We start from the raw sequence: 144,179 nt of genomic DNA on the forward strand, positions 1-144,179 counted from the left end.
TGGTAGCCTGTCCTCCTCATCCAAGCTGAAATCTTTTTGTTTCTTCATGTGTTTTCCATATTTAAAATAATTTATCAGCTCCCAAACAGACTTCTTTTTTCTTTTTTTGTTAATTACAGTTTATTCACTTTGTATCCCAGCTGTAGCCCTTCCTCCACCTCTTCCAATTCCACCCTCCCTCCCTCTTCTTCTCCCATGCCCCTCCGCCAGTCCAATGATAGGGGAGGTCCTCCTCCCCTTCCATCTGACCCTAGCCTATCAGGTCTCATCAGGACTGGCTTCTTTGTCTTTCTCTGTGGCCTGGTAAGGCTGCTTCCCCCTCAGGGGGAGGTGGTCAAAAAGCCAGACCATGAGTTCATGTCAGAGATGGTCCCTGGTTCTATTATTGGGGAACCCTCTTGGATACTGAGCTGCCTTGGGCTACTTCTGTGCAGGGGTTCTAAGTTATCTCCATGCATGGTCCTTGTTTGGAGCATCACTCTAAGAAAAGACCCTGTGCCCAGATTTCCAAACAAATGTCTTGATCTAAAGAAACAACAGTTTTCCCCTTTCCCTTTTTTTTTTCACTTTTTGTTTTTGAAAATTTTAAATGACATAATTATATATGTTTGAGATCTTATATAATATTTTGATATATATATATAAATTGTACTAACCAAATTAGAGTAATTGACATTACCTCTGTGAGGACTATTTTTGGTTGTCAACTTGACCTCATTTGGAATTAACTAAAATCCTAAAATGAAGGGCATACCTGTGAGGAATTTTTGCTTAATTTGAAATAGAAAGATCTACTTCTAATCCAGATCTTGAAGAGGGAGGACATACTTTTAATCTGGGCCGCACATTCTGCTGGAAGCCTGTATAAAGATATGGAAGAAGGAAGCTTTTGTTATTTGCTTGCTTGCTCTTGCCTCACTAGCAAGTCCCTTCCTTCACTGGCATTAGAGCCTACCTCTTTGGAATTCCGGTGTCTATTGAAGATCAGCTGAGACATCTAGCCTCATGCACTGATCAACTTCTGGATTCTTGGACTTTCTGTCCATAGCCACTATTGTTAGATTAGCTGAACCCCAGCCTTAAGTTATTCTAATAAATCCCCTTTATATAGAGAGAAAGAGTCATTCTATAAGCTCTATTACTCTAAACTCTAGAGTTTAAAGAATCATGACTAATGCAACCTCAAATTTCATTTCTCTGCATTTGGAAATATTTAAAAGTCAGAAAGCGGGCTGAGGGTATGGTTCAGTGTGAGAGCACTTGCCTAGCACATATGAGACCCTAGGTTCAATTTATAACCACAGTAAAGAAAGGAGGGAAGGACGGAAAGAAGAAAAGAAGAAAAAAAGGAAGGAAGGAAGCCCTACACCAAAACTCTGAAAGCAAGGCTGTTGAGATATCTCAGCAGATGACAGCATCTGCTGCCAAAATGAAGATCTGAGTTTAAGCCGTTGGACCCACAAGATGGAAAAAAAGAACTAATTCCCACAAGCTGAATTCTGACTTCTCATAATTTTTTTAAAAGTAATAAAAATGAAAACTTCAGTCAAGTTTAGCGCTGCACACCTTTAACTTCAGAACTTGGGAGACAGAGGCAGGCAGATCTCTAAGTTAGAGGCCAGCCTGATCTAGTTCTAGAACAGCCAGAGACAGAAACCTGTCTTAAATAAATAAATACATAAATACATAAATAAGTAATTAAACTTTAAAAAGCAAAAAATAAAAATAAAAACTTGAGAAGAAATTGTTTTAGGTGAAATAAACCTGGCAGGGGGACATAAAGATTGCATGATCTCACTTAAATGTTGAGCTTATATAGGGAGTAGTCAGAAGGGCCTGGGAAGGGGCCGAAAATAGAGCCATAAAGGGAAGTTTGATAACAGGCACTAAAATACAGGTAAATAGAACAATAACAAATGGAGCACAGGTGAAGCAAAGAAAACTCGTAATTCCCTTGGTGGGAATGTAAAGCCATTGTGGAGAATGGTATGGAAGGTTCAGAAACCTAGATCTAGCCTATGATCCAGCTGTCCTGTCTCTGGGCAGACCCAAAAGAAAATTAAATAGGCATATGGGAACAGCCCATGTTCCTGTGTAGTAGAGCATTATCTGCTGGAGCTCAGAGCTGCAGAATCAGCACAGGTGCCCAACAGTGAATGAACTGATGTGCTAGTTAGACTTTGTAGAAGGAACCTAAGGCACCATACATAAATGACATAAGGAGGAAGATTTTGGTTTGGTTCACAGCTTCAGAGAATTTGATCCATGGTTACCTGACCCTGTGAATTTGAACAGAATGACATGGCAGTGAGAGGAGCCTCTTCACCTTTTAGTAGACAGGAAGCAGAGAGAAGTGTCTGGGAACCAGGTGTTAACTTCAAAGGCATGCCTCCAGTGACCTACGTCCATCTATGCCTGACTAGAAGTTTCCAAAGTTTTCCAAAATGATGCTCCTAGTTGGAGGCCAAATATTCAACATGTGACTCTGTGTCCAAACTTTGCATAGAGAAAACCTAGCACATAAAAAGAGAGATAGCTCAACATAGAAAGCATTTGCCACTCAAATCTAAGGACCCGAGTTCTGATCCCCAGAACCCATGTGAATACCAGACAGTAGTACAAGCTCCTGAGATCCCATATCACTAGATGATGGTATGCAGGGACAGGAGAGTCACAGAAACTCATGGGTCAGACAGCCTGGCACATGCAGTGGAAAAACAAGAGACCCCATTTCAAACAAGGTGAAAGATGAGGACCAACACTTGAGGTTGTCCTCTGACCTCCATGTGAACACACAGAACCATACACACACACACACACACACAGAGAGAGAGAGAGACAGAGAGACAGAGAATGTAATATATGTGTTATACATACATACATATGGATATTATTTGCCCAGTAAAAAGCACAGTATCCTACCAGGCATAATAGGGCATGACTATAATCCTAGTACTATGGGCTCTAAGAGTAGGAGACTCATAAGTTCAAGGCCAGTGTGGGAAGCCTAATAATGACCTATCTTAAGACAAAACAAGGCTTGGAGAAATGGCTTAGCAGTTAAGAGCACTTGCTGCTCTTCCAGAACACCCAAGCTTGGTTCCCAGAACCCACCAGGCAGTTCACAACCATCTGTATGTCCAGCTCCAAGGGATCTGGCCCCTTTGAGCACCATGTGCATATACCCACATGCAGACAGACACACACACAACCCTGCACATAATTACAAATAGTAAAAGATGTTAACAAAATGATATCCTAGCACCAGCATCAAAACTACAAGAGGACAGCACACTAAATGAAATAAGCCAAACACAGAGCAAATACCTTGTGTTCTTCATGCATTGATTCTTACAAAACAAAACAAAACTGGGACTGGGGAGATGGTTCATTGGTGCAGTGTTTGGACTACAAACATCAAAATCTGAGTTGTACCCCATTACCCAAGTAAGGGTAAAGCTGGGAATAGTGGCACACACATGTAATTCTAATGCTTGTGGGGTGGAGCAGACAGGCAGATCCCAGAGACTCTCTCTACCCCATCAGTATTACTAAACCAGCAATATCCAAATTCAGTGATAGACCTTGTATCCAACAGTGAGATGAAGATTGGTGGACGAAGACATGCTGACCTCTGACTCCTACACATGCATACACAGGCAAGTCTCCCACAAGTGCAGACACACGCAGCACATCCCCCCCTACACACACATCCAATTAGCTGAATGTGGGATGTAATGGGGAAAATGAGAAAGTGGATAAAACACCAGGAGTTAGAAATAGTAGATCTATAGCTCAGTAGTCTCAATAGCTTATTATCATTTTACAAATAACTCTGAGAGGAATGTAACACAATAAACAGGATGTGGAAATGAATTGCCCTGAGTTGCACATGTGCATTGAGTTATCACACTGTATGTATCAAAAGTGTACAATTAAAATGATTAAACAAAATCTTTTTACCAGGTGTGGTGGCACATGTCTGTAATCCCAGCGTTCAGAAGGCTGAGGCAGGGTTGGGAGCTCAAGGGTAGCCTGGCTTCACAGTGAGACCTTATCTCAAAAAGTAAAATAAAGTAAAAGTTTTTAAAAAAATACAGGTAGAAAAAAGTAAATTCTTCAGTTCAGTTGCTGTATAGTAGGGCGAGTGCAGCTTACAGCCACGTGTTGTAGAATCCACAACAGTTCCCATCATGTCCTAGTCTGAAAAAATAAAAAGCAAGTGGCTTCTGGAGCCTGCTTCTGCTCTCTGCCTTCCTATGAGCAGTTGACAAGCTAACAAACCAGAAAACATCCAAGTCAAAGAAGGCCAAACAGGTGTTAAAATTCTCTAAGCCTGAAAATTCAATTTCTCTGCCCCTTTCTCTATTTGATTGTTTGTGTCCGTTGGTTTGAAAGATCTCCTTACCCTTCCTAATTCTTCTCTTTACTTCGATTTCGGTACATGTGTTGCAAATATCTTTTTCTGGGTTGTGGCTTGCCTTTTTGTGCTATTTATAGTACACCGGAGGAGAGAAATTCTTAACCTTAATGGAATGAATGTATTGATTTTCTCTCTTCTGGTTTGCATTTTTGATGTCTTACTTAGGAAGTCAAGGTCAGAAAGCCACATAAACACTATAATAATGCTACTTTCCTCCATGTTCTCCTAAACATTTTAAACTTTAACATTTTCTTTTTTGTCAGCAATCCACCTGGATTTTGTGCTTCATATGTATGCTAATGTTCAGTTCATACTTTGTATCTATAGTCATTAATGAGACTGCCCTACGTTTCTCCCTTTCCGTGTTGTCCTCTTCTGATTTGGAGCTCAAGATCATACTGACCTTATACAATGAGTTGGGATCATTTCAGTCAGGGTCTTCACAGTGTGTAGAGGCATACTAGTACCAAGAGAAACCCAAGAAAACAGGGTGGTGGTGGCGCATGCCTTTAATCTCAATACTAGGAAGGCAGAGGCAGGCAGATCTCTGAGTTCAAGGCCAGCCTGGTGTACAGAGTGGGTTTCGGGGCAGCTATGCTTAGACAAATCCTGTCTTAGGAAAAAACAAACAAGCCAAGCCAATGAAGGAAAAAAGGAAGAAAGAATTCGAGAAGATTGACTTAGACATAATATCTACACAATGGTGAAAACGCAGAGGCATCAGGGGTCAGGGAAGACTTCTGCAGTTAGTAGTACCCAGGTCAGCACTCCTAAGAGAGAACAATGAGGAGAATGGAACAATTCAGAAGGAGTCAGTGAGTGTCAACTGCCCATTCTGTGAAGGAACTGGGAAATGAATGCTGTATCGTCACTAACCCCTTGACCTCTACTTTATGATTGGTGGCTAAATTCAAGTGGAAGCCACAGGCACAGGTACTTCGTTACTGGAATCCATGCAGACAGTAGATGAATTGAAAGACATGGAACGAGTAGGAACCTAAATATATGTGTGTATACATATTTTATATACATGTGGGGAGATTTGTTATGAAGATTGGCTTATGTAGTTATGGAGACTGAATGTCAACAACCTGCCATTTGAAAGTTGGAGATGCATGAAATCTCTTAACACAAAAATGATTAAATGAAGAGTTATGGCACCACAGAGGCTATGAAAGCTTATGACAGAGCTGCTGCCAGAAGCCCCAGACCACTGTATTCAACCCCAGCTGGGGCATACATGTCAGTCCATTCACATTTTTCACCATTCTGGATGTGTTCACAATGGCTGCAAGTGTTAACAAGTAAGTGAATTTATAAACATGGAAACCAGGAATAATGATGGGCTGCATCTTCAGGGTCGATCACGGCAATGCAGAGCAAGTTGGTGAAAACTCAGCCCTTCCCCACTCATCATGAGGAGCTACTAGCAGTCTCTTAAATCAGCCGGCTGCAGGATGTTCCAGATAAGAGCAATTTCTTTCATTTTCAGGGCAAATGTGAATATTTCCATAAGAGCCAAATTTCATATAACTCAAATATGTTCCATGGGAAAGAGCTATGTAAATCTAATGTGCTCAACTATTGGCAGTTAACAATTACAGTCACGTCGCCTGAGTGCTTTGTGCTGGGAATATTCCCTCTTAGCTGATGTCATAAAACCTTAGCATAAAAAATATAAACTATAAATCTACACCTTGATGATATCTGTGTATTTTTAAGTTTAGATGGGAATGCATATGTCAAAAGTGAAAGATGGCTTTGGGATGCCTCTGTGATCAGCAGCTTTTAGTACAAGCTGGGGTTGAGTTTGGATCTGCATTGCAAAGTCAGGCACAATGGTGTGTATCTGCTACCTTGGTGCTGGGGGGGAGAAAGTAGGGGAGGGAGGGACAAGACAAGACGATCTCAGACACTCCCTGGCTGAATAGCCTACAGTCTTGCTTAAACAGTTAGTTCTAGTTCAGTGATAGACTTCGTCTCAAAAAATAAGATAGAAAACAATTAAGAAATCCAGCCAGTGTTAGCTTATGCCTCCACATGCACACTCATATTCACACAGAGAGAGAGAGAGAGAGAGAGAGAGAGAGAGAGAGAGAGAGAGAGAGAGAAGAGGAGAGAAAGAGAGGGGGGAGAGGGAGAGAGAGGGAGAAAGAGAGAGAACAGGTTTTTTCTTCAAATTTATCTTAACATAACATTAAATAGTATACCATTTCAGAAAGTCAGAGGGCTTAGGGAAAGTAAAGCCTTTCCACTCAGCAATTATGACTTCATTTCAGAACCATAGTGTTTAGATGTCTTATTTTAAGCAAGGATGATAAAGATCTTAGCATACAACATTTTTAAATGAATTTATTTTTATTTTATGTTTTTAAGTGATTTGCCTTTATGTATTAAAGGGTATCACATGCATGCATATTGGCAAAGGCCAGAAGAGGGCATCAGATCCTCTGAAACTGGAGTTACAGCTGGCATGTGGGCTATTGGGAACTGGACACAGGTTTTCTGTAGGGAAAGCAAGCACTCTCTTAACTGCAGAACCCACCCTCCAGACCCTCCTGTTGTCATTTTTGCTGTGTTACCCACTTCCCACATTAAAGGCATCAGGTAAGGTTGTGGGCAGAGCTCAGTTGCTAGAGTGCCTCCTGGCATGCATGAAGCCCGGGTTTGACCCTCAGCATGGCATAAGAGTAGTGCCAGCAGTCGGGAGGTAGGGAGAGGCAGGAGGACCAGAAGTTCACGGCCATCCTGGGCTACACAGTAAATCAGTCTGAACTACAAAAGATCCTCTCTTAAAAAAATAATAATAACCCACTAAGTTAATTTCAAAACTTGGGACAATTTTTAGTACCAACTAATGACAAGAATAACACTAAGAGGTACAGTATGCATTTTCTCATAAGCATTGACTTAATTTTTCCCCCTGGCAGACACTCACATTTCATTTTCTCTTTCCTAATTTGGGGCTATTGATTTTATAGAACATTGTCTTTTCTTTCTTTTGAGACAAAGTATCATGATATAGATCAGCTAACTTTGAACGAGTAGAAATCTGCCTACCTCTGCTTCCTGAGTACCGGGAATAAAAATGTGTGCCCTCACACCCAGTTTCATAGAATTAATAAATAATTCTATGAAAACTGTTAAATTACATCTTTAAAGTTCTTTGGGTGGATGTTTATAGAATGTGTAACTTAGTATGAAATGTTACTTCCCTCTCAACACATACACTCCCCCGCCCTACAAATCCACAACAAGCACATGTTGCTTTGAATGTCTTTTGGAAAAGACAGAGCTTCCGAATGGGCTCTGTTTGCCCTTGCTGGCTAAAGTAAAGCACAGTGTCTTAAGAGCGGTGTGGCTAAGGGGTGTTATCTTGGTTGTGCCAATTAAAATGGAAGACTCATCCACTGAAGGCGGCACCATTCCCCTGACAGGATACTGCACTATATGAGAGGCAGTGGGAGACAGGGAGCAGGTGCTGAAGCAGCATAGCATTTATTGTCTCTGTCCTTGACTGTAGATACTGTGACCAGCTGTTGGAGCACCTCCACCTTAGTTTTTCTACTGTGATGGGCTGTGACCTTGAACTTTGAGCCAGGATTCTCTTCTCCCTAAGTGGCTTTTGCCAGAGTGTTTTATCAAAGCAGAAGACAAACTAACACAGATGTCCTGGAAGAGGAAGGCGACACGCCAAGCAGATCTGTTCCTCAGCCTGGGGTCAGCATAACCAGGGTGGATCAGGCAGTAGACTGACTTCTTCCAAAGTACCAGTGGTGGTTTGAAATGGTCTGAAAAAATAAAAAGTTGGTTCCAAACTGGATGTGGTGGCACACATCTTTAATCCTAACGTTTGAAAGGCAGAAGTTGAAGGATCTCTGCAAGTCTGAGGTCAGCCTGGCCTATATAGCAAGTTCTAGGACAGGCAAGACTACACTGAGAAACCCTGTCTCAAAAATAAAAAAATAAAAATAACAGACAAATAAGATTGAATCCCTTTCACCAAGAAATAGCATCCAATCCCCCTCCCTGTGTATAGGCCAGTTTTACACGTTTGCTTAAGTGTAGAAAAGTTTCATACCATTCATTACTTTTGAGGCTTGGTTGTAGAAGGTGGCTTCACTCTACCTAGAACTCTAGCAACATGCTCTACTTACATAGGGCATTCTCTGACCCCTACTCTGTTAGGACTGGGGAATCTCAGATGGGTTCAGTCTTGCCTCTGTAAGCTATTTCATATGGATGGTGGGCCTTTAATCTTCTAGTCTATTCACCTCTGTATTGACTCAGCCTAAATGTTCATGTATCCTGAATGTCCATCGAATAGGATGTACCCAGGATGACTGAAATGCAGGTGCCACAGCTTGAATCAGTATCCATCAAGGCCGATGTGTGAAATGTCTACTTTTTGAGGTGCTTTGGGAGACTCTCTTCTAAATCCTTTTCAGCTAAAACTGCAGAATTTAGAAAGGAGAGCTCTAGAATAGGGTAGAGTGACAATCAGGACACCAAAGATTAGTGGCAGAGGAATCAATATTTCTTGACTACTCTGCAAAGCTGTTCTATTGAGCCAGGTTTGGAATTGCTCTGATCAACACACTGCTGCTGTGCATAATGCTTGGCTCATTCCACCAAATGCCCAACTGCCTCCTTTTCAAATGCCAGTATTTTCCACTTTTTTTGTTGTTGTTGCCTTTTTCTCTCTTCTATCCAATATCTACTGCCACCTCCAATTTCCATCTACCCTCCTGCTCCAAGCATACAGATCAGTTTTTCAAAAATGAGAAGAGTACAGTAAATAAAACTGTGCACAAAGAGCTGATATTTCCCTCTATCTTGAGAGTGTATTGCTGTGGTTAGATCCAGTCACACTGTGACATCAGTTTTAGTAACTTGTTTCCAGGAGTTTGAACCCTCTTGCTTTGTTCTCCGAAGGCAGGCTTCATCTTCTTAGATAAGTTCTGCTTGCCAGTTCCCACAGTGTATTCATGAAGAGTTTTAAATCATCAGAAACGCTTATTTGGCAGTGATTCTGTTTGCCGCACCACCTCTGAGTTAGCACTGCCAAGCGTAAATGGTCTAGACATTGTATTAAAAAACAACTCCCTCTGGAATAGGCCTAGAAGTCATTGGCACAGGATTTCATCTATGGATATTTAGTAGATTAGAAGTCTTCTTGGCAGAGAGGAATTTTGTCAAGATCCACCCACTGTGGCCAGCATTATGTAAAGGATAAGAGTTCGCTGGCTCACAGCCATTTAATAGAATTCGGTCAATAAAAAGAGTAGATTACGCCTATATGAAAGATATGCATTTCATTTTAAGCAAGAGGACCAATAGAAAGTTGCAGTTTGGGGACGCTTAAAAACAACTCTGAATTTATATTGGGGGAGATGATGCATTTTAAATATCTTGCTCTCCGAAAATAAAAATAGCTCTTTTGGCCAGCTGTTGCTCCTTTTCTGGGGGACTTGGGAGGTTGGGCACCACATGGTTGACTAAATTGCGCTGCATCTCTCCCTTTCTCCCTCCCTCTCTCTTTTTTTTTTAAACATGCACTGGTCAACCATCTATCCATCGCCACTTCTCAGTCATGGTCAATGATTCCTGATGCTGCGTATTTTAGCTTATCTCTCCTAAAAGCCACCTGTCACATTCTAATTCTGTATTCCTTAAAACCTTGAAGTGCACCTCAGGGACAGACCCCTCCAGAAGGCCACGCCCCTTCTCCCTCCTCCTGAAGTCGGGGTTGGGAAGGAAGGAGAAGCGCGGGGCGGGGATGGGGGGGGCAGTGGGAGGCGGGAGGATCTCCAGGTCGCCGATGCTCTAGCCGGGCCGGGCCCCGCAGCCTTCTGGGAATTGTAGTTGCGGTCTCTGACACATGAGCCTCTAAGGTGGAGTCTAGGACTACAGATCCCAAGAGGCTACGCGCGCCGCGCCTGCGTGTCGGCACCTGCTGGAGGGAAGGCTAAGTCGTCTCCGGAGGGTAGCAAGTCGGCAGAAGAGGCTTTGGCGGCGGCGGACGACATGGACAACGCAGGGAAAGAGCGAGAAGCGGTCCAGCTTATGGCGGAGGCTGAGAAGCGAGTGAAGGCCTCCCACTCCTTCCTCCGAGGGTTGTTTGGGTGAGCGCCAAAGGTCTTGCCCTTAGGGTTCTTGATTCCCGATCCCCTGCCCAGCCGGCTGCTACCGCAGAGTACCCCCGCAACTGATTAGGGTTCTTGGGTTCCCAGCGGCTTTGGAACACATCCAGGTGGCCCACGATCCATCTTGGGTCCCACAGCCCCCAGGGGCTCACAGCATCCCTTGGGCCGTGCGTGGGGCTCTCCAGTCTGCACACACTGCAAGCCCCAGAGCCTTTTGGGGATCCTCAGGCCTTGGGTACCCCTCACCTACGCCCGGAGAACCCCTGCCTCTCAGTCCTCAGGCACCCTTAAACAACCCAGAACGCCTACACGCTCTAAGAGACCTCTGTGTCCCCCAAGCCCCTCGCGTCGCCGGTGGTCTGGTGCAGGTGCCAGGGTCCGCGCCGAGCTGCCCCTCTGGGAACGCAACCCTTCCTTGCTGACGGGATTCATCATTTCCCCTGGTCAGGGTCATAAGTCACACAGGGGAGCTAGGACCTTGAGGTCCTGGAATTCAGCCCATCGCTCAGCATCTGCTAGCGGCTTATGGGGAAGCGCGAGGTCGGCGCCCCTGTATCCCAGGCACTTGCGGCTGGCCGCGACCCAAGGGCTTTGAAATCATTTCCTCAGTGTGTGTTATTCCTTTGCCGTAGTGATTTGTACTCGTACCCAGGGCCTCCCGTTTGATGAACCGTAACATTGCTCCTGTTTAAAGTCAGTATCTTTTGGGAGTCCCATAATTTTGTATAATTCTTATATACTGTGGTAGGGGAAGATTTTTTACATTCTGAGCTTTCAGAAAGCAGAACCTGCATGAGAGCTTGTGGAAGAATTCTGGGCTGTTGATTATGCGAATGATTCAGCTGTTTATGACAGCGGCAGAAATTACGGGTGTGCCTCATTTTTCCCCCCATTTGAAAGTGAAGAATCTGTACCAAGAACAGATTTTCATTTTCGGGAAGGGCTAGTGGTACAAACTTCACGGCGTTATGAGACACAGTTTTATTTTTGTAAAAATTCCATTTGGACATTTAGTTCTGAAACACACCCAGTCAGCTGAAGCTTTTTTTTTTTTTTTTTAACAACTTCATTCATTTGGCTACCAATTATAATAATTATTATGTAATTATAATTACATAATTATTGGAACCCCATTATGTTACTATCTCTAGGAAATGCTCAGGGTCACTTTGATACAGTGCATGGTAGCATGGTCTGCCAAGATAAAAAGGAGGAGACTATCCTTGGAGACCTCTAAGGGCATTTGTCACTGCTGGGTCCTAAATTTCTCATGTAATATGGCCCTTGAAACCATAGCTGTAAGTAACAGATACTGTCTCTTTTTTCAAAGGGACAAGTGACATTGCAGGTGTCAAAGACTAATTCTTGTCTGTGAGTCATAAAACACACAAGATTTGTTCAATTCCTGTGGAATTCAATGGCACAGTACCTCACCTTGGGAGATGATGTTAATGCATGGTATATTTCAAATCAGGATGTGCTTCCTAGAGCCAGCTGTGGACATTTCTTTTGGTCAAAAGGCACATTGTTTTGAGGAAACTAGGTCAAATCTTGAGGCAGTCATCTAAAAGGATTTCAGCGACTTCCGTTTCTGAAGAAACACCTATTTGCCTGTTGCTGTGCTGTCAGTGGCCTTGTAGGAAGACTTTCATCTTCCATCATTCAAACTCAGTTGCATAGAGTCACTGCATCCTATTCACTCAAGCTATTACGGCTTTGGAACCTGGAACAGAATAGTTTTGCTTCTTTGGGCCTCACTTTGTTCTGCTATGATCCACAGTGTGTCTCATGATTAGTAATCACCGAGTTTGTACTTACAAAATACTTAGACCTATGGATGTTGGAAATGGCTGTGGGATGATTATCCACATATTTATCAAAGCTGTCAACTTCTCTATCAAGGAGGCAGAGGGGCAGATGGATTGAGTTTTGTAGGATTTCAAGCCAAAAGTGGTCGATAGTCTTAAGACTTTTAGCCAGGTCAAGTGTTCTTTGTGCTGTGAGGACCAGTTTCCAGTAGTATTTGGTCCTGGAAAGCTCAGAGGAAGAAGAATATGTGGAGAGCTTCATGAGATTCATTCTAAGTATATCAGTATGTGAAACTTTAAACCAGGCCTATTTCTCTTTGACAGTGGGAACACTAAACTTTTGTTTCAGTTTTAGATGTTTAAGGTACTATGGGTGTGACAGTACCTGCGTCTGTCATCACCTTACATGTTGCCCTGCCCCGCCTCCCTTCGGTATTTATCCCTCATTATGATAGTGTCACCTATCCCCATGGGAGGCTCTCAGGTTAACAAAGAACTGATAATGACAAGCATCATCAGAGTTCCTGTTTAAGAGATGGACAGGTGGTGTTTTGAGGATGTGACAGACATTTAAAGAGCCATTTGGCTTATTGCAGATGTTTCACGTCATTGACTGTTAATCTCCTAACGGCAGATTAAAGCTTGGCTTGACTTCATCTCCTGTATGCTGCACACTACTTTTGTGGCAATACTGTGTTCTTAGTATTATTCCATAACTCTGTCTTTATGTTGTTGCTTTAGATGGAAATATGCGTGGCTATTCACAAGCACGGGTCTGTTGGATGTTTCTTCGGCTTGCTGGCCGGAGCCTGGGGGAAGGGCCCCCTGCAGGTCCATAAAGGAAAACAGTTGAGGAAGGATGCAGACATGTCTGTAAACAGTGTTACTTCTGTTTTCTCTCTTATTTCCAGTTAAAGAGTGATGCTTCTTTTTCTTTGTAGCCGTGGAGTCAGATTAATTCTCACTCTTTCATAAGAGCACAGTGTAAAACCACCCTGGAAAAAGTCAAAATTTCACATAGTGAGTTGCTGGAGAGCAGCTGTGGAAATTTGTAGTTAATTTCAAAGTTTAATTTAGAATCTCAAGGAACTACTAGAATGATCTTAAGCTGGCCAAATTGACAGTAGGATTCTTTCAGATTGCAAAGATCTCCTTGATGTCTTCATTTGTTGCTAGACGAACATGGATTGAGGATGTCTTGCACAGTGCTCATTGAAAGAAGCCATACTTAGGAAATGACAGGAAAATGTTTTGGAGCTTCCTATCTTCCTTTGTTTGTTTGTTTGCAGTGCTGGGGATGCAGCCTCTGGCCTTGTACATGCTGGGCAAACGTTTGTCCTGCCACTGAGCTATGTTCCCAGGCCCTGATGGTTCCTTTGCAATGTTCCTCAATCTCAGGGCAAATAAAAGAGCTAAATATTTGGTGGTCTTGGTCTAAATTTAGTGAAGGATCCTTTTGGGTCACTGTAACTAAGCATGAGTCAACTTAATATCTGTTTGTGAAAATTCAGATATTGTAGGCTAGATCCATTTTGTTCACTTGTTTTTATTTCAGTGAAGATTCTGTTTCCATGTTTATTATGGTTATATGATAGCCTAGAGAGCATTTACATCTTTCTCAGTTGTGATTAATACTTACGTGTAGATTCAATTTAAAAAAAAGTCATCAATCATCTGGATGTGATGGCACATACTTTTAGTCCTAGCAGTAGAGAAGCAGAAGCAAGTGTATCTCTGTGAGTTTGAGGCCAGCCTGGTCTACATAGTAAGTTCAGTCTTATCTATATTGTGAGTCCCAGGACATCCAGAGCTATGTAGAAAAAGAAAGAGAGAGAAAGAGAGAGGGGGAGAGGAAAGGGAAGGAAAAGAAAAAGCAACAACAACAAAAAATTATTAATGTGGTGACCCATGCCTTTAATGCTTGCAGTCAAGAGGCTGAAGCAGGATGATCTTGAGTTTTATGCCAGCCTGTCTCAAAAACAAAACAGTAAATGTAGACCTCGTTACTTACAAAGACATATGTCACAGTGTAAGAAGCATGGGAATATTTGTGTGTTACTTATAATGCAAGAACTAAGATATGGATATTAGTATATTATATAGAAGAGAAATAATAGTACATGCCATTTAAATCCATAATTCTGGGATTTTGTACTTCTGATTTTTAGATGCTTCTTATTTCTGAGAATTACTCATTAGTGGTTATAAATAATATTGCTCTGTCCTGGTTGATTGTTCATGTGAACTCAACACAAGCTACAGTTATCTGGGTAGATAAACTGCAGTTCAGAAAATGTCTCCCTAGATTGCCCTGTAGGCAAGTCTGTAGGCATTTTCTTGATTTCATCATTGATGTGGAGTGGGAGGGTCCAGCACACAGGAGGCAGTCCTAAGTTATATAGGAAAGCAGGCTGAGCAAGCCACAGGGAGCAAGCCAGCAAGCAGCATTCTTCCATGGCTTTTTCTTTAGTTTCTGCCTCCAGGTTCTGCCTTGGCTTCCTTCAGCGGACTGTGACTTGGTGACATGTAAGCCAAACAAACCTTTTCCTTCTTAAGTTGCTTTTGATCATTGTGTTTTATCACAGCAATAGAAACCCTAACTAAAACATCCCCAAAGTGGCATTTTTTGAAATATCAAGAAAATGGGTGTAAACCAAGAGTGTCCATGTCGCCAGATCACAGTATTATCCTAGTTATTACCTGTTAGACCTTCATAACAGGTCTAACATAGCATAACAGTGTTCATTTGATATGATGATAAAATCAGCACTACGTTCAAAAACCTTTCAGCAACTCATACAATTCATAGGAAGTTGAAACTTGGAATTAGAATTTCAGAATCTTAACTTTTCTGTTTTCAAGTAGAACTTACCAAAACAATTAAAATCTTAAGTATTTTAGTCAACACTGTTTGAATTAAGGCGTATTTCTCACAGGGAATTTCAGTTTTACTGGGTATTTTCATCATGGGCCACTGTTTTAGTTGGAAAGCCTAATCAATATCTATAGAAATAAAAATTATTTTTCACCTTCAGATTATTAATATGTTGATTAGTGGGTGGGTTCCTGTTGAACTATTCTTGCATTCTTAGAATAAACCTCTCTGAATTGCTTTGTTTTGAGGTAGGGTCTTACTGTAGCCCAGGCTGCTCTCAAATTTGTGGTCAATCTGCCAGGGCCTCCCACAGTTAGGGTAAGAGACTATGTTCGTGGGTTTTGTTGTTGTTGTTGTTTTAAATTTCTTTCTTTCCTTTTTTAACAAGTTCTATTGGATTGTTTTTTACACACTTTTATTAGGAATTGTTTAACTTGCCGGGAGCCAAAGCTATCTACTGAAGCCTAAGTCAATTAGTGAGTCAAAGCTATCTAGTGGAAACAAAAGGTGTTTACTAGGCCAAAGCCAAATAGTGAGCAAAGGTCATTTAGTGGAGACCTAAAGCTATTTAGTGAAAGTTATCTAGGACCCTAACTCATGGGTGATAGACTGACTGTGAGGACATCCGTTTGTTAGAGCATCCGTGAGAAAACATCCCTATGGTATCTTGCAGGCACCCTATTTAACACGTGAAAGCACTCTTCCTGTCTCCTGCAGCAGCTAATCACCTTCCCCCTTCTCCTGCCTTCTCCCTATATAAGTTGGGTAAAAATTTCTAATAAATGAAGCCTTGATCAGACAAACAGACTTGGCTTCCCTCCTTGCGCTTCTCGTCCTCTCCTATTCCTTCCACTCTCCTCCCTTAGGAGCCCACGTTGAAGCCCTTCGGGTCTGGGCATTAACTCATTCTTTTTGCATAGCCTTTATCAGGTTGAAACGTTGATGTTGCAGGTGCCTCCGAAAAGAATTTTGGTGTTTCTCTCTTTTCCTAATTTTTCACGGAGTGTGTAGCTACACTTTAGTGAAACTGTTGGCTTTATAAGTGTGTGGGTTTTGGTTTGTTTGTTTATTTGGTTTTCTTTGTTTGTTTTTAGTGTGTGTGGTGTATGTGCCCACATCCAGAAGCCAGAGGAGAATGACAAATGTCACTCCTAACACTTTCTGCCTTACTATCATCTTGAGAAGTGGTGTGTATTTCACTGAATCTGAAACAAGGCACACACACGGAATCTTGTCTCTACCCCTGCACAGTGCTGGGATTCTAAGTGTGTATCTTGTTACTCCCAGCACTAAGCATTTCCTTAGCTCAATGTATAACTTTCTTCACTAATATAGCTTTTTTTTTCAATTTGGAACATTTAAATATACTATTTGTAATAAAAAGTATATTAAATTATTCATTTCATCTAAAGTTTAAACATAGATTTGCAGAGTTTGCCAGTGTCTTTTATGTTTTCCAGAAGTCTTCTGTTCCAGTATTTTTTTCCCCTTTCCTTCTTGCTACTTATTTTTGTATTGATTTCCTTCCTCTTTTCCATTGATTTTTTTTTTTTTTTTATCCTGTATTCTCCAGCAACCAGTATTCTCATTTATTCTGCTGCTTTGCTTGCCTTCTCCATTATTTCTGGTTTTACCTTTATTGCTTTTTGGTTTTTCTTATCATTTATTTTTCCCTCTAGCTCTTCTTTTTGTGGGAAATATTAGTTTGCTGTTTCTATTTTAACTTCCATGAATCTGGTTTAGGTGTGAATTTTTAAACCGCTTTACTTGTGTCCTGTAGGACCTGATACATAGTGCTTTTATCTAAAGTTTGTTTGCTTTTTGAGTTGTTGGGGGCATCCTTCTAGACAGAAGAGCTTTTTTTGTGTATTTCATTTAAATTTCTGTTATAGTTTCTTATGGTTAGAAAACTAACAGCTATTTCTCTGCTTTCGTTGCCACCTAATATGTTAACAATGCTCATGAATGGTCTTTGTGAGCACAGATGAAGGTGGATGCTTGCGTCTCAGTTTGCTAGAGATCCACAATGTCTAACTACTGACTAGAAAATTAGGCCTGGGCTTTTTTCTATTTGATCTGCTTTGGGCTGAGAGGAGTGTGTTACTGTCTTCTCTTTCTGTGTTTCTGTGGATCTCCTGTATCTCTGCTTTGAGAAGGTGACTGCTGCTTCCATCAAAGATATTAACAGCTAATATAACTTTACCTTTATCTTTAGTATTATAGAATACATTTTATTTTTTCTTATGTGAGGCTTTTGAGTCCAAATTCTGCCTTGTCTATTCCAGAATACTAGGGCACAGGTCCATGTTTTTATTGTGTGCATATACTGCTTTGGGACTGTGTATTATATAAGAAAGATCATGCATTCATCCTGTGGCCATGTGCCCTGTGTCAGTGAGCTCCCCTTTCCCCACCAGCCTGTGGTGGCTTCATCACTAACTCTGGGGAATTTGAGTGGAAAGGATATATATTTCCCCTTGGAAATGCAGGGCTTCACTTTGCTTCTGCTGTCTCTTCATTCTCTTTAAGAAATGAAGAAGGAGACATCCCAGGGTAGAGAGTGAGAACCCTTAGGAAAGAACCCAACATCACAACCCACCTGCAGGGGGACTGAGCCAGAGAAGCCTTTTTGTAGCATGTCAGGGCTATTTGAGGTTGTGACACATCTAACCAAAGTTAGCTGGTGTGTGCCGGTTTTCTTGTTTTATTTTATTTTATATATAAGTTTATTTATTCATTTACTTTATATCCTGAATGCGGCCCTCTCCTACATCTCCTCCCACTCCCACCCTATTCTCCCTTTCCCTCTCCTGTTCTTCTCAGAAAAGGGGAGCCCTTCCCTCCTATCAGCCCACTCCAGCACATCAAGTCACATCAAGATTGAGGACATCTTCCACTGAGGTCAGGCAAGCCAGCCCCACTAGGGAGACATGATCTAAAAGCAGGAAACAGTCCATGTCAGAGACAGGGCTCCTCTTCTACCCCACTCCACTTGTTAGGGTACCCACATGAAGACCAAGCTGCACATCGGTTACATATGTGTAGGGGCCTAGGTCCGGACAGGGTCTTGCTGTATAGCTCTGGCTGGCCTAGAACTCATTTATGTAGACCAGGCTGGCCTCAAACTTGTGATGTATTTTTTAAGCCATCTTTTAAAAATATTTTTATTTATTTATTTTTTATTTTACACATATAGGTGTTTAGCCTGTATGTCTGCACCACATGTATGCCTGGTGTGCAAGAAGGCCAGAGAGGATGTCAGATCATCTAGAACAGCAGTTACAGACAGTTGTGAGCTGCCATATCTGTGCTCTCTGTAGGAGCAGCCAAGGCAGCTCTCCAGTCCTCTGCAGCCTTTCTGACTCCCTGCCCTACGCCTTTTAGAAGAGCCTCACATTCACTGTGCCTCTTCTGTGGCTGTTTTGTGAGCAAACCTGAAAGTGATATTGATCTGACTAGTTCTAAACTGTTGGAGTACTTTAATATACTTACTGTATTTTATGTTATTTGGTTCTTTCTGTGGTCTCTTTTTTATTTGGAAACATTTGTGGTTTGTTCTGCTGTTACATTCATGACATAAAGCTTTTAAAAATAGTCCAGTGTCTGTTCCTCTCTTAGGCCTCTTTTATTTCATTTGTTCTGGGAAACACCTATTCCCATGTGATTCAAAGTATGTGCACCTTCTCCTTCCTCCATTCTCTGTGGTTGTTGGTTTGGTGTGGGGGATTTTGCTATTTGTAGTTAGAGAAAAAAATAAAATAAAAAGTCCTGTGTGTTTTTTAAACCTTTCTCATTGTGTCCTTTAGTCTTAGATCTGTAATAAATATATCCAGTGCTGCCTGGCTGACATTCTCTGGTCCTTTCTTAGTCTTCCTGAAGTTTTGGTTTGTGTTAGTTGATGGATAGCTTGAGCAACTGTTTGATAGCAGTGTGACTTTCTCTCCCTTTTGAGTTCTGGAAAAATGCCCACTGCTGTCAGCTGCAAGTTAGCACTGAAATCCACTCCTAACAGCATTTCTTAGGTTTGTAAGTACCTTTGCTTTTTGATGTGGGAACCCAGAGATTTTCTTTGTTTATAGAATTGGATAGTTTATCAGGATTTCTCAATGGACCTTAGTGCATGGTTGGCTGGATCAGTGTTTGGATTCAGATGTTCTTTGTGTCATGGAAAGTTTTCTGAGATTCTGTTTGAAATGCTTGTTTTTTCTTCCCTTTTTGGAGGGCTCTCAGTACATGGAGTCAGTCTCCTAGCCTGCCTGCTGGAGTCCAGCAAGGTTTGCCCTTGAGCCTGACAAGGAGCAGCCACGGAATGAAGAAAGGACAGGCACATAGACCCATCTCCAAAAGAGCTGGGGTTAGGTAGGCTGTCCTTGCTCTGATAGAGAAAACCAACTATGTAACAACCCAGAACCTCCGTGTGATTGTTACCTACAGCTCGTGGGGAGGAGGTTTGCTATTCTCTTTGCCAATTTCCCATGTATCAGAGACGTTGTATTCTTGAAGTGGCCACGCCCACGGCAACAGTGCACTTTCACTCAAGGCTTCCTTGGCTCCCCCCAGTCTGCAGTAGCAGTGGTGGCAGCTCGGGCTTCTGTGTTTTGGGAGGAAGGATGTGGAGCTTGGCTGTCTTCTTAGAGTGCTTTTTGCTGCTGTAGAGCTGTGTGCATTATCCGGAAGGAGTGGCACTATGGAGCAGTCCTTAGGGACCCCTTTCCTCGGGAAGACCGAACTCATCTCCACTGCTTGCTGTCTTTTTTGGCTACACCATCTGGTAAAAGGTTCTCTCTCCCAAAGGCAGCCTTCTAGAGACTGGCTCTGTTTCAGTTTCCTGACCTGATCTGACCTGACCAGACCTGACCCAACCCTTCAGGTCTTATGCCTGGCCTTGAAATTCCTCTGTCAAGTGGGGCTTCCTTGCTGGGGAATGGCCCTCTCTGAATCTTGATGCTCTGGCCTACAGACCACCCCCTGACTTCCAGCAGGACCCATCCACACTGAATTTGTTTCTCCCCAGCTTTTCAATGGAGGTTTACTATATACAGTGTGTGTAAGTTTACATTTAGGTAACATTATCCTTTGGGAATTACAGCTGTTATTAATATTTAATAAAGATTGAAATTTAGTTCAAAGATTGCATTTTTGTAAGCATCTAAAAATTATTTTTGAGATAAAAGTCTCACTGTGTAGCTCTGGCTGTACTTTACTATGTAGATGAGGCTGGCATTGAATTCACACTCCTGCTTCTGCCTCCTGAGTGCTGGGATTAAAGGCATGTGCCACCATAGCTGGCAACATGCATTGAAAACACCACTAGTCCAATTAGGTTGTGTGTAGCTGGTTTTCAAGTTTATTGAACTGATGCTGTTCTTAGGTATTTACCTATCTTGAGTCTGTTCTGTTGTTGGTTCTCACTGGCATACACTCTGCCTATCAAGGTGAAGCTTCAGAACATTGCCATAAGCTCAGTTAGCCTTCCCTACTGTGCAGACCAATCCCATTTCCTTTATTCAGGAAACTAAGCCAACTAATTCCTTGTTAGCCAGTTGTTAAATGTGAAGTGTTCTGTTTGAGAATCCATGGTTTCCTTTCCCCCCTTAAATAAGCAGAAATGGTGAAAAGGTCTCAGGATGTTGAATCTAAGTCTATGGGAAAGAGCTTTGAGGAGTCATTTTGTTGGCACGTGCTAGCACCCAACCTAGTTGTGACTCTTTATCTCTTGGCCTAACTGCTCCTGTGACAGGGCTGTGCATGGCATTATCTTCTTGTGGTCTGAGCAAGACCCAACCCTGGACTTTTAGTCCTTACTGCTGAACATTGAGCTCTGTGATCAATTAATAGAAAAAGAAAAAAACTTTTGATTGTTGTGTCCCCTTCACCCTTGGCTTTTGGCTTTAAAACTTCACATTTGAAGAGTATCTCCCTCCTGCTACCTTTTTAAAAAATATACATGGTAATTGTACCATAACATGACATTTCAATATATGTTAACGGTGTAGTATAGGGCAGAGCAGTTGTCATAACTATCATCCTATATCTCTGTGGAGAATATTCAGAATCATCTCCACTATTTTGAAATGATGTCAACAGTATTTATCCTGCTGTATGCTATAAAATATGACATGTTCACCCACTACTTGTACCTGTTAATCATCTTCTCTGCCCCCTGCTGTTCTGTAACCCTTCCCAAGCCTTGGTAACTGCAAATCTATTCTGTACTTCTCTTTTAGTCAAATTCTCTGTAGCACCAGAAATAAGGGGGAAAATTGGAATATATTAAGTGACCTTTAAAATAGTAACAACAGCCAAAATCACACTGAGATGCTGAGAATCTGGTATTCCTTAAGTTTGGTTCCTAAACATTAAGAGTAGCTGCAAAGTAGCTCTTTCTCTGTTTTCATGGGGAATAGGCCTTTTCTGGCATCTTCAGTATCCTGATATCTTCATTATAGCTCAGGTTTCACCTTCATGGCTTTGCACAATGGCTTCTAAGAGCCTTCTTGCAGGAAATCTAGTCACATGCTGCCTTGTTGCAGCATCTTCTAAGACTTAGTGTAAGCCTCTGTGACTCCATTACTTGTGTTTTTCATGCCTCCAAAACCGTTGCCATGTGGACAGTGCCAGATTCTGCCAGCATGAGATGTAGCCTGCCCCCTTGGACCATGGCTTCAGTGGTCTAAGCCTAGAACACTTCTCTAGGTGGGTCTGTTAGAGCAGGCGATCTGTCAAAGTCTCCATTCCCTTCCTCTCCTCTCTTCCTCATCTTTCTTTCCAAGGCAAGGTATCATGTAGCCCACACTGGCCTTGAATTCTCTAAGTAGCTGAGCTGTGGTGACATGCATCTGTAATCCCACCACTCCTGTGATTTGAGGTGTAGGGTGGAGACATAAGAATCAGTTGGAAGCTCTGGGCCAGCAAGCCTGTAATATGTACCCTAACAGCAAAAACAAGAAAGACCTTACTTCAATGCAGTGAAAGGGAAGAACCAATTCCTGAAAGTTGTCCACTCACCTGCACTCTCATACACACAAATGCACATATAAAATTATTTTACTAAAACTTTATTGCAAAGCACTTGTGGGGGGGAAACATGCAGCAAGAATAGCTAGACCTAAAGTCTATACATCTCAATGAGCTTCTATACAGAATAAAACTAGATTAAAACTACAGGTTTTTTCTTTTTTCTTTTTAGGTCTATCTATCTATCTATCTATCTATCTATCTATCTATTTATTATGTATAGTATTTTGTCTGCATGTATGCCTGCACGCCAGAAGAGGGCACCAGATCTCATTGTAGATGGTTGTGAGTCACCATGTGGTTGCTGGGAATTGAACTCAGGCCTCTGGAAGAGCAGACAGTGCTCTTAAGTGCTGAGCCATCTCTCCTGAGCCAAACTTCAGGTTTTTCAAAATCATTCTGGAGTTCTTGGTGTATATGGCCATGCATGTTCTGCTCCCCCCCACCCCCACACATAGGCACTTTGCTTATAATTATACTCTTCAGTGTGATTTCTCTCGGCACTAGTCTCTTTAACACTTGGAGATGTTTTCTCCAAGCCTATGTTACCCACAGCTTTTATTCTTTTTTTCTTTTCTTTTCTTTTTTGAGACAAGGTTTCTCCATGTAGCCCTGGCCATCTTGAAACTAACTCTCTAGACCACACGGGCCCGGAACTAAGAGATCCACCTTCTTCTGCCTCCCAAATGCTGGGATTACAGAGATGTGCCACCATTACCTGGCTACCCACAGCTTTTAAACTGCTCATATCCCTTTCCTCTAGAAACTATTATATATGTATATATATATCTGTTCTACTTGCCCACCTAAACCTGGTTAAGAGCATCAAGCAGTTACTATTCTATAGTGTGGATGCTATTGTGTCTTGGAATTCTACAAAATACATGGTCCATGACTTTTTAATTCACCTCATTCACGTTTTCAGGACAGGGGCAGAGCATAGCCAGATCCTTTGCCAGAATATGCTATAAATGGCCCTGTTCCTGGTGGAGTTCTTGTTTCTGTCTGAAACCTGGTGAGTCACACCTTCACTGTTCACATTATAGCAGCATTCAGGCCTTCTCTACCCCCACTGCAATGACACATTAAGCTCTATTTATAGCTTTCTAGGGCTTTGCTAGCCTATGTCACCAATCTCCATGTTTTCCTGCAAATCAACCACATGATCTGGTTTACTATTGCAATAGCTCCAGTTCTGGTACTGATTTTTTGTATTATTTATTCATTGCTGTGACAGGATACATGACAAAAGCAACATAAGATAGGATTTATTTGTCTCAAGGTTTGAGAGAAGTCTGTCATGGTAGAGGTGTGATAGTAGGTCGTTTCATGTGGTTGGAACACACCTCTGTCTGGAACAGGAAGCAGAGACCATAGAGGAAGCAGGGTCCAACCATGGTTCTCAAGGCCCATTCTAGTGACCTACTTCCTTCATCAATGTTAAACCTGCTAAAGCTTCCACAGTCTTTCATTAGTTGTTGTCTCTCTTTGTGTTTTCTCTCTCTCACACACACACATATATATCTATATCTATATCTATCTATCTATCAATCTATCTAAGAATATATATTCCTTTCTAAATATAACCTGCTTAGTCTGTATACTATTACTTGTATGGATGGATGCATGTTGTACTGACCATTTATATTTATATTTGGGGATAACCAATTGGTAGCTCTTCCATAGGGAATAATATTTTTCCCACTCTGACCATTCCTTAGTTGCATGATGTTCTTTCTGAAGGGTTGAGGCCTTGTGGACTTTACGCTCATTTGCTTTGGTATGTCTGTTGTCTTTGTTCAGTTCATGCTTAGGCTGTCATGTTGGTGAGACTTTATGGGTACAGCTTCTGACATTTCTAGGAAACAATAATCTCACAAACTCCCTGATAGTCTGGCCCTTAAAATCTTTCTGACCTTTCTTCCTCATTGTTCCCTGTACCTTTTGGAGTAGTTTTGTGGATCTACCCACAGCATTGTGTTCTGATTGGTTGTAGTTTTCTGTTATGGTCTCCGTCTGTTGCAAGGAGAGGTTTCCTTAAAGAGGCGTGAGGTCTAGACTTATCTGTTGGTATAAGGAGAAACATTTAGAATGTAGGAGTTGTGCTGATGCTGTTTACTAAAGTAGAAGTTGCAGATGCTCCTTCAAGATCCATGACTTCATTAGCCCTGGGTGACTGGCTAGGTTTCCAATACCAGGCAAGATGTCCTTCTTGTTGAGCAGGTCCAAAGTCTAATTAGAGAGCTGTTGGTTAGTGCCAGAGTATGAGTGCTACTACTCCACCCTTAGGGTTGTACTGCCATGCTGCTCCATCATTGTGGTGCACAGGCATCATAGCTGAGTAGAGGCCCTACCGTCCTCTGGAGGCTGGCTTGGTGCTGTCTGGGAGCACGGAAGCCAGTCCTCAGGGAGGAGGCATTCAGGGCAGTTCCAGCTCTGGTGTGTTTGGGCCCTGAGCTTGAAGTGTGTGGTGGCTTCAGCAATAGAGAATTTCCTTTTGCTCCTTAGGGCAATCAGTGGTAATAGCAGTAGTATGTAATATCTGAGACCCTGACAAACCAATAGCCCAAAAGAGAGCTTTTCATGCCTGGTGTTAGGGTTTTTGTCAGATGGTGTTTGGTTCTTGGAGCAGTTTTAACCCAGATGAGAAATTTTTATGTAAAAAATATATAAATATATTTTAAATATATAAGTACCTATTATATAAATAAGATAAATACATAAATATGTAAGTATATGTTTATCTTATATTTATATATATTTATATATCTTATTTATATATCTTATTTATATTTATATATACTTCATATGTGATTTTATATTTATATAAATATATACTTACATGCATTATAGTTTTTTAAGGTAGATAGTTAATAGTATTATTCCTTATGACTTTTTCAGACTTCTGTTATTGTATCCTTCTCTTTTTTTTCCGTATTTATGGCAGAGTTACTTTTAAGCAGAGAGTAGATTTGTCTCTCCTTTCTTGATATTTTCTATTTTTGTTTACTACCTTGAGGGACAAAAGCAAACGCATTAAAAATTGCAATGTGGAGCTGGGCTCACTGCTGTATGTCTGGAGTCCTAGAGGGATCTTGAGTTTGTGGCTTGTCTGCATTATCTACAGCAAGCCCTTGTGTCAAAACAAACATTGGTAGCACCCCCCCCCCCCCCGCAAACAAAACAAAAGTAAGCAAATCCGACAACACTGAGACCACCAGCAACAGCAAGAAAAAAACAAAACAAAAATCTGATGTAGACAGATTCTTCCATTCACACATTTGGCAGTGGTGTCCTTGTAACCTGTGTACCAGGCCCAGTGCCAGTCAGTCGCTGCAGGTTAGGACTGCTCTTAAAACAGAAGCATTGGCCTGGGTGACAGCCTCCCACACACACCTCACCGTGGTCCCAGTAGTGAACACAGTGGTCTATAGTTTGCTATGACTGATTAGCCCTCGGGTTATCCAAATTATAGACCTAAATTCTCTCTGGTTGTGCCTGTACACTGATACAGTGCTGTAACTGTAAGTATTTGCGATATTTCTACTCTAATATCTTGTGATTTTTAGAGGCAGCTTTATTTCTGCCTCTGAGTTGTCACCTTTTCCTTTCGGGTACATCTCATGATGTATGTGCCATTAGATCCCACAAGTCTGATAGCTCCCTCCTCCCACCCACAGTTTTAAAATAGTGTGCATTATACTTGCCAATGTGCTCCAGACAGTGATGGTTCCGGTGAGGAAAGACTAGGACTCCAGAGGATTTGGGGATTAACTGGCTTTTGACAGACAGCTTTGCTATTCACTGGCCCTCTTTGGATGCCTTGGGGCTTTGACCACAGTGAAATAGGGTAGAGTATCTCAGGCATCATCATCCCTAAAGTGTGAGGTTTTGTGAGCACTCTGTCCTCCCTCCTTAGTGTTGTCTGGCACATACTGATTGACCTTAGCAGCTGTTTACTTAGTAAGTGGCCAAGAAGCTCCTGCCTTCAAAATGAAGGGGCATCAGGCCAGGGCCTCCAGGTGGAGACAGATCTTATGCCTGATGGAGTTTCCTTTCTTAGTGGAGAAGGTATTTCCTTGTGCAAAGTCAGAAACCCCTGATACCAAAGGATGGTTACTTTAGCTCAGTTTAGCTTTCTTCCTGCCACTTTAGTGCTGTGTGCTGACATTCTGTTAATTCATAGCAGAGATTCTTTTCAAACACTTCCAAGAATATTCTGCTCCCTATGGAGCAGGAAACTTGTAATATTTAATGTTCATATACATAAAAAAGTAACTGGGGTACTTTTAAATACACTTTCCAACAGCTATACAGTTATATATGTTTGTGGAGTTTGCCCTTTCCTTCTGTCTCTGCATGGGTTTGGAAATTGAATTTAGGTCACCAGACAAGAATCTTTACCCTGTCAGCAGCCTACCTTTTGTTTTTTATGTGGCTTGTGAAGAACCTGTCACTTGGGGACTAAGGCTCATTTACACTAGGCTGGCCTCAGACTCACTGTATTATGGATGATAATCTTAAACTTCTGATTCTCTTGCCTTTACCAGATATTACACGCACAGGCTTTCACGTACAGTTTATGTGGATTTGGTGAGGACCATGCCCAGGGGCTTTGTGCATGCTACGCAAGCACTATTGACAGCTTAGCCATATCCCCAGACTATATTGTTTTTTTGTTGTTGTTGTTTTGGTTTGGTTTGTTTTTTGATGATGAAGTCTTCCTTGGATAGGTTTTTGTTTTGTTTTGTTTTGTTTGTTGTTTTGTTTCTTTGGTTTGTTGTTGTCTGTTTGCTTGTTTGTTTTGAGACAAGTTCTTCTGTAGCACAAACTGATCTCAGACACACTGAGGATAACCTAGTTTTGGGGTTACAGGCGTTTGCTACCGTGCCTGCCTTTGTAGTTGTTGTTCTTCTTCAGACTGATTTTATGTGTGCCTCTGTGTGTCTGTGTGAGGGTTTGCACATAGGAGTGCAGGCACTTTTGATGGCAGAGGCTGTGGGATCTGGATTCAGAGTTACAGGCTGTTATGAGCCACCCACTGTGGGTTCTAGGAATCAAACTCAGGCCCTCTGCGGGAACAGTGTTCTTAACCACTAAGCCCTCACTTATGATTTAAAAAACAGGATGCGGCAGTATCTGGTGTAAACTTAGCACCACATAAGAGTTTTGTTGCTCGCATCTCTCCTTGAAAGTAGGAGAGGGTACATTTTAATTAAGCTAGTTTTATTTAGAAGCTTTGTAAGAATGACTGCTCTGCACTATAATTACAGTTCAAGATTCCTGTACTTGACAGAAAAACAAGACATAGGAAAAGGCTAGCTCACATTAACTCTGTGGAATTGTGACTAAAAGTGAGCAACTTCTCATGAGGAATTTTCTACCAAGGAAGCCTATTCATTGCTTTTTTTAAAAAACGAATTTTAGATGGGTTGGAGAGATGGCTCAGAGGTTAAGAGTGCTGGCTTTTTTTTCAGAGGACCTGGGTTCAGTTCCCAGTACTTACATGGCAGCTGACAACCCTGTGTAATTCCAGTTTCAGGGGATCTGACACCTTCTTCTAACTTCTGCAGGCAGCAGACACAGAAGTAGTGCACACTCATAAATGGAGGCAAAGTACTCATACACATAAAGAAAACAAATCCTTTTAAAAAATTAGTGTAGGGACCTGAGGCTGAGGTTGAAAGTTTTGCTTGTTTTGGCTCTTTCTTTTTGGAAGAGCTTGATTATATCCTGTCATTTCTTGTGTGACATGGCCCCAGATCATTTTATTTGGCAGCCAGCAGTAGTAATTTTATTGAGATGTAGTTCACCTACCAAATAATTTACCTGTATATTCACTGATTTCTAAAACTGTTTTCATATTAGAGCTGTGTAACCATGACAATAACCACCCCCAATGAAACAACACACCCTCTGCCTGTGACACCCCTTCCTGCTTTCCCCAACACTCTTGGCTCTAAATGTCTTTTTTCTTTTTCCTAAATTAGGAAGTAACATGTTATGAGTTTTCTTTTCTTTTTTCCTTTTTATAATTATAATTTTAATTTTTGAATATCAATTAATTTTTTATATTTATTCACTTTGTATACCAGTGGTAGCCCCCTCCTTCATTCCCTCCCATTCCCACCTTCTCTCCCTCATCTCCTCCCATGCCCCTCTCCAAGTCCACTAATAGGGGAAGTCTTCCTCCCCTTCCATCTGACCCTAGCCTATCAGGTCTTATCAGGACTGGCTGCATCGTCTTCCTCTGTAGCCTGGTAAGGCTGCTTCCCCCTCAGGGTGAGGTGATCAAAGAGCCAGCCACTGAGTTCATGTCAGAGATAGCCCCTGTTCCCCTTATTAGGGAACCCATTTGGACACTGAGCTGCCATGGGCTACATCTGTGGAGGGGTCTTAGGTTATCTCCATGCATGGTCCTTGGTTGGAGTATCAGTCTCAGAAAAGACCCCTGTGCCCAGATTTCTTGGTTCTGTTGTTTTTCTTGTGGAGCTCCTGTCTCCCCACATCTTTCTGTCTTTCTCTTCTTTCATAATATTCCTTGCACTCTGTCCAAAGTTACTATGAAGCTCAGCATCTACTTTGATACCCTGCTGGGTAGAGTCTTTCAGAGGCCCTCTGTGGTAGGTTCCTGTACTGTTTCCTATTTTCTCCCTCTTCCGATGTCCATCCTGTTTGCCTTTCTGAGTGCGGATTGATCATCTTACTCAGGGTCCTCCTTCTTGCTTAGCTTCTTTAGGTGTTCAGATTTTAGTATGATTATCCTATATTATATGTCTAATATCTACTTATAAGTGAGTATATATCCTGTGTGTCTTTCTGCTTCTGGTATGCCTCATTCGTGATGATCTTTTCTATTTCTCACCATTTGTCTGCAAATTTCACAATTTCCTTGTTTTTAATTGCTGAGTAGTATTCTATTGTGTAGCTGTACCATAATTTCTGCATCCGTTCTTCAGTTGAGGGGCATCTGGGCTGTTTCCAGCTTCTGGCTATTACAAATAAAACTGCTACAAACATGGTTGAACAAATGTCCTTATTGTGTGAGCAAATGTCCTTATTGTGTACTTGAGCCTCTTTTGGATATATGCCTAGGAGTGGTATGGCTGGATCTTGAGGCAGCGTCAGATTGATTTACAGAGTGGTTGTACAAGTTTACATTCCCACCAGCAGTGGAGAAGGGTTCCCCTTTCTCCACAACCTCTCCAGCATGTGTTGTCACTTGAGTTTTTCATCTTGGCCATTCTGATGGGTGTAAGGTGAAATATCAGGGTCGTTTTGATTTGCATTTCCCTAACAGCTAATGACGTTTGAGTATTTCCTTAAGTGTTTCTCTGCCATTCAGTATTCCTCTACAGAGAGTTCTCTGTTTAGCTCTGTTCCCCATTTTTTAATTGGATTACTTGTGCTTTTCAGCTTCTTTAGTCCTTTATATATACTGGATCTTAGCCCTCTGTCAGATAAAGGGTTGGTGAAGATTATTTCCCAATCTGTATGCAGTCATTTTGTTTTAATAATGGTGTCCTTTGCTTTACAGAAGCTTTTCAGTTTCATGAGGTCCCATATTGATTGTTGCTCTTAGAGCCTGTGCTGTTGGTGTTCTGTTCAGGAAGTTCTCTCCTATGCCAATGAGCTCTAGGCTCTTCCCCACTTTTTCTTCTGACAGGTTTAGTGTGTGTGGTTTTATATTGAGGTCTTTGATCCACTTAGACCTCAGTTTTGTACAGGGAGATAAGTATGGATCTATTTGCCTTTTTCTACATGTAGACATCCAGTTAGACCAGCACCATTTGTTGAAGATGCTGTCTTTTTTCTTTTTCCATTGTATGGTATGGTTTTGGCTTCTTTGTCAAAATTCAAGTATCCGTAGGTGTGTGGGCTCATTTACGGGTCTTCTATTCGGTTCCATTGATCCACCATTCTATTTCTATGCCAATACCATGCAGTTTTTATTACTATTGCTCTGTAGTACAGTTTGAGATCAGGGATCTAGATGTCTTAAGTCTAGTTTGTGATATCACAACAGAACACCTGACACTGAGTAGTTTGGAGAAAGTACAAGAGTATATTTCTCAGTTCTGGAGAGTCAAAGTCAAGATACTGGCATCTGCTGTGAGCCTTTACTATCCTCACATGGTAGAAGCCTGTAGGGAGGACAAATGCTGCATACTTGCTTGGTAGAAGAGCAAAGGTGAATGATGCTACCCCTCAAAGGCTTGCTTTAGCTGTGCAAGTCACTGATCATGACCTACCCAAGCTCACTGGACACATGCTTGTCTTCCTTCATGTTCTCTTGTTGACAAGTCTGTTTCTACACTCCATTCTGAGGGTTCTCATTGTATGTGTGGCACAGTCAGAGTCACTTGGGCCTTGGTTTTATATTTACAGTGTAGACAGACAGGATAGACAAATGTCTTGTGTGCAAGGGCCTGTGTCAATTAGAAGCAGAGTTGAGTTTACAAACTCTAAAACATGAACACCAAAGATTTGGCTTTATGTGTGAAGAAATTGCTGATTGTATAAAGCTGTCTTTTAGAGGCTGGAGAGATAGCTCAGTGCTTACGAGTGTTAACTCTTTCAAAGGACCTGGTTCTAGTCTAGCATTCACATGGTGGCTCAGAACCATCTGTAACTGCAGCTCTAGGAGTTCTGATGCCCCTTCTGTGCTTTGTGTACTCTTGTACATACATAGGTGTACAAACACACATGCAAACAATATACACACATGTAGAATAATTTTTATAATTAAAAATAAATAAAATTTAAGCTGTCCACCAGTAGAATTAGGTACCTAGTGGAGAACATGTATTCTAGGTACTGTGGAGTATCCTCTTCTCAAGATGTTACACGATGCTTTTCTATACCCGGTGAAGATGGGGCTCTAAGGTTCTTCCATGTTTTAGACAGGCTGGCCCATGCCAGAGCTGACAAACCACACAATGGAAGAGCAGCAAATAATGTGGCACTTGCTCAGTGCTGTGGTTTCTGGATTTTGTTGTTTTGGTTTTGTTTGTTTGTTTGTTTGTTTTGGCTGGGGTGACTTTAAGGTTGCTTTTGAGAGGAAGTCTCACCATTGATCTCAGGCTTCCCTGGAACTCACCATCCTCTTAGCTTTGTCACTCCAATGTAGGGGTTATCAGCCTGAGCCACGACAGCTAGGTTTTAGGTGTTGTGCTAAACTGTTAATGAATGGCAAGGTAAAGTATCTTCACCCTTCAAACTGTAATCTTCTTTGAGAAGTACACTTTACTCTGCCTGATACAAAACTGGCATTTAAATTTTTTTTTTCAGATATGTTTAATTTTATTTGTGTGAGTGTTTTGCCTACTTGTATGTATGGGTACCAAATGCATGCCTGCTACTCATGGAGGTTAGAAGAGGGTATCAGATCCTCCTGGAACTTGTTACAAATGGTTGTGGACCTCCATATAAGTGATAGGAATTGAACCCACGTCTTCTGCAAGAACAGGTGTTCTTAACCATTGAGCCCAAAAACTTGTATTTGTTAAAATAGTTCTAACTAGAACTCTGTAGTTACAGTGGCAGACTTGGATTCTTCAGATCTTTGACTGAGTGTCATTTTTATGGTATCTGTTGTATGGCCCATGGCAGTAACTTTAGCACTGCATTCCCCAGCCTCCTCATCTAGAATTTGGAATCAGGAAGAGTATCTTACTTTGGGTTTCCATTGCTGTGAATAGACACCATGACCTGGAAATGAAAAGAAAACATTTCATTGGGGCTGGCTTACAGTTTCAGTGCCTTAGTCCATTATTATCATGGAGGGAAGCGTGGCAGCATGCAGGCAGACATGGTGCTGGAGGAGCCAAGAAATCTACATCTTGATCCAAAGGCAGCCGAAGGGTTCTGTGTTCTATGGTAGATGGAGCTTGAGCAGAGGTCTGAATACTTGCTTTCACAGTGACACACTTCCTCTAGCAAGGCCACCTCTCCTACTAGTGCCACTCCCCTTGGGCCAGTCATGCAAACACATGAGTCTGTGGGGGCCATATCTATTCAAACCACCACAAAACATATCTGTCTTTTTGAACAGCTGTTAAGATTCTGTAGTTTATCTCATGCACAGAAGAGATCATTGAGTATTTCAGGGTTAAAATATAATAACAATTATATAATACATAATAAAATAATCTTGTTATTGATTCAGTGAAGGAGGAGAGATGTGGATGTTTATTAATAAGAACAGAAGTGTAACGTTGTAGGAATAAGGTTATTGTGTAATTCAAATGCTGATTTCTCTTAACACCCCCCCCCCCCCATATCTGGGTATAAGCCTTGTTCTGAGAATCTCCTATTTCAGTGTTATATAAACATTGCTCCAGTTATCCCCTGATATGCCAGTAAAGCAGCTTAGAGCCAGTCACTGAACAGGGGAGAGAATAGGGCTGAAGTTCCTGTCAGCTGGGGGGGCAAGGGTGGAGGGAGTTAGCAGTAGGGGATTCAGCCATGGGACAGGTCCAAGAGAGATCAGGAGAAGGAGCTTGAATGGGTAAAGCTACAAAATGCAAATATCTTTGGGATGTAAGCTGGGAGAAAGCTAAATTAGCTCAGAGGGTTAAGAATAGAGTAATAACTGCTCAATTATTGTGCTGTAAAGCTTATTATTAAACAAATATGAAAGAGTCTCAATTGTTTTATGATAGCTGGGTTAAGAGACAAACTGAGAAATAAACACAGTTTTATAAAAATAATTTTAGCATGACCTTGTGTTTAAATTTCTCTTAGTGGAAACACAAGAATAGAAGAGGCATGTGAAATGTATACCAGAGCCGCAAATATGTTCAAGATGGCCAAGAACTGGAGTGGTACGTACAACATTGTGTTTATTTACCAGCCAAATACTTTTAAAAACAGTTTTGTAGGAAGACAGGACTATGTATTCCCTTTAAAGAGTGAGACAGGCATTGGTGCTGAAAAGATCCTCATCTCAGGTAACCAACATGGTTTCAAGGTTGAGCACTGGGACAATGTCTGCCTCGGTTTCTGAAGCCACCCAGCGTAGTAGGCTAATGGTATCTGAAAGCAAGAATTTCATGAAGTAGGAGGGTAAGTAGTAAGGTTTTGCTTCTTAGTAAAACCTTCCAGTAAATACAATGCCAGAAATATAGGAAAAGTCATTGAGAGCTAACAAGATAGATAGAAATGCCTTAGTGTAAGTTGAGAATTTCAAAGCATTCTCTGTTCTGAATCCACTGAGAACTGAGTGACAGTAGGAGATCTTCGCTCCATTAGCGAGCACATTCTTTAATGTAAGCCCCCACAGGGAGCAGGTCAGTAGGATTTTTCTTCTCCCTATCTGAGGGGATTGCTTTTGCTTACACTAATTGAAGAGAGAAATACATCTTCTTCTCTTGGACAAAGGGAATTCTGTCGCTCAGATAGTGACAGGGTCCTTCATCAGCTTAGTTTGCAGTAGAGCTTTAGTTAAAAGGGAGATGGAAGGGCTTCGAAAGCTCTTATGCCCACCTTGTATTCTACTGGAGTACAAATGGAAGATAAACAAAATTCGTCCCAGCAGCCCATCTTTTCTATTCAAGTCCTGTAATCACAGGTGAAAAGTGATCTTACTGAGGAGTGCTTACCTGTTTTTTTCTGAAGGTCAGATCCTGGGAAATTCACTTGGAAACCCTTCTCCTATGTCTACCTGTGGATGCCTTCTATGTACCCTGCCTCTATCTGTTGCCAGGATGGGGGTCTCCGGCCAGTCCCCCCAGCTTCCCCATCTTCTGCCCTTTCTCAGTTTTGTCTTGAGACAAAGTCTCAAAGACTGTGTTGCCCAGGCTGTTCTGGAATTCATAAGCTCATCTTCCTGCTTCAGTCCCTCAGGTGATAGGACAGTAGGCATGTGTCACCATGCTTAGCTCCCAGTCAGTCTTACCTAGGCTGAATAAGTCAGGTCATACATTGGATCTGTACACTGACCTCTCAGGACTGTCTTCTTCCATTCCCTGACCTCATCTGCTCATGCTTGTGCTCCTGGCTCCCACCCCCAAGCCTTGGCATGTGCTGTTATTCCTGTCTGCATACGGTTGCCCTTGTTTGCTGCTTTATTCTGGTCCATCTTCAATGTTATCTTTTCAGCCAGCTCTCTTTTGACTACCGATTATAAACAATAATTTCCTTTCTGGAAACTCTACTCTTCCCCACTGCCCACATTTCCACCTAGCAACAACATGTAAGTTACATGGTGTTTTAGGTATTTATATCCAATTTATAGGTTTCATCACATGGTGGCCCTCACTAGCACGTACCTTGGAAGGTCAGAGTGTTTATGTGTTTGCATTCTGACGTACATTTCCAGGGTCTACATCGTGTCTCTGATGTGGTAGTATTTAGTCTATTATTTGTTAGTTGAGTAAATACAAGGCTCTAAAGTTAAAGCAGCAGTGCGCTGGTGGTGATTGTGACATCATTTTGTCACTTTATAATTTTAAAAGTTCTTTTATAACGATTAAGCTAATGCTTTCAGCCACCATTAGATTAAGAATGACAAGTTGGGTAACTTTGCAAAGGCCATTCTCCTTTAAAGACACTTCCAGGTGGAAAGAGACCAGGGTGCCCCTGTTAGCAGTGACCAGAATGTCTGCTTCAAGTGATAAAGTGGTGGCATGAAAATGTAAAACCAGCACCAACTGTTACCTTGGCGATGGAGGTAGCCCAAAGGAGCTGGTGTGGTAGCACATGCCAGTAGTCCTGACACGTGGAGGCTGAGGCATGAGAGGATTGTGGGTCCAGCTTCAGGGAGCACAAGATCTTATCTTAGCGAACCACATCTTTCCCCCAAGTATTTTTTTTTTTTCAATGCAGTTTATTCAGGAACCTTGAACAATCATCTGACCCTGGGGAAAGCCAGCCCACAGCTTAAATAGCCTCTGGGTAGCCAACCCAGGCGTGCCACGGGGGCAATGCAGATAGGTCCACATACATGGAAGCAAGCCAGATCCTCAGCCTTAGCCAAATGTGGAATTGTTTGTGACAGAGAGCACTCACCATCGGGAAGGTGGAAGGCGGAAACCAGCTCCATCTTTAAGGCACAGCATTCCGCAGCTCTCTACAGTTCCCCCTTTTTGTTTTAGACGCATCAGGCAAGAGTAGAGGTCTGATCCCCCAAGTATTTTAAACCCGAAGGTTCTGTGCTATTCTAAGTCATGTTTTTCTTAGAGGAACAGATTCAATGACACTTGAATGCCATGAATACCGGGATTGAGAAATAAGTAGCTGAATACCCTTGGATATAGTACTTTGCCTTTCTTTAACTGTATGAGGCCAGGTACCCCTTGTTGGGTTGATCTTATGATATGGGACAGAGCTCAGGAGACTGAGTGCTGGGCCAGAGAAGGGAGGCTCAGTGTCCAGGATGCTTGACAGGCATTCTGGAACTGACCAGAAAAAGTGAACAACACCCAGAGCACTTGTCTCTGTGCATGCCGTCCCTGGCTGGAGGGCTTCCTTTTAGAGACCTGTACCTTTTCCAGGTGGGGCCTGGACTTTTCTTTGAGAAGGCTGTTTTTTCACTATTTTAACTGTTGCATCTTCTTCAGCTGCAGGAAATGCATTTTGTCAAGCCGCCAAGCTCCACATGCAGCTTCAGAGCAAACATGACTCTGCTACCAGCTTTGTGGATGCTGGAAATGCTTACAAGAAGGCAGATCCTCAAGGTAAGGCCACTGGTGACTTATGTGACTGGCCAGCAGCATTCCTGTGGTGTTGAGGTTGGTGTGCCATGCTGAGGCCTGGTAGTAAGAATTCTTGCATTATGAGATTTTTTTTTTTAAAGAAATTTTAGTTAAAAAAATGAAAATTTGGTTAAGAAAATGGTCTTAATCATAAAGACATCAGTTTGGAGGCGTTGAGGGACAATTGAGACAGTATTTATCCTATAGCTAAAGCAGGCCTCAAACTCACAGCTCTGTGCTCTCCTTCCGCTACTTCCCATGGACTGAGATTACAGGCACCTTATCTCAAGTTCATGAAATATGTTCTTCCCCCTGAGGATGTGTTTCCCTTAGTGAGAGAGTGGAGCATCCAGTGTCTAAAAGGTGTCTAACACAGCACGTTTTTCATTGTTTTTCTAAGTGCTTTTCAAAGCATTTTGTTTTTGAGGCGAGACTATCTGACATTAAATTAGTTAAACTTTGCAAATGTTATGTCTTTTCTGAGAAGTATTAAAGTATTAAAATTCCATACACATATGTGCTTGTCTTTGAGTCTTCATTTCTTTTATAGTCTATTTTGTTTAACACACAAATCTAAACTTCTAGGAATTTATCCCAAGGAAAAATGTCATCAAGCTATTTTATATAAAGATGAATCATATTTTTATTTCCAAAGTGAGAAACTGAGCACATCAGGTATGAGCAAAATGGGTAGCACAGTAGATTGACGATGCCTTCATAATATAAACGGTCTCATGGGCATCCAAGTCCCTGATTTGGGGCTGGTTGTGGTGACAAACAGCTGTGATTGCAGCACTTGGGAGACTGAGCCTTGAGGCTTGGGAGTTGCAGACAAGCCTGGGTTTTATGTAATGAGACCCTACCTCAGAAACCAAAGTGCTGGATTTCATAGAATGTTCGTTGACCTGGTAAATGCTCATGTGCTAATTAAATTAAGGAGCTTAGTGGTGTGGTTTCTGATAAAAACGTCTGTGACTGTGGAAACTCATCCAGAACACTGGAAATTAGTGGGAACGCTGGGCCTGAGTAGTGTAATAGATAAGCGCTGTCTGATTTCCTATAATCTGTAAGCTGTAACAGTGAACATCCCTTTTAAAGTTCTCTGTAGGGAGGACTCACTTTTCATTGTTGTTGTTCCAGTCACCTGTCTATTTCTCCAGTTAAGCTTTGCCTCCTTGTTACCTCCTTTAAACTGAAAGCAAACTTGGTGCTCTCAGTCACACTGTTCTGTGATAGGAAACTTTCTGCCTCACTGTTTTAGGAAACGGATATAATTTATTGGCATTGTAAAGTTTTCCCTTCGTTACATGGAACACCAATACCATTTTGTTATGCTATTATGCCAAAAGTCATACTTTGAGCTATATACACATTTATACATTTAAGAGTTGACTAAGCATTTTAAAGTACTTTAGGTGTTGACTGCCTAAAGAGTAGAGACTGTTGAAATGGTTTTTTTCTTGTGAAGAAGTGATAGTTTGCAAAGTATAGACACACGTGATATTAATGAAGACTGCATTTACCTGGTACTAGCAGGTGTGATTTATCAATGTTGGTGGCAGTCCCTGTGGTCCTGTTTCACTTGTGGCACAGTCTGCCACCTGGATGGACCCCCTAACTGTCACGGAGCCAGGATTACTGCAGCCCCACTGCTTTAAATACCAGCGCAGCTGCTAGGAACAACTCCACACTAATGAATCTGGACTGTGCATGATTGTGTTTGCTCCTACTAACCAGCCTGCCCACCCTTCATCCCAAATTGTACTCCCTTACCATCAATAGCAGCCAGGAATCAGGCTCAGCTGAACCCTCTTTGACTGAATGAATTTTTCATTGTTTTTTTAAATGCCCACGCTTCAGAGGCTATCAACTGCTTAAATGCAGCCATCGACATTTACACAGACATGGTAAGACATTGCATTGCTTAAATGGCTGTGGGGTGGAGTCCTTGAGCTGCTTTAGAGTTATATTTCTTTCCTTCTCCCAAACCAATTGGTGTCCAAGCGGGTAAAGCAGGTGTCTAACTCTGTTTTCTCCCCTAGGGAAGGTTTACAATCGCAGCCAAGCACCACATCACCATTGCTGAGATCTATGAGACTGAGCTGGTGGACATCGAGAAGGTGAGCACTGCCCGTGCCCTTGAGCTTGGTGCAGAAGGTGGACACTTGGCCTCCTAGGAGTCCTCTCCTCTCCTTTCACAGCTGACTTGAGTGGTCCAGAATCATTCCAGGTGTCCTGGAGGAGACTGCCTAGGTAGGCGTGGCTATCTGAGTGACGTGGTTATTTTTACCTGCAGTGCTTGAGACTGACTTAGCTTATATGTAGTTTGTGCTTTGATTTATGTCAGAATGGTCAAAAGCCTTTCCACCTGTCAAGTGAAGTTCTCTGAGGCTCTGGAGGAGCTGAAGGCAGACTCTGTACCTCAGTCAGCATCGCTCTCTCAGCATCCCTGCTCTCACCGGTGTCCTGCTTGCTATCTTTTCTTCTTGGGCGTCACAGTCATCTGAGAGCCAGCGGGTCTTAGCCCGGATTCTCAAGCGCCACTCCTATCCCCTCTAGTCAGCAGGCTTCCTTGCCCTATCTCTAGTCCCTTCTAGCTTGTGAAGAGTACTTTGGGTACTGTTCTCACTACTCCTATGTCTCAGCCCTTCTCATTGCCTTTTCCCCAGTTTCAGATGATTAGTGCCTGAGCCCCCAGCAGGCCGCTCACAACTGCTTCCTAGTACCCTCATCCCAGACCCTGAAGCAGCAGGGCAGCGCTGTGAGCCTTGACACTGGTGTGTCAGTCTCCATTGCTTTGAGTCTTCTTCTTTTGACACTTGTTTTTCTATGTATGAGTGTTTTGTCTACATGTATGTACCCTTGTAGGCCAGAAGAGGGTATTAGATCCCCTGGAACTGGAGTTATAGTTGGATTGGGTGTGTGTGAGTGCTGGGAATCATTCCATGATCCTTGGAAGAACAGTCAGTGCTCTTGACCACTGAGCCATTTTTCCCAATGCTGTGTATAGCCTTTTGTTGGCACACCCTTCAGGAACAGCTGGAGCCCTGCACTGGGTCTTCTTGGCCCCACTGAGTTGCTCCTCCCAACCCACTTGTGTTCCTCTAGGACCTCAAATGTCTCCTGTTATCTTGCCCTGTCTACCTTGTTCTCGCCACTGTGGCCTCCGTGCTATTCCTTCTCTGTACTGACTGAGCTCCTGCCCTGGGACCTGGGGACCAGCCATTACCTCTACCTGCCCAGCTTTTCCTCACATATCCACAAGCTGAGTCCTTGTGTCCTTTATCATCTTTTCTAGCTCATGACCCCTCATTAAAATTATAGACCTCAGAAATACTTATCCAGATGACACGCCCATACTACACACTTCTTACTCATTTTCACCCCATTTTACAGTGACCTTTTATCCTAAGGCATATGCTTGCTCATGATTCTGCTGCTTCTGTATCCTTCTCACCTCTGGTCTTGGTGTCTTATCAACAGAGTTCTGTCTCTGCCTTTCTTATTGGTCACAAGGACCAGGACATAGTAGGTTCTAAACAAATACTTAGGATTAAGCAAGCATACTGTGTCCCCTCTCTGACATAGTCAGGAATCCATGAAGCATCTGAAACTGATATCATACCAGCTGCTACAGTTATCAGTTACACAGAATTTGCCTCATGCTGTTCACCCCCCAAAACACACATACACACTTACTCACACAAACATACATTCACAGAAACACATACACACACAAAACACACACACTGCTCCACTTCCTACTCTCTTTCCTGAGGAAGCTCTGGTCTTGATCTAAAGAGGATTACCAGATGTGTGAGTGTGTGGTAGAGGGGGCAGGTGAATAAAGTCTGCAGTTGTTCTCTGATGTAGTATTAATAAAAGGAAGGGAGAGTACAGGTCAGCTGTGGCTAGGTCTTAATTTTCTCAGCAATTGGATGGACATTATCTTTTCACTGCGTTGAGTGGGTCTTGTGGAGGACATGGAATGTGCACAGACGCCATTCTGGGTTGCTTCCCTGCCCATTGAAGTCAAAACTAGGAACTCGGAAGACCACACTGGCCTGGCAGTAAGAACCTTTGGTATGGAACCCATTCCTTATACCAGGGAATATGCCACTCGCCCACTTGACTACATGTGCTCCACAGGACTGGTAGGAATGAAACGGATTTTATTGTTATCATTTTGTTTCTTTTTCATTCCTCTTTTTAAATTTTTTTAAATTTATTCACTCTATATCTCAGCTATAGCCCCCTTCCACATCTCCTCCTAATCCTGTCCTCCCTCCCTTTTCTCCCCTTATGCCCCTCCTCCAGTCTACTGATAGGGGAGGGCCCCCTCCCCTTCCATCCAACCCTAGCCTATTAAGTGTCATCAGGACTGGCTGCATTGTCTTCCTCTGTGGCCAGGTAAGGCTGCTTCCCCCTCAGGGGGAGGTGATCAAAGAGCCAGCCACTGAGTTCATGTCAGAGATAGCCCCTGTTCCCCTTACTAGGGAACCCACTTGGACACTGAGCTGACATGGGCTACATCTGTGGAGGGGTCCTAGGTTATCTCCATGCATGGTTCTTGGTTAGAGTATCAGTCTCAGAAAAGACCCCTGTGCCCAGATTTTTTGGTTCTTTTGCTCTCCTTGTGGAGCTCCTGACCCCTCCACGTCTTTCTATCTTTCCCTTCTTCCATAATATTCCCTGCACTCTGCCCAAAGTTTGGCTATGAGGCTCAGCATCTGCTTTGATACCCTGCTGGGTAGAGTCTTTCAGAGGCCCTCTGTGGTAGGCTCCTGTACTGTTTCCTGTTTTCTCCCTCTTCTGATGTCCATCCTGTTTGCCTTTCTGAGTGCGGATTGATCATCTTACTCAGGGTCCTCCTTCTTGCTTAGCTTCTTTAGGTGTTCAGATTTTAGTATGATTATCCTATATTATATGTCTATTATCCACTTATAAGTGAGTATATATCCTGTGTGTCTTTCTGCTTCTGGGATACCTCATTCACGTTCTTTTCTATTTCTCACCATTTGTCTGCAAATTTCACAATTTCATTGTTTTTAATTGCTGAGTAGTATTCCATTGAGTAAATGTACCACAATTTCTATATCTGTTCCTCAGTTGAGGGACACCTGGGTTGTTTCCATATTCTGGCTATTAAGAATAAAGCTGCCATGAACATGGTTGATCAAATGTCCTTGTTGTATACTTGAGCATATATTTTGGATATATGCCTAGGAGTGGTATAGCTGGATCTTGAGTTTGCACTATTCCCAGTTTTCTGAGAAAGTGCCAGATTGATTTCCAAAGTAGTTGTACAAGTTTACATTCCCACCAGCATTGAGGAGGGTTTCCCTTTCTCCACATCCTCTCCAGCATGTGTTGTCACTTGAGTTTTTGATCTTAGCCATTCTGGTGGGTGTCAGTTGAAATCTCGGTCCTCTCATCTCAGACTGTGAAGCAGCAGGGCAGTGACACTAGTGTGTCAGTCTGCACTGCTTCCAGTCTTCGTTTGAAATTCTTTTTTTGTTTTCCTTCTTTTGGTCTGTTGTGGTGGCCTTTTAGCTTCTGGTCTGTTTCAGTCGTTCTGGGAGTTAGCCAGTAGGTGGCACCATTTTTTCACTGCTGTATCTTTTTCTGAAGGCTGTAGGACTAGATGCATAGGGGTGGGGTTGGGGCTGGGAGGAGAGAAAGGGCCTGCAATCAATATGTAAAGTGAATAAATAGAAAGGAAAGAAATGGGTGTGGTGAGGCCTGTGATCCCAGCAGTCAGCGTTTGGGACTTAGCATTGTAAGCTCAAGGCCAGTGTGGCTGCATAGCAAGGCACTGTCTCATACAAGTTATATTTTATACATACACAGAGAGACATGGAGACAGAGAGCTAGCTTGTCACAGTCCCTGACATTGAGGCTCTTATATATTTGAAATGTCCTTGTCTTCTCCCTGGTTGGATTCACAGGGCTATGCTTAGTGAAGTGTGAAAGTTATGTTTGAGCAATCAGTTAACCCAAAGCACTGGCTTGTTCTAGATGTTGTTCATTGTCAGGATGACAGATGTCTATTTGTTCTCTTGATTCATTTACATATTTTAGCTACTAGGCAGTGGGGTGTGCCATCATATCCAAATGATTTCTTATAGCTTCCTGGGGTAAAATAATCATCCCATGTAAACAGGTCCTACAGACATATATGATCCTTAAATGACCCAGGGGAGACATAGCTTGTTTCTGGATATGGCTCCTAAAAAACCTGATTTAATAGTATTGCTTATGGCATAGAATGGGCACATTTGATAGCTTTGTCTTCAGCCTCAGGCTATCTGTTCTAAGGGAATTTGAACCTTTTTTAAGGTTCATCAACAGTATTCCATCTGCACAATGGACTCCCAAGGTTGAAATGGTGAGATACAGTGGGATGCCTTTCAGCACCAGGGCCTGCAAATGCCTGTTAAGTTAAAATGCCACTGGAGTGAAGATACATTGCAAATTGTGACTGTTCTCCTTTCCTGAGTTTTTCTGTTAAAATTTGGGAAAACATGGAGTCAGGAGTTTGGTTTGATTAGCCTTATTTAAAAAACTTTCATAAAATTCCATGCACTCTTCCCAAAGTTTGACTATGAGTCTCAGCCTCTGCTTTGGTACCTTGATCATGATAGAAGAGAGGGATAGAAAGACCTGGAGGGGACAGTAGCTTCAAAAGGAGACCAACAGAGCCAAAAAACAAACAAACAAACAAACAAACAAAAAAACCAAACCAAAACAAAAAAGCCTGGGCCCTGGGGGCCTTGCAGAGACTGACACTCCAACTAAGGACCATGCAGTGGCCGCTCTCTGTTCACCTCCCCCTGTGGGGGTGCAGCCTTGCCAGGACACAGAGGAAGATGATGCAGCCTGCCCTGATGAGACCTGATAAGCTGGGGTCAAATAGAAGGGGAGGAGGACCTCCCCTATCAGTGGACTAGGGAAAGGGCATAGGGGAGAAGAGGGAGGGAGAGTGGAATTGGGAGGAGATGTTGGAGAGCGTGACACCTGGGATACAAAGTGAATAAATTGTAATAAATAATTGATAAAAAATTTTTAAAAACTTAGGATGCAATTTCTACACTAAGGCCTTTGAAAAGAGTAGGTGGAAAGCTTTAAGGGTCAAAGGAACAGGGAGGTTGCTGTGAGATTGTGTTTTCTGGAAGCAACATCCATAAAGCCTCACCAAGAGGATTGCTTAAACATGAGCTGAACAAGGACAACAGCAATAGACGTTAGATGGACAGAGGAAAGCCCAGGAGGCCTCAGCTGTAGACAAAGAACTACAGGCAACAATGGGATGCTGAGAGCAAGAACAATAATAGTCTTCCCTAGGGACAATCACACCAATTAATTATCCCATACCACATGGTCAGCTTTGCTCTATAGTGAGGAGGTTGTATTTATATATTTAGGAATATATGTCTAACAACAATGAATGAAAAAAAATAGGCCATGAATTTGAAAGAGAGTAAGGAGGGTCTGGAGGGAGAGAAGGGATGAGGGGAAATGATATAATCTCAAAAAAACAAAAAGAAAAAAACAACCAAATAATTATAGCAAAACAAACCTTACTCATAGGCATGGCTTTAATCTCAGCATTCAGAAGGTAGTTCAAGGCCAGCCTGGTCTACATAGCAAGTTGCAGTTCAGTGACACTCTGTCAAAAACAATGTAAAACAAACAAAAACCAACAACCAACCAACCAACCAACCAAAAAAAAAAAAAAAAAAAAACAACAACTTATAATGGATACCCTCCTAATAAATATTAAGTTAGACCAAATTGTTAACTCCCCACATCCAGCATACCAAGATAGGAGGTCCATTTGGCTCAGCCCTGTGAGTTGATCTTAGTGAAGAGCTAGGAAGAGGGCACTTCCCTCTCCCTAGGAAGAGGATCTGTGGTTCAGGCTTTTTAAAGGGACTTGGTATGTTTTTCATGTCCTAATCCATTTATTACTATGAAAACAGTGCGGAGCAGTTCAAAGAATAAGAATGGCTCAGAAGAAAGGAGGAACAGGAAGTCAGGCATCAAATCTGAGGCCTCAAAGAGGCCAAGCATGTACTCTACCACTGGGCTATACCCCAGCCCCAAGAGCTCTTTTTGTTTTTTTTCTTCCAATCATAAATTTGCCAAAAAAAATCTTATTTTTGGTTCTTTGGTTTACTCAGAATATTGCCAGTGGCCTATTAGGGCCTTTTGCTTGTGCCATCCTTTTGTTCATTCTCTGAAAACCTGCCATTTGGTAGGCACTATCCTGGTTTAGGGATGCAGTGATGAACAGCAGTCTTGGTCCTTCTCTCACAGAGCTTGCCTTTCTATGTGAGATGGAACCATGTGTGTGACAGCTCCAAGAAGGATTCCATACAAGTCTTTGACTTGCTTGGTTGGAGTTACACCAAGGAACTTTATGTTCTTTGTGGCTATTGTGAAGGGTATTGTTTCCCTAATTTCTTTCTTAGCCCGTTTGTCTTCTGTATACAGGAGGGCTACTGATTTTTTGAGTTAATTTTGTATCCAGCCACTTTGCTGAAGGTATTTATCAACTGCAGGAGTTCCCTGGTAGAATTTTTGGGGTCACTATCATATCATCTGCAAATAGTGATACTTTGACTTCTTCCTTTACAAACTGAATCCCCTCGATCTCCTTTATTTGTTTTATTGCTCTTGCTAGGTTTTCCAGAACTATGTTGAAGAGATATGGAGAGAGTGGGCAGTCTTGCCTTGTTCCTGATTTCAGTGGGATTGATCTAAGTTTCTCTCCATTTAGTTTGATGTTGGCTGGGAGGAGATGAGGGAGGGAGGGAGGAATTGGGAGGGGACAAGGTGGGGGTTACAGCTGGGATAAAAAGTGAATAAATTTTAAAAAATAAAAAATTATATTTTTAAAATAGGATTCCAAAGGATTGTCTTTTCCCTGCTTCTTTTGGTATGGAAATTTCTGTTTATTAAAAGTGGTCACAGTGTACATATTGATTTTCTATGTTGGTACTTCTACCCACTACCTGTAGCTCACATGTTTAAACAATGAAGTTGTTTATATCTTTTTCCTATTATAAATAACACTGAGAAAATCTGTTTGGGGAGCACATTAGGTAAGTGGGCTAAATGGCTGAACTGCCCAGTAGAAGTGTATTATTGAAGAATTATTCAAATGGTGTGTGTTCTTAGGATGCTCCACAATACAGAGGCTTCAGGAGTGTTGGCTCTGGCAGCTGTAATCACTACTTTACAGACAGGCATAGGTCAAGGGCTTTAAATGGATATTCAGCTATATTTCCTAAGCCTGTTTTGTTCTATTTGTTTTCTTTATTCTGTGCCTAGCACCTTTAGTCTGATTTTCATGTGCTATTAGTTGAATATTTTGAGCTTATTGGGAAGGCTTTGTAAATTAAGGAAAAGGACTGCTTGCTTCTGGATGTTGGCAAGCCAACAGAAGTGGTTTGCTCTTTAATCACCCGAAGCAAAAGCATTGTGGCACATAAAAATCGTGAAGTTGGGCCAGTGGGATGACTCAGGGGCAAAGCACCTGTCCTGCAGCCTAAAGAACTAGTTCAGTCCCCAGAACCAAAACAAAGTAGAAGGAGAAAACCAACTCCAGCAAGTGGCCACTTACTTCCACATGCCTCTAATCCCCCCAAATAAACAAATTAAAAAATGTTCAGTCATGCAAAGCTGAAGTTTGCAGTAGCTCTCTAGGACACAGCACTTACTCCTATGTTGTGGGTAATTGCGGTTTTACAAGATCACTGAGTACTTGCCAGCACAGCTTTATCAGCTCCTACACCCCAAACTATGATTTGAGCCATTGCAGAAAATGCCTGCCTAATGCCAGCTTTAAAGCCTCCCACAGACTTCTCTTTTGCCATTTGGGTGGTAGAATCCACTGGGTTTTCAGGCCCTTACCTGCGTGCATGGTCTGTTTCCCCTACAACTGCCTTAAAAAGCAGCTCATTCTCCCCAGAATTCATCCTCATCGTGCTTATTAAAGCAGTATATGCCATCTTGTTCCTGGAGTTGCTTTGCATTGTTCGGTGCTCTGACAGTGTGTTTTGCCTTCTGAAGTATCTCCTGGACTGATTTCACTAATCCTGTCACACCCTGATGTGGGCTTCTACCTTCCTGCTCTCTCCATTTGACTGTTTTTTTGCATGTCACACATTTTAAATGAAGGAACACTTTTGCTTATGTGACACTCTGTGGTAGTAGGAACAGTCAAAGCTGTTGTAGTAGGTTGTAGAGTATAAATGCTTCTGAGCTCTCTACGCTAACAGTCCAGAGTGTCGATTTGGCAGGGTTCGTTATGCTGGGGAATGGGGTTGGTTAGGAAGCAAGTTGACAGAACTCTGCCATCTTCAGTTTGTGGCTTCAGTCACCCCAGACTTGGCTATGTCTGTTAGCTGTCGGGACATGGAAAAGATAAATCGAGTGCAGAATAAGATGTTTGGTATTCATAATCTATTGGAGAACATGGGCCACCCTGACTGCAGTGGAAGCTGGCCTGATTGCTGTGAATGAGAGAAACTGTTGGTTACTTTTCTGCTGCTTTAAATAAAACAGCATGACTAAAAGCAATTTGTGGAACAAGGAATTTATTTTGACTTAGAGTTCTGTGGACAGAGTCCATCCTGACAGGAAGACACAACTGCAAAGGGCAGGCATTGTGGCAGAAGCAGGATGCCAAGAGATCACATCCTCAACCTCAAACAAAGGAGAGAGGGAACTAGAAGTGGGGTGAAGCTCTAAACTCTCACCGAGCAACCCCTAGTGTGTGCTTCCTCTAGCAAACCTGTACCTCCCAATAACCTCGCCATATAGAACCAACAACTGGGACCAAGTTGTCAAATATGTGAGCCTAAGAGGGACATTTTTTTTTCTCCATCCAGGCCACCATAGACAGTTTCTGACAAGTGTTCTGTATCCAGGAGGCTTTGGGGCTACATGCTTTACTGTATTTGCTGAGGAGGCCAAGTTTTGAAAGATTTATACCTGGAATAAGCTTAATTATCTTATTGGGGCGAAAACTCTGTGTACATATATTTAAATTTTTTTATCACATCCATTTATTTTGTGTACACGTGTGCATGACACACTTGTGAAGGTCAGAGGACAACTTGCAGAAATCCCTTCTCTCCTTCCACTATGAGAGTCCCAGGATCAAACTTGGATTGTCAGGGTTGGTAGCAAACACCTTTACCTACTGCTGAAGAACATGCTCCCACATGTGTTAAGTACAGAGGATCAGAGCAGTTTATCCGTAGTAGACCCCAAGTGGGTCTCCCTAGTGCCTGTCAACAGATGAACATGTAAACCAACCATTCTACCAACCCCTACATGCAGTTTTTAAGATAATTCTTTGAATGAATTATTTGTCAATTTAATGTATGTACTTTCAGGCTATTGCACATTATGAACAGTCTGCTGATTATTACAAAGGAGAAGAATCTAACAGGCAAGTGCTTTTCTTTATATTAGTAATGGGCTTTTCTTATATGACAAAGGACTCATCATCTGTTGTCTGAGCATCTCTGCCGGAAGCAGGTGTCCTTTGGCCATGTCTCTCAGTATCGTCACTTACTCTGTGCTGTCCTACTTTCAGCTCTGCGAACAAGTGTCTGCTGAAGGTGGCGGCCTATGCCGCACAGCTAGAGCAGTACCAGAAAGCCATTGAGATCTACGAGCAGGTGAGGACACTGTGGTCACCTTGACAAAGTCTGTGGCCATCACTACTCCCTAACACTGGAGCCTTCCCATTACTCCCAAAAGAAGCTTGGAAAACACAACCTGCTTTCTGATTCCCTGATTTGCCCCTTTCACACCTATGGAATACTATACCATCTGTTCTTCTGTGACTGACTTCGTTTTCTAGAGTCTTCATATTCTAACATGTGTCCATGTTTCATTGCTTTGCATAGCTGAATAATACCCTGGCTTATCTGTTTATTTGTTGCTAGGTTTATTCGTTGTTGGGGAGCTTCCACTTGGGGCCACATGCTTGGGGGTGGAATTAGGATTGGTGGGCTTCTTGGTACACCCATGCCTACTTTGCTGAAGAGCAGACTCTCACAGGGTACTGGATCACTGAGCATTCTCAGCACAGTGCCCTGGGCTCAGCTTCTCCAGTCTTCACCAGCATCTCTCTGTGATCCCTAAAGAATGTGAAGGGTCATCTATCTTTCTCTCATGATGAGTGATACTGATTTTCATGGGCTCACTGGCCATTTTCCATCTTTGGAGAAATTTCTGAGGTCCTTCATTTTGAGATTTAGGAGCTCTTTAATCTTAGGGTACAAGTCCTGTATGGTCAGTATAATACTTACAAGCAATTTCCCCCATTTTACGGATTTCTTTTTCGTTCTGTTGTTTATGTTGCGTCATCTAATTTTTTTTAATCTTTGAAATAAACTTTTACATTTGTTTATTTTGAATGTGTGAACTATGTGAGTGCCACCTATGGAAAACAGGACAATTTGAAGGAGCTGGTTCTCTCCTCACTGTGTGGGTCTCAGAAATCAAACTCAGTTTTTCAGGTTTGTTGTTGTTTTTTTGAGACAGAGTTTATCTGAGCCCTGGCTCTCTTGGAACTAGCTCAGTAGACAAGACTGGCCTTGAACTCACAGAGATCCATCTGCCTGTACCTTCCCAAGTGCTGGGATTAAAAACATGTGCCACCATCAGCTGGCCAAACAAGGTCTTAAGACTTTGCAACAATCACTTTAGAAACTAAGCCATCTCCACAGCCTCTACATTTTTAATTTTGTTGTTGTTTTGTTTTTCCAGACAGGGTTTCTCTGTGTGGCCCTGGCTGTCCTGGACTCACTCTGTAGACCAGGCTGGCCTCAAACTCACAGATACCTGCCTGCTTCTGCCTCCCCAAGTGCTGGGATTACAGGTGTGCACCACCATGCCTGGCTTACATTTTTAATTTTTATGAACTCTAATTTGTCTTTTTCTTTTCTGTATTTTTGCTGTCACATCTAAGTTTAGCCGAATTGAAGATCATGAATCTTTAACCTGTGGTTTGTTCTGAGTCTTAAGATTTTTGCTTAGTGTTGGCATTCCTGCTTGGATGGAAAGGTATCCAGGGACTCAAGAGCTCAGTGTCCCAATGAAAGGGCATCCTGAGACATGGGAGCCTACGAACCACACAGCTCTGAGAGGAAGCCCCCTCAGTAGAGGCATTGCAGCTCCCAGGGGAGGATATCCCCAGCTGAGCTGAGGAGCTCACGAGCCTTAGTCCTGCTCCACTTCTTTGCTTCTTCCCTTCTTCCCTTCTTTGCTTCTTAGCTTCTTTCAATGGGAGAGTCACACCAGGTAGCAAATCTCATAAAAGAGATTTATTGGGAGGGTCAAATCCCGGGCTTGGGGGAGCTGAATCTAGGGTGGCTGCCCCTGCTCCTGGGAGAAGACAGCAGAGAACTGACAGAAGGCAAGGCTTGTATAGGATTTCTTAGGGGCAGAGCTTTCCAGGGCAGAGATTTCCAGGGTGAGGATTGGTGGGATTTGAAATCCTAACCTTGGGGGAGCTCAGGGGTTGGTGGGATTTTTCTTATAGGGTGAGACCTGTGTACTCTCCCACCTTAGGGCTGGGAATGACCCTTAGGGCCATTAGGGAAGTCTGGTAGGTGGGGCCAGCTATTGGAGCTCCTCAGGTGGGGACCTGGCCACTTCCCTGCCCTGAGGGTTTACAAAATTTAGAAAGCATACCAAGTTTACGAAGCCCATGGCAGGGGCCACTTGAGTCAGCATCACTAGCCAGCACTTAGGTGTAGGTCTTTGATCCATTCGGAGTTAAGCCATTTGTGTGCATGTTAGGCAGGGAGACCCCTTCTCTCTGACATATGAACATCACTTTACTCATTGTTGTTTGGTAAATAGACCCTTGCAAATGAATGGTCTGGGACCCCTGCTGAAAATGTTCTCACTGGTTCTGGGGAATTAATTCCGGGCTCTGTACTCCATCTGTTTAGCTTTATGCCAGTATCACTTTGTTCTGATAACCATATCTTTATAGAGAAATTTGAAATCACGAACTGTCAGTCTTGTAGTTGCCTCTTTCTCAAGATTCTTCTTCAGGATCCCTTGAATTAACATAAATTTGGAGATCAGTATGTTATTCTGCAATGAATCTAGCTTCACTGTTAATGGGTCTTGAACTGGCTGTGTGAAACCCAGTTCAAGGAGCAAGGTTCTCTAGAAAAATAGAGCAAACAGATTGGGGTACAGGAAGAAGAGAAAGAGATGATTGTAGGGGTTAATTCTCAATGGTAGAGGTTGATGGCGCAGATCTGCCATGAGAACACATGGGGTGAGCCATAGCCCAAACACAGAAGAGCAGCGTCTCAGGTCTAGACCTGCCATGCCAGCTGAGGGGGATCAGCCCTCCTCTGCTAAACTTAAAAAATAAAATGATTACATTTATTTATTTATTGGGGCGAATGCCAGGACTACTTAGAGAAGTCAATTCTCTGCACCATGTGAATCCAGGAAATGAACAGGCTTTCAGCCTTGGTGACAAGTATTTTTACCTGCTGAGCATCTCACTAGCCCCTTTGCTTACACTTGTAATTGGTCCGGGCATCAGTTGGCTGAGACCTATCTCTGTTGGGGAGGGAAGTCTGCTTTTCTCCTCTGCTGATTGAAACACTAATCTTGTTCAGAAACATCCAGGGTGATATTAGCCAGTACCCGGGCACTCATGGTCTGCTCATGTTGACACAGAGAATTTATCCTCAGGGGGTATTGTCAACTGTGAATATGTAGTCTTATGATCTAGATATATATTACTTTTTGTGTTTGCTGTTAAATATTTTTCTTTAAAAATAATTTAAAGAAGGAAAAGTTTAGCCAGATGTTGGTAATACACGCCTTTAGTCCCAGCACTTGGGAGGAAGAAGCAGGTAGATCTCTGAATTAGAGGCCAGCCTGGTCTACAGACAGAGATCCAGGACAGTAAGGGCTACACAGAGAAACCCTGTCTCTAAAAACAAACAAAAATGAAGAAGGAAGAGAAGGAAAGATTTATTTTGGGCTGTTCAGTGAGCTGGTAGGTGTTTTTCTCCTGGGCTGTCATTTGTCAGCTGAGCTAGCAAGCTTTTTGCGTTGGGCTTTTAGGTTTTGGCTTTTTCCTACTCAGGCTGTGAGCTGAGTAGGAAGGTCAGCTGGGTGCTTTCTCTGCCTCTCTGAGTTAGGGGATTTTCACCCCAGCACCTGGCTTCTGAGTCTTTATTGATAAAATCAAACGTTTGGAATTTTCTTTTTTGTAACAGCATTTTGTGGTCATTTTATTCATTTACTTATTTATCTTATGTATATGGATGCTTTGGCTGTCTTTATATGTGTGCACTATAGGCATCCCTGGTATTTGGTCCCTGTGGGAAAGGGCGTAGGATTCTCTGGAACTAGAATAACAGGTGATTGTAAGCTGCTTTGAGGATACTGGGAATTGAACTCCTGTCCTATGCAAGAGCAACAGGTGCTCTAAACTGCTGTGCCATCCATCGCTCTAGTCCCAAGAGGATGATTATATTGACCATCACAGTGTTCACACAGGGTGCTTTCCAGATACTTACATCTTTGTTACTTTGTTCAGTTATGTTTTGTAGTTAAATATCCTCCTCAGATTGTACAGACAGTTGCTGTTTTGCTTATTTATTTTCTATGCTGCTACCTTGGTGCACCCATTTATTAGCCCTAATTATTTTGTAGATTTCATAGAATTTTTTATAGACAAGATGTTAGTTTTTGTTCCCCAGTCTGAATATATTTTATATCATTTTTTTGTCAGTTATTCTGTTTGGAATCTCCATTACAGCATTTAATATAGAAATAGTGAGGGCAGGCATCCTTATCTTTCATGTTCCTGATTACACTTTAGATATCTCACCATTAAGTGTGCTGCCAGGTGCGGGTCCTGTTAATGCTTTTTATCAATTTGAGGAAGATCTTCTCTCTTCCTTTTTTTTATTCAGTGCTTTTTCCATCAAAGTATGTTGGGTTTTGTTACATCCATTTGCACGTGTTAAAAATAGCATACAGCTTTTATTCTCTATTCTCATTAATAAAGTGTGTTTTAAGTTAAGTATGTATTCTAGGATAAATCCTACTCGATCATAAAAAATAGTTTCAAGATCCAACCTGATCGTCCTCAAGCATTTACTTTGGCAATTTACTGAAGAGACTCAAAAACCACTAACACTCATAGCTGCCATTTATCACATTTGGGGACCCAGATGAAATCAGCAGGAGTTGCCTGGACATAAGACCTTGGTTTTTATTTTCTTTTTTGTTAGTGTCAGGCATTTTTATAAGCTTGTTGAGGAATTTTTTTTTCTGAGAGCTCCTGTAAGCAAACTTAGATAGGTCACCTGAAATTGTCTGCTGCTGCTGTGGTCACCTTCAGATCCTGCCGTGACCGGTGATTCACATTGTACGCTGAGGCTGCATTTGATTTATATAGTCCCTTTCTGCACTGGCCTCTAACACTGGAAAGCGAGGGATGTTGGTGGAGGCAGAAGCTCAGGCTTCCCTTGGCCTTTGTTAATAATACCTGGGAGGAGACTGTTCTTGTACATCAGAGGAGAGTAGCATTACCTGTCAGGCTCCTTGTAACCTTTGCCTTCTCTCTTTTACTTGACGCCTCTTGGAATTTCTGAATACTGGACTATTTTCATGTTGGGAATACAGTAAAGAAGAATAAAACCCAGTAGCCCCCACCCCACATGATTTTCCTGGATCTCATGACCCTGGCTAGTCAGCTATCCTGTGCCCTCTGTCCACAGATATTTGTATTTCTTTCTTTTTTTCTTTTTTTCTTCTTGGTTTTTCGGGACAGGGTTTCCCTGTGTGGCCTTGGCTGTTCTGGACTCTGTATGCCTGCCTCTGCCTCCCATAACGGTGGGATTACAGGTGTGTGCCACTGTGCCCAGTGTGTTTATTTTTCTTAAACAGCAAACTTCTAATTGTACTTCATATGGAGAATGGGGAGAGCTTATACCTCTCTCTTCATCTTCTTCCAGGCTCTTCTAATCTATTAAAAGTTTGTGCTACTTGGTATTGACTATATCAGTATAAGATACGGAAAGGTATTTTTTTAAAGGCAAACAGGTGAGTGAGCAGTAGATTCCTTTGCCTGTGATAGTAACTTGCTGTCTTCCTTACCTAGGTAGGAGCAAACACTATGGATAACCCCTTGTTGAAGTACAGTGCAAAGGATTACTTCTTCAAGGCAGCACTCTGTCACTTTATAGTGGATGAGCTGAATGCCAAGGTGAGAACATGCACCTTTCTGATGACTTTACTGTTGAGAGCAGACGCTTTGTCATCCTTAATATCTTCTCGTACAGGTGTTAGGAGCTGTGGAGGTGGCTCAGTTGATAAAGCACTTAACTCACAAACCTGCAGACCAGAGGTCAGATGCCCAGCACCATGTAAAAGCCAGGTGCAGCGGCTCACACCTCTAATTCCAGCACTGAGGAGCAGGGCAGGGATAAGGAGATTTCTGCAGCTCGATGACCAGCCACTCTAGCCAAGTGATGGGCTTCAGGTTCAGGAGGCCCATTCAAAAAGTAAGATGGGAGAGCAGGGTGTGGTGGCACATGCCATTAGTCCCAGCATTCAGGGAGGCAGAGGCAGGCAGATTTCTGTGAGTTTGAGGACAGCCTGGTCTACAAAGTGAGTCCAGGACAGCCAAGGCTACACAGAGAAACCCTGTCCCAAAAAACATAGATGGATGGATAGATAGATAGATAGATAGATAGACAGACAGACAGAAAGACAGACAGACAGACAGACAGAGTGGTGGATGACTGACAGAGACATTTGATATTGACCTCTACCTGCCATATCCATACTCCCTAACATGCTTGGGCACATAGCCACATGAACACATACTTACGTTGCCCCCGACATACATACAAAGTAAAAATAATAGTTCTTCCATGACACGTGAGTTTGAATCTTTTCATGGCTGCAGTGCTGCCCTCTTCATGTTTCCTTCAGTGGTCTCTTTAGATAGAGTTGGAACTAAGAGACACAGTACAATTAGTGCACTCTGTTGTTCCTTTTACATTCGATTCTTTATGTACTTAATTGTTGTGGGGGAGGAAAAACAACACACATGTGGAAGCTAGAGAATATCTTTTAGGAGTTATTCTTTTCCACCATATCCAGGGATCAACCTCAAATCAGCTGCAACTGCCTTTATCTGCTAAACCATGTCACTGGCCCTAATGGCCTTTTATTTATTTCTTTTTCTTTTTTCTTTCTTTTTTTTTTTTTTTTTATGAGACAGAGTCTCACTATGTAGCCCTGGTTCCTGGGTGTCCTAGAACTTGGATAATCTCAAAATCACAGAGATAATCTACCTGCCTCTGCCTCCCAAACCCAGAGATTAAAGGTGTGGGCCACCACACCCAGCTTCTAAAGTCTTGTTTTAAAAGAAAAAAGAAAAGAAAAAAGCACAAACCTCAGGAGTGGAGTTAGAATAAGGTGAAGGTCGAAGAAAGTGTAAAGCAAGATGACAGCTAATAAAGTGAAGTGGAACCTGAGTACTAGTTAGTACATATATGTAGATCCTGGCAGTGAATTATATTTTATTCCATTTCTTCTCTTCAGCAGCCCAACCTAAAATCTAAAAACTATTTTAGAAATTGTATTCTCAGTTGAAATTGAATATTCAAAATGAATAGGTTTCTTATGTTATGTGAAGTTTAACATTATATGTCTTCAACAGTTAAATGGGATGGAAATAAATTTTTTGAACCAATAGAACACTGAAAACTTTTGTAGTTCACTAAGTTTCACATTGACTGGTGTTTTCCTTCCCCCCAGCTTGCTCTTGAGAAATACGAGGAAATGTTTCCAGCATTTACTGACTCCAGAGAATGTAAATTATTGAAAGTAAGTACTGAAACAACTTTGAAGACAAAAACATCTTCTGTTGGGTGATAGCACCTCTATGGCACTGGTGATGGGTGGAATTTTAATTACTAAGTCTTTCAAGGATGTTTGGTTACTGGATTAATTGCTGTAATAAATAATCCAACCTTAGGCAATTTCATAGAGGGAGTATGTTTTGGCTGCAGTTTTACGGACAGCCCATCCTAGCACCAGGGCCATGAGGCCTCTGGTCACACTATGTCTACCACGAGTAAGCAGAGGAAAATGAATGCTAGTCCCAACTTGCTCTTTCCTTTAATTCAATTCAGGACCCAAGAGATGGTGGGTCTATCCTTTAGTTCTTCCTTCTTCAGTTAAACCAATCACACCAAAGGAGTGATTGAATAATGATTCTAAACTTAGCCAACCTGACAGTGAAGACTGGCCATCACGTGGGTACCTTGCTTTTTCATTGTAGATATTCATACCCCAAGGGAGTTAGGGTGCTTAGCACTGTCCTCAAGTAGGCAGCCCTGGAGTAGCAATACAGCGCTTGAGGCTATTCCTAGATAACTCTTATATTTGGATACATCCTGTTTGGTGAGATATTAGGAACATTAGTTAATGAGATACTAATGATTTGGGTTTAAAGTATTCCTTCAGAAATAGGATTTTCTAGTCTAAAGTATTTTCTTGATCTTGTTTTTTTATGCCACCAGAAACTTTTAGAAGCTCATGAAGAACAGAACAGTGAAGCTTACACTGAAGCTGTAAGTTATATCTTCAGGATATGTTAATTTTTAAAGTTTTATGGTATAAAAATTTCTTTTTCTTTGCATTCTATAAATTCTGAACACTTATTTGAATATGATTCAGCTTGCTTGTAAATTTTCCAAAGATCATGTCTTGCATGTCCTGCATATTAGTTCCATTAAGTGTTGTAGACATCTCTGTGGTTTGAAACATTTGTTTCTTTTACAGGGGACTGTGGTCGGTTCTCAGCATCCCACAGCTCACAACCATCTGAAACTCTAGATTCAGGGGATCAGTGCCCTTTTCTGACCTACAAGGGCACCAGGCATACATTGTACACATACATGCATACACATAATTCAGCCTTTTTTTTTTAAAGTTAGTTCCCACCATGCAGAAATTCTAGGTTCTAGCTGTACTGAGCCTCTGATTCTTTTTTTGGTTTTTTGAGACAGGGTTTCTCTGTGTAACCTTGGCTGTCCTGAACTCACTTTGTAGACCAGGCTGACTTCTAACTCACTGAGATCAACCTGCCTCTGCCTCCCGAGTGCTCGGATTAACTTTGCCTTGATTCTTGACTTCCCATGAGAAGTGACTTAGCTGTGATGCTTCTTCAGAAGCCTGTGATGGAATCGTAACAGGCAGTTTTGGCAGTTAAAAAAACAGCCTGATCCATAAACGTAAAGAAAGGCTTTAGTAAAAAAATAAAAAAAATAAAAAATAAAAAAAAAAGAAAGGCTTTAGTTAAAGTATCAAAACTAGGCTATTGATACATTCATGATATAGGTTACTTTCTTTATACTTAGCTTATTTCTGGTTTCTTTTATTAAATCTTTCAAAATTTCGTGTTCAGGGTTAAGCAGATTTCTGAATAGCCTAGAATGAGTTCAACTACAGTCCTAAAGTGACCGTGAAAAAGAGTGTCTTAACTTTTATCTTCAACCTGCTTTCACAAATGTCATTGTCTTTCTTTGCATGTGCTGAAATCCATCACGGGAATTCTGCTTCCCATTCCATAACTATTTGATTGCATTTTTGTATGGTCAGTAAATAATAGTTTTCTTATACCTTCCTAATTTTTTGTCATGCCCACTTGTCCTCTATCATGTAGAATTCACTTTTCCACTGAAATAGCTTTTTTGTAGTGTTGCCATACATGTATTCACATACAGAGAAAAAAATAAATGTACAGGCTTATGGGATAAAGGAAAAGAAAAGCTGTTCTTAGTGAGGGAAGTTATAAATTAGAATAAGTAATTTTTAATCACAGTCAGTGGGCTATTACAGTAACATCTTCAAACAGCTTAGGTCACTGTCTTCTTAGGTTTTCAATGTTTTTTGGGTATAATCCCTGTTCTTTGTTCATTAAATCAGGTGAAGGAGTTTGACTCAATATCACGCTTGGATCAGTGGCTGACTACCATGTTGCTTCGTATCAAGAAGTCCATCCAAGGGGATGGAGAAGGAGATGGAGACCTCAAGTGAAGCGCTGACATCTTTGTGGCATGCGGCTCATTCCTTTTTAGTTTTGTCTTCGGGCAAAGCTGTCTTTCTGGGATGCCCATTTAATCACTTAATTTTGTTGTAAATAAGCCACACAGTTTATGTATTGTTTTAGCTCGCCATGTCTGTGTTACTGTGTGAGAATGGGAGGCTTCTATTCAGTTGGTGGTTATGACAACCAAAGTATATCATGCTTATCCCAGTCTGCAGTTTTCTGAGAAGTACTGCCTAATCTTATTCCTGTTCTTCTGATATTTTTAGGGCCCATGTTTTAATGTTGCCACGTGTTTTGTGTTTTCTTTTTTCTTGAACTCTAGTACTCAACCCAGTTTTATAGATGCTTTGCAGAGACCATGTGCATTGGTATCTGGATGGACCTTTTGTATAAGTGGCTTAGTTTAGGGTGGTTCTTAGGGATAAGTTTGTAATTCAGTAGAAACGGTTTGGCCTTCTTTTATAGTTATTTTGATGGTGCGAGTGATGAATTCATTTGCTTTTTATTTTGCTCCTTATGCTCACATGTGCATGGCAAACACTGAGAACAGCTGGTATCTGTTAGCATTACTTGCATCATAAAGGGAAGGAACTTGCTGGCAGCTCCTGGGATCCTGTTTCTTATGTGAATGGATGTCAAAGTGGGTTTCATTGGCTTGGTTTCTTGTTTTTTTAACTTACATAGGTACATGTGTGCATGTACACACTCACACAAAACCTATGAGAAATGAAATTTTCCCCTTCCCTAGTGAGAATTTCCAGTTTTAGTTGTAATGGAAATCCTTTCATATTTGCATAAAAACGATTTAACTGGCATCTCCTTTATTCACACATTTATGTAGTCCACTTTGTCTTCTGGGACACAGTCATGCCAAGTTTGAGCTGAGCTAGACAAAAGATTCCATCTGAAGCTTGAGAATGTGTGTGGCTAAGTGTCCATTTGGGGGACATCGTGAATAAGTGACATCAGTATGACCAAGAGTTTATGTAGGCCTGGTTAGATAAGAACCTCACCTGTGTCCAGGGGCTCCTGGTTTATTTCTTAACTGATGGAGTGATTTCACTTGTGTGTATGAACTCTCTTGGCCTGTTTGGTTCACGTACGATGTATGTAGGCTCTGTTACTTCAGATTTGACCCTCCCTGCTACTTTATATGCTGATACAGTGCTGTAGACATGGCCTTGCTTCCTGAGTCTCCTGTGAATATTTTTATGCTGAGATGATTTGTGCTTGATGCGCATGTGTTACTAGACATAGTCCTAATGTGCTGCTGTCGTGTTTCAGACAATGAAGCTCCCAATTAACCAGGGAGAAAGTGGCACTGGAATGGTGTTTTCATCTTTGGATGGCCCTAGACTAGGGTTGGTGGTTCTTAACTGTGCCCTAGAGTGGCTGTGCCCAGGCCAAGGGCTGAATGAGAAGAGTTTGGGGACTGATGAGAAAGTCAGATATTTCAGAAGTGAAAGAAAGTAGCAGGAGGGGGCTACAGAGATGGTTCCTCTGCCAGGGGGACCTAGTTTGATTCCCAGCACCCAAGTTGGGTGGCTCAAAACCGCCTATAATTCCAGTTCCCCCAAGAGTTCCAGAACCCTCTGCTGCCCTCCACAAGTACATGCATACAGATAAACACATACAGAAAAATGAATATGTACATATATGCAAGTAAATACCCATAAGTGTAAAATAATCTTTTTATCATTCATTTTAAAAAGAAACAAAGTTGCAGGGGATGATGTTGAAATTGGTCCCATGAGGACAGGTATTAGGTATCTGTCAGGCCCCTGTCATGGTGGTAACAGGGAGTGTATGTAGGCCTTTGAGCGGCCTTTGCATATCTGAAAAAGAGGGAATGTGCTCTAGAATCTGATGAGGATTCCCTTTTTCCTTCAATGCCTTTTGGGGTTTCTCAATGATAGCTGCTGTACCAAAGGTAAAATTTGCTGTGGAGCCTAGTTGATCTTTCTTGACTCCATTGGAATCTCTAATGTAAAGGTGAACAGAGAGAGAGAGAGTTATTAGGGCTGGAGAGATACCTTATCTGCTCTTCCAGAAGATTCGGAGTTGAAGTCCCAGCCCTCACGTGGGGGCTTCACAGCTGCCTGTAACTCCAGTGCTAAGGGATCTGCCATCCTCTTTTTGCCTCCACTTACACCTGGCATGCATGTGTTATACAAACATACATGCAGATAAAACACACATACACTTAAAATTTAAAACTGGTTTATAGAAAACTAAGTTACTGCTTTATTCACAACCAGCCACAGGCAGCTTTGGAAGTGAGGTATGGAAATGGCTCTAAGTCAGTTCCAGTACATGAACATTTGAACACTGGCCAGCCTCTGTACTCTATCCTCACTAGTTCAGTCTTCTGGTGTGGCCATTTAAAATGAAACCCACATGGTATCTTGTAGGATAGTTTGCCTTACCTCCTGAGTCCCTGACACACCTATCTGAAGAAATGCTGGGCATTTAGAGTAGTGTTTGTATTACTTTGGTGTTTCCTTCAATCAGTTATTTGCTCTTACTGAAGTTAAGTGCTGGAGCAGGGATCAGGAACACTTGTATATCTCAAAAAAAAAGGAAAGACTGAGATCTAAGATCAGTCAGTGCTTGGGTTATTTTTGTCCCAGCATTTGGGAAGCACAGTAGTAGCAAAACCAAATAACAAATACCAAGAACAGACCTGGTAGAAGATAAGAGAATGAGGCAAATGTCCAGACAGAGGTTTGCAGGCTTACTTCCTCCAGATTGTCCTGTGGACATGGGTAGGGCATTGTCTCAGTGTGCCTAACTTCAGGCTTTCACAATGTCTAGAATATTAGGAACAAAACACAGCGATTGTTTGTTATAGTTCTGACATTTGAGTGTGCCTGGGAATAGTTCATAGTTATGTCAGTTGAAATTTCTTACAGAAAAGCTTTTCTTTTGTGGCAACATTTTGATAGCTCGTGTGAATTCCTTTTTTATTTAATGACATAAAACAGTATTTTTGCACAGTTGTAACCATGTGTGGTGGTGTCACTATAACCAAAGTTTATGCACCAGCCCTTGTGCATTTATTGTTCCCTCTGGTATCGTGCACTTAAAATGTCCAAATCCAAACCTTTGTGACCGTGGAGGATCTGGCAGCACAGCATGCCCGTGACCCGCCTGCTGCGGTGTGAACTGTGACCAGTAGCAGGCTCCTGTGAAATCCTGAGTTGCTCCCAGGCGAGGGAGTACATCGTAAAAACTAACCATGTAACAATAAATACCTTAGCTGAAAGAATGTTTGTTTTATGTGAACTTGTACAGTAAATAAAGTGGAGATTATCGGTAACATTTTGATTAGTCTTTGCTAGAGACATTGACTCAGGTCAGAACAAGCTGCTTTAAAGTTGTTCCCAGGAAGTTTACGGCATTGATATTTCTGCTGCTAGGTTCTTCATGTCATGCTCACCTGACAGGCTGAGGTTTAGAAGTTTCAGTGGTGTAACATTTAACAAGTTAAAGTTGTGACTGGAGGCCAGGCTTGGTGATTCAGAGAACTGACTGGCTCATCTTCTGGAGGACTAATGGAATTCCTACCATCCACATGGTGACTCACAACTGTGTAACTCCTATTCCAGGATATCTGGTTTCTCCTTGGGCACCAGGCATGCATGCAGCACACAGACATACAAACAAACTGCCATATACATAAAATCTTTAGAAAGTTAAATTATAATCTACACTGCTGTTTAGATAATTACCAACAGTGAAAATGCAAAGGTTCTTACTACTTCCTGGTCCTCTTTTTAAACTACTACAGAAAACCTTGGTAAAACCAAAGGCTATGGAGCCCTCTGGTGTTTGGACCATATTGTGACACAAAATGGTTGGAATGGCACCAGGTCGTCTCTTCAGTAACCCTTATTGATGCTCTGAAAGTAGTATGCTGTCAGAACACATTTGGGACAAATCCATTGAAGGCAGCCTTGCTTTCTCACAGCATAACTGCTTTCAGAGACACCACAAGGTGGTGGCAACTCGAGGGTTTATGTACTTAAGGGTCACCGTTATTTCTTGGGAAGAGACAAAAATGTATCCACTGATGCCTGCTGTGACTTCACATTGCAGAGAAGGGCAGAATGCCCATGCTTTCTTTTCCCTCCCCAGATCAACACCGGCCACTACTGGGCAGAGGCCATTCTCCTCTGTGTGCCACTCCACAGTGTGCCACTGTGAATTTCAAGAACTCAAGTCACCTGTGGTGACTATATAAATAAAGTTGAGAGACTATAATTTTAAGTTTTAATGTTCATGATATTAAACAAATGAGACTAATTTCAGGTAAGAATCTTTTTCTACAAACCCTAAGTTATAATGTAAATAAACTTAGAATTGCAGAGCTTTTACAAAGCAGACATTTATTAACACATTAAACAGTTTTATTTAGAACTTCTAAAGAAACAAATTCAAGACAGTTCTTCCAGTAGGTAACAAAATAATCTATTGTTTAAATTCCTTCTCATCAAGATGACTTAATTCCATAACACAGTACATCAGCGGACAAGTTTGTTCTTCCCATTAAAATGGTCATGTGCCAGTCACGAGGCTTTTGCTTTGTTTGTTTTTGTCTGTAAACACAACTAGATTGCCAGGTCACAACCAAATGTAAATTATTCAGCCCTGAACCTTCAAGAGCAAGTGGGAAGTATTACCAGCACCTGGAACACCCTTTGGTGGCTTCACCAGCTACTTGAAAGTGTTACCACAAAGTGAGCGCTGGGGAAGAAGCCTTAGTTTCTATCAGAATGTGATCTCTCATCACCCTGAACTTAGGGTGCCTTCCTCTTGGAAACCAGAGTGTTTTCACAGCAAATTTACTAAGTTAAAAAGAGAAAGGGAAAGCAACTAGAAAGCATAAGATTTCTTCCTTTAAGGCATTCTTAATGTTCAAGGGTCACAGGTGGCACACGTACACATACCCAGCGCCCTTCAACATCAGAAATAGCAAATGCCAAAAAAATGCATTTTTCATCTGAAGTTTGCTGAGCAGTAATTAAATTCAGCATGAGAAAGCCAAAGAAACATTTGAGACATTCCTGGTTCTTTACGATCCACTTGTTAAGGCATAGAAGTTGAGCGTGCCAAGGCTTCCGGTCCCTTCTACATCAATGGTTCTCAACTTTCCTAATGCTGACATTCTTTGATACAGTTGTTCATGTTGTGGTGACCCCAACCATAAAGTTATTTTCGTTGCTACTTCATAACTAATTTTGCTACTGTTATGAATCGTAATTAAATACCTGTTTTCTGGTGGTCTTAGGCAACCCCTGTGAAAGTTCATTGAGAACGACTGCTCTAGATTCTTGTATGCTCCTAACGAGGTCAACCTGTAGCAGATACTAGTCTGTGTCACCTTCCATTGTGGAAGTGAGTGCGTCGGGGACTTTGGACATTATAAAAAAGGCAGAAGTATTCGAGGTTTGCCAGACTCATTCATTGTGCTGTTTGTGAAAATGTGACCAAATGCTCTGACACCGCCACTTCATTTCTTATATTTCTGCAAAAGAGACAAGTGGTTGCTAGATTCTTTGGTAGGACAGCTTTGACTTAATCTGATTTAGGGAATGAAACTGAACAGCCACATCTCATTCCAGGTTGAATTTTATGACAGATGCCTTACCTGTACTCATGCTAAGGTACTACACTGAAAATGTTCCATCTGCCATTTTCCTCTTTTCATGCCTCCAAAAAGGGGGCTGGGGAGCAACAAATGGAATCATCTACTTCCTTCAATTCCATTCTAGGGTCCCCAGAACAAATCTTACTTGCTTTCAAAAAGCTGAAAATAAAATAAGTGGTCCCAAATGTACTTTAACTGTAGAAAAAATGCCCTAAAAGGACCAGAGTGAAGTAAACACACATGGAAGTATAAGGCAGGGTGAGACCAGGAGACACAAATAACACTTTCCCAAGTTAGGTCAATGCTGAGTACCTGTGATTAAGACAAGCAGTGGTTTAGACATCAAGAGGATCAAGCATTAGTGTGATTGTCGTGTATGGCCACACCAGGGTTAAACGAGCTATGCTAACTGCCATGTTTGCTGAGGAGATAGATATAGCTGAGATCATGCAGATCAGTGTTAACAGGAAAGCTTTAAGTGTGATATAGACGTGCAAGGTCATGGATTTTGGGGAAATCTGCAAGGCTAGGCTTGCTTACATCTTTGCACAGACAAGTTTCTTTTCTGAGCCCCTGGCATCGCCTGAAATACAGCAGTCACACACTCTGCTTGACACACAACTTCAAGTTCTCACTCCATGTTGGCCAGCGAGGGAAGGTGTGCAGGCATTGCGCCTGTCTGTGGGGTCAGCTCACCAAGCTCACTGATGGTAGTGGTAAGCAGAGCATCCTGAGACACCACTGCTTTGCAAGCAGTGTCTGTAGAACTGTTCTCCTGCATGGCAGGCACATTACCTTGAACTTCCAGTAGGTTGTTAAAATGGCTATTTTCACCAAAAGATAGTAATCTGTCTGAAAGTTTGGGTGATGCACATTCATCAGTAGGTTGTTCTGTCTTATGCCCTTCATCACTCTTGAGTGAGCCATCTACAATGACAAGGAAAGACTTCCACGGTGTGTTCTTATCGTGTATCTACAAAGAAAACAAAACATGAGTCACTGCGTGGGTCTCTTCTCAACTTAAAGATACTTATTAATAACACATGCATCTTTTAAAAGAACAGCTCTCTTTAGGACCAGGCACCATGGCACACACTAAAAAATTCCATAATCCTAGCACACAGGAGGCAGAGATGGGAGGATCGTAAGTCCAAGGTCAGCATGGACTACAATATTAAAGAAATGAAACAAAAGATCCCCCTGTCATTTAAGTCTTCTTTCTAGTGAGCCACCCCTGTACTAATTACCACATACCTGCCTTGTACAGCAGCCGCTGCTTGGGAATGGCTAGCATAGATCTGGCTATAGGGAACCTCAGTCCCTGACCTTATTTGCTTTTAAACATCACTTACTGAGGTGTGCCTCCGGAGAGTGGACTTGTCAGTAAACGTCCGTCCACACGCATTGCACATGTACGGCTTCTCTCCCGTGTGGATGCGATGGTGGCGCTGGAGGGCATTTATTTGGGTAAATTGCTTCCCACACTGGTCACAACAATAAGGCCGCTCTCCTGAACAAAAGAAAGATGGAAACTACTCAATGACCTCTTTATTTAAGTCTGATACACATCTGCACACCCAGGGTAGTCTGAGCGCTCCCAAAAGGTAAGGTTACATTGCAATGACTCAGGGGCTACCTGGTAGAGGCACCAATTTACTATACTACAATACCCAAAAGCTTATGACTGTACCAAAAATAGGTCAATATTGTGTGTATAGCTGAATAACAAATAGCCTGTGTGTGTGCACATATGTACACTAATATAGCATTCTTTATCCCTGTGTATATCTGACAGATATGGATCCACACTCAGGCTGTCACACCACAGGAAGCTATGTGCCCTTTCAATAAGCCCCATGCTTATTGACTGTCCCCTGTTTGCATACTAAAATGCTCTCATTTTTCACTTTGTCAAAACCAGAAATTGGGCCTACAAGGTGGTTCAGTGAGTAAAGGCACCTGCCACCAAGCCTAGGGATCAGAATTCCACCTCACGGACCCACATGGTGAAAGGCAAGGACCAAGTCCTACAAGTTGCCTTCTGACTTCCACACGCCAGAGCACTTAAGTCACCCATACACATACATGTACAAAATAAACTTAATTAATTAAAATATATGTAATTAGACATGCCTTTAGTCCCAGCACTTGGGAGGCAGAGGCAGGTAAATCTCTGAGTTCAAGGCCAGCCTGGTCTACAGAGTGAGTTCCAGGACCGCCAGGGCTACACATAGAAACCCTGTCTCAAACAAACAAACAAAAACATAAGTGATTAAAAAAGAAATGTAACTTTATTAGTAATTAAATGTTTATTAATAAACAATTTCATAATAACATTAATAAATAAATAATAAATCACAATAACAAACTATAAACTCAAAAATATAAAAAGTGAGTAGGAAGCCAGTAACCCTAGCACTTGAGGTGTGGAGAGGAGGATCAGAAATTGATGTTATCTGGGCTACATAGCAAATTCAAGGACTATATGAAAATCTTATCTCAAAAGAGAAAACATAAAAATAGGGCCTATGAATTAACGTAGTGGTACAGCATTCAGATGCACACACAAGGCTATATGTTCAATCAAAAGCCCTGGAGGGGACAAAAGAGTTTTAAAATACTATCAAGTGTAACCACATTTTAACTTAAAAATTACTTTTAAAATGCTACTACAACAAAGTTTGACCATTTTTTTTCCTAAAGCTTTTGATTCAGAATAAATCTGAAATGTGCCTCACAAGGTCATATTTTGTTTGTTATTTGTTTTTTGTTTATTTTCAAGACAGAAAAGGTTTATCTGTATAGCCATGGCTGTTCTGAACTCACTTTGTAGACTAGGCTGGCCTCCAATTCACAGAGACCTCCCTGCCTCTGCCTCCCCAAGTACTGGAATTACAGTGTGCCTAGCTCAAGGTCACATTCTTAAACTCAAGCTGCTCACTATTTTGAAGGTTGTGGGATCTTTATGGAACTGGCTACTTCCTGGTGGGCTAGAAGTAGCTTAGTAAAGCAGACCCTTAAGATTATACCAGCCCCTGGTTCCTCCTAGCTGTCTCTGGCTTACCTTAATGTGAGGAACCTCCATAAACTCCTGCTGCCATGAACCTGGCCATGTTTTCCCCACGATGAGAGCATGAACCCTGTGAAATTCTGAGCCACTATCAACCCTCCCTGGGAAGTTATTATGGTCACAGTGACACCAAACATTCACCAAGTGATGTTCTAATAAAACTAAAACTGAATTATTTTCCTTGCCAGACTGAACTCTCCTCTGGTCCTATGTAGCCATACCTGTGTGGACTTTAGCATGCTGGTAAAGGGAATTCCGCTGGGCAAAGGTCCGAAAACACACTTCACATTTAAAGGGTTTAGATCCAGTGTGGATTCTATTATGATGTTTTAAGTATTCCTTAGAAGCAAAACTCTTGCCACATGTCTCACACATAAAAGGCCTTTCACCTACATGAAAAGATGAGACAAAAATACAAACAATAGAGGCATTAAAAACACAGGGAAAAGGAAGAGCTGGTCTTCTCTCTATAGCTTGGCAAGCAGCAGCCAACACTTTCTAAGTAAACATCAAACATGTTACTCTTGCTACCAGCGGTGAATATCCTAGAAAATCCAAACATTGGGCAAGAATAAATGATTACTGTTCAGGAGCTCAAATTTAAGACATTTAGTTACTGCAAATAAAAAAAGTTTACAACTTTGGGGGTTTGTTGGATTATTTTCAAACAAGTGTTTCTGTAGCTCTTTGAGAAAAAGAAAAGTCTCTTTGTTAAAAGTAGAGGAAGTTCACAATGGGTTATTAAGTAACTTCTAGACTAGTGACGCCAGTCAACTTGACTGGATTGCAGGGCAATTTCAGCGGCTCACTTTTTGTTGTTTTGGTTCTTTGTTGATTCTCCCAACTTACCCATATGATCAACTTACTGGTTTGCCTCTGAGTTTACAAACATTAAAACATTGGCTTCCATAAAATTTTAATATATTAATAGTAATATACAATGAGCAACTTTAAATATGTGATATGACACTGCCTAACCTACAGCGTCCTCTGGAGTTCTATATTCCAGTAATAAATGGTATACAACTCATCTGTCTGGACTATCCTTGAACCTTAGGCCTATGTGAATGCTTAGAGGTAAAATGTGTAGGCAAAGGAAGACCTGGGTGAGTGAGTACAGTATACTATACAGGCTCCATATCCTGCATCGTTTACACCAAATTTTTCAACCACAGGAGTACAACACTGCACCAGAATAAAACCAAGTTACTTTCCCTCTCATAGTAAACTATCACAAATATTTTTAGAATGTAATCTCATATCTAAATATCACTGTTTATCATGTATTTGCTCCTGGTTTCTCTCCAGGTTTTCAACAGTTGGCACTGTCCATGCTTAATTATTCACTTAAGCACAGATGTGCCCAGAGTCCTTCCTCCGAAGGGCCATGTCATGAGCTGGGGCATGGATTTCCAGCCTACTGAAGCACCCCCCTTATGGTTGGCCCATCATATCACTCCCAGCTCTGTTATTAAACATAGCAAGAAGAGAGCTAATCACACAGCTTTTCTCAGATTTCAGATAATCTTTAGGACAAACTCCCAAGAATGGACTTAGGGTTACAACAGACAGAACTGTTTCATACCTCTACACATCTAGGACCTGTATGCCCCATTTTAGTGCCTAGTGGCACAGATCGTGTACAGCAGCACTGCAGACAGCAGGTGTATCTGTAATTAGCTTTTACTACATGGAAAAGCTGAAGCCTGGCTGTAGCCTGCACTGCTGTGGTGGATGACAACTTCTAATTAAGCAACTGCAGTTTTGTTTTTTTTTCCTATAGCTAAGAAAAACAGTCAATCACAAGAGCATGAGTATTTACCTGTGTGGCACCTTTTATGATAAATCAGCATGTGGTTCTGAGTGAATCTTGCACCACATTCATCACAGACAAAAGGTCTTTCCCCTGTATGAACTCTGAAAGTACAACATTCAGATGATAACTCAGGGTATACTTCAAAGGTCACTTTGCAATACAATTTCCAAATTCCTCTGTATTGTGCAAAAACCCATTTCCTCCAAGAGTGCTGGGAAAAACGACTAATGGGACAGATCAGGAGTTCAGTATACACCAGACAGTGGTGATACATGCCTTTAATCCTTGGGATTAAGCACTTTGGGAGGCAGAGGCAGGCAAAATCTCTGATTTTGAGGCCAACCTGGTCTACAGAGCAAGTTCTAGGATGGCCAGGACAAGATGGAGAAACTTTGTCTCAGGGGAGGGGTTCACCATACATCCCAACACAAATGGAGTTTCTGTGCAAGACCCAACAGAGTGATATCTCCATTTAGTTCCACATACCAGAGTGGAACTTCCCACTAAGAGCTCCTACCTCTCTCCTGGGCTTTGGGCACTGGAAGCTGGAGACAGTGCCTTTGCACATTTTAGTACTAATGGGTATCACTTAGTATTTGAAAATCTTCCTTATTTGGAATAACCTTAGGAATTACTGTTGACAAAGCACCATGTGACCAAACATTTCACTGTCATCTCCTAAACATGACCAGTCAGTCTAAAGAGAAAATCTGCTCTTAAATTGCTGAGAAATTACACAGGAATATTTTAGTTTTACAACCAGCATGATGTTGCAGTCAGTCATGATCTGCTGAAAGCTTCCTACACAAGTACTTTGAACTCGGGCAGACTGAAAGATGACGACCACCATGTTCTTTCCTTACAGGCCTAGAGAGCAAAGGTGGACTACAGTAGAAGATTCAACTGTCTAGAATGAGAACATACATACTAAGAGCTACAACATAACACGTGCCTTTGATACCAGTATATGGGAGGGAGAGGCAGGCCCACCTCTAAAAATTCAAAGCAAGCACAGCCTACATTGCCAAGTTCCAGATCAACGGGGACTACACAGTGAGACACTGTCTAAGACAGTGGTTCTCAACCTTCCTAATGCTGCAAACCCTTTGTGATACAGTTCCTCATGTTGTGGTGATCCCCAACCCTTATTTTTGCTGCTACTTCATAACTGTAACTTTGTTAGTTACGAATTATAATATAAATATCTGATAAGTAGGATGTGATATATGACCCCTGTGAAAGGGTCATTCAACCCCCAAAGGGGTCACAACTCACGGGTTGAGAACTGCGTGGTGGTGCACACCTTTAATTGTGGCACTCAGGAGGCAGAGGCAGGTGGAGCTCTGAGTTCAAGGCCAGCCTGGTCTACAGGGTGAGTCCAGGATAGTCAGCCAGTGCTACAAAGAGAAACCCTTTCTCAAAAACTAAAAATTAAAAAAGTAAAACAACAATTACAAAGAAAAAACTATAAGGAAACCTAAATATAAGAGCTCACTATCAGAGCCAGGTGGTGGTGGCTTATGCCTTTAACCCCAGATCTCAGGAGGCAGCCAGGTCTCTGTGAGTTCAAGAGCAGTCTGTTCTACAGACAGAGTTCCAGGACTACACAAAGCTACACAGAGAAACCCTCTCTCAAAAAAATAATAAAATAATAATAATAATAATAAAAATAAAAAATAACAAAATAGCAACAATAAAAAGACAAAACCAAAAAATATTCACTATCTACTTATAGTCTGAAAACAATTAGAAAGCATCATTCAGAGGCTGGCCAGATGACTCAGTGACTAAGAACATTTGCTGCTCTTGCAGAGGACCAGCATTTGGTTCCCAGCACCCACATGTGACTCACAACCACTGGTTACTTCAGTTCCAGGGTTTCTGACATTTGCCTTCTGACCTCGAAGGGCAACAAGAATGGTACACATTAATACATTCAGGCAAAACATCATATACATAAAATGAAAATAGAGCTTTAAAAAAAAATAGAAAGTGTTGCCTGATTCTTTAATCCTAATTCTTAGACCAACCAATAAATGGTACTTTCCAAGCCCTGAGGACAAAAAGAGCACTGGAGAAAAGTCCAACAGCACTATCACCTCACAGAACCTCATTCGAATTGAGGGAAGAAAAAGCCCAGCTCTTGCTCAAGTACAGAGTACCATGAGACCTCAGGCCACCTAGAGTCCAGGCACAAAGCACCCAGAGTCCTGGATGGCTCTGCAGTGCCCTGATCTCTCTACATGGGAGGAAGGGCCAAAGTGTCTCTCTGGGAGGTTGAAGAGCCCTTTCCCTGACCCCCACCTCCAAAGAGGATTCAAAATTGCCTCAATTTCCCAAGTCTTAGATGATACCAGTTGGGAAATGAAGCTCTATAGACAAAGATATGTTAGTCCAAGTCCTAAGGCCATGTGCAAATGCCCAGGGCACTTCAGCACTTGGGAATCCATGTCCCTGCATGCAGGCCAGCCCTGCTTCACATAGCAACTCTCCCAGGCAGCCGCACCTCATGTGGGTCTTGAGCGCCGAGGGCTGTGAGAACTTGGCATCACACTTGGTGCAGCCGTAGGGCTTGTCGCCTGTGTGTGTGCGTTCGTGCAGCCTCAGGGCAGTCTTGGAGCTCAAGCCCTTGCCACACTGGTCACAGTGGTGCCGCTCGCCACCACCCTCATGCACTTGAAGCACATGCCGCTTCACATCCTTCTTGCGCTTGAACTTCTTTGCACACATTTCGCAAGGGAAGTGGCGCTCACTGCTGTGCACATGGCGCTGGTGACTCTTCAGGTTGCAGCGGTTGGCGAAGGTCTGGCCACAGGTGTCACATCGGTACACCACCTCGGTGGCCACACCATGGTGGTACTTAACATGTTTCAGAAAACTCTTTTCATAGAGGAAGGACTTCTCACAGACTGTGCACTGGAAGTTATTCTTCTTCTTCTCCCCATCCTTCCCTTCTTCCTCCTTCTCCCCATCCCCTTTCTGCAGGCCTTCCTCCAGTTCCACACTAGCAGGGCAAGCCTCACTTTTGGAAGCTGGCTCTGTCTCCATCTTCTCATTGTCTGGGCTTTGGTCCTGGGGACACCTGTTATTCTCTGCAGCTTCCTCGGCACTTCTCTGCTGTTCTCGGAGCCTTCTTGTATATTTCTTTTTAGGGATTTCCACAAACACCTTCTTTCCTGCTAGCCTCCCACTAGCTCTTCTGATTTTAGGGTAGGGAGGCTTAGCCACATCTTTCTTCTTGTCCAGTTTCTCCTTGCACTTCTTGGATGGCATTTCTGGTGAGAGGCCATTGCCAAAGCTCTCTATTGGGTAGTCAAGGGACTCCACAAGGCCATTGGAGTGAGCATCCTCCTCTGGTACAGTTGCTTTGGAGCTGGGGGTCACACTCACCTGGGGGCCTCTACTGGTCTCCACCTGCTGAGAATCAGAGAAATTCTGCAATTCCAAAAGAACAGACTCTAGCATCTGCTTCTTTAGCTGAAAGCATGTTTCAGACAGGTCCAAACACTTTAGCTTTTCAGCCACTTCTAGCATCCGCTGCACGCGATCTTCTTCTACCTGCACCTTGGCAGTATAGACGAACTCCAGAAAGGAAGCAAAGTCAACAACATGAACTTCTTTTAAGCAGACATTAGTCCTGGTACCATCTGAGTTCTTCTCATTCAGGAACACTTCCTTAAAAAACTTGCTGGTGGCTGCCAACACTGCTTTATGGGCCATGAAGTCTTCACGGACACCCTGATACTCTACACTTACTGTGACATCACACAGATGGCCCAAAAGTTGGAGCTCATGCATCTCATGCAGAAGGTTCAGTGGTGAAGATTTGGATTCCAGCAAAACTGTGCCACTTTCCATCTTCCTTCTAAAAACAGCTTTGAAAACAAAAACAAGAATTGATTAGCTCACACATGAAAAATCCCTGAAGAAAAAGGACTTGAAATTATGAGGGTTATATTAGTTCTTGAGAAGAAAAATAGTAACTGACAAATCCAACTTTTCTCATTAAAAGATCTAAATCACAGCTAGATGTGGTAGCATGCATCTATAGCCCTGCAGAAACGGGAAGACCAGGAGTTCAAAACCAGTCTCAGCTACATGACAACTTTAAGGCCAGCCTGAACTATACTGTTTTTAACCCTATCTCAAAACAACAAAATAAAACACAAAGACAAGGTGGGAGAGATGGTTCAGCAATTAAGGACAAAAACAGATCTTGCAGAGGACCGAAATTCAATTCCCAGCATTCAGACTGAATGACTCACAACTGCCTCTAATTCCGGTTCCAGGGGATCTGACTTATCAGATATCTGCACTCACATGCACATACTCCAACAAAGACATATGCACATTACTAAATACACAACGAATCTTTAAAGAACTGCACACACAGACACACAGAGTCAAATTACACTTCACTTCTTAGCAATTTCAAGAGTTCCAGAAAGGCTTTTGTGAGAAATATTCTCATAAAAACAAATGCAAGACTTGCATCCTCATTCACACTATCCTTAAACGCCTGGTACATTGCATTACTCTCCTGAAATAATTCAAGTTCCAGAGCTTTTACAGACTGTGCTACCTTGAGCAGGTTAGAGCCTCTCTGAACATTCACTTCCTCCTCTTGGAAGGCCCAGTTATCCTGAGACTTTATGAAGAAAAATGTAGCATACCTTTCCAGTTGGCCTGACATTTGCTGGCTCATGGTGGGCTTCCTACACACCTATCAAGGTACTTCTGGACCTCTCCCCTTACAGGTGACAAGCTAGTAAGATAATTGGTTACCTGGGAGTCTTGAACCTGAGCCTTGTGGCCCTGTCTAGGTTCAACTATAGTTTCTCAACACACCCCTCACCCCAGCCTCACCAAATTCAAGATGTTTCCCCTGCAGTTGCCATATCCCCCAAGATTCCCCTCCAGGACTCTAAAATCCTAGCCCAACTTCCTGTCTTCTGCTCTGTGGACACTTCTCAGAGTCCTCTGTTGCTGAATACTTCCCTTCCCAGGTTCACTTTGGTTTCTGAGTCTCCACCACCGAGAGCACTCCCGGATCTCCTTCACCAGAGCCTAGACATCACCTTGGATTCCATGGGTCTGCCAGGACTGGCATTTTCTCTCCATTTCATTCAAGAGACCACTACCCACAATCCTCAGTCTCAAACACAGAAAATAGTCTCCTAGGGAGTACAGTTGTAATTCAGCACCTGTGGAATGCCTGAAGGGGACTCTATAGGAAACACTACCTACCGACCAAGGAAGATTAAATAAAAGAAATAACCGGCTTAAGCGCGACAAGGGGCAGTACTGCAGAGCCAACGCGCTTCAGAATCCCCACCCCAGCCTGAGGACAAAGACTGCAGACCCCTCTTTACCTGATGCCCACATGGCCAGCCCTACTTCCTAACATCTCTCCCTGGCCCCTCAAGATAACTCGGGAGTCCTACCAGGAGACCTGGCAGACTTCTCCACCAACCAAGAAGGCCCTGAGCAGATTTCCCCGATTACCTCCCATGGGAGCAGACACCGGTCAGAGCGAGAGGCTATTTGTGGCCCGGTGACAGCTGTGTTCCACTGTCATTGGCATTTGGTCGCCTCTGGGTGAGCCGAGCATCCTCACCAAGGTCGCTAAGTAGCCCAGGGGTTTGGACTCGTAGGTCAGGCCTCCAGGAGACACTGCTCTTCGCAGCCTGCCCACCCTACGGGGATCCTGGTTCTTAAAGCCCTGGTGGCTCTGGCCTCTCTGACTGCACCACGTCCGCCTCCACCACAGCCACACTGAGTCCAGGACCACCAAGGTTCCTCCAAAGCCACAGGGAGAACGAACTCTTGCAGCCAGGGCAGGGTCCGGCCTCCAGAGCGGAAAGGGTCTAGCCATCCCCTCTCGGCCGGGGTCCTTGCCTGCCCCTAGCCCTGTGCCTACTTCCCCGCAGATCGCCGCTCCTAGAGACAGCAGGCAGAGGACAGCCTGGAAGACAAACTAGTCAACAGCACACTCACCTCGCAGCCTGTGCCTCCGCGGGACCCGTATCCTGGTCCAGGCCCGCAGGAACAGCTGGCTGCAGGGTCCGCGGATTGGTCGCCACGAGCTCGCCCCGCCCCCTGACGGGCCCCGCCCCCTCAAGCAAGGAAGGCGCTGCACGCTCACGTCCAGCTGCAGAGGCGGTTCCGGCCGTTGCGTTGCGTGGTCTTACGTGAGCTTGGGCAGGGCGATTGGCTAGCAGTTCCGGGATCTGTCACCGTCATCAAGCCTAGGCCGCGCCTGCGCAGAAAACAGCAACGGGTGTTGGGCGGGGCTGGTTGTTGGAGTTGGGGCAACATCCAGCCTAGCGGGTGCCTTCTTGTCCTCAGCCTGTCGCTAGCTTGCTGGAAGCAGAGCATCCAGGCCCTCCTGTGTGCCGCGGTGGGCAAAGTCTGGGTGTAGGGCTGAGGCCGTGCTCGCTGTGGCGGAGTGGGAAGGCTGGCGCAGCCTTGTCGTCTTTGAATCCTTCTGCTCTAAATCCCGCCCTTGTTCTGAAATAAAACCTGGTCATTTGAAAGCACTGCCTTAGACTTCCAGTTCCCGGTAAATGTTGACCGTGCTTCATGCTCTCACCCACTGCTAAAGCTTTACGAAGAGGAAGCCAGTGGCCTCCCTATTGCCACCAGCAAGCAAGACCTCTTTCTGCCTCGGAGAATAGAAGGTCTCTGGTCACTCTCCTTTCTTTGAGCATTTAGTTCAGTGAGATAGGCCTTCTCCTGTCTTTGAAGACCCCGTCTAGGCTGTGGAAGCTGTCTATTTGAACTAGAAATGCCCACTGAGATTGACAGCTCCCTTCGGCGTCGCAAATGCCTTGCTCTTAAACTAGCTCCTGCTGCAAAGAGGCAAAACTAGTCCTTTGAATTAAGCCAATTACCTGAAATAAAAGTTGAATTAGAAAGTGAAGTTAGTTTAAACTATGACTTTAATATATAATGAACATTATATCTTGAAATATACCTTTATATGTGTATGTGTTATAAGCCATAACTTTTTTTGCTACACAGAAGAATGAAATTTTGCTTTGTGTGACTTAGATACCATTTTGTGTGACTTAGAATAATGTAATGCTTGCAAGATATGTTAAGGCGCCAAATACAAGGCAGCCCCTGTGAGCTACGCAGGCTTTGATATGCTAATAAACCAACCCTAAACTGTGAGCCCCTTAATCTTTATAACAGCGTGGTATTGTGGAGAATGTTAGTATGAATAAAGTGAGCATATTCAAAAGGTAACTTTTCTATGTGGAAGAAAATGAGGCAGAAAAGCATTCATACTCTAGCTCAGCTGCTTTATTGGAACAGTGAGGGGGGCAACCTTTCTGTGGGATAAAAGTTGTGTGCATTTACAGGGACTAGTGGACAGGTGTATATACTTACACACACTTATGTGGGCAGCTACCAGGAAATTCTCTGTGTGTGTGTGTGTGTGTGTGTGTGTGTGTGTGTGTTTTGATACACAGGTGTATTGTTTCTGCACATGGAGCTGAAAGATCAGGAAGGAGCCAAACAATTCTTTATGGCTAGTGGCTATTTCTCAGTATAGCCCATCTCAATTTCTCATCACCTGAGAAATTACCCAACAGTATGTACATCCTAATTGCCAAGTACCTGTAAGTGTTGCAGCTCTGAAGGGAAAGACTTGTGCTTCGGCAGGATCAAACACAAGCAGTGAAGGGAAAAAGCAAAGATGTCGTGTATACAAACTCTCCCTACCAGTCAGTCATTCTGAAGAAGTAAACTATGTGTTCACTTCAAGGCGTTTGTTTTGGGGTAACCTTGGGAACATTTCATGCACTCCTTAACAGGTGACTAGCAGAATAGATAACTACTGCGGGTCACCTTCTGGAACGCCCAACAAGCCGGGCCACGTCCTCCAGTTCGTGTTGGTTGGTGTAGCCAATTTGCGCAGCGCTTTGCTCTTCCCACAAGGAGACTCAGGCAGCCGATGGGTTCCAGGTCACATGGCATGGCGCTGTGTTTCGCGAGAGTCGCTTGCAATTGGTTCTGGGTGGTCGCGGAGTGATGACGTTTCACCCTCAGTCCTAAAGGTAGGGCGCAATGGTGGGCGTATCACGGTTAGAAGTGAGACGCTGTGGTGGGCCTCTGAGGTCTTGTGACGTTCCCACCAAGCTGCGTAGCCCTCTCTAGCACTCGAGGCTCCACGCGGCACGGAGGGAGAGCAGGGCGGGCGTGGGTATTGAGGGAGGAACCACGCAGCGCCGCCTGCGCTGACTTTCCCGATGTGCGTTTCCCAGGCTTCAGAATCCTGCCAGTAAAGTTACTTTCCAGTGCGTTAATTATGGGTCAATTCAAGAGCTGAGTTTTAATATGTCACAAGTCTTCACCTGCTTTACATTTGGGCAGTCACTCAACCCCCCAATGCACCCCCACCTCCACTCCCCTGTACACACTCCGTTCTTAAGCTCCGTTCACAAGTGCATTTGTTAATCACAAAAAATTAAGGTGAATGTGTTTTTGTAAACCTATTTCCATTTCTACGTTGAAATGTTCTCGCAGATTGCAAAACCCAAACATTCGTCTCTGGCTCTTTAAACACACTGGAGGACTCGTTTTTTAAAATTACATTGGTAGATGATCACACGTTGGGAAGATCAGAGGACAACTTTCCTTTCCTTTTCAGGTTGTTGGTTCATGTGTTGGTTCCGGTAATTGAACATTAAAATCCTAGAAGCCAACAGCTGTCTTTAATTTTGGATCTGTTTCTAGAATTTTCATCTTAATTTCACATTAAATTCACAAATCAATTACCTTGTCAGTAATAAGCGGAACATATAATAAGCAACACACCTTGAGTGGTTCTTAAGATGTCTGTACTGTTTGACTCGTTATCTACAAAGTGTTTGTGCTTTTCTGATTGCCAAACTCAAATATTTCATTTGAATCCTATCACATATAAAGTCTTTTCTTTATTCTTAAGGCTGCACAATAATCCCCCGTGGTGGCAGGCAACATTACAAATTTAAAAATGGATCAGTGAACATTTAGAATCCTCACTATTTTCATATCACAAAGAATGCTTGAGATAACTTTTAATAGCCAGGTGTGGTGGCACAGGCTAATCTCAGCACTTTCAGTGGGAGAACTTTTTTAAAAGACTGAAACAGGAGGAAGGAAATCACAAAGAGCAGAAGGCAACTAAACTGAAAACAGAAAAATCAATGCCACACGGTGTTTATTTGAAAACTCTTTAAAATTGGCAATTCCCTATGAGAAGACAAACATTACTGATGACAGGAAGACAGGTTTCTAATACCAGTACCGTGGGAGCAGTTGCATGTGCTAGTCATGGGACTGGGCAGAGTCAGAAGGAACATGTGAGCCTAAGCACTCCAGAACAGCCTGGGCAAAGTTGTAAGACCCCATCTCAGAAGCATCACTTGCTGTACTTACTGTTTGTGTTCACTGTATGTCCTGTGATCAGCCATAACATGACCTCACTGGTCAAGGTCTTGTGTTTGCTCACAAATCTTAGTGAGCTGTGGATGCTGGAGCCTGCCTCACAAGCACTAGGAATTAAGTTGACCAGATGAGTCCTGGGCAGTAGGATTTTTCCCCAGACTCCATGCCCTGTACCATCCTGGTTGCCCCAGAATAGCCAGACCTATACTACTAGCTTTCTTCTGCCCAAAGTCCACCAGAAAATGATTGGCAGCGAGTGGGACAATGCCAGAGCCTACGGATCAGGATCAAGCTTACCCACTTGTAACGAAAATTAATTTTACTGTATGGGTATTTTGCCTTTGTGTATGCCTGTGCCCCACTTGTGGGCCTGGTGGTCATGGCGACTAGAGAGGGCATCAGATCTCCTGGAACTAGAGTTACAAACTAGAGTCCTCCATGTGGCTGCTAGGACCTGAACTTGAGTTCTATGGAAGAGCAGCAAGTGCTCTTACCAGCTGAGCCAGACCCTAACCCTGTCCACTCTGGTCCTCACGGTCCAGCCCTACAGTGCCAATCCTAAAGCATTTCTCACAGTTCCTTCTGGGAACAGTAATTCCATCTGAGTAGGGCATAGGCCTTGGGGAGGCAGAATGCAGACAGATGTCCCTAGAACCTTGGGAGCTTGAAAATGAGTCCAGTTTTCTATCCTTAATATATCTCCATCACTGCTGAGAGTAAAGAACTTTGCAAAAAACGTTACCCTCACTGTTAAAAGTAAAAACTGGTTTCACACCTTGCCAACAAGGCAGCACCAAAAATATAAAGCATCTTGTCTTTGTTAAAGCAAAATACAGGTTATGGTAGAACTGAGACTTAATTTGGCACTCTAGCAAAGGACCTGAAATACACTACAAATGAGGATTTGTGCTTGAAGCAAACTTTGCCTTTATTGTTCTGCAACAAAATGTGGAGGTCACAGAGCCAAAAGGCACCTCCTTTCTCAGTGAGTACTTTTTTCCAGGTCCCTGGGTATGCTGGGTCCATCAGCAGATAGCTTAGTGGTGACAGCAGGGTGATTGCCTTTGGTTTATGTGTGGATTACATTCTGGTGGGTCAGGGGTGGGCAGGGAGAGCAAAGGGAAGATGGGTTGATGTGTAGGGAACCCTGACAGGGCAGGGTGTAAGGAACAAGAACCTGGAAGGATAGGGGGAGAGTGAAGGGAGATTGGAGGACTCTAGCAGAAGAGAACTGAGAACCAAACTTGTCTTTGAGATCCAAGTTAATTCAGATTCAAACATTACGAGAGTGCCAGGATATCAGGAACCTTGAGAATACAGTCTGTTCCAAGCTTGGTCAACATCATTCTGTTCTTGCTATTTTGGACAGTTTAGGGTAGAGTTGAAAGAACTTAATTCTCCGACTCCAGGGCCTTTGTATCAAAGTCACCCTTGGGTGAGTCTGTGGTATTTAACGCTCAGCAGCTCGTCTCCTCCACTCTTCTTCCCTGTGTCTTCCTAAGGGACCATGTTTAGTGTTCCAAGCTTTTAGTCAACTCAGCATGGTGGAAACCTCACTTTGCTATTTCATAAATTTTAGTAACATCTGCTTGATCTTCGAGTCTCATCTTGTCAGCAAGTCTTGTAGGACTGGTTTGACTGCTCTACATATGGCTTTGGAGCTGTTATTTTATGGATATGATAGGGCAAAGCATAGGTGAACTAGGGATACCCTGCCAGTTGTGGTCATCTGAGACCCAGACGACCCCACCTCTAGGGCACAGCCAGATTGTCTTGTTTGTGGTCCAGGATGAAGCCATGATCACTGAGTAGCCAGAGAGGAAGTGGGGGTTTACTGAATCGAAATTCCCCATTTCATTCATCTTCTGCTTCATTGGCCAGAATCTAATCACATGTCAAATCTAGAGATAACTCTAGACTGAAAGTTTTAGATGGGTCCTTTACAGTTCCCTCCCAATCTTGGTGCTTCTGGTAGGAGGTAGACAGCTATCTCTTCACATATATCTTCAATAACTCCCATCTCAGGCACCAAGGGCAAAGCCAACTGTCAGTGAATCACACATATATATCACAGGCATTATATATAATATATATATATATAATATATATATATATCACAGACACATATATCACACATTTGAAAAATAAAATGCCAATGGTGGTAGAGGTGCTGGCTAGGGATATGGCCCAGGATAGGCAAAACTCCCTATGTTTCAAGGATTCTACTGTGGACGGGTCTGCCACCCACAACTCTGAATCCCTGGAGCTCATCCCAGACTTTCCCACCTCGAGAGGTGATTCCTACCTTGTTTTCTGCCTTTCATATTCCTCTGTACTTCTCAAGATTTTGACACATCAGGCAGAGAAGCAACATTTATATTATTTATTTGTCAATTTGAAGAAACAGGGTCTCTACTGAATAAGTAGAAAAATAGAAAGTTTACTACTTTTAAAAGGCAACTATGACAAACCAGTATATAACCAGAAAAGGGTTTCTAGGAGTCAAACATCCAGTTTGCAGTGCTCCTGTGACAACAAAAATGATCTTGTGTTCTCCACATCCTGAGATTTGAGACTGGCATTTCTCCAGAGCTGGGCTGAAGCCAAGAAGCCTTTCTCACCCCCACTAGCTGGCCCAGTCCTGGAACCGGAAGCAGTCACTTGCTATCTTCCATACTGTACTACTGGGTGAGGCCTGAGCGGTCAAGATGAAGTTCTGGTTGAAGTCCCGCTGTTTGTTGCCCTCAAACGTCACTGTTCCACAGATCACCACAAGGACTGTGGTCTGGCTTGGTGTAGCTTCATCATGGACAGGCTGGCAGTCTACCACGTTGATTTGGAACTCACTGGAAGGCAACATCTCAAAAAACTCACTCAAGGATTCTTGTCCAGAAACAGCATTTCCATTCCATACTAAAGTGGCTGTGCCCATGTACAGGCGGGAAAGCAGTCGCCGCCGCTTATCCATCGTGGTGTAGTAGACATTGACAAACTCCTCTGCAGCTCTGCAGGCCTGGTCCACATAGGTCTTGAAATCTACAGATGCCATCTCTGGTTCTGCTGCCAGAGGCCTCTGCCAGAGTGCCTCCTCTGTAGGGATCCAGGGACTGTAGGACAGCAAAGGTGGGCACATGTGAATATCAAGGTCTGTTCTGCCCTGACAAAAAAATTTCCAACTATTTGTGTCCATGTAGCTTGGTATGTGCCATGGCTCATTGGAGATCAGAGTCTAACAGGCAAGAGTCCTCTCTGCCTACCATGTGGGACCTATGAGTCAAACTCAGGTCAAAGCACCTTTACCTATTGACTCATCTAGCTCCCAACCTTCCTTTTCCATAGGTGACAGGGCATTTGTATACTGCAGGCAGAAGACTTCAGGCTCAAACTGCTGCCTATTTAAAGGAAGGACTATGTAGTTCTGGCTAGCCTGGAACTGAGAGATCCAACTGCCCCTCTGTCTCAAGTGCTGGGATCAAAGATGTTCAGCCCAGTAATTGTTGCCTATCTAATCTTACTATTTCTCAGTTTCCTTGTCGAAAAAATAGAAACACAAAAATTAAACTAGACAGTGCACTCCAGCACTGGGTTAAGAAGTTTAAGTCAGGAATGGTGGGACATACTAAAGAAGCTGAGGCAGGAATTCTAGGCCAGTCTGCAGTTAAAAAAAAAAAAAAGTGTAATCTGTTCACTTTATAATGGGTTTTAAGATCCATTTTATTATTATCAGAGTACACTTGATGACAAGCCTGTGCTTTCCTGAAAGCTTGGAACAGGTGTGACTGCCCCTAGGCAACAGGTGTGGCTCCTCCTAGTAAAAACAGTGGCTCAAGCTGAAGAAATGAGTGGTTACTGGCCCAACAAAGGCTACCAGAGGGCGAGCAGGTGCCCATCTGGGAAAAGACTACAACGAACTAACCCAACAAGGACTCAGGAGATACAGGGAGTGGCAGGTTTCTCAGGAGAGTGGAGGACAGTGGTCACATTCTGGAAACCCCAAGCCAGGTGTGGTGGTGCATGCCTTTGATCCCAGCTGGATCACTGTGAGTTTGAGTCCAGTCTGGTCTCCAAAGTGAGTCCGGCCAGCCAAGGCAACACAAAGAAACCCTGTCTGGGGGGAAAAACAAAACAAAACAAAACAAACAAACAAAAAAAAAAACCCCAAAAAACAAAACAAAACACTAACTAGAATTTCTATCTTCAGCACTAATGCCTACCATTTAAGAACAGAGGGGCCATACCACAGCAGGAAGACCCTAGAATTCAAACAGTCTCAGGAGAAAGGGTGGACAATTTTATTTGTACCTGAAAGATCACAGTTTCCTAAAAATATTGAAGTTCCAACACATACACAGCATGTTTTTATTTCTGTAAAAGGTATGGCTGCTTATTTCTTCTATGATGAAAGTTTTCCATTAAAAGTAACTCACCAATGTTACTGAAAATACTGGACACAAGTATAATTTTTATTATTTGCCAATTTCCAGAAACAGGGTCTCTACAGAGTAAGCTTAAAATTTTAAGTAGTGAACATATTTATTTTTTTCATGTCAAGTGCCTTTATTTTATTTTATTGAGACAGGGTCTCTTTCTATATACTTCTGGGACTTGCTATGTAGACCATTTTGGTCTCAGAGTCCCGCATGTGCAACACCATGCTTGGACCAACTGTTTTTTTTTTTTTTTTTTTTTTTTTTTTTTAAACTATCAGCTTTTGGACTACAATTCCACAGAGCTGGGAGGAAGCTGGTCCTGTATATGAGCAGTTCAGAGCCGGCTTGGTATTGCTCTTCCCACTGTCTCCAAGGACCTCAGACTCAACGATTAATATAAAGTGATATATGCTTAGTAGTTTAGGTATATTGCCTCAATCATCATTGCACAAATCACTGTAACAACTTTACTAAAAGAGACGCTTGCACACTCCTTGTTGCTTCATTCCAGGAAAGCCAGGGAGTCAGGGCCATGTTGTCCTGTTTACTAAGTTCCTGGACTTTTGAAAGCAGGTCTGTATGAAAACGGCTCTAGGGATGCTTGCTTAGGAACGTTCTACCAGGTAACCGCATTTCTTTCCACCTCATCTGCACGATGCCACTTCCTTTAGGCCGCGATGCTCTGGGTTGTCATTTTCTCCAAACACAATCTAATATTGGTCACGCCCCCTCCAAGATGATCACTCTCTAAGTCTGGTCCTCAGCTACCCACAGAAGCTGCTCATCTCTCTCACATCAGGAGAAAACAGTAAAACCGACAAACAAGAATGAGAGGCCTGGAGGCCACTCATGGTTCATTCGGTAGCTTCCTGGAGCTGGACCCCAGAGGCGGCAGCCGTGCCCCGGGCCTCACTTCCAGCCGGGTGTCGCTTCTCACCAAGCTGCTGGCAGATGGCAGCCCGCCCTTCGGAGCCATCCCCGGTCCCCAGTCTGTTGCTGCTCCTCCAGGTAGGGCAAACTCACCGCCACCGTTTTGCACATTAAAGAAAAAAGCCTAATGCCGAGAAAGCACAGCACGTGGGGGAAAGGACAACACCCAGGTCTTAGAAAGCCTAACCGGAGGGGTCCCTGGTCCCGCGGCGTTGCCCAACGGCCACCGCACAGCCAGCAGGAGCGGCCGCCTACCTGCTCGGTCCCGGTCAGCGCCGCCAAGGCGACTCGGCCCCGGGTCCCGGCCCGGCCGCGGTCCCGGGCCAGAAGGGTTACGCTCCTGCCCTCCTCTTCCTCGCAGAGGCTCCGCCTGAGGCACCGACGTTCAGGAGGCGGGGAACGGTAAAGCGCCGGTAGCGGCTTCCCGCGCGCGGCGTGCTGCCCTCTGCGCACGCGCAGGCGTCCCCGTTCCCGCCGGTTCCCGCCTCCCCGTGACGGACAGCTCAGCGGGTCAGTGGAAAGACTGGCTCCGCCCAGGTGTGGCTGCGGGGGCCAGGGTGGCTTCCGGGGCAGGCCTCGTCCTAGAAGATCCGGTTGCGGGAGCGCTGGTTGGAGGGCAAGGATGGGGTGGAGCACAGCTGTGGAAGGCTCCGTGGTTGAGAAGAGTGCGTCACGAGTGGACCTGGTTCCTTTCCTCTGTGTTGGGTTGCTCTCCTTGTGGAGGCTCGTGACAGCAGCATGGCTTCAGGAAGGCTCTCGATTGAGCCCAGCAAATAGGACGCCTCGGTGGAAAGCTGAGTCTGTGGCTGAGCGCGCCCTTTCTTAGGTGAAGCTGCTTAGAGTTGACACTGCTGATGGGCTTATAAGAGAGAACCAATTTTAGTCTGGTGAAAAGAATTGAGGTCGAAGATGAGGGCGAGGTAGCAAACAGTGGCAGTTGACTTTCTGTGCCCTGCAAGTTGAGGTCCCCGCTGGATCCAGCTGTGGCTCGTTGTTCCACTTAAGGTGCCGCATTTTGGTTAATCTGCAACAGTCTAAATACTTAGCGTTAGAATGGAACCATTTTGTATGGGAACTTGGGAAACTTCCGAGTAAAACGAAACCTTAAAAGCTAATTTTCGCGAAACACGATTCTGTGCTTCCTCTGCCCTGCTAGGAGAGTTCTCTGGAAGTGGCTAGGTTAAATGAAGTACTTCAATCTGTATTTTGTTGGCTAACTCTTGGCTCCTTTTGCTCATGTTCCCAAGGGAACCGTTGCTTTTATAGTTAAGAAACTAGGCAGCCTACTTACTATAGGTCATTCCCCACTTCAGTCAAGTAGGTGAAAAGTTTGCACTGTTGAAAGAAGTAAATTGGAGGCTGAGTTCCTTAGGATGAGTAAGTGTCTTTGGAGCAGTAGTTACACAAAAAATGGCTTCGTAGACCTGGAGATAGGGCGTAATAGGTCTTAGGAATCTGCTCGAGAGATAACTTGACTTTTATTCTTTCTGTAGCCCTTGAGTTTGGGGAGATTAGAGATAACCCCGACTCCAAGGGACATACCACTAACAGAGTTGAAGGAAGTAGTCAAGGCCCTCTCTTTCTCTGTCCCTCTGTCTGGCTCGCTCTCTCTTCTCACACGTAGGCTTTAATGCCGGTGATGGAATGGGACTTTCTTGCAATGGTGACAGCAAGCAGACAAAGAGAAAGAGCTTCCTTCTTCCCTGCTTTTTGTTTGTTTTGTTTTTTGAGACAGGGTTTCTCTGTGGAACAGCCCTGGCTGTCTTGGACTTGCTTAGTAGACCAGACTGGCCTTGCATACCAGATCCGCTTGTTTCTGCTTGCCAGAGTGCTGGAATTAAAGGTGTGTTTGCCACTGCACCCGGTTTCTTTCATGTTTTCTATATAGGCTGATATTTATCAGAAGGTGTGGTCCAGAATAAAGGTGGCTCTTCTCACCTCGTTTCTTCCCACTTCAAATGATTTAATTAAAGAAAAAAAAAGTCTTTCACAGGTGAGCCCAGTCGTTCGTGTTTTAGTTAATTCCAGATGTAGTCAAGGTAACAACCAAGAATAGCCATCACAGGGTGTTAGGGTACCCAGTTACTACTATTAGACTGGAAAAGGAGTTCTCTTGGAAAGGAACATTTTATCTTTGAATATGAGAATGGACAGCAGTGTTTCAGTCTTCTTACTCCCCTGAGGGGAAACTGACTCCTCAGTGATGAGGCAGACTGGAAAGGTGAGAAGAAGTGAGCCCTTCCTTGAATGTTTGGACTATCAACTTCAGTGTGTGTGTGTGTGTGTGTGTGAAAGAGAGATGGTGGTGGTGATGGTTTAACCCACAGCTTCAACATGCTAAGCAAATTCTTTGTACTACATCTCAGCCCCAGTCTTCAGTTTTGGACTTTACAGTTTCTAGAGTGTAGAAAGCTGGGCTCACGTGTAGTTACTTCACCTTCAGCATTGTGTCCTTGCATATCAACAGTGTGATTGTGACATGTAAGTTTGCTTATCTAGTGTACCTCTGTAAAGCAGTTATATTCTTGGGAGGGGCTTCACATGGGTTGAGTACAAATTAGCATCCAAAAAACATTAATAGGACCAAATTATGTTTTATATTTTATGTCAACAGCAACTTTTTCATTCATCAACAGTCCTTTTAGTGAAATGATTGGCTTTTACCTTAGGGACAAGCATATGACAAATTGATGGGATTTGTTACCCATCACATGGGCACTTTTTGTAAATGAGTCTGGTTTAAGCAGCTGTGGAGCTAGTGTTCCCATTTGCCACATGGAGCCTGTCCGGGAAGAAGGACACATCTGGGCCACACACACAGTTGGACCTGACTTACCGATCTTAAAATCTGTCAACACAGGCTTGCTCTCCTACCCCACTGTCAGGTCTATTCCCTGGAACAGAATCTGAACAGCATGTTTTCAAAAGCAGTTATGTGACTTGAAGTCACTGGATTCACAGCAGTGTCCCGGCAGCTGTGTATCAGTTACTTTGCTACCTGAACCACATCTGTTTTTTTCTGTCTCTTGACCTTGGCAGGCCACCATCTGAATTCTGGTGGACCAAGGCTATATTTCTGTGAGCTCATTTAGGGACTGGACTGTGGGGAGACATGGAAGAAGTACACTCATTAAAGCCAGGCAGTGTTGTATCAAGTCCATCCTCTGTCTTCTCTTCTGCCAAGAAAAAGAATGTAGACACCTGGAATGCTGCTTCTGTAGATATTACACAGAAGTGCTCCCTGTAATGGTACTGTTTGCCTGAGACAGCTGTAATGACTGGTATTGACTAAATCTCAGTTGCACCTTTTTCTAACTCTGCTACCAGCAACCTGAAATGGTGAGGCAGGTCACACATGACCATAGAGCCTTTGTGTGTGGTCAAAATGGAACATCTAAATCAGTATTTTCAAAGTAAAAGAAATCAATCGACTAATATAAGTGGACAGGTCTTTATGGGAAGGCTTCTAGGAGAGACAACAGCAGTCATTGGGAAGGTGATTCCTGGAAACAAGAAGAACTGGACAGCAATTGCTTAAAGAGCTGTTTAGCTTTTTTTTTTTTTTTTTTTTTTTTTTCTTCTGCTTGACATAAGTAGGGTCCAGGCTCAACAGAGAAAATGCCTCCATAAGATTGTTCTCTAGAGGTCAAGAGAGAAGACTTAGTGATTCAGAGTACTTGAGTACCTGCGTTTGAGAGGCTCACAACTACCTGTAACTGCAGTTCCAGGAGATCTGATGTCCTCTTCTGTGCACCAGGAACACAAGTCTTACATAGACACACATGCAGGCAAAATATTCACACACATTAAATGAAATAAAATAGAATTTAAAATTAAATATATTGGCATGTAGGCAAGTCTGAGAACATTTTCTTGATGATTAACATGGGTGGGCCTAGCCCAGCATGGATAGCGTTACTCCTGGGCAAGTGGTCCTGAGTAAGAGCAAGCTGAGCAAGCCATGAGGAACAATCCAGTAAGTGTGTTTCCATGGTCTCTGCTTCAGTTCCTGCCTACAGGTTTGTTTTTGAATTCCTGTCTTGACTTCTCTTTATGATGGACAATGAACTGTAATATGAAACAAATTTTTCCCTGCCTTCCTTTTGGTCTTGGTGTTTGTGGAGAGCTGCTTGTTTGTCAAGCTGCTTTGTTATTCATGTTTTCACCCTGGCCTTCACCTTGAGACAGAGAAAAGAAGTTTCACCAAGTTCCTTAAAACTTATTCCAAGTTCCTTAAAGCTTGTCTTTGTGACCTTGGACCCTGTCTGCTATAGGGAAGTAGTTTTAGAACAGAAGTTTGGTGGTTCCACAAACTTTTCTTTTTGTATTGATGTGACTTGTTTTTGCTTTGCCTATAAAAAATGAATTGTGGAATAAACCCATGCTGCAGTCTTACTGACAGCCCTCTCGAGCCAATCCCGTGTGTAGTGTGATGTTTTAATTATTTTAATCCTCACTCCCCACTCAGGTACTGTTCAACCCTGGCGGTGGGCTCTGGCAGGTGTTTATCACAGCACTAAAAAGCAAACTAGAGCCAGCTGCAATGGGATGATAGATCCTTGAGCAGTTTCTAGCCTCTGGGATTCACTGCTCAAATTAGGTTCCTGAGAAATGGAGTTTGATTAACCCAACTCCAGCCACGTGCCATTCACCTGCTATACAATTCCACCAAAACCACTTGAGAGAGCAAGTCTTTCAGAAATACATAGAGGAGCTATCTGCAAATGAAAGAGAAAGGGATTTGTGGAAGGTCAAAAGATCTGAGGCCAATAAGCTTAGAATGAAGGTGTGGCTGTGAGCACAAATATGAACAGAGGTAAAGACCACTTGATCAGTGAGAAAGGAGGACTGGAATAAGATGTCTTCCCACTCACATATACAGAGGGCTGGAAAAAGATGTCTGTGCACTATAGCGCACACTCAGATGCATGGTTACAAATATGTGTAACATACACAATGGCATCATGCACACATACACATTGCAGTCCCAATGGTTCCTCATTCCTTATTGTGACAGATTGTACTTCCAAATTTGGTCAAGAACATCTTTTCATTTATGCCCACTCTTCAAGAACCTTGCTCAGGATGTTCTGGGTCTTTTCTCCAAAGTATACTTTAAAAGATTTATTTACTTTCATTTTATGTGTCAGTGTTTTACTTGCATGTATGTCTGTGTATCCTGTGTACGTAGTGCCTATGGAAGCCAGACAAGGATATCAGAATCACCAAAACTAGGGTTAGGGATGGTTGTGAGCCAATATGTGGGTGCTAGAGTCAAACCTAGGTTCTTTGGAAGAGTAGCCAGTGCTTTTAACTGCTGAGCCTTTCATCTCTCCAGTCCCTCTAATGCATAACTCTGACATATTTGTTGGCTTATTTCCGAGTTCCCTATTCTATTCTAGTGGTCTGCCTATCTTTTAAAAATAATTTTTAAAAATTATCTTCATTTATGTGTTTGGGTGTTTTTTTTTTTTTCTGCATGTATGTCATGTCTAAACACTATGTGAATGCCCTGTGCCTACAGAAGTCAGAAGAGGTAATTGGATCCCCTGGAACTGGAGTTTTAGATGGTTATAAGTCACCATGTAGGTTCTGGGAATTGAACTTGGGACCTGTAGAAGAGCAAGTGCTCTTAACCACTGAGCTATCTGTCCAGCCAATATTGCAGGATATTTAATCCCATTGTGAACCCCAAGATTGTGAACTGTGGAAACCTGTTTCTAGTTGTGGAATGGATGAGCCCTAGCACACACCTTTAATCCAAAACCTTTGTAATCAGATGTTTATTGTAATCAGATGTTTGCTTTGTGGCTCAGCCCTATCATACACATTTAATCCAAAAGCTTTCTATAAACTGGAGTGAATAAAGTTAACCCTAGGTCAAGAGGTGGAGCAAGTAACCAGCTGACAAGGATTAAACAGAAAAGGGGGACATTGAGAGAAGGGTATTTAATAAGACAGTTTGGAGAAGAAGAAAGGGCCTTTGGCTTTTGGGATTTGGGGCTTTTGGCTTTTTTCCTCCCTTTTCCTTTTTTCTTCTGGAACATGAACTGAATAGAAAGACTTTTTTACTTTTGGGATATCAGCTGAGTAGGAAGATCAGCTGTGTGCTTTCCCTGTTTCCTGAGTAGTAGGTTTTAACTCCAGCATCTAGCTCCTGAGTCATTATTGCTTAAATTGGATGATGGGATTTTCTTTCTTTATAATAACACCAAAGATCAAGTTTTTATGACTATAGCACTGTGGTATAGTTTGAAAACAGGTATTATGAAGTTAGCATGGCTCTGTCTCATTCCTTTCGAAAGGATGTGTATGTGAGAATGTGTGAGTGAATTGTAGAATTGTTTTGTTTTGTTTTTAATTCTGTGAAGAATGTTGCTGGGCATGGTGACATGCCTATAATCCCATTACTTAGGAAGCAGAGGCAGGTGGGTCTCTGGCAGTTCAAGGCCAGCTTGATCCACAAAGCAAACTCCAGGCCAGCCAGGGCATGATGAGACCCTCTCTCAAAAGAAAAATGTCATTGGCATTTTAATAGATATTGTAGACTTTGTAAATCACTTTTGGTAAAATAGTCATGTCTATAATATTAATTCTGCTGATCTATAAGCATGTGAGGAAGGGGTTGGGGAACTTTGCATCTTCTAGTTTCCTCATTTCTTTCTTCAGTGTTTAAAGTTTTCATTGTAAAGCTTTTTCACTTCTATGTTTGTTTTTTTAAATTTCTTACTCAGAGTGTTAATTTTTGGTATATGGATTTTGGTATGTTGATTCTGTATGCTGCTACTTTACTTAATGAGTTGTCTTGTAGAGTCTTTAGTTGTTTGTTTGAAGTATGGTCCATGAAGATGGAGAGATGAGATGGCTCAGTGGTTAAGAACAATGGCTACCAAAACCATTCAATGGAAAAAAGACAGCATCTTCAACAAATGATGCTGATCCAACTGGATGTCTACATGCAGAAAAATGAAAATAGATCCATATTTATCACCCTGCACAAAACTAAAGTCCAAATGGATCAAAGACCTCACCATAAAACCAGACACACTAAATCGGTTAGAAGAAAAAGTGGGGAAAAGCCTAGAACTTATTGGCACACGTGACAACTTCCTGAACAGAACACCAACAGCACAGGCTCTAAGAGCAACAATCAATAAATGGGACCTCATGAAACTGAAAAGCTTCTGTAAAGCAAAAGATACTGTTGTGAGAACAAAATGACAGCCTACAAACTGGGAAAGGATCTTCACCAACCCTATATCTGACAGAGGGCTGATATCCAGAATATATAAAGAATTAAAGAAGTTAAAAAGCAACAAATCAAGCAATCTGATTAAAAAATGGGGTACAGAGCTAAACAGAGAATTCTTAGTAGAGGAATACAGAATGGCAGAGAAACACTTAAAGAAATACTCAATGCCCTTAGCCATCAGAGAGATGCAAATCAAAACAACCCTGAGATTTCACCTGACACCCACCAGAATGGCTAAGATGAAAAACTCAAGTGACAGCACATGCTGGAGAGGTTGTGGAGAAAGGGGAAGCCTCCTCCATTGCTGGTGGGAATGCAAACTTGTACAACCACTTTGGAAATCAATCTGTGGCTTTCTCAGACAATTAGGAATAGTGCTTCCTCAAGATCCAGCTATACCACTCCTAGGAATATATCCAGAAGAGGCTCAAGTACACAATAAGGACATCTGCTCAACCATGTTTTTAGCAGCTTTATTTGTAATAGCCAGAACCTGGAAACAACCCATATGTCCATCAATGGAGTAATGGATACAGAAATTTTGGTACTTTTACACAATTAAAAGCAATTAAAAACAAGGAAATCATGAAATTTGCTGGCAAATAGTGGGGCCTAGAAAGGATTATCCTGAGTGAGGTATCCCAAAAGCAGAAAGACACACATGGTATATACTCACTTATATAGACCTATAAGATAGGATAAATATACTGAAATCTATACACCTAAAGAAGATAAACAAAAAAGAGGACCCGGGGTAAGATGATCAATCCTCACTTAGAAAGATAAACGGGATGGACATTGGATGTAGGAGAAAACAAGTAACAACAGGACAGGAGCCTACCACAAAGGTCCTCTGAAAGACTCTACTTAGCAGTGTATCAAAGCAGATACTAAGACTCATAAGCAAAGCTTCTGCAGAGGGCAGGGAATCATATGAAAGAAGGGGGAGTTAATATGACCTGGAGAGGACAGGATCTCCACAAGGACCAAATCTATCTAGGCACAGGGTTCTTTTATGAGACTGTTTCTCCAACCAAGGACCATGTATGGTTATAACCTAGAACCTCTACTTGGATGTAGCCTATGGTAGCTCAGTATCCACGTGGATACCCTAGTAAGGGGAACAGGGACTATTTCTGACATGAACTCAATGGTGGGCTCTTTGACCCTCCCTCAGGGAGGAGCAGCCCTGCTAGGCCACAGAGGAGGACTTTGCAGCCAGTCCTGAAGATACCCGATAAAACAGGGTCAGATGAAAGGGGAGGAGGTTCTCCCTTATCAGTGGACTTGGAAAGGGGCAGGGAGTTGATGAGGGAGGGAGGGTGGGATTGGGAGGGAATAAGGGAGCAGGATACAGCTGGAATAGAAAGTTAATAAACTATCTAATATTTAAAAAAATAAAAAAAAAAAAACAATGGCTGCTCTTTTAGAGTAGCTGGGTTTGGTTCCCAGAACACACATGGCAGCTCACAATCATTTGTAACTTCAGTTCCAGGAAATCTGATGCTCTCTTCTGCTCTGCACAGTCACCAGACACTCACACAAAGCACAGACATACACACATGGAAAAAACCCAGACATATAAAAAGTTAAATAAAAATTAAAACAAGTAAGCGTAGGATCATATATTTGCAGAGAAAGATCGTGTGTCTTTTTTCTTTTTTATTTGTATCTTTTGTGTTTTTTTTTTTTCTCCCTTTATTGCTCTGATGAGGACTTCAGTCAGTATATTGAACTGAATGAGCACAGGGAAATCCTTGTCCCATTATTACTTTAGAAGAGATGACTAGTTTTCCCCCATGGAGTATAATGTTGGCCATGTGTTTTTGTATGTAGCCTGCATTAGGTAGAGGTATTTCCCCTGTATTCTGAGTTCCCCATTTCTTTTATCAAGAAGGGATGTTGAACTTTGATGTCAAATATTTTATCTGTCATATATTTGTGGCCAGGAAATTTTTTCCCTTAGTGGTGACATTGTCTATGTTCATTTCTGTGTGGGTCATGCAAGCCAATGTGACTATGATTAATGTCTTACTGACATAACTCTTGGGGATAGTCATAGCTCTCTATTAGTATGTGTGAAGTGCCTGGAGCTTAGTTTGGGTTCTTGTTGAAAATTTTTAAAAAGATTAATTTATTTTGTGCATGAGTGTTTTTTCTGCCTTTATGTATATACATTGCTTATATGCCTGGTGCCTACACAGGTCAGAGGAGGGTATCAGTCCCCTGGAACTGTAGTTACAGAAAGCTGGAAGCCAGTGGCTCTCAACCTTCCTAAAGCTGTGACCCTTTAATACAGTTACTGATGTTGTGGTGACCCACAACCATAATATTATTTTTGTTGCTACCTCATAACTGTAATTTTGCTACTGTTATGAACAATAAATATTTTGGGTGTTTGCCAAAGGGGTTCAAATCACAGGTTGAGAACTGCTGCTATAAGCTGTCATTTGGGTGCTGGGAATAGAACCTGGGTTCTCTGCAAAAGCAGCAAGTTCTCTTTACTTCTAAGCCATCCCTTCAGTCCCTACTTTAGTTTTAAAAAAAAACAAAAACAAAAACAAAAAAAACCACCTTTATGTGTGTGTGACAGAGTGTGTGTAGAAGTCTGAGTAGCTCATGGGAGTCAGTCCCCTCCTTCCATGATACGGGTTCTGGGGAACTGAAGCAGGTCTTCAAGCTTGGTGGCAAGTGTTCCTTCCTATTGAGCCATCTTGCCAGTCCCAATTCCTTTTTATTTTTTTTAAATAAATTTTTGTCTTTATTTGTATATGTGTGGTGTAAATGTGTTCACTTCTGTTCAAACTTGTTCATAAGCATGTGGAAGCCATAAGCCATCAGAGATCTTCTTCTACCTTAGCTTTTGAACCTAGAGCTCATGTTTTTAGATAGCCTAGCTGGCTAGCAAGCCCTAGGGATCCTGCTTTTGCCTCGCCCATGCTAAGATTACAGATGCACTGTCTGGCTTTTTATAGGGGTGTGGGAATCTGAACTTCATGGGCATCAGGTCTTCATGCTTACATGGCAAGCACTTTACTGACTGAGCCATCTCCCCAGACCTTAGTTTTGTATTTATTTATTTATTTATTTATTTATTTGTGTGTGGGGGGAGGTATATGGATTACTTATCAGTGCACATGTGGAGATCAGAGGTTTGAGCTTCAGTTCTCTTTTTGTAGTCACCTGAACTTATACTCAGGTTGTCAGGCTTGGTGGCAAGTGCTTTACCTTCAGAGACAGCTCAATCAGCTCTCTTGGTAGGCTTTATTTTGAGACTGAGCCTGCCAAAATCTTCAAGCTAGATTCAGGGTCTTGTTGAATCAGGGATGGCCTTGAGTTCACTCTGTTTGGCCTTGCAATTTGATTCTCTTGTCTCAGCCTCCAAAGCAGTGGGGATTACAGGCCTATTACCTGGTTGGTTAGGCAGGAGCTGTAGCCTTGAAAGATGGACTGAATGTCCTTCCCTGAGTGTGCAAATCAAAACCCCAGTGAGGTGTCACTGAAAATAACTAATGCCAGTGAGGTGGTAGAGAAATTGGAAGCCTTGTACACTGTGTGATTGTAAAATGGTCACTGTGGAATGTGGCATGGCAGTTGCTTCCCCTGCCCCAAATTAAACTGATTTACCATGTGATCTAGCAAGTCTAATCCTTGATATGTACTCTAAAGAATTGAAAACAGGTGCTCAAACATTTGTTTATGAATATTTATAATAGCCCAAAGCAGGAAACAACTCAAAAGTCCATCTCTGGATGAATGAATAAGCAAAATGTGGTCTGACTATACAATGGAATTTAATTCAGCCATGAAAAATGAATGAGGTTTTGCTACATGCTACAGTGTGGATGAACCTTGAAAGTACACTACATGAAGGAAGTCAGACACAAAAGGTCTTCTAGAGTATGTTTTTACTTATGTGAAATATCCATATTAAGGAAAACAATAGAAGCAGAATGCAGACTGGCATTTTCTAGGGATTGTGGGCAAAGAGTACTGGGAGAGAAGTAGCCCAATAAGAAAAGGGGTTCTATTGTGTGGGAACACCTCAGAGCTAAAAAGAAGTCAAATAACATTGAATGCCATTAAACTATTCACTTAAAAATGTTCATTTTATGTTGTGTGGCTTTCATCTCAAGTATTTAACAGAGAGAAAGGAAGAAGGCCCTTCTTTCAAGACTTCAAATGCCACTTGTTCTCAAGTACTTCTGCTGGTCTCTCAGCCAGAGGTATGCATTGAGAACTTCATTTCCTACCCTGTGCCATCTGTCTATACCTCTGACTGGAATGTGGGCATGTTCTCTCCCTGTGAGGTCCATATTACATCAGCCTTACAGGGGGAGGGGGGAAGGGGGAAGGTCCCTCATGCTTCACAATTCCTTCTAGAATTAGAACAAGAGCCTCATTGGCTTTTGTGATCATTAGAAGAAATCCAGGAAGATCAAGCAGAAAGAAAAGGGAGACCTAGACCTGTAAGGTCAAGTGTGAATTGCCTAATCCCTGAAGACTCAGTTTCCTAGTCTGCACAGCTGCTGTCCTCTTCCTAATGCTGACACGCAGGTAGATGACTTGATGCTCAGGTGGGTACATCTCTGGTAGGTCTCCTCACAAACTCTGTTTCTGGCTTCCTTCTTCTGGTTGGTACACTGGTTCTTCTAAGCTGAATCTAAACTGCTTTCAAATGAGTTTGCCTGGGGCAGAGAGCTCACCCAGTGACTTCCTTCCTGTTCATAGCTCTCTCATGCTAGACTAGCATGCCAATTTGCTATCTGTATACTAAGCTATCATACTAGTTGCCAACTGTATACTAGACTTTATACCAACTTCCAGCTGTATACTAGACTACCATATTAACTGCCAACTATATAGTAGACTAGTATACTACATTAGAATGCCAACTGCCATGGGTATACTAGAATAGTATGCCAACTTCCAACTGCATACTAGACGCATGTACCAACTGCCCACAGTATACTAGGCTAGCATGCCAACTGCATACTAGATTATTATGCTACCTTACCCCTGAATAGTAGACTAGTATGCCAACTGCTGGCTGTGTATTAAACTAGCATACCAACCACCTACTGCATACGAGACTGGTATGGCAGTTGATAAAGTGCATGCTGTGCAACCATATGGATCTAAGTTGGAATATCCAGAACCCACATAAAAGCTAGATGCTGGGGCATCTAGCTATAGAGTTAAATATATAACTAGCTCTCTGTGGACTGAGACAGGAAGGTGGTTCCCAGAGCTCACTGCCTAGCTAGTCTAGATCAATTGATGAGATCCATATTTAATATACCTGTCTCAAATATAAAGTTGGGGCATGGCAAGCTGTCCTAGTCAGGGTAACCTATGGCCCCAATAGCTATAGGACTCCTGCTGCCCTGAGCAACCTACCCTCCACAGCTGGAAGTAGGAAGAGGAAACCTAGAATATTGTATAATAGCCTGCCTTCTCATGGATAAAAGCTAAGGGTCCTTTGTGGAAGTAACTCCCAGGCAGTTCATTCTTAGTCATCAGTCCAATAAGATGTGGCTGTCCATGGGCTACCAGGCCTGGTTCTTTCATGAACCATGTGTATATATATAGAGCTCTGCTTCAGCAGGGGAAGGCTTCTCCAGTGAAAGTGTTACAGCTCTGCTCCCAGAGGTGTCTTGGCAAGCAAGAGTCAAGCAATACCACAAAGTCACACCACACAGCCAACCTCACAAAAGGGATATATTGGGAGGGAAAAACGCAGGAGGGTGGCTGAGCACGTGGCAGGATTTATATAGGGTTTCTGTGGGGCCTGAGTTAGAAGGATCCCTAGCCAATTCGGCTGAATTGGTAAGGTCCACATTCAGTGAAATACCCTACCTCAAAAAGTAAGGTGAAATGGCTTGAGTCTGCAAAGTTATGGGTAAATATGGGAACATACCTGCATGTGCATACACACAAGAAATATAAATAAAAGTAAGATGAAGGGCCATTAAAGAATACATCCAATATTGGCGTATGGCTTCCATACACCTGCACATCACACCCACATATGTGCGTATATACATGAACACATATACCATATGTGAGCATACACATGAATAAGCTTCAGAATTCAAAGAAGGCATGGTGATACTTGGAGGCTAGACTTTATGATCACAGTTTCTAAAGCAGCAGCAATTTGCACTTCTAACCAGTTCTCAGAGATGTTACTGCTGTCGCTGTGGACAATACAATAGGACCACTGTGCCAAATATAGCACAAAACATTCTGAGTACAGAAATGCTACGTGCTCATTCAATAGAACAATTTACGCTGCCGGACTGTTGATTCAGCCTCAAAGGTTGAGCCTTCTTTCCCAGTTGTGAAGCTGCCTGCACTTGGATTCTGAGTTGACATTCTAAGTGTCTGCCACATGAGGGTGCTCTCGCCTATTCAAAGGGAGCATTGCACTGAGTTCCTGGCATTTATTTTTAGAAGACATTTATTTTTCCCCCTAGCTCAAACAAATTTGACAAACAGAAAATTCCAAAGATGCCTCTCTTATCTGAATGGATGGCAGTGTACAGGGGCTTTGTTAATGTCCTTTCATTTCTTAGAGGGAAATTGCAGAAAGTCTGGATTTGTGTCTCTGCAGTCCAAAGCATAGGAGATGAGATTGTGTTGTTTCTGTCTCTGACGTGCTCACTCAGAATGCTTCTTGGTTAGCATTTTAGGTACATGGCCAGAATTTAGAACTTTGTACCAGGAATGATTCCAGGTAGGTAATATACAGTAGGCAGAAGGGATGGTAAGAGGACCAGTCCTGGAGGACCCCAGGCAGCTACTTCTTGTTGACTAGATGCCCATTGACGGTGAGCTGCCCAAAGAGGTACCACTTCCACAGAGGACCCGGGTGCTATCCATGAAAAGGCAGATTATTATGGAACATTCTAGGTTTCCACAACCAGCTGTGGAGCATGCTTAAGGCAGGAGGAATCCTATCTCTATTGGTATCCATAAGGATGCCCTAAGAAGGTCAGCTAGCCATGCCCCACACTAATGAAAATAGCTAAGATTTTCTTGTCAGATTTCCCCTGCAATATTCACTGATGAATGACTGGAGTTGATATATCAAATGATTGAAATACATAATCATTTAGAATTTAGAAGTTGCTAATAGAAAAGGTTGTGGTGATTTCATGGGTGTGTTAGTTACACTGGTGTGCCATTGCCTCAGATACCTGACAGAAAACTTAAGGGGAAGAATTTGTTTCAGCTCACTGTTTCAGAGATTATTGAACAGAATTTCATAATGGTGGGGAAGTGACACTGAGGTTCTCTTCCTTGCAGGCAGGAAGTAGAGACAGACAGTAATAACCTAGAACAAGATGCTCCCAACAACACACCCCTCGTTGCCTACTTCCTTCAGCTACATACCTCATTTAAAAATTGTCAGAGCCTCTCCAAATAATGTGGCCAGCTGGGGACCAAGTCTTTAACACATGGGCCTTCGGGAGGGGGGGACATTTTCTATATTAGTTAATTCTTGTTGCCGTGACAGAATATCTGATGAAAGTAACCTAAAGAAGGAAAGATATTGGTGCCCTGAGCATCTTGAGACTCTGGTGGTGGGAACGTGAGACAGCTGGTCATATTGTGTCCACAGTGAAGAAGCAAAGGAAGACTGCTGGTGTTCAGAACAGCCACCCTCCTTCCATCTTTTCCATTGAAGCCTTTGCCCATGGGATGGTGCTGCTCATGTGTGGGAAAGACCTTCCTTCCACAATTAAAGTTCTCTGAAACATGTCCACAGGCACCCCCAGAGGAGAATCTTCTAATTTATTCTGAATCCAGTCAAGATGACCATGAGGATTAACCAGCTCTTCCTATCCAAGCTCTAGCAGTAGGGGACCTGGATTAGAAGGAAGAAAAGACCAGGACAATAGGCTTCTTCCCAGGACCTTCCCCTGTTCTTTGATAATTACACAACAGTTATGACACTGGCTTATTCATTTCAGGGGGTTAAAGGTGGCCTCTGCTTAGAAAAGTTCTGAGAGAGTGGAGAGAGTCACCTGGCCAGATGTTGACCGCTCCTCTTTTCCAGCCCCATAGAGCCAGGTATGTTTAGGTGAGAAAGAACTGCATATCTATTTATCTGCAGAATTCTGGTCTAATTTGTTTGAGGCTATCAAAGTAAATTATAAGTATTGTAGCCAGCCCCACCTGTATTTACAGTGTGAAGACTGGCAGCATGGCTTTTCTCTACAACAGTGACTGCAGAAATCTTTGAAAGAAAACAAATGGGCATTATTCACATGACCACGCTTTGCTCTTTCTTCTTATAAATCATGCAGCATGTGAGGGCTCACGCTCCTCTCCCATTGCTTTTTCCTCCTGAAAGGGATGTCTCAGGTGCAAAGCCTGGTGTTCTCTTTTCCTGCACTCTTTAGCCCACCCTAACTTTTCTGTGCTTCCCATCTTACCATCTTTCTAGGGTATAATTTTCTTTTCCTTGCCCTTTCTGATTTAAAAAAAAAAAAAGTCTTGGTTGCTGTTTGCCATTGGCAAACCGATAATGTGCCTTAATCCTACCCTCCAGTGGACCAACCTTCCTAGAACACCAACCACTGCTTAAAAGTCAGCCTCTGTCTCTCAGAGTCACTGTAGATTGTGAGAGCTACTCTGTTTGCAAGGAATCCTTTACCTGCTGGTTGCTTTAAAATTTGTATTTTACACTAAATATAATAACTGCTTTTAATGTATAATTCATAATTTTTATAATTTATTTATAAATTATAAATATAATTTATTTAATTTATAATAATTTGCATTTTCTGAGAGAAAAAGCAAGACTTAAGGACTCTCTCTCTGCCATGGCATATGTGTAAAGGTAAAAGACAGCTTTTGAGAGTTAATCCTTGGTGCTGTGTGCAAGCTTCCAGGTGATGCTTGTCTTTCTGCCTCCCATATCACCCTAGGAGTCCTGTTATATGGAGAAATCTGTGAGATATGGGGGCTGACTGCAGGTAGTGGGCTGAGAAGAATGAGGAGGGATATGGATTTCCTATTTGGATAATTCTGCACATTGCAGTTCTCAAGATAAAATAGGGACCACCAGTGGTGGATATGACCAGGGAAGAGAAAGATGCAGTTTGGCGATATTATGTATGCTGAGTGTGGGAACGTAGCAAATATTAAGTGGAAAGTCATTGGGTGTTCAGGCTAGAACATGGAAGACACGTTGGATAAAGGTATATGTCTCTGAGGATATATAACTGAAGATAAAGCCAGGCTAATGCTACTCTGATTGTTCTGTTTCAACCACCAGAAGCACAGCGTCCAGTTTGTTAGGTACCTATACATTGAACTTTTGTTGCTGTGATAAAAGTCTAAGAGGAAAAATTGAAAGGAGAGATTTGTTTTAACTCGTGGTTTCAGAAGTTTCTACTCACGGTTGGGTGGTACCATTGCTTTGGTCCTGAGGTAAGGTGGTTTGAATATGTGGGGGTACAAAGTAGGTCATCCCATGGTGACCAGGAAGCAAAGGGAAGAGACTGAAAGGATATATCCCTAGTGACCCCTTTTTCTCCAGATAGGCCCCATCTCCTACTTTTCACCATATCCCAATAATGCTTTTATATCATGAATCCATCCTAATCTGTGATCAGGTCAGACCCTAAGCTATGTTGTGCCCCAGAAAGATGAAAAGTTTGTACATTTTCTCAAAGACACTCCAGAAAGTAGAATAAAGCATGCATAGAACTGTACTGAGGAGGAAGCATTGCTGTAGAAAGCCTGAGGGAGGCAATGTGGTTTGAGGGAGCCTTGTTCCCCATAGACTTAAGTATTTGAATACTTGGTCCCCGGTTTGTCACGCTGTTTGGGAGGTTGTAGAACCTTTAAAAGGTTTCTCCAGGCACAGTGGCACATGCCTGTAATCCAAGGACTCAGAGAGACAGAGGAAGGCAGATCTCTGTGAGTTCAAAGCCAGCTTGGTAAAAAGTGAAGCTTTCTGGAGGAAGTACGCCACTGGTGATGGGATCTGAGAGTTTGTAGTGCTAAACTATTCCCAGTTTACTCTGCTTTGCTGCTGAAGATGTGATCTCTCAGCTTCCTGTTCCTGCCACCTGCTGCCATGCCTCCCTGCCACTATTGACTCCCTCTGGAACCATAAGTTAAAATCAACACTTTCTTCCATAAGTGGCTTTTGCTCATGGTATTTTATCACAGCAACAGAAAAATAGCTAGTACAGGTGGCTAGCCTTTAACGCATGAAACATCAGGGAATATTTTATATTCAAACCATAACAATTTGGCCTAGAAGAATCTCATCATAAAGAGTAGCCATGACATGCATTTCATATTATATGCTGAGGGTTCTTGGTTTTATAGCTCTTCAAATGCTAGCTGTATTTCTCTTTCTTTATAGGTTCTTTTTTTTTATTGACTATTAGAATATATTATACTTCCAGTAGGAGGGGAAAATGGAAATAACAAGTAACATGAAAAAGCAGTGCTGTTTTCAGGACTAAATTGATTGCAGGGAACTTGCAAAAAATGTAATGAATTAGCTTTTGCAGTCACGAGAGATACTTAAATGATTTAAGTACCTGGAAGTAAAATCATATAGTTGACTCATGGAGACAAATCTCCATAGGGAACTAGAGGGATTCTGATTCTGAAAGACTAAAGAATTTAGTCATAGGTTCAGAAAAGAGAGCCATTAATATGTTTTCCTATTCAGATTTCTAACACACTGAGAATGGAAGCCTGCAGCTTCTTGAGAGAAGGGATGAGGCACTGTGCTGGTCACTATAGCAACTAAGTGTTCAGCCTCAGGCTTGGCACTCAGGAAGAACCTAGTGGGGCCACCAAGTTTTCCTAGTTGGTAGAAAACTTTTTAGTGACTTTAGCTATCTATTAAGAACCTGTGCTGAAACTTCTCAGTATAGGATCACCAGCCTGAGTTCTCATTAGGCAACAAAGAGAGCATGCATGCAAAGGCAATCTGGCCACATCTGATACCCCAAAAATGCATACCCCTCCCAGGAATGGCTGGTGAGCATAGCAAGCCATCTCCTAGGTGGAGACTGGAAAGAGGATGCATGACTGGTGCTAATGTTATTTAACCAGAGATTGACAGAAAACAAAAGAGGACTCTGGTTCCCTGAAGGGGCGGGGGGGACAAATGAGATGGGAGACTGAATTATTCATTTTTATTTACCTCTCTGGAACAGGCTGAAAAAGCTTATTTAGTAGAGGAATGAAAACGACAGAAATGGGACCCAGCTGGCTCTGTAGAGAGGGGAGAGGCAAAGGAAAATGACATCTGGGTTCTGAATTATTTATTTGTCTTTATTCTTCTGTTGGTTGTTATTCATTATAGTTCCAGAGCTATGATCCATAGTAGAATGATTCACAAAAAATTAACAAAAATATAAAGTAAAAGGCTAGAGTTGCAAGCAGCATTTATTCAATAAGGGATGTTTTACCATAGTAAATAGTAATTAACTTTAATGAAAGTCCTCAAAGTTTATCTTCGATGATGATAGGTTCGATGCTCTTTTTAACAACAACCAAACACAGGCCACATTGAAAAGGACCTTGCTTGCAAGTGTCAATGCAGGTGAGGGGCCAGGAGGACATTGAGGAGAGGTTCTTGAGACAGTCTGATGTCTATGAAGTCTCTAGGTTGTTGTTGTTGTTGTTGTTGTTTTTAAACTTAGGCAGGAGCAGGTTGTATGAGGTGCTGTCTTCCATCCATGTGCCCTAGAGTAGATTCACCAGGGATAATGACCCAAGCCCTTTGGGTTGCATACTTACTCTCTAGTCATTGTAAATGTAGTCTCTTGTATTCACATTATACACCTAATTGGGTTCAAAGCAAGAAGAGATGTGGCTGGACATGGGTGGATGGGTGGGTAAGGGAGATATTATTCATATCATGGGAGAAATGGATTCTTTCTTAGTGAGTCTAGTGTTTTCTTTGAAAATTTAAAAGAAGAAAATAAAAACCACTAAACAAAAGAGAGGAACAAGAATGATTTCTTAAGTACTTCTTCAGTTTTACTCTGGGGCCCAAGAGATGGCTCAGTAGGTAAAAGTGCGTGCTGCTTTTGTAGAGGACCTTCATTTGGTTTCTAGCAGCCACATCAGCCAGCTCACAACTGTATCCTCTAACTCTATCCCCCAGAGCATCTGTGACCCTCTTCTGGTGTCCATGGGCATTTGCACTCATATGCAAATCCCCACATTCAAGGGTATACACATGTACACAATTAAAAACAAATTTGTTAAAAAGAGACCTTTTTTTTTTTTTTGCCAAGCAAAAGTATGTACAAATGTCAATAAATAACTCAAATTACTCAAGATAAAATTTAAGGTCTGAAAGTCTCTATGGGGAGATGGAGAGGTAGGATCTTACATTTTAAAGATTTATAGTGAGAAGTAATAGGTGATTCACCCAGATTCCAGGGCAAAAGTTTTTAATGACACTCTTGGGAGGAAAATATGAGCTGATGTTTCTGGTCTCTGGGGAGTATCTGACAAACAGAAAAATACTGGAGAATACTGAATCTGTTAATCATGTCTTTGTCTTCCCAGTCAGTCATGGCTCACATATCAGCATTGGTCACCACATCCTTTTCTTCTAGAACCCCTGCTATGGGTCTCTTATAAAATAGAAAGTCAAGTCTTCTCATAGCAATGACCCCTCTTTGGCAATTACCAATAACCTTGTGTGCAGAAGGGTGCATAAACATTCTGGCTTGAAGCCAGGTCTATCTGTGATTTTTAAGACTCTGTTTAAAGGAACTTTGTGGGATGTGTGGATGTTCTGCTCCAATTCTTTTTACTGGACACTTCACCAACCTAGTGTGCTGGCTGTGTGCTGACTGGTCATAACTGACATAACATCGCTAAGTCCCCAAGCTCTTGTCGATTACACTGAGAGTTGACACCATGGACACAAGACCTTGCTCATTGCTCTCTTGTCTCTCTGCCTTGCTGTGTCTCCTTTTGTCTATTTGTCCAGAGACATCTCTTTACTCCTAGATACCCATGTCACATCTCTGGCTTTGGTTCCAAGAGAGCTAGCTTAGCCTTTCTAAATCTTCCTATCTACCCTCACCTTTTCCTTCTTTGCTTTTCTTTCTTACTTTTAATAAAGGACTTGTTTATTTATTTTTATTTTCTGTGTATTATTGCATTACATGCATGTATGTAAATGCACTGTGTGCATACCTGGTGCCTATGGGCACCAGATCCTTTGTAACTGGAGTTAGGGAGATTTTAATTTCTGGGAACCAAACTCTAGTTCTCCAGCACAACAGTAAGTGCTCTTAACAACTGAGTTATCACTCCAGCACCCATCATTTTTGCTCTAAGATCTGTATTTACTTTGATTCATGTGCCCTCCTGCATATGTGTGTATGTGTGTAGTGAGGTGTTTGCACATCTGTATGTGGGTGCCTTCTGTAGCCTGAAGAGGTACAGGATACCTTGGAGGATGAATAACAGGCAGTTGTGAGCTGCTCAACGGTGGGTTCTGGGAACCAAATGTCAGTACTTTGAAGGAGAAGCAAGTTCTCTTAGCTCCTGAAATATGGCACTTTGGCATTTAGTCCCACCCTCACTCTGATCCCACACTCCTTTCTCCTTCTTCCTACACACAACCTGAGCTTTTTCATCTTTAAGATTGCCTTTAGTGCATATTACATATGCTGCTTGACCAAGCTGTCTAAAATGAAGTTCCAGTAGTATACACTTGGTCTTAATATTCACAGTATTTCTTCTCAAACTTAAAATGTTATGAAGCTTAATTTTCAGCTTGGGAGGATTTTATATCACCTAGGAGACAAACCTCAAGGAGTGTCTCTGAGGAAGTTTGTAGGTTGGGTACACTGAGTGGGCACCATGTCATAGGCTAGTGTCCCAGACCAAATAAAAGGATAAGGTGGACTGAGCATCACCATTTATCTTTGTGCTTCCTGACTGTGGATATAATGTGACCAGCTGCCTCACTCCTGCTGCCATACATTTCCCACCATGATGATAGTACCCTCTAACCATGAGCCAAAATAAACCCCTTCTCCCTTAAGGTGCAACAAGCCAAAAAGAAAAAAATAAGGTCCCAAATGCCGTTCTCTGACATTTAGACTAGTTCCTCTGAACAGGGCCTGAAAATCTGCACTTTAATGCTTCAGTTTATGTGCATATTCATTCCCCTTTCCAGACTGTCTTTGAGTTGTGTGACTTTTTATCTTTATGGGACACAGCTTCCCCCCCTCCTTGAGACAGAGTCTCTTTACATAACCCTGGCTGTCCTTGAACTCACTATGTAAGCCAGGCTGATCTCAAACTCGTAGAGATCCACCTGCCTCTACCTCCCAAGTGCTGGGATTAAAGAGATGCACCATCATGCTTGGCTTTCTTTTCTTTCTTTTTTTTTCTCTTTTCCTCCCTCCCTCCCTCCCTCCCTTCCTTCCTTCCTTCCTTCCTTCCTTCCTCCCTCCCTCCCTCCCTCCTTCCCTCCCTCCCTCCCTCCCTCCCTTCCTTCCTTCCTTCCTTCCTTCCTTCCTTCCTTCCTTCCTTCCTTCCTTCCTTCCTTCCTTTTTTTTTCCCATTAAATTTCAGGCAGGGCTTGAACTTGCTATCCTCCTGAATCAGGGATGAGGGGCAAGGATTACAGTGTGTACCATTAAACCTGAAGTCTATGAACACTTTATTAGCCATATTCAACCATTTGGACAGTGTCAAAAGGCAGTGATTCTTTCTCATTGCCAAAGAGGGTAAGAGAAATGTTTTTTTTTATCATGTTCTACTGGGGATAGGAATAGACATATGCTATCACTTGTGACTATAGTTTCTTAGATGTTATCTAAGAAGATGTTTATTTTAGTTGTGAAGGCCAATAGGACTACAAGCTGGAGACATAGGAAGTATAGCAGAATAATTCAAAGACCTGGGGGTTGGAGATTTGAGGGTCCGGTTCAATATGAAGACTTGGGGACCAGAAGTACCAAAGGCAGATCAGTCTTATGGCTCAGGAAGTCAGGATAATGACTTCAATCATTTCCCTCTTTATTCTGTTAATGTACTCAGCAGATTGTGTGATAGTCTGGGGAGGGCCCCTGCCTCACTCAGTCCACAGTTCAGATGCCAAAGTCTTTCGGGAACATTCTCTCAAACCTCAGAAAAATGCTCAACAAGGTACCTGGGCATCTTGAGACTTAATCAAGCTGACATATAAAATGACATTCACACTGGGTCATGTTTTATTGTATCCTTGACTTGTATGTGTCAGACTGGGGATAATGGGATACACTCATGCCAAAGCAGACAGAGTGCCAGAAATGGCATTTAGTGGAGAAATTCTCCCAATTTCATTCATTGATTTTGGCAACAAAGAATAAATCCAGTATGAATCATGAGCCAAGAACAGTGTCTTACTTTGTTGGATAAACTCTTCAGCATAGGCAGAAATTTCATCTTCTAAGGACCTCAGTTTTTTAAATTCATCTTTATATCTATATGGTCTACATGTGTACATGTATGTTTTTATATGTGTGAGGGGCACAGATTTGTGCAGGTGCATGCGTATATCTGCTTGTGTGCATGTGGAGGACCAAGATGGATGTCAGGAACTATCCTCAATCTTCTTCCACTTCATTACTTGAGACATGATCTCTCAATCAAACCCAGAGATCCCCATGTGACTGGTCTGAGTATTTGTTGTTTTGTTTTATTTTTTTCCTTCTGAACTTAGAATTATGGTTGGGCAGCTATACCCACCTGATATTTATGTGGGTCTTGTGGTTCTGAATTTCTGTCCTCATGCTTTTGAGGAAAGTACTTTAGTCATCAAGCCAGCTCCTGAAATACAGGTGGTAGGACAGCACAGAAAAGAAAATTGTCTAACCCAAGGAAATTGCCCCTCTTTGATTCATCCCATTAACAACAACAAACCCTGATAGACTTTGCTGTTGACTTGAACAGCAAATGGCCCCATGAAGAACTGAGAAGTTACTGATAAGAACTGAATGGGGACCTATAGGCAACATGAGGAGAAAGTGTGTTATTCTCAAGGCAAGATGTGAAAATGGGAACAAGACCCATTTGCTTACCAGGTCTCTGGAGGCAGCTTGGTTTGGGTGTGGTGATGGGCCAGGGTACTTGGAGACCTACAAGATCTAGACTGAGGAAACTACAGAGCCTGGAAGGAGGCACCCTGCTCTTGTGCACAAAGAACATGAGCCCAGAAAACCAGAGGTCAGATACTTGTAGTGTCTTGATGTAAAGCCCACAGAAACTATGCTTCCAAACTAAGTGAGAATATGGTGTCTGGACCTTTTGGAATTGGAACAGGAGCAATGGCTCATAGCTAGCTACAATGCCATGTGGGGCCTAAGGTAGTGTAACTCAGCTAGTCTGTGGACTTGATACATTGAGGCATAACATAACATTTTGCCGGAGCTCCAATATTAGGCAGATAGCTCAACAAGGCTGCCTTAAGGGTCTCTAGTCTCTGTGAAGCCACTTTTTCCTTGAGATATCCAAGCCTGGATCATGATCATGGTGAGAGGCAGATACACTCCCCTCAGCTGCTTCTCACCAAGCACAAGTGATACTAAGAAAAGGTCTGGTTCCCTTTGTTCTTGTCAATATTTCTAAATGCATCCGCGTGTTCCTTAGGAACGAACCCTGCAATTTGGAAATCAGATCAGACATGTTTTATTTTAAAGAACTTTTGTCAAGCGACTGCAAATGTATCATTATTCATTATCAGGATTTATGATTGACAGCAGCTCCCAAACAGCAGATTCTTTTATCCTGTAAAGCAAATCTTTGCTCTAAATGGTTGCTGGAGTCTGCTTCCATTGCCTGACTGTAGATGACTGTGTGGCCTTGCTTCCAGGCATCTTTACAGTAGCCCATGGGGTGGAATTTTTGATGCTGACCACTATAGATAGGAAACCAGGAGTGAGCAGCCTCAGCTCCCAATGAAGGGCTGCAGGGAGGGACTGAACCACAGCAAGAGCCAGATGGTAAAGACAGACCTGACATGCCCACACTCTGAGTCCCACATGTACCTTTTTTCTAGCCCCTTCTCTCTCTCTCTTTCTCTAGTACTCACCCACCTGACAGCACCTGATATCAGCCTGAAATGCCCCTCAGGTTCTCACCTTCAGACACATAAGAAGACAAACTTGAGTTGTTTTATGTCAGTGCTTCTGGTAACCTGTTTCAAGCCCCAGGATATCAATATAAACTTAGAGGTTTCTACAACTCCTCTTGTCACACTCATATAAACCCTCAGCAAGCCCACCAATTTCACTTCCACAATGTTCTCAGGATTTGATTGGTTCCCAGTATTCCCCAGCCTTCCTCATCAAGCTAATCCCCCACTGTCTCTTCCCCAGCCTCTATCCATATTCATCTTTCTATTTGACCTAGCAATGCAACTCTTGAGGCTTTTGAAGTGGGAAGGTGTATGGTGGCTTAGAGTAAACACCTGCCTTTGCCAGCCTATCTTGGAGTTCTGACCAGTAGCTGGCTGGAATGCACATGTGCTAGTGGACTGAAGCAGCATGTGCAACACTGAGACACAACGGATGATGGTACAACAGCAAGCTGGGGGGAAAAACTGGTCTATGCTTGCTTCTCTCCATATTTGGTTTACAAATTCATTTGGGGCAATTTGGGCCACCTTCAGGAGATTCTGACACACACCACTAGGATTTTTATTTTTTATTTTTTGGTCCTGCTTCTTCTAAACTCACCTGAACTAGTTATTCTCAAAACTATCCAGGGTAACTCTTTTAATTGCAATTATTTAGGATTCTTCCTCTGAAGAACTCCGCAGTTCTCCTACTTCCTTTCCCAGAGAATGTTCGGAGATATCTGGAAGAGCAGTAGCACTGAGTGAGGAAAGACAAAGTATTAGCAGAACCTGCAGTGCACAGACCAGCTTCCAGTAGCAAAAAGCAAACAAGCAAACAAACAAACAAAATCACCTAACATGAACTGTCAACCCCCCTGAGGTCCAGAGTCCCTGGCTTAAAGTCATCCTATGTTGTTATGTTCAAAGTCACATGGCTTTCTGCTGGTGATGAATGCTGGCAACTCTGTGGCCCTCTTCAAGTTCAGAGATGAATGCAGTTGTAACCACTCTTAAGCACTTAGGAGGTGGAGGCAGGAGGATCAGTTCAAGGTTGCCATCTACAACACAGTGAGTTTGATGCCAGCACTGGCTACTTGGGACTCTATCCCAAAGAAATAAGAACAGGACCAAAGAAGCAGCTCAATTAGTAGAGTGCTAATCAATCATGCTTGAAGCTCTGGGCTCAGTCCCCAGCACCAGATAAACCAGCTGTGGTGGGACACACAGGAGGGTCACAAGTTCAAGATCATATTTAGTTACATAACCATCCTGGGATACATGAAACTCTATTTAGAAAAAGACAAAGGAAAAACATCACAGCAATAAAAACCAGGGAAACAAAGACTCTTTTGCTTTTAGGATCATTAATTATTTATAATCATTTCCAGTGGATCAGGAACTGAGCAAGTGCCCTCTCAACTCCCCATGTATGGGGTTCACTGCCCAATTTTTCTGAAGTCTCACCATAAAACCCAGGATATTCCTGAGCTCACATTGCTCCTTCCTCAGCGTCCTGAGTGCTGACATTTCTAGCATCTGTCCCCATACTCCATTAATTTCCATTCTTCTTTCTTTCTCTTGTCAGTTCCATCCCCCTTTCTGGCTTTTGTCATTGGATTGTCACAGTCTTGGCATACTCTGAAACTTCTGCTAAAGAATGAATGAATGGTGAATGAATGAAATGTATGCAGAAAGGAGTTCAGAAGATAGTGTTTGATAGTCAACACTGTCCTCTGTGGTTTTTTTCCATGCCACTTTGTTTAATTAAAGCTCAATTTGCTTATTTATGAGGAAAACTGAACATAAATATATCGAAAGTCTTCTTCTGGTTAGATTCTGCTAAAAACAAATAACCAAAGCCACACAATTATTTGAAAATTGTGTCTACTCTGGTTCGGGGAAATAAGGCCTAAGTTTGAATGAGAGAAAAGAGTTCTAAAATTCAAACTGGCACAGATAAAATGGAGAAGAGGCTGTGAGGGTCACTGCAGCACACATAGCAAACCCCTCACGGGATTGCTCTGAAGGGCCATCTTCTTCAGTACCTCAGGAGTAAAGCAGAATTTCAGCCTCACTGGGCTCTGTAGAATCTAATCACTGGATCTCTGTTCATGGAAATATAGGTGACAGCCTTGGGTCATTCCTCAGGAGCCATCCACCTTTTTACTTTTTTTTTTTTTTAAGAGGGTGATGCTGTGTATCTCAGGTTGGCTTGAAACTCAGTATGCTGACCAGTCAGTTCAGATTTGACAACATGGGTACTGGGAATGGAATTTTTGTCCTCTGTAAGAGTGCTGTTTCATCTTCACTGCTGAGCAATCTCTCTAGCTCCTGTCTTGTTTGCCCCCAACTTGTTTTTATTTTATTATTTTTTTAAGATGGTATTTCTCAGTGGAACATGAGGCTTGCCAATTAGGCAAGATAGGCTGGTGAGGAGGCACTAGAGAGCTACAAGCACTGGAATTGCAAGCTTATGCCACCTCTATGTAGGGGCAAGGGATTGACTTTGGATCTTCCTGCTTGAATAGTAAGCTTATTGGTAGAACTATCTGCCCAGACCTTACCACTGGAGTTTTTTTTTTTTTTTAAGTCTTCTTTGCTCCCTTCTATTCCTTTAATGTATGCAGTGCAGCTCCACTGCATTTTAAGAATGACAGTGTCTGAAATTAGCAGGGAAGAACACATGGTGATGTGAGCCTCTATGTAATGAAAACCAGATTCTCCAACTCTGACCATTACATAGCTGCGTGTGTGGGCTTCACCCACCCTATGAGCCACTTACAACATTTGCTCCTTTGGGGAATTATGGATCGTGCTGGCAAGGGTGAAGGACAGAAAGAACAGGCACAGTTGCTCCATGCAATATCAGGATGCAACAGGAGCACAGGGAAGATTATATTGGTCTAACCCTCTTACTGTTAGCTTAATGTCTGCTTGTTTGGAAGAACACATGAGACAAAAACAAAATAAAAAAGACGAGGATTGATTTTTCTTAAACACAAGCAGTTGACAAAACAAGCCCATTAACTGGGGTGGGAGGCTTTGTACCAGCATGGTTGCTCTTAAGACCTCTCCAAGACTTCCAGTAGATGAGGACAGAGTGCTGTAGTGTCGTAAGCAGTAATACCATAGGAAATTATTGGGCCTTTCCCAAAGGGATGGGAAATGTCTCCCACAGGCTTATGTGCTGAACATAAGGTCTCAGCTGATGGCTGTTTTAAGAATGTGGGCACTTTAAGAGATGGGGGTAACTGGAGGCGGTAGGTGACTGGGGTGTGTGTCCCTGGGAGCATGCTGTCATAGGTGACTTTTTGTCATCCTCTGCTTTCTCTCTGCTTTGAGAACACTTCTTCCAATGACACACTCCAGCCATTATGTGGCCAAATGCGTGCGTACAGCCAATCAACTGTGGACTGAATGCTCTGAGATGATGAGCCAAATAAGCCCATGTTCCTTTTAAGTTTTTTTTTTTTTTTTTTTTTTGGTCAGGTACTTTTTTCACAACAGTACAAAATTACAATACAATGGTCTACTACAGTGCCTTTCTCTTGGGAAATATTTTTAAGTTCAATGTACATGGACAGGGCCGGCTGAGATCCCTGGTAGGGTTGAAAAGGGCGGTCACTTTGACCTAGTTATAAAATAGAAAATAACAACTTCCTTCAAGCAAGTGACTCCCACAGCATGCTTTTGACAGTCAGGAAGAATGGGAACAATGAAAGAGCCAGAAACTCCACATGGTTCTCATTGCTTCCTCTTAGGTTTTTCTTTCCTTCCTTCCTTCTTAAAACTATTAAATTTATTTGCTGAGCATCATCTCCAGGCTTTAGTTTTTCAAATGGATTAATAAGAATTACACAAATTTATGGGTAACAATGTGATGTTTCTATACACTTAAGCTTCCTGTAATGATCAAATCAGAGTGATTAACATATCTATAACCTCAAACGTGTTCTTTTTTGTTTGCTTGCTTGTTTACTTTCCTCCTCTACCACCTTTTGAGACAAGATTTCATTTATCTTAGTCTAGCATTGAACTTGATATGTACCAGAGGTGACCTGAAACTTCACCTGTTTCTACCTCCCTTAAAGGAGGTGACAGGCCTGTGTCATCATGCTCTATGCATGCTGGGGATCAAACCTAGAACTTTATGTGTTCTGAGAAAGCATGCCACAGACTAAGCTACAGGCTCAGCCCTACAATGCATTATTTTTTGAATTAGAATTTTTTTCATCCAATATATTTTGATTGTGTTCTCTACCAAACTCCCTCAGGTCTTCCACACCTCTCTACCTGTCCAACTTGCTGTTCTCCCTCTCTTTCAAATGAAAGGTGGTAACAATGAAAACAAAAGCCAAACCAAAATACATAACATCCAAGAAACTCAAAAACAAAAAAATGAAAGTCAAAACAAAGGACTAATAACTTAAAAAAAAAGGAAAGAAAAATAAAAGAAAATGACCAAATAGAGCAAAGCAAAATGAACCAAAAACTCCACAAAAATACTCGGAGTTCGTTTTGTGTTGGCTAGCTATTTCAGTATATGGAGCCTGCCCTGGAGTATCATTGATATACTCAGTGGCACTCCTTTGAAGAAAACTGATTTTTTCCATTGCCAGTTGGTATCAATTGCAGATACCTTTTTGGCTAGGGATAGGACTCCATGCCTACTTTCTTGTCTTAATGAGAGTTACTGTATTGAGTAATAGAACATGAGAACTTATTCCTACTGTCTGATTAACCAGTTGGACCACAAATCCCTTTTCCCCAACTCAGCCAGCTTCAGATCATGTTGCTTGTGAAAAACATTGTTGGTTGTTCTGTGTAGTCTTGCCTGATATATGTGGAGGTAGGTTTTTTTGTTTTGTTTTTTAGCAGAATTGGCTGTGTGAGTAAGACACACAGGTAGAATCTTGCTAGCTTGGGGACTACAGCTGGACAGAGTGCAGCCAGATATGGTGGTTTAAAAAGTAGGAGACAATTATTCATTGTGACTTGCAGGGTATTGGTGTGCTTGTTTAGAAAGCTGGGCTGGTGCCCCTGAGTTAACGGGGTTGGCTGTCAGGAGACAGTATTGAAGCTGCTTCTCAGCCAGCTTCACCTACCATTGTGAGCCTCTGTTCCTGTGAGTTACGGTGTGTTTTGTCCTGAGAAGCCCTGTGGCTATTCTGAACCTTTGTTCAATGGCTGGAAGAGGTCTGATATGCTCCATCCCTCAGGGAACAGAACTACTGCTGAGCCACTTATATTCGATCCACAAACAACCCGTGCTTGCTTGGGTCAGTCAGGGTTTAGAGGAGCCTTGGATGACCAACTTCTGTCTTGGAATGATACTGACTAATTTACCTTTGGCCCAAAATGAGGCTAGGAAAATGTATTTCCTCATGGGTGTGTTTGCTGAGTGAGCAACTGACCCGTGTTGTCTGTGTTGCGGCCCCAGATGATTGTTTAAAATAGGCATTTCTGTGTGAGAAGCAACTTGGGTAAAGGCCACAGGGAGATGTTCCTGATGGCCATCTTCTGAGGATCTTTAAGGTAATATGTTAATAATACTATGAGACATATGGCAAAGGGACAGTTTTACCTTATATCTGGCAGCCTGGCCCTTGGGTGACAGAGGATCTCTGGGGGATACCTGCAGAAATCAACATGTACATTAAAGCTGGGTGTGGTAGCTCATGCCAGAGGCTGGGGCCAGCCTTGGCTACACAAAGAGTTCCAGCCTAGCCGAAGCTACAGAGTGAGACCTTATCTCCACATCCCTCCTCCATGCCCCAAAATAAAAGAAGTTAGCATTTTGCATATTCTGAGGTCTACCTGTCCTTTGTCTAACACTTTGGTAGATATTGTAACAATGGCCCATAGTGTCTCACCTCCTGCATTCTTTTCACCATGTGATGCTCCTACCAGTCTCATTTAGTGGTTGATCCTGATTCTCTGCTCTTTGAATGTGGGCAGGCTGTGAATTGCTCTGATGAGTAGAATAGGAAGGAGTGTAGTTCAAGTCCTGCAGCCGCAAGAACCCACATAAACCTCCATCCCACTTCCTTAGGGCCTGAGACCTCTATGGTAGGTAAAAGTCTGTAGCAGACTGTAGAGGACCTGAGGCTTCCCAGACAAGAGTCAGCACTGGTCACCAGCCAGGTAGCCCAACCTAGCCATCAAGTGATCTCAGAGAAGTATGAGAGAATTGCCCAGGCAGCCCACAATACTATAAGAACAACACATGGTTATGTAGCAGACAAATCCTGAAGTGGACACATTTGGCTGTCTTTCTGGAGAGAACTGCAGTAGTCAGTATTCCATCACTGTCTGACACCTGAGACATCAACTTATGAATAGAAAAGGGTTATGGAGTAGGCTTATTGCTTTTAGTCCTCTAATGAATATGCTAGATGGCAGTGATAAGGGGAGAGGGCATGGCAGAGCAAAGTGCTCACCCTTAACCAACCCATCTTGCCAAGTCTTGGGAATTGCTATTAAGTAAGTCAGAAGCTTACTGTTAACTCAGTAACTCTGAAGGCAACCATAGAACAATGGGATGTGTTTATTTGAGGTAGTCAAAGCTACTCAGCTTCCAGTGTAGGAAATGGATTCTTCCCTGCTGTCCATCTTAGAATAAATCATGTTACCACTGACCCCTGATATACTTGTCAACAGTCTGAGTTACCCTGATGTATCAGCACTTTATAAAATGATTTGGAGTAAAAAATGAGAACTCACCCTTCCTTGAGTCTGTGGGTAAAGGTACCTCCTTCCTGTCAATAACATATTTTAGAATTTTGTCATGTTTTTTAGTGCTCCTAAGAGGTCGCATACGACAGAAGACAATCATCTAACACTTTGTATTTGTCTTAGTATTCTGTTTCTATGAAGAGGCACACTTAGAACCAAGGCAACTCTTAGAGAACATTTAATTGGTGGCTTGCTTACAGTTTCAGAGGGTTACTCTGTCATCATTGTGGCAGGAGCACAGCACTGGAGCAGAAGCTGAGCAACATCCTGATCTGCAGGCAGCAGGCAGAGCCGTTGGACCTGATGTAGGCTTTTTGAAACTTCAAAGCCCACACCCAGCAATACACTTCCTCCAAGAAGGCCATACCTACTTCAGCAGACCATACCTCCTAATTCTTTTAACCATTCTCAAATAGTGTCATTCCTGGGTGACTAAGCATTCAAACATATGAGCCTATGGGGGTCATCCTTATTCAAACCACCACAGCATCGTTTCTCACCTTTCAAGATTAAGGGTTACAAATGAAAACCCTGTAAGTTGTCCTGGTATTGCTCCATGGTTCATGGTCACTCACTCTGTAATTCTCTCTCATTCTTTTACTTAGTCATTCACTCATTCATATATTTGTTCACTGTTATTCATTCACTTATTCATACATTTGTTCACTCACTCACTCACTCACTGAACTTAATGCCAAGTGTGTTCTTGTACATTTGAGATACAGTATAAGCGTCTAACTCCAATCCTAATTTGAGTGATTAAAAGAGACGACATTCACATGTTTGTGCACATGCACATATAGAGATGGGTGAGGAAGGTTGGGACGCATTTGTGTATCATTGAAGGAAGTAAACAGAAGAAATGGAACCTAGAAGAACCCTGCCTGGTCCATTTGTAAATGAATCTTAAGGAATGATTGACTAGAAATTATGAGAATGAAGGTTAGTTTTAGGTCACCAGGGGAAGACAGACATGTACACCAAATCCTAAAAGAGAAGGAAGAAAAACTATTGTTAGTCAAAGGGAACAGCTAGTGCAGAGGCTCTGAAATGGGCAGGACTTGGGAGTGCTCAAACCTGGCAAAAAGATGGCTTCAAGGGAGAGTGTTCCATGTTGATGTTAGAAAATGGCTGGGGACAAGGAGTCTCTGAAGATAGATCACATCTGGCCTCATGTAGCGAGAGACAGAAAAGAATATTCTTATTTAAGAATATTCCTATTCCGGTGGGAACTTTAGGCAGAGTAGTGATGTTATCCAGCTTACAGAAAGGGTATCTTCTTGTGGTTTTGTGGGAAATGGGATAGATAGATGAAGTCAGGGAGACTGGGAGGTAAAAGAGGGAGGGAAGAAAATTTGGAGCTTTTGAAGTGGTTTGGAAAAGAAGTCACAGCAGCTGGGGATATAGTGGGACCAAGGAAAAGAAAACATAGACTACAGGTGAGGTACAATTTAGATACTGTATTCAAGGTGTGGCTGATGAGGTTGAGGAAAAAGATAAGTCAAGGTGTCTGCCTAGAACTATCATGCAGAGGAAGCAGATACACATGAATCCTTTCAGTGTGTGATATCTATGAGATACCCACATGTGTGTCCTGTGGTCACTGGAAAATCAATACTGGCAGTCAGGAAGCTACCTGTATGGGGTTACAGTGGAGGATCATTGTGCTCAATAGTGTTAATCAGATTGGACATCAGAGGAACTTATTTATAGTAAGAATTCTAAGACTCAGTAGAGTAGGCACACATGGTAAACTGCTTACTTTACAAACATGAGAATCTGAATTTAATCTCCAGAATTCATGTGAAAAGCCAGGCACAGGAGAGCACACATCTAAGTCCAGTGTTGTGGAGGTAGAGATAGATAGGTTCCTGGAGCTCAATAGCCATCTAGTCCTAGCCTGTGTAACAAGTCCCAAATTATAGTGAGCATCTCATCCAAGTCACATGGAGTTCCTGTTGATGTTCCCAGGACACCAAGGATGGTGCTGAGGTATTTCTGGTTTTCCAAGACAGCAGATCTCATGCATATAGTAAGACTTGGTGGCTGTTAAGGAAGAACATGTGCAGATGCACTGTTCTGCACCCACAAAGGACAAGGCTCAATCTGAGGGTAGACTGGTGAGTGGAGCCAGCACGTGGCATCACCAGGAGTGAGTTCCACACCTCTGTAGGCATTAGAGACAGCTGAGCTACTAGTACGAAGGAAGGATCCTAGGGTAAAGCCTGGCTCACATAGGAGCTCTTATCTCCCAGAGTCTCTGAGTTGATGATCTACGGTGTGTGTGGGATGGATGCAGGAGAGAGAGATCTGGATGCCTCTGTTCCTGCAAAGTCAATGTTACTGTCAGGGTGGGATCAGATACCTGCCTCAAGGTTTCTTTTGTATTGTTAATGCCAGGGCATCCATAGAGTGTTTTGCAGATGACAATCCAGGCCTTAGGTATCCATGGCCATTCCACAAAGAATACAATAGTTAGCAGTAAACTCCATGGATACTTGTTAGGAACTTTCAGATCTTTGTTGATTTTTGTCTTTTTTTTAATTTTATAACTTAATGGTGGCAGTTCTGGCTTCAGAGCTCTGAGTTGGATGTGCAGTGCTGAACGCATTGCTCCAGAGGAGGCCCAAACTTGGCTCAAGGGGTTGGTAAATACTTTCAGTCTTCCCAGTGTTTTGTGTAGCGTGTTTGTGATTGTGCATGTGTTTGTGTGCATGTATGAGTGTTAACTTCACAGAAAGGCCCTAGACTTTGGAAGTGTGAGGCAAGTGTGAGACTTGCCTGACTTCAGTTAGGGTCTATTTCTATAATGGTTTATGTTGGTTGCCAGTTTGGCAAGATCCAGAGTCACTTAGGAGACAAGTATCTACTTATTTCTATGAAGAAGTTTGTAGATTGGCTTAATTGAGGTCAGAAGACAGAACCTGAGCATGGGTGACATCATTTCAATGGCCTAGGCTCCTGGACTATGTAGAAAAGAGAAAGAAATTTGGGCACCAGCTTTTATTCACTCTCTGCCTCCAGACTGTGGATGCAATGTGACCAGCTGCTCTGTAATCCTGCCACCATGCCTTCCCTGCCATGATGGACTGTATCCCTCAAACTGCAAGCCAAAATAAACTCTTCCTCCCTTAAGTTATTTTCGTTACAAACTTTTGTCAAGCAGTGAGAAAAGTAACTAATACAGTCACCAGCAGTGAGAAAAGTAGTACAGTCACTGCGGAGTGTATGGAATGGGAGTCTGAAACTCTTCCTCATGATGCCTACTGAGCACACTCTGAGGGCGTGAGGGAGTCTCAAAGGTAAAAGGCAGAAGTCTGTAGTAGAAAGAATTATGGAAATTCTTACAGAACAAGACCTGCAATGTGGGGGATACCCAACAGTCCACCACTGTCATAGAGAAGGACATCGCTGAGTGCATTATCCTAGAACATGAATAAACTTGGCTGGGAGTGGGTGGAAACTACTTTTAATCACAAATAGTTCATAGAGACAGGCAGAGCCTGGAGGTCCTGGTTGTTGGATTCAGTGGTTGTGAGCGGTTTGACAGATAGTTTCAGTCTGCTGAGTGTTTTGTGGGCTGTGCATGAGTGTGTGAGTGCATTGTGTGATAACTTATAGTAAGACATTCTCAATAAGATGAAAACAACTGTTCTCAATTAAGCTGTTCTCCATACACCAGAGCTTCTACACACTGTATCAGCTGTCCACTGTTGGTCTCAGGAAGAATAGGGAGGAGCCAAGGAGTAGGAAAGAGAGCCTTCGTGGCCCTTCTTTCAACAGATCACCTGTCAAATAGTGGCTGTACTTTATCACCTCAGCAGCTCTGGTCTCAAGGGACACAACAACACCGGGCAGCCCTGTCCTTTCCACCAGTACCTCCCAGGTGCTGCCTGTTCCAGGGTCTGTGTCATCCCAGATTTGTCCCCTCATATCTGAATATGTTCCTCTTCTAGTTGACACCTTCCCAGTAGAAAACAGTTTCTGCCTGTGTCTTGGTGATAGTGTGAGAAAGAACTTTGTAGCTCTACCAGGTAGCAGGAGGTATCTCAGGAGTTTCTTCCAGGAGAAAAGTGTAAGCTGTTCCAGATGATGAGTCAGTTTTTGAGACACAGATGGCAAATTAGACTGGGAGGAGTTTGCCTGTCATGGGGAGGGGGATTGAGGGAGCAAGCTTGCTGCAGTGTGATATAATTTTTATATTTTATTTAAATCTAAAAGCAGCAAGTTACATCTTGTAGGTCATAGCAATACCAGGATTCCAAGATGCCAACAGAAGATATGAACTGAGGATAAAACCTTCCTGAACATGAAGAAAGACAGTGAGTGGCCTCTTGCTTTCCTTTTATGTCTCTAGAGAACAGGCAGGGTGAGCATACTTATATGGTGCTGGCCACTGGGCACTGATGGGTGTAAAGTAAAATCTCAGGGTTGTTTTGATTTGCATTTCCCTAACGGCTAATGATGTTTGAGCATTTCTTTAAGTGTTTCTCTGCCATTCGATATTCCTCTACAGAGAGTTCTCTGTTTAGCTCTGTTCCCCATTTTTTAATTGGATTACTTAGTTTGCTGCTTTTCAGCTTCTTTAGTTCTTTATATATACTGGATATTAGCCCCCTGTCAGATAAAGGGTTGCCCAATCTGTAGTGTCCTTTGCTTTACAGAAGCTTTTCAATTTCATGAGGTCCCATTTATTAATAGTTGCTCTTAGAGCCTGTGCTGTTGGTGTTCTGTTCAGGAAGTTGTTTCCTGTGCCAATGAGTTCAAGGGTATTCCCCACTTTTTCTTCTAACTGATTTAATGTGTCTGGTTTTATGTTGAGGTCTTTGATTCACTTGGACTTTAGTTTTGTGCAGGGTGATAAGTATGGATCTATTTGCACTTTTCTACATGTAGACATCCAGTTAGGCCAGCACCATTTGTTGAAGATGCTGTCTTTTTTCCATTGTATGGTTGTGGCATCTTTGTCAAAGATCAGGTGTCCATAAGTGTGTGGATTTATTTCTGGGTCCTCTGTTCAGTTCCATTGATCCACCATTCTGTTTCTATGCCAATACCATGCAGTTTTTATTACTGTTGCTCTATAGTACAGCTTAAGATCAGGGATGGAGATACCCCCAGAAGATCTTTTATTGTAGAGGATTGTTTTAGCAATTCTGGCTTTCTTGTTATTCCATATGAAGTTGGGAATTTTTCTTTCTAGGTCTGTAGAGAATTGTGTTGGTAATTTGATGGGAATTTCATTGAATCTGTAGATTGCTTTTGGTAAGATGGCCATTTTACTATGTTAATCCTGCCAAGCCATGAGCATGGGAGATCTTTCCATCTTCCGATATCTTCTAATTCTTTCTTCAGAGAGTTGAAATTTTTTTCATACAAGTCTTTGATTTGCTTGGTTAGGGTTACTCTAAGGTACTTTATGTCATTTGTGGCTATTGTGAAGGGTGTTGTTTTCCTAATTTCTCTCTCAGCCCTTTTGTCTTTTGTATATAGGAGGGTTACTGATTTTTTTGAATTAATTTTGTATCCGGCCACATTGCTGAAGGTGTTTATCAGCTGTGGGAGTTCCCTGGTAGAGTTTTTGGGGTCACTCACGTATACTATCATATCATATGCAAATAGTGATAATTTGACTTCTTCTTTTCCAATTTGTATCCCCTTGATCTCTTTCAACTGTCTTATTGCTATAGCCAGGACTTCCAGAACTATGTTGAAGAGATGGAGAGAGTGGGCAGCCTTGTCTTGTCCCTGATTTCAGTGGGATTGCTTTAAGTTTCTCTCTGTTCAGTTTGATGTTGGTAAGTAGAATTGATCAACAAAATTGTCCATTTCATTTAGGTTTTCATATTTTGTGGCATATAGACTTTTGAAGTAAGTCCTAATGATTGTTTGGATTTCCTCAGTGTCTGTAGTTATGTCCCCCTTTTCATTTCTGATTTTGTTGATTTGGATGGTGTCTCTCTCCTTTTAGTTAGTTTGGCTAAGGGTTTGTCAATATTGTTGATTTTCTCAAAGAACCAACTTTTGGTTTCATTGATTCTTTGAACTGTTTTATTTGTTTCTAATTGATTGATTTCAGCCCTGAGTTTGATTATTTCCAGCCGTCTACTCCTTTTGTCTGCTTCTTCTTTTTCTAGGGTTTTTAGGTGAGCCATTAAGTTGCTTGAATGCACTGTCTCAAATTTCTTCTTGAAGGCACTTAGTGCTATGAACTTCCTTTTAGCACTGCTTTCATTGTGTCCCACAAGTTTGGGTATGTTGTATCTTCATTTTCATTGAGTTCTAGGAAGACTTTAATTTCTTTCTTTATTTCTTCCCTAACCCAGCTGTCATTTAGTAGCAAGTTGTTCAGTTTCCATATGTGTGTAGGCTTTTTGCTATTTCTGTTGTTGTTGAGGTCCAGCTTTATTCCATGGTGATCAGACAGGATACAGGGGATTATTTCAGTCTTCTTGTATCTGTTGAGGCTTGCTTTGTGACCAACTATATAGTCTATTTTGGAGAAGGTTCCATGAGGTGCTGAGAAGGTAAATTCTTTTGTGTTTGGGTGTAAGGTTCCGTAAATGTCTGTCAGGTCCATTTGATTCATTACCTCTGTTAGAGACATTGTTTCTTTGTTTAATTTCTGTTTTGTTGACCTGTCCTTTGTTGAGAGTGGGGTGTTGAAGTCTCCTACTATTAACGTGTGGGGATCTATATGTGGTTTAAATTTTATCAATGTCTCTTTTACAAATGTGGATGCCCTTGTACTTGGGGCATAGATGTTCAGGATTGTGATGTCTTCTTGTTGGAGTTTTCCCTTGATGAGTATGAAGTGTCCTTCCCTATCTCTTTTGATTAATTTTGGTTGAAAGTCTATTTTATCAGCTATTAGAATGGCTACTCCTGCTTGCTTCTTGGGTCCATTTGCTTGGAAAGCCGTCTTCCAACCCTTTGCCCTCAGGTAATGTCTATCTTTGTGACTTAGGTGAGTTTCTTGTATGCAACAGATTGCTGGGTTTTGAATACGCATCCATTCTGTTAGTCTGTGTCTTTTTATTGGAGAATTGAGTCCATTGATGTTGAGAGAGATTAATGTCCAGTGGCTGTTAGATCCTTTGATTTTGATGTTGGCTGTGGTCATACGGTTGTGTGTTTGGTTGCTTTTTGTTTTACTGTAGTGAGGTTAATTATTTCCTGTGTTTTCTTGAATGTAGCTAGCTTTCTTGGGTTGTATTTTCCCTTACAGTGTCTTCTGTAATGCTGGATTTGTTTGTAGGTATTGTTGAAATTTATTTTTGTCATTGAATACCTTGTTTTCTCCGTCTATGAGGACTGAGAGTTTTGCTGGGTATAGTAGCCTGGGCTGACATCTGTGTTCTCTTAGGGTCTACATGATATCTGTCCAGGCCCTTCTGGCTTTCATAGTCTCTTTTGAGAAGTCAGGTGTGATTCTAATGGGTTTGCCATTATATGTTACTTGCCCTTTTTCCCTTGCAGCTTTTAGTATTTTTTCTTTGTTCTGTATACTTACTGTTTTGATTATTATGTGGCGGGAGGATTTTCTTTTCTGGTCTAATTTATTAGGTGTTCTATAGGCTTCTTGAATTCTTATTGGTCTCTCCTTTAAGTTGGGAAAATTTTCTTCAGTGATTTTGTTGAAGATATTTTCTGTTCCTTGGAGCAGGGAATCTTCTTTTTCCTCTACACCTATTATTCTTAGGTTTTGTCTTTTTATGTTGTCTTGAATTTCTTGGACGGTCTGTGTCAGGAATTTTTTAGATTTAACATTTTCTTTGACAGATACATCTATTTCTTCCATTGTATCTCCCACACCTGAGATTCTTTCTTCCATCTCTTGTAGTCTATTGGTTATGCTAACATCTGTGGTTCCTGTTTTCTTCCCTAAATTCTTTCTTTCCACAATTTCCTCCATTTGTGTTTTCTTTAAGTTTTCCAATTTTATCTTCAGGTTTTGAGCCATTTTGTTGATTTCTTTCACTTGTCTGACTGTATTTTCCTGTTTTTCCATCAATTCCCTCAGCTGTTTGTTTGAACAATCCTCTTTTTCTTTTATTTCATTCAGTGATTTAAGCATTTCCTCTCTATAGGCCACTAACTGTTTGGCTGCAACTTCCTCTATTTCTTTACAGATGGCCATAAACTGTTTGTTTTTATCTTCCTCTATTTCTTTACACATTTTATTTGTTTCCTCTGTTATCTTCTTCATGATCATAGATGCTAGGTCCTCTTCTTGCATTTCAATTATGCTGGGGTGTCTAGGGCTATCTGTCCCTGGATAACTGGATTCTGGAGATGCCATATTGCCCTGGCTTTTGTTGGTTGAACTTTTACGCTGGCCTCTACCCATTGGGTTATCTTAGGTTTTTGCAGTTGGTTTCTGGTTTTTCCTGGAATCCTGTGGTGGAGAGAATCCCTTTGGCAGGAAGATGTTTTTTTCTGAAGGAAGTCTTCTTAGCTTTTTGGGTATAGTCACTGGATGGCTGGTGTTTTTCAGGAGTTGCTATTGCTCACCTCAGTTGTAGAGACCTGAATGGTAACTGTGGTCCTTATTAGTCGAGAAGGCTCTCCTCTCACCAGGAGAAGTCCTGAAGATAGCTGTCCAGTTTTGAATTTTGTGATCTGCTGCTGTAACCTGTGTGTCCTGTGGTTTGGTCAGTTTTGTTAGGGATAAGTCGTTGCCCCGTGGAGCAGTATCTGGGGGTTGATCTCAGGGATCCCAGGCTTTTGAAGGTCTTAGGTTGGGGCTCTGTGGCCCAGTACCCAAGCAGTAATCTGTGGAGGGTGAGTACTGCTCTCCTGGTAACAGCAGGCTATCTGATGCACAGCAGGTCCCTGGGTTGGGCCATTCTGTAGTACCTTTTCCAGGGATATACTGGGTCGCCTAAGTCCGTCCCCTTTGCTTAGTTCCCTGTGAGGATTTCTGCAGACAGTGACACCAAGTCTCTGGTGTCCTGGGGCACACATTTCTGTCTGTGAGGAATAGTTGGTACAAAGCAGGACTCTGGGCTGGCGGCACGTGCGCCTGCCTGCTAGTCTGCAGGAGCTGGGTGCCCAACTACTCTGTGCTTCAGGCCTGGGGCAGTTAGGTGATGGGGCTTGTACCCGTCGGTCTGTGAGAGACTTTCCCCAGGTAAAGCCTGGGTCGCCCAAGTCGGTACTGTTTCCTTCCTTCCCTGTGGGGGCCTCTCCTGACAGGAACTCCCTGTCTCTGTTGCACTAGGGTGCTCAGCTCCATCTGTGCTAGAGAGCTGGGCGCAGCCTCTCCGTGCTGGCAGCGGAGGCCAGTTCAGTGATGGCGGTGGGTACCCACGGTCTGTGAGACTTTTTCCAGAGAAAGACTGGGTGACCCGTGGCCAGTCCCGCTGTTTTCCTTCCCTGTGGGTTTTTCTTGTGACTCGGACTCCCCGTTTCTAGTGTTTTTGTGCCCACCGATCAACCTGGGAAGGCGATCAGGACACGCAGGTGTGTGGCTCTGGTCTGGGGACTTAGTGCCTGCATGACCTGGGATCTCTTTCGGGTTCTGGCTGGGTGGTCTGAGCTTGGACCCACCTGATTCCCACACCATGGGGGTTTCCTCTCACCTGGGAAACACAATCGCTGTTGTTTTAGGGCCCAGAGTTCAGTCTCTTGGTCGCTGCACGGAAAATGTTGTCCTGCTTCTTAGAGGCAGTGTTCTCCTGGTGCCGCCATCTGGGCCTCCCGTGTGTGTATGTTTTAACTGCATGTACACTGTGTACATGTCTGGTGCTTGAGGAAGCCAGAAGAGGGTGCTAGATCCCGTGAAGCTGCAGTCACAGTTGTGAGCTCCCGTGTGTGTGTGTGTGTGTGTGTGTGTGTGTGTGTGTGTGTGTGTGTGCTGAGAAGTAAACCTGGGACCCCCGCAATAGCAGCTAATGCTCCTGACTGAGAAGCCATCTCTCAAGCTCCTGGAAGACATTTTTGATTCAGAGAAATGTAATTGACAAAGTTTCTCTTAAAAGTAAAACACCTCCTCATCCTCAAAGTTGTCAGTAAGTCTCTAGTTGTCTAGAGAGTAGACCATCTGACAGAAGCCTTAGTGTCTTTTACAGAGTGAGCAGAGAGTCACCCTGGAAAATCTCATCCCTGCTCATGAAGCACACAGATACCCACATACACATTCCATGAGCACATATGCACAGTGTCAGCTCAGGAGATATCAAAGGCCCACGGATGACAGTGACAAAGGCTGTTGGAACCTTTAAGGAGTGGGACCTGGGGGCAGAGAGATGGCTCCATGGTTACAAGTGCGTTCTTATAGAGGACTTGAATTCCCATCACCCCTAGTTAGGTGGCTCCTAACCGCTTGTAACTTTAGCTCTGGAAGGATCTGATTCCTCCGGCCTCCAAAGGAACCTGCACTAATGAGCACATATCCAGTCCATCAACAAACACATAATCAAAATAAAACAAAATTTAACAAACAAGGAGGATCTGGTAGAAGAAAGTGAGACGGAGGGACATGCCCTAAAGGGGATTTGGGGGCTTCAGCCCTGTTTCTTTCTTTTTGTCTCCTAGCTGCTATGATGCAAATGGCTTACTCCATGACATACTTTCTGCCACATACAAACTAAAAGCAGTAGCGCCATCTAACTATGTACTGGACCCTCCAAACAGTGAGCCAAATAAATCATTTAAGGTCATTTATCTCCAATATTTTTGTCACAGAGACAATGCTGACCAGCATACCTGCTGATGTGTATGCTCCTAAGTGTGCTCACTTATGCTTATCAGAACCTGATGTCTAGCACTGGAATTCTTCATAATTTCATGTGGCTCAAGAGGTACCACTCTCCACATATCCAAGCCATTCACATCTGCCCAGCTGCTGAGTGAAGTCCCTGCACACCCCTCACCTCAGGGAGTCACCAAATGGCTTTACTGCACATTATTAAAAGTTTTCCATCACCACTCCCCAAAGCTACCTGCTTCTGAAGGAAGAAATCATCATTTCCCCAGAGCCTGGATGACCTCTGGATGCTGTCACCACCACACCATTCTCCTGCCAAGAGAGCTCAGCTATGAGTTTGCAGGTCTGACATCTGGATCCTTCCTGCACAGTTCAGGGACCCACCCCTTCCTCACTTTGCCTCTCTGTGCCTGTGCAATGATGCAATGCCCCCCTGGCTAGGACAAGCTGAGACTAAGGTCTGGACCTGGCCTACCTGCCCTCAGAGGCACCTTGGCTCTGAGCACTCTTTTTGCTTCCAGGATCTACATTCTTGGAAGAGTACCCTTCTCTCCATTGCCAGGACTTCCCAGTGTCCCTGCCCACCACGCCCAGCACCAGGCTTAATCATCTACCCCTAGCACTTCCCATCTGACTCTATAAGAGGAGGGCATTTGGGCCAGGGCAAGGGAGTGAGTGATGTGATGCCATGGATACTTATAGTGTGACCATATCCAAGAATGTAGGGGATCCTTCTAGCCATATCCATGACAACTCTAGCTGGAGGCCCAGTCTCACCTGAATAAAAGTCCCAACTCAAACACAGAGTTGCCAGGGACTTGATCATGGACAGCTTGGCAAGGAGACTGGTAGAGAAGAAGTCCAACTTTTCTATGCATATAGCTCTCCTGGCTTTGTTATCATGTCTTGTGAAGGGAGAAAGAATAAAGCTGACGGCCTGCCCAAACTTCCTCCTCTGCCATTCCTTTTTTATTATGCTGCCAGAATCTGAGCTTGCCTGGCATGTTCTCTGACTAAACCAAACCAATACAGCTATTCTTGTTTGTCTGGTAGGGCCAGATCCTAGCAGGGTTGGAGAGAGCACATCTGTTAGAGCAGAAGTTGTTGAGAGACTTCTGTGTCTCCCATTTCTTTATAGGTCAGCGGCTTGTCTTAATCCATTAAATTCCCTGGCTTCCAGCAAAGACCAGATTTTTTACAATGCTTCTCCTATTTCTGGCAAGTCTTCTGTCACTGTGGGTGAAGGATGCTTTCATAATCTCTTTGAGAGAGTACTTTATTTGCTGAGAAAGTGTTTGAGATCAAGGCTGAGCTTACCCTCTGACCATCTCTTAGGGTTCAAGGTCTGATAGTCCAAGGACTCCTGAATAATAAGTGTGGAAAGGAGCTGAGGAGACAGTGTTAGATGCTAAGACTGTAGGATAACACCATGTAGGCCCCAAACTTTCCAACAGTTTTAGAAAGTACTTCTAAGACCCCAAGGAATGGTCAGTAAGCACAAAAAGGGATATGCAATACTCAGAGTATTTTCAGTATTTACAGGCATCAGGGCGATGCATATTAACATATCAGTGAACATCATTGCACACCCATTGGGATGACTGAGTTGAATAGTATGAACAGACTACAGCAAGTGTTGGTGAGGATGTGGGGTCCCTGAAGCTGCTGTACCTTGCTGGAGGGAAGGTTAGGCATTAACTACCATCACCTTGGAAAACTCTTTAGGAGTTTCTTAGCCAGCTGAGCACTAAGGATATTCTATCACTGTACATATCCTGAGATTTTTTTTTTTGAGAAAAATGAAAAGTTATACTTGTAAAAAAGATGATGCATAGTGGTTCCAGACAGAGTTATTCACAATAGTCCTAAGCTAGACATAGCCTTGTTGTCCAACAGTAGGAAAATGGATAAAGAGTTATGGCATAGTAACCATGCCTTATTCATGGTTTTCTTTTTAGTTACCTACTTCAAGTATAGCTGTAAAATATATCAAATAAAACATTGTGGAAACATATAGCTCATAACTTTTAAAGCATCCATCATTCTGAGAAGTGTGATAGAATTTTATGTCAGCCTGCTAGGGATGTGGATCACCCTTCTGTCTAACATAGTATATGCAGCCAGGGTGGACCATGTCTGCTGTAAACGCAATGCTGTGTATTAGGCACCTCACAGCATCTTAGTCATGAGAACCACTGTGTAGCTTCACAGCATTTATGTTCAGGCAACTCTTATTTTGCCTCAGTATTCTGAGCAAGCACAGAGAAGCAGTAACCCCAATTAGCTGCTGTGGGCATTTTTAAGGTGCCTGGTTGGTGCCCCAGCATGATTACAAAGGTGTTATTGACATAGCCCGAGAAGTTTGAAATTTGAAGGACATGAAAGATATGAAACAATGCTGGTCAAGTCAGCCATGACTGAATTGGTATAGACAGGTCCCTGCACAGCTCTGATCATCAGGAAGGTCACCTGGAGGAAAGATGTCAATGCTGGGTTCAGATCAAAGGGAGTTATCAGGAAATGAGAGGTGTGGCAGTTCCCCCAGATGGAAGAACAGAGCCTCTTCCATAGAAGACAGTGAGAGTAGGAGGAGTCTGGGCCACTAGGGTGGCCAGAGAATTAAGGGATGACCCTTTCCCATGCCTTCAAGAGCTTTTAGCAACTGCTAAAGCTCCCCTGATCTACAGAAGAACTAGGAAGTGGCTCTCAGCTGGGAAAGTGACAATCTATAGTACTGTGGCTTTATACAAATGGTATCCTTCCACTATCCACCATGAGAAGTCTCTCAAAGTACCTTTTTTGCACTAATCCCTTTTATCAAAGTGAGGGAGAGAATTATAAGGCAGTTTTCTTACAAGGGTGGCCTCAGCCCCACTCAGTTTCCCTAGCTTTTCTCTCCGATCTCAGGAATAACTGAATAGCATGCTAGGAAACACCATCCTGAGATAGGAGAGATGGAGCAGCCTGGGTTCTGCTCCCACTTTAAGAAGTGAAACCTTTAGAACTTTAACCCAAGGGACCATGTGAGCTTGGACATGAAAACCTGGTGGCGTGCTCTCCGGTTCCTCTCGCTTATAGCACAAACAGAACACAGCCCACAGAAACAGCATCCACCTGGAAGTTTCCCTAGCCTCACCACGGACACTGGACTGTCCATCTATGAGCAATTATCTTGCTTTGTGTAACCTGCTGAGACTGTACCACATCAGCTGGTTGATAGAGGAAATGTGGAAAGGCAGAGGAGGCTCCTTGATTTTCTGCCCTGCTGGGGCTGGTTCACATCCACCTGCAAAGAACTGGTACTTGGCTTAGTTGCTTAGGGCATGGTCGTGGTATGAATGGCTGTTGGGATCATGGCAGACAGGGCAGGCACTGTTGATGCTTAGAAGGAAATAATGGAAGCTCATTTGTCTGTGAGTGTCCTAGACAACCAAGGTGACATGTATTCTGTGCCAGGGTTGGAAAAGACCCTGGGGTGGGCAGGGCATTATATTCACATGAATATTTATTTCATGAATATTATTTTCTTATATTCCCTGTCTGTTACTCCATTGTGTCAGGTAAATTTGTGGTAGGCTTGTGACTTTCTTTCTGGGGTTTTTGAGAGTTTCTGAGTTTCTGGGGGTTTTCTACTATGGAGGAGATAGGAAGAAGTGATGGTGGTCAGGAAGAGAGCAATGGCTGCTTCTGCCTCACTGGGAAGAAGCTTGAGGTGCAGAAAACGGGTCATGTTGCTATTAAAGTATTAGATGTGGGATTTGCCCCCAGGATGACCCAGGGCAATCCAGATCTACTTCTAACATGCTGGTGATCAGCACAAGACTGTTAGGGCACAATATTTTGGGGTTATACACAAAGGCTTGCCACCCCAATGTTTGTACCTCTTTAACTTTTGCACCCCAGGGATTGATTCACTCTTACTCTGACCATGACAGCTCTTAATATTAACACCTCAGTCACTCTCCAAACCTTTCTTAGTTTGGAAACAAAACAAAACAAAATGTGGCATCCTACTCAGAGAGCAGTGATGGTATAATAACTCTAGAGTACTAAAATCAGGGACCAGCATCCTGGGACGCAGAAAAATCACCATGCCTCTCTCTGGAGAGGGTTGTGAGGGCTGTACTGTCCTGTGACATTGTAAGGAGGACATGTCACAATGCAACTGGGAGCCAGCGAGGATCTCCTGAACTCACATGTGACCACAGAGTAGCAGGTGACCCCTAGTGAAAAAACAAAACCACCACCACCACCACTAAAAACAACAAAAACCAACACCATAGTAGAAAAGACCCTGTGTCAAGCTGGTGCTCGGGGTCCTGGATCTAGAGTCACCCTGAATGGCTATCCACTGGAGCAACCTAGATGGATGTTGGGCTTCTTGGCCAGAGCCTGACTAAGCAGCCTAAGAACCTTTCTATCTGGACATAGATCTGTGCTGTTCCTGGTTTTGTCCTAAGGAAATATTCTCAAGGAATGAGAGCCATTTGTATTAGCTTTTGGGTTCCTCTTCAAATCATCTGCATGTCCATAAAAGTCTTTTGCTTTTCTATATGGCGCAAAGGTGTCACACTGTCACGTAAGTCCAAAGGACTTAATTAGACATTAGAAGAGGAATAAAGAAGGAGAGTGTCACCTCATGGAGTAACTTCCTAAGGAGACAAGTGTGCACAAAGGAAAGAGGAGGATTTAGGCCTACCAGGCAGGAGCTTGAAATGAGGCCTCAAACCTAGCATTAGGTATGCACAGGTTGGGGGTGTGGGCACCAGGTTCCAGGCTGCTTTGCCTTAGCATTCATCTCTTCCTCTCCCCCACATTCCCTGGATTTTGGCCCAAAAACAGTCTTACTTTTTTGTTAAATCTCAGCTGATTCCATCTGTGGTTTGGGAACAAGTTCCCCAGAAGAGAAATGTGCTGAAGATGTAATAATAGACCATGACAAGTGCTTTCCTCCCATCATTCAGAAGACAAGAGGTCAAGTGGCTGGTGAAACTCAGTGGTGTGCTTCCAGAGGCCTTGATTGGGGGCCAGGCTACAGTGGCTTTCATGTTAGTGCTGGCCTGAGTCAGGAACAGATGGCTTCCTCAGAGAAACAATAGTTTTCAGTGTGGTTCAGCAAGCCTTGCTGCCTTTTGCCAAGGACTTTCTGGAACCGGATGACCTTCTGTTCCCTTGAGGTCTTGAGTTGCTAGCCTTCCCTTCCCAGTCCATTGCTCTCCCTTTCCATCCTATTCTGGTCCCTGGCAACACTCCTGCCATCCAGCAGGAGCAAGGTCAGCAGCAGCATCTCTGCCCCCCGCTTGTGTGAAAGTGTAGCTTTGGGGTGGGAAAGAACCTTCTGGTATTTGAGGTGCCCAGTCCCATGGGATGGATCTACCTGTCGGATGATAACAGGATTTTCTAACTGAGAAAAGTCCCAGGAGAAGCTCCTGGGCATTTCTCTCTGTGTATTCAAAATTCATTCTAGAATTTCACTGAGCCACCAGTGTCACTCAACAGTTCTGTTCCACTGTTGAAGTAAAAAACCTAGGTAAAGCCAAACCATTCAGCTTCAAAATATGATAATCAGATGACATGAAAGACATCACTCACCTACCACTGAGCCCAAAAGTGGGCAGTTAGTTCTTAAATATTAACTTTCCTCTATTGCCAAAGATGTGGAAAAATTTACCAACCACCATCAACAACAAAATCAACCAAGCAAAAAACTACAACAATTCAAGATAAGAGCTGGGGTCTAATTCCACCTCATATTTTCTAATAACACCAACCCACTCATTGAAATGTTATTGCATTTGACAACTCAGTTGTCAAGGAAATGTACTTTTGAATTACAAAAGGTAATTGTAACAAACCTTACATTGGTTTTCAACCAGGTGTTTTCTGTTCACTAGAAGTGAATTTCTTGTGGTTTCCTGGATTGTGGCCAACTGAAGTTTTGTAATGTTAAGCAGTATGCCCAGCCCCTCAGGCACACCGTGTAACTCCAGCTGGTTCACAAACCATCAGAAACTAAACTCTTTTGGCTTTGCAACCAGATGGTCTCTGTCACATCTGCTCAGTGAATCATGGGTGAAGGTACAAAATAGGGACATGGCTGTCTTCCAGAAAGGCTTCTGGCATTGCTACTACTGGTGAGAAATACTATGTGAGCTACATGTACAACTTAAAACATTTTAGCCTCAACATTTAAACAAAAAGCAGGACTGACATGGTGGCTCGTGCCTGCAATCCCAGTGTTTGGAAAGCTGAAGCCAGCCTCAGCTATAGAGTGAGACAATATCAAAGCCAACCAAACCAAATCAAAATGCCACAGCAAAATTACTTTTTTTTATTGATTTAATACACCTAAAATATTAGTATTTCAACATGTAGCCAATAAAGGAGCATCTGCATTCTCTTTTCATAGTCTTCCAAATCTATTGTCTGTCTAATCCATTTCAACCATGCTTATCTGAATGGAAGACTGTCAAGAATACATTTTACAATCTATGCTAATTTTATCTTTTCTGGCTTAGTAATTCTCTAACTAGCTTCGCTTCTTCCAGATTTGGGGAATGTTCTTGGTTCTTTAGGAGAGGGCTAGGAAGGTGTACAGTACTGGATGTGCATGTATGTATAGCATGTGTAAAATACATATGTTTGTGCTTGAGTGATCAGGTTTCTGTGTGTGTGTGTTTAGCATTGTCATCCTCTTCAGTAGGCAAGATGATGAGAACATTATTGCTGTCCACAGGACAGAAGAGGACAGAGGAACAATCATGATACAATGTGGGGCACAATGCTTATAGGGAAGGGTAGGGGGGTACCATGGGATATCAGAGGAGAGGGAATGAGTGTGTGAGGCCAGGAGAATGAGTGTGTGGTGCAATTAAGAAAGGCTAGAGGCCATTCTTAGAGTGAAGATGGTGATGTATTGAACATCTCTGGAAACATATGGCTTTGTATGGGACCCAGAGTGGAGTCTTAGAAAGGAGATTCACAAGCACCATAATTGGGAGAGAGGGATCTGGTAGCCATTGCTAGAGGAAAAATGGAGACTACATTTCTGGGACCTTTGGGAGACTCCTGTGAACTAGAAAACCCCATCAAGAGAAAAGGAAGGAAGGATCAAAGCAGGATGCAGCTTTGGAGCAATGGGCAAGGCAGCAGTAAGATTAGAAGGGATGTGAGTAGAGGCAATGAGGGGAGAGTAAGAAAAGCATGCTGGGATTTCCTTCTTTGCAAGCAGGAAGCCTTCTGTTTGAGGCTTAAGACAATGGAGAGAGAGCACAGCCAATGAAGTTTTCATATGCACAGTTTTCCTAGCAAGAGCCAGTGCTTTGGAGCGCTTAGAAGGGAGTGTTGACTACCTAGTGACCAGGTCTGCACAGAGGTTTGACTCTCTCTAGACACATGTTTTGCCCTCAACAGTTGCAGTCCTAAAGGCTAGCCTAGGTTTTTGTTTTCAATAGAGGAAGGGGAGGAGGACAGAGATATTTCTGAGGCTGTGTTGGCAAGGGAGCCTGCAGGGAATGCTCAGCTGAGAAAGACCTCCTTTTCTTCACTGATAGGACTTTGATGTAGCTTAAAGGTCACTTTGGCATCCTCTTAATGAATGGAGATTAATTCCTTTCTCTTTACTTAACATCCTGACCCTTGTTATCAAGCACTTTCCTGTGACATTTCTAAGATCAATTGAATTTCTCAACTTTTTTAGGGATACTAATGAGGGCTTCAAAGGCTTTTCAAGATATGGCTGTACTGCAATATTCTCTTCCCTTACCCTGCATCAAAATTTAAATAGACTCCAGTGATCACACTGCTTGTGTGCTGTTTGCAGTCTGTGATGGGAGAAGATTCCATCAACTCTGTTGTCCTTTGGAAAATGCTACAGGTCACCCCTAGTGCATGCAAGTCATTTGGAATGATTCCAAGCTTGTTCTTGCCAACAGGATCTGTGTCATGGCCAGACCCCCTGGTCTTTTCTGAAAGCATACAGGGGGGGTAGGGCTGAACTAAGTCACTGCCCTGAGTTCTCTGCTCTGTAGAGACAAAGAACAGGGGACAGTCTTCAGGAATGGGTGGAAAAAGAGGCCATGCAGAGGCTTCTCACTCCACTTTTAAAAACAGAGAAACATTCAGTTTGGTATTCTATGTCAGGTTTTATTTGAGGAAGACAACTGTTTCATGGTGTGGTGGTTAGTTATTTTTCAACTTGGCACAGTGAAGGTCACCATAAAAGAGGGAATCTCAATTGAGAAAATGTTTCCCTCAGATTTTCTGTAGTCAAGTCAATGACACATTTTCTTGATTAATGATTTATGTGGGAGGGCCCAGCCCACTGTGGGCTGTTCCACCACTGGGCAGGAGATAATTGTTCATGTAGCCTATGCAGATGAAGGGGAGAGTGTGGATATAGGGAAAGTCATGGTTATGGTGTTACTCAGCTTTTCACTGGTAAAATTAAAAGCCTGAAACTGTTTTAAAAAGATGGCTCTTTGTTGTATGATTTCATAGTTGACTGACTTCATCACCTCATCATTGTAGAATAATGAAGCAGAACATCATGGTGGTGGGAGTATGTAACAGAAGAAGCTTCTTGCCGCATGGCAGTCAAGTAAAAGCAATGAGGAAGAAGATGGGGTCAGATATAGTCTCTTAAGGCACACCCTTTGTAGACCACTCCTTCAGCTGAGCCGTAACTCCTAAATTCCCATCATCTCCTAATAGTCCACCAAATCCACCCATCAGTGGATTAATGCATTGATGAGATAGGAGCCTGCATGATTTAATCACCTTTCAAAGCCCCATCTCTGAACAATGCTACACTGGAGACTGAACATTCAATACTCGTATGTTAGGAAACATTTCAGATATAAGATATACATGAAGGCATATGAGATCTGGTGTGTCTCTCCTCTCTGCAACCCTTGTTTCTTCCTCTAAGCACCATGAGCCTTGAAGAGGCCTAATGTGGTGGTGGTAGAGCCATGAGAATCAAGCTGCTGGGTTACCCTAGTGTTGCTATCGGGGCATGAAGCAGTATCTGAGTGAGCAGCAAATACTCTGTATGAACCCTTTGTGTCATCAGTATTGTTTTTGAAGCACATCTTAACAGTTCCTACTATTTACATTGTTGAAAGCAATTTTGCCTTGACCACGGTCTCTTTCAGCTCTAGGAGCCTATGAAATTCTCACTATCATTTCTGAATACAGGTCATTGCTATTTGGACTGTAATTAGTAACAGAACAAAGATCTGCAGGTAACACCATGGAGCTGACCAAAGGGACAGAACATGTAGAAGGCTTGTAAGTGTCTACTGGATGATTGGCTCAGTCTTATCAAAGATGGTTAGAGGTATGAAAAGTTCATAGGGATTCTATGAGGGGATGAATCTAGGTCTGTAGGTTTGGTCCTTATGTATTGAACCGGAAGCATGATTATGGTGTTCAGACAAATAGACCAGTAGGAATCAGGTCTCTGCTAGAGTCTAGTACAGCCTCCCTCCCAGAGCTATATGGTGGTACTGTCCCATTGCACCAACACTCTGGGATGTGAGAGCCGGCACATGAGGATTTCTTTCTCAGGCTGTCTCTTGCACTAAGCCTTAAGTATAATTTTCAAGAGTCATTTCTTTCCTCTACCACATGAAATTCAGGAAAACTCAGGTTGTCAGCCTTGGCAGCAGGTGCCTTTACCTACTGAGCTACCTCACTAGCCCTGTTCTCTTTTTCTTTTAATTTTTAAAAAATGTATTCTTCTCTCATATATTACTTCTCCAGTGCCATTTCCTGTCCTTCCTCCCCTCCCAGTCCTTCCTTCACCCACCTGCCTTCTCTCCCAATAAACTTCTCTTCCATTTCCTTTTAGAAAATGTCAGGCCTCCAGGATAATCAACCAAACATGGCATATCAAGTTATCGTAAGACTAGGCACTTCCCCTTGTAATTAAGGCTGGATAAAATGACCAAGTAGGAGAAAAGGGGTCCCCAAAGAGGGAAAGGAGTCATAAATAGCTCCTGCTCCCACTGTTAGCTGTTCCACAAGAAGACAAAACTACACAACCATAAACCGGAGGGTCTAGGCTTCCTGATTGGTGGCTCAGTCTCTGTGAGCCCCTATGAGCCCAACTTGCTTGATTCAGAGGGTTTCCTTGTAATGTTCTTGACACCTCTGGCTCCTACAATCCTTCCTCCCCCCTCTTCTGCAAGATTCCCCAAGCTCTGCCAAAAGTTTGACTGTGGGTCTCTTCAGTCTCTTCATCTGTTTCCATCAGCTACTGGATAAAGCCTCTCTGATGATGATTATGCTAGATTCTGGTCTACACATATACTAAATATCATTAGGAATCATTTTATTGACCTCCCCTCGCCCCCCACCAGTCATGATCGGTTCTATCCTAGTTCTCTGGGCTATCCAGTCTCTGGGTGTTGGCCTTCTGGGCAGTGTCCGGTATGGGCTCCCTCTTGTGGCATGGGTCTTAAGCTGAACCAGTGATTGGTTGGTCATTCCCACCATTTCTGCGCCACCTTTGCCCCCAGCATATCTTGCAAGCAGGACAACTGCAGGTCAAAGTTTTTGTAGCTGGGTTGATTTCCCAGTCCTTCCACTGAAAATCTTGCCTGGTTACAGGAGATGGCCCATTCAGATTCCATATCTCCCATTACCAGGAGTCTTTGCTGAAACACCATCATAGATTCTGGGAGAGTTTCCATTGCCTTAGTTTTCTAGCCCACCCCTGAGATGGCCCCCAATTCCAGTTGTCTCACCCAATACTCTGTCTATTCTCTCCTGACCTTATTTCTCCTCTTTCTGTCCCCACTATCCCTTAATCCACCCACAATATCTATTCTATGTCCTCTTCCCAGGAAGATTCATGAATCCCACCTCCCATTGAGCCCTCCTTGTTACTTAACCTCTCTGGGTCTAAAGATTGCAGCATGATTATCTTTTACTTTATACTAATATCCACTTATAAGTGAGTATACATCATGTTTGTCTTTCTGGGTCTGGGTCACCTCACTCAGGATAATCACTTCTAGTTCCATCCATTTGCTTACAAATTCATGATATCATTGTTTTCAATGGCTGAGTAATACTCCATTTGGTTGAGGTACATCTAGGTTGTTTCCAGTCTCTGGATATTACCAATAAAGCTGCTGTGAACATAGTTGAGCAGCTGTCCTTGTATGGTGGAGCTTCTTTTGGGTTTATGCCTAGGAGTAGTATAGCTAGGTCTTCAGGTAGAACTATTCCCAATTTTCTGAGAAACCTCCAAGTGGATTTCCAAAGTGATCTACAAGTTTGTACTCCCACCAGCAAAGGACAGTGTTCACTTTGCTCCATATCCCAACCAACATGAGCTGTCATTGTGGTTTTGATCTTAGCCATTCTGACAGGTGTAAGATAGAATCTCAAAGTTGTTTGCTTTGCATTTTCTTGATGGCTAAGGATGTTGAATTTGAATATTTCTTTACATGCTTATTGGTCATTTGAGATTCTTTAATTGAGAAGTCTCTATTTAGATTTGTACCCCATTTTAAACTGGATTAGTTGGTTTGTTTATGTCTAGTTTCTTGAGTTCTTTATATAGTTTAGAAATTAACCATCTGTCAGTTGTGGAATTGGTGCAAATCTTTTTTTTTTTTTTTCATTCTTCAGGCTGTTGTTTTTCCCTATTGACAGTGTCCTTTGCCTTACCCAAGCTTTTAAGATTTTTGAAGTATGACCTAATGAGTCTTTGGATTTCCTCCATGTCTGTTGTTATGTTTCCATTTTTGTGTCTGATTTGTTAATTTGGATATTCTCTCTCACCTTTTTAGTTAGTCTGGATAAGGATTTATTTCTCTTGTTGATTTTCTCAAAGACCAAACTCTTTGTTTCATTGATTCTTTGAACTATTCTCTTTGTTTCTAATTTAATGATTTTAGCCTTCAGTTTGATTATTTCCTGCCATCTATTCCTCTTGGGTGTGTTTTCTTCTTTTTGTTCTAGAGCTTTCAGGTGTGCTGTAAAGTTACTAGTATAAGATCTCTCTCAGTACTGCTTTCATTGTGTCCATAAGTTTGGGTATATTGTGCCTTCATTTTCATTGAATTGTAGGAAGTCTTTAATTTCTTTCTTTATTTCTGCCTTGACCCAGCAGTCATTCAGTATAGAGGTGTTCCATTTCCATGAATTTGTAGGCTGTCTATTGTTTCTGTTGTTGTTAAGATCCACCTTTGATTTGTGATGATCTGCTAGGACACAGGAAGTTATTTCAATTTTCTTTCATCTATTGAGACTTGCTTTGTAAGCAAGTAAGTGGTCAGTTTTGGAGAAAGTTTTGTGAGGGGCTGAGAAGAAGGTATATATTTTTGTGTCTGGGTGAAATGTTCTGAGGATATCGGTTAGATCCATTTGAGTCATAATATCTGTTATCTCCATTATTTCTCTGTTTAGTTTTGTTTGTTTGTTTGTTGTTTTTGTTTTTACAAACATGGATGCCCTTGTCTTTGGGGCATAGACATTGAGAACTGAGATGTCATCTTGATGGATTTTTCCTTTAATGAGTATTAGTTGTCCTTCCCCATCTCTTTTGATTAATTTTGGTTGGAAGCTTATTTTGCTAGATATTAGAATGGCTATACCAGCTTGCTTCTTGGGTCTATTTGCTTGGAAAATCTTTTCCAACCCTTTAACCAAAGGTAATGTCTATCTTTGATCTTGAGATGTGGTTTTCGGATGTAGCAGAAGGATGGAAGCTGTTTTCAAATCAATTTTTATTATTCTGTGAAATTTGGGGAGGAGGAGAAGAAAGTGAGTTCATTGATATTGACAGATATTAATGATTAATGATTGTTAATTTTTGTTATTTTGTTGTTGTTGGTAGTGGTGGTAGTAGTGGTGTGTGTGTGTGTGTGTGTGTGTGTGTGTGTGCCCGCACGCGCACAATTCTTTGTTTTTCTGGTGTGAAATTATTCGTTTCCCATGTTTTCATAGTTGTAGTTAGCCTTACTGGGATAGAGTTTTCCTTGAAGTGCCTTGTGTAGGTCTGAGTTTGTGGATATTGTGACAGTAAAATCTGACTTTGTTATGGATTATCTTATTTTCTCTGTCTATGGAGGTTGAAAGTTTTGCCAGATCTGGGATGGCATCTGTGGTCTCTTAGAGTCTACAAGAATCTGTCCAAGCCCTGCTGAATTTTAGAGTTTCCACTGAGAATCTGGATGTAACTTTAATAGGGGTGCCTTTATATGTTACTTGGTCTTTTCCCCATGCAGATTTTACTATTTCTTCTTTGTTCTATATGTTTAGTGTTTTGATTATTTTCTTGTAGCTGAACTTTTTTCTGGTCCAACATTTTTGATGTTCTTGTATCTTTATAGGCATGTCCTTCTTAAGGTTAGGAAAATTTTAATCCATGATTTTTTTTAACCCTAACCCAAACCCTAATAATACATGATTTTTTAAAATATATTTTATGGGTTTTTGAGCTGGGATCTTCTTTTTCTGCTATTACTATAATTTTATGTCAGGAATTTTTAGCTTTAACATTTTCATTGATCCATGTTACCAATTTCTTCTATTATATATTCTACACCTGGGATTCTCTGTTCTATCTCTTTATTCTGTTGGTGATGCTTACACCTGTAGTTACTGTTTACTTACTATTTTTTTCTTTTTGAGACAGTCTTTCTCTGTAGCCCAGGCTGCCTTTAAGCTCTCAAGATTCCTGCCTTAGTCTTGAGAATTCTGGGATTACAAGTGAACTCCATCCTGGCCTACTTCATTGGTCTTTTGGTACAATGGAACTCCTCCTGAAGCAAGGTTTATTGCAGCAGTATGGTCCAGTAGTAGACCACAGTGGGGACAGTAGGTACTCTCCCAGGTGTTTTTCAATTTCTTTAGTGATTAGATGCACTGTGCTCTTCTGTCTGTGTCCCTCCTGGCTGTGCGGAGCTATAGTTTGGGAAAGGCTGCTGCTTATCCTTTACCCACCTGGAGTAAGGAGAAAGTACAAAGGCTGAAAGCAAGGGAAAGCCAAGAAGGTAAAGCTCACTTTTATAACAATCTTTTCTTACAGTTACTAACCTAGTCCCTAGAGGAAAAGCCATTAATATATTGGCTAATTTTTGTCTCAAGTCTTAAATCACTGCCTCCAGTTTCTACTTTGCAACATGGATTTGATTGGTATTAAGCTTCCAACATGTGAACTCTGGTGGACACTCAAACCATAGGACCATTGTTGTCCTTATGATGTGTTCTGAGCATAAAAATCATTGTCTTAGTGAAGGAGTGAGATCTGATGAATAAGGAGAGGCTAATAATTGTATGTCGATTTGAAAGGATATTCTTTTGAATGTATTTTTTGGCATTTATTTTATGTGCATGTGGTTGGAAGAAACTGTTCTTTTACTAGATCACTGAAATAGTAATAATGACAGTAGTTCCCCATCATACAAGTTTCCATTTCTCTGGAAGTTTTGTTTTCTCTTTAGTTTTTTTAATTTAATTTAATTTTATTAATTACACTTTATTCACTTTGTGTCCCCCCCATAAGCCCCTCCCTTTTCCCCTCCCAGCCCCACCCTCCCTCTCCCTTCTTCACGCATGGCCCTCCCCAAGTCCACTGATAGGGGAGGTCCTCCTCTCTTTCCTTCTGATCTTAGTCTATGAGATCACATCACAAGTGGCTGCATTGTCATCTTCTGTGGCCTGGTAAGGCTGCTCCCCCCTCAGGTGGAGGTGATCAAAGAGCAGGCCAATCAGATTATGTCAGAGGCATTCCCTCTTCCCATTACTATGTAACCCACTTGGACACTAAACTGCCATGAGCTACATCTGTGCAGGGGTTCTAGGTTATCTCCATGAATAGTCCTTGGTTGGAGTATGAGTCTCTGGGAAGACCCATGTGCTCAAATTTTCTGGTTCTGTTGCTCTCCTTGTGGGGTTCCTGTCCTCTCTAGATCTTACTATTTCCCACTTCTTACATAAGATTCCATGCACTCTGCCCAACAGTTGGCCATAAGTCTCAGCGTCTGCTTTGATAGTCTGCAGGGCAGAGGCTTTCAGAGGCCCTCTGTGGCAGGTTCCTAGGTTGTTTCCTGTTTTCTTCTTCTTCTGATGTCCATCCTATTTGCCTTTCAGGATGGGTATTGAGCATTTTAGTCAGGGTCCTCTCTCTTGATTAGTTTCGTTAGATGTATAGATTTTAGTAGGTTTATCCTATGTTATATGTCTATATGAGTGAGTATATACCGTGTGTCTTTCTGCTTCTGGGACAACTCACTCAGGATGATCCTCTCCAGGTCCCACCATTTACCTGCAAATTTCATGATTTCCTTATTTTTCATTGCAGAGTAATACTCCATTGTATAGATGTACCACAATTTCTGCATCCATTCTTTAGTTGAAGGGCATATGGGCTGTTTCCAGCTTCTGGCCATTACAAATAAAGCTGCTATAAACATGGTTGAGCAAATGTCCTTATTGTGTACTTGAGCCTCTTTTGGATATATGCCTAGGAGTGGTATGGCTGGATCTTGAGGAAGCACTATTCCTAGTTGTCTGAGAACTCGCCAGATTGCTTTCCAGAGTGGTTGTACAAGTTTACATTCCCACCAGCAGTGGAGGAGGGTTCCCCTTTCTCCACAACCTCTCCAGCATGTGTTGTCACTTGAGTTTTTCATCTTGGCCATTCTGATGGGTGTAAGGTGAAATCTCAGGGTCGTTTTGATTTGCATTTCCCTAATGGCTAATGACGTTGAGCATTTCTTTAAGTGTTTCTCTGCCATTTGATATTCCTTTACAGAGAGTTCTCTGTTTAGCTCTGTTCCCCATTTTTTAAGTGGATTACTTGGTTTGCTGCTTTTCAGCTTCTTTAGTTCTTTATATATACTGGATCTTAGCCCTCTGTCAGATAAAGGATTGGTGAAGATTCTTTCCCAATCTGTAGGAAGTCATTTTGTTTTGATGATAGTGTCCTTTGCTTTACAGAAGCTTTTCAGTTTCATGAGATCCCATTTATTGATTGTTGCTCTTAGAGCCTGGGCTGTTGGTGTTCTGTTCAGGAAGTTGTCTCCTGTGCCAATGAGTTCAAGGGTATTCCCCAGTTTTTTTTCTAACTGATTTAATGTGTCTGGTTTTATGTTGAGGTCTTTGATCCACTTGGACTTTAATTTTGTGCAGGGGGATAAATATGGATCTATTTGCATTTTTCTACATGTAGACATCCAGTTAGACCAGCACCATTTGTTGAAGATGCTGTCTTTTCTCCATTGTATGGTTTTGGCATCTTTCTCAAAGATCAGGTGTCCATAAGTGTGTGGGTTTATCTCTGGGTCTTCTGTTCAGTTCCATTGATCCACCATTCTGTTTCTATGCCAATACCATGCAGTTTTTATTACTGTTGCTCTATAGTACAGCTTAAGATCAGGGATGGAGATACCTCCAGAAGATCTTTTATTGTAGAGGACTGTTTTCGCAATTCTGGGTTTCTTGTTATTCCATATGAAGTTGAGAATTTTTCTTTCCAAGTCTGTAGAGAATTGTGTTGGTAATTTGATGGGAATTGCATTGATTCTGTAGATTGCTTTTGGTAAGATGGCCATATTTTCTATGTTAATCCTGCCAAGCCATGCAGTCTACTAGAGGCATGCCAAGAGGAGTTGGTTGGTACTGCTAGCTAGGGCTGGTGAGTAAGAGTGGTTACCTGCCCAGTAGTGACCTGTATTACCTTGTGGTTACATCATCATAAGGTACATCAAAGGCCCAACTGCAATGGGTAAATTGAGCATTGACAGAAAAATTTAAAAGTGTGAACCAAGACAAATTTCCCATAAGCCTGAACTCTTGGTCCCCAGCTGACAGTGCTACTTAGGAGGTTATGGAACTTTTCTGGACATAAGTCCAAGCTGACAAATATAGGGCCATAGAGGCAGGCTGGAGTCTCATAGTGTCACCCTGCTTGGGCCTAAACTATCTGCTTGTCAGCATTGCATAATAAACAGTGGCCCATGGTCCAAACATCATGTAGCTGCCCACACCTGCCCTGGGGTCATGTTAGGTTAATGCCCCTCACACTGAGCTGAAATAAATCCTTCTTTCTTCAAGTTGTTTTTACAAATATTTTGTCATAGCAGTGAGGGATGTAATCATTGCACCTCCCAAAATCAGAATGTTGCATTGGGGATTAGTGGGCAGTTGAAACCATAGCCTAAGAGCAGTTATTTCAGTGTGTGCCATGCAGCTTGGGAGGGTCAATGCAGCACACACCCTAGTGGAGTCTCCAGTGCAATACTTCAGTTGTTTGGAATGAAGACATGATGTCACTCAGCCGTGTTGTTATTGCAGCGATGTTTTACTACTGATATAAGTGCTATTCAGCTCTGCTATCAGAAAAACACATGATGCTTCAAAGCAAATAGACAAATGAATGTTTGCTGCAGTCACCCTTCAGTGTCCCTTCTCCAAACATTTGCTAAATTGCAGAACCTCACTGCTTAGGAAATGCCAGAAACCTGATCGGATTATGGGCTTTGCAGAATTGAGGTCTTTGGACCAAAGCTGTTGGTCCCAAGACCTGGGAGACCCTGCATGTGTGCATATTTTAAGGCTGGTGTGTTTCATTTTCCTCAACATCTCTATTGCCTTGGCACAAGGTTTCTGGCTTGGAAAATGGTGCACAGCTGAGCACAATAAACATTTTACATTCTAAATCCTGCCCACTCTAAAACCATCTATAGCCCCACAGCCAGAAACTGGGGAAAAGTTTTTCTCAATCCCCCTTAGGAAAAAAGAGAAAAAGAGACAGAAGAGACAAATAAGCCTTCCTTACACCCAAACACAGCCTTACAGGGGTTTCCTTGGGTCCTGGGCAGGATGTCAGCTTCACAGGAAGACATGTTGTATGTCCTGCTCTCCACTGTCCACTAAGTCCTGCTGCCCTCAGCCCCTTTTCATCCTGTGAACTGCAGGCCCTTCCAGTCCTGTCCCAGGCTCCTTCCCCTTCTCTCTAAAGAAAGGATTTCCTGTACTGAAACACATTTCCCTATCTTTGTTTACACACACACACACACACACACTCACTCACCATTTTCTTAAAAGGCATCTGTTCCCTCTCCTTATTTTTAAAACTATATATTAAGAAAACTTGTGTTAACCACAACCACACATGGCTTCCTTGGGGCTGTTTGATCCCTGCTTATGGTTTCCAGGAAACATGGCTAAGTGTCTTTGTAGAAACACGGTTTGCTCCCTGGCCAGGGTCTGCACAGACATGACTGTCAGAACACCCAGGGATGGGGCCATGATGAGAAACTGTCAGTTCAACCAGCAGAAGCAAGCTTCCCCCTAGAGCAAGAACAGACCTGAGGTGAGGCAGCTCCATGAGAATTCAGAGTTCAGAGGAAGCTTAGGTACCCATATTCCATCTAGCCATTTGGCCTGTCACATACTTGGGTTGTCTGGAGCCTTGTCACCCTGTTCCTCTCACGAGTACCCAGTGATAAAGGACCAGCTTGCTCAAGCCTCCTGAGATCAGGTGCTCTGATTGAGCTAAAATCCTCAAATGTCAGCAATTATGGATGGATCCCAAGGAAAGGGGCTCCAGGCTAACAACAAGCAATGATGAGTTTTAGGAACTGCATGGACTTTGCATGTTTTCTGAAGCCATGTAAGATGTCTCACATTAGATGTTACCACACTCTCTCATTGTGAAAAATGCCTGGTGCTGTGGGCTGAACTGTGTGCTCTAACATTCCTATATTGGAGCTCTGGTGCCCCAGTATGTGACTGTGTTTTGAGACAGACTCTAAAGACATGATTAAGTTAAAATGACATAATATGTATGAGCCTTAATCCGATACAAACAACACGCTAGTAAAAAACAGTGAGAGGACAGGTGAGATGCTTCATTGGGTAAAATGAAAGAGAAAATGGCTCCACACAGCTCCACAAGGTTGACCTCTGACCTACACATGCATGCTGTACCATGTGCATGCCCCCAACAAAAACACATACAATTAAAATATTATTAATGATATTGATAATGATAACAGTTTCTTTTTTCTCTTTTGGTTTTTTGTAACAGGGTTTCTTTGTGAAACAAAGCTCTGACTGTCATGGACTCACTTTACAGACCAGACTGGTCTCAAACTCACAGAAATCCTCCTGCCTCTGCCTGCCTTGTCATGAGATTAAAGGTGTGCACCACTGCAGCTGGTGATAGCAGTGTTTTGTTTTTTTTTTAAAACCAGTTAGACCATAGACATGCAAAGTCTAGATCACATGAAGACACAAGAAAAAGATAGATGTTTTCAAGCCAAGAAGAGAAGCCTCAGGAGGGGACAATCTTTCTAGTACCTTGAACTTGGACTTCCAGCCTCAGAACTGAGGGACAATAAAGTTCTGTTATTAAAGCATTTGAGCTGTGTAGTCTTTTGTTTTGGAAGCCCAATCAGACCAACATATCTGTCTTCAGCCCCTCATGTACAGGCAGACTTTACAAACCCTTACAATCTTCATAGCATGTAACTTGGTGCTGGCTTGTGATTTTTTTTTTTCCTTAAGAAGCTCATGTGGATGACTACAGTGACAAAGACCATTCAATCTTAGCATGCTTGGTTAAACTCAGATACCGAACAACCCACTCTGAAGGAAGAACAAGCTGAGAGGTAGTCTGTGTCCACTTCATTCCTGATTAGATATCCTGACCCTCTGCCTCCTGCTCATGAGGCTTCATAGATGAGCTGATCTGGTTTTGATCACAATTATAAAATAAGGTGCTAAAGGTGATATTCGCAGATGGCTGTTGCTAAAATCTGCATAACATGTTTGAAGTCAAGAATCTAGTATCTCCAGTTCGTTGCTGCACGTCAGGAAAAACTTAAAGATTAGAGTGTAAAAAAACCCGAAGCCATGTTTCCAAGACGTGTGTTACAGGTATTTCATCAG

The 144,179-nt window shown here is 42.6% G+C and overlaps 3 protein-coding genes across 5 annotated transcripts; 1 reads left to right on the forward strand and 2 right to left on the reverse strand.

Moving 5' to 3' along the window:
- Window positions 1–10,358: 10,358 nt before the first annotated feature.
- On the forward strand, window positions 10,359–60,427 carry Napb (NSF attachment protein beta). 2 transcript variants are annotated; one of them, XM_021656593.2, is made up of 11 exons: window positions 10,359–10,548; window positions 33,016–33,095; window positions 35,832–35,948; window positions 37,827–37,873; window positions 38,009–38,086; window positions 47,375–47,430; window positions 47,578–47,662; window positions 53,143–53,247; window positions 54,810–54,878; window positions 55,577–55,627; window positions 56,985–60,427. In XM_021656593.2, the coding sequence occupies exons 1-11, from the start codon at window positions 10,451–10,453 to the stop codon at window positions 57,093–57,095; spliced, it is 897 nt and encodes a 298-aa protein (XP_021512268.1). In that variant the 5' UTR covers window positions 10,359–10,450; the 3' UTR covers window positions 57,096–60,427. The 2 variants fall into 2 exon arrangements, with proteins under 2 accessions (XP_021512268.1, XP_021512269.1); XM_021656594.2 differs by lacking the exons at window positions 10,359–10,548; window positions 33,016–33,095; window positions 37,827–37,873 and having other exon boundaries at window positions 35,889–35,948.
- Window positions 60,428–61,475: 1,048 nt separating this feature from the next.
- Gzf1 (GDNF inducible zinc finger protein 1) lies at window positions 61,476–73,743 on the reverse strand. Of its 2 annotated transcripts, none has more exons than XM_021656592.2 (6): window positions 73,642–73,743; window positions 70,151–71,519; window positions 67,651–67,745; window positions 66,050–66,217; window positions 64,111–64,268; window positions 61,476–63,731 (listed from the first exon to the last, which is right to left on the reverse strand). In XM_021656592.2, exons 2-6 carry the CDS (start codon window positions 71,500–71,502, stop codon window positions 63,390–63,392), a joined length of 2,115 nt encoding a protein of 704 aa, XP_021512267.1. In that variant the 5' UTR covers window positions 71,503–71,519; window positions 73,642–73,743; the 3' UTR covers window positions 61,476–63,389. The 2 variants fall into 2 exon arrangements, with proteins under 2 accessions (XP_021512267.1, XP_021512266.1); XM_021656591.2 differs by lacking the exon at window positions 73,642–73,743 and adding an exon at window positions 73,150–73,631.
- A 5,707-nt stretch (window positions 73,744–79,450) lies between these two features.
- Nxt1 (nuclear transport factor 2 like export factor 1) lies at window positions 79,451–82,916 on the reverse strand. The gene is made up of 2 exons (XM_021656595.2): window positions 82,698–82,916; window positions 79,451–80,189 (listed from the first exon to the last, which is right to left on the reverse strand). The coding sequence occupies exon 2, from the start codon at window positions 80,129–80,131 to the stop codon at window positions 79,709–79,711; it is 423 nt and encodes a 140-aa protein (XP_021512270.1). The 5' UTR covers window positions 80,132–80,189; window positions 82,698–82,916; the 3' UTR covers window positions 79,451–79,708.
- Between the last annotated feature and the right edge of the window lie 61,263 nt (window positions 82,917–144,179).

Source organism: Meriones unguiculatus, chromosome 4 (assembly GCF_030254825.1).
Source record: "Meriones unguiculatus strain TT.TT164.6M chromosome 4, Bangor_MerUng_6.1, whole genome shotgun sequence".
NCBI classification, from domain to species: Eukaryota; Metazoa; Chordata; class Mammalia; order Rodentia; family Muridae; genus Meriones; species Meriones unguiculatus.

What these genes read in the sequence shown, in the direction of transcription:
- Napb (XM_021656593.2), top strand. Translation starts at nt 10,451, where the DNA reads ATGGACAACGCAGGGAAAGAGCGAGAAGCGGTCCAGCTTATGGCGGAG. An exon ending in CAAGAAGGCAGATCCTCAAG is followed by an intron (nt 35,949 to 37,826) that starts GTAAGGCCACTG and finishes CCCACGCTTCAG; the next exon opens with AGGCTATCAACTGCTTAAAT. An exon ending in GTGAAGCTTACACTGAAGCT is followed by an intron (nt 55,628 to 56,984) that starts GTAAGTTATATC and finishes TCATTAAATCAG; the next exon opens with GTGAAGGAGTTTGACTCAAT.
- Nxt1 (XM_021656595.2), bottom strand. Translation starts at nt 80,131, where the DNA reads ATGGCATCTGTAGATTTCAAGACCTATGTGGACCAGGCCTGCAGAGCT.
- Gzf1 (XM_021656591.2), bottom strand. An exon ending in TCATAAAAGGTGCCACACAG is followed by an intron (nt 66,218 to 67,650) that starts GTAAATACTCAT and finishes CTTTTCATGTAG; the next exon opens with GTGAAAGGCCTTTTATGTGT. An exon ending in GCATGCTAAAGTCCACACAG is followed by an intron (nt 64,269 to 66,049) that starts GTATGGCTACAT and finishes TCTTTTGTTCAG; the next exon opens with GAGAGCGGCCTTATTGTTGT.